General features: G+C 51.0%; 2 protein-coding genes and 1 long non-coding RNA gene across 3 annotated transcripts; 2 read left to right on the forward strand and 1 right to left on the reverse strand.

The window, feature by feature from the left end:
* Window positions 1-47,045: 47,045 nt before the first annotated feature.
* On the reverse strand, window positions 47,046-110,249 carry LOC309621003 (uncharacterized protein; the record flags this gene model as incomplete). Its single annotated transcript, XM_082377863.1, has 6 exons — window positions 47,046-57,016; window positions 57,369-58,038; window positions 59,681-59,906; window positions 61,464-61,551; window positions 63,757-63,975; window positions 109,366-110,249. 2 exons carry the CDS (start codon window positions 110,247-110,249, stop codon window positions 63,816-63,818), a joined length of 1,044 nt encoding a protein of 347 aa, XP_082233989.1. The 3' UTR covers window positions 47,046-57,016; window positions 57,369-58,038; window positions 59,681-59,906; window positions 61,464-61,551; window positions 63,757-63,815.
* Window positions 110,240-111,717, forward strand: POU3F1 (POU class 3 homeobox 1). Its single transcript, XM_082388782.1, has one exon. The coding sequence runs from the start codon at window positions 110,248-110,250 to the stop codon at window positions 111,589-111,591; it is 1,344 nt and encodes a 447-aa protein (XP_082244908.1). The 5' UTR covers window positions 110,240-110,247; the 3' UTR covers window positions 111,592-111,717.
* Window positions 111,718-111,786: 69 nt separating this feature from the next.
* Window positions 111,787-113,141, forward strand: LOC309627587. The gene is made up of 2 exons (XR_014243825.1): window positions 111,787-111,922; window positions 112,472-113,141. It is a non-coding gene; the product is annotated as an uncharacterized lncRNA (long non-coding RNA).
* The last annotated feature ends 8,755 nt before the right edge of the window (window positions 113,142-121,896 follow it).

The raw sequence follows: 121,896 nt of genomic DNA on the forward strand, positions 1-121,896 counted from the left end.
AAGTCAGAAAGAGAAAAACAAATATCGTATATTAACACGTATATGTGGAACCTAGAAAAATGGTACAGATGAACCGGTTTGCAGGGCAGAAATTGAGACACAGATGTAGAGAACAAACGTATGGACACCAAGGGGGGAAAGCGGTGGGGGTTGGGGGTGGTGGTGCGATGAGTAGGGCGATTGGGATTGACATGTATACACTGATGTGTATAAAATTGATGACTAATAAGGACCTGCTGTATAAAAAAATAAATAAAATAAAATTTAAAAATTAAAAAAAAAATGTAACAGGGCAGACAAAGCAGAAGCAGAAAAGGATCCTAAGGAGTGTCTGGAAAGATAGGAGAAGAGCCAGGAGAGTGTTGTTAGGGAGAAACATTTCAAGGAGAAGAGAGCAGTCAATAGTTTCAAAGGCAAGAAGGATCCTGAAGATACAGACTGGAAGGTTTGCCCTTGCAATTTGGGGATCATTAGAAGCCTCCTTAGAGCAGTTTCAGTGGCGGGCTCTGGATGGACACCAGATTGGAGTGGGTTGAGGAGTGAATGAGAGGGAAGTTCATGGAGACAGGGATGGAGTAGAAATTCCTCCAATCAATCTGGCTTTGAATGGAAAGTCAAAGATGTGGTAATAGCCCGGGAGGAGAAAGGGTCAAAGAATGATTTTTCATTGGAGAAGACGGGCCTATACGTAGCCCAAACCTGTAATTATATGTGAGTCTATAACGTGGTTTAAATTCTCTCCCACAGGGCTGCTAATGACCATGCAAATCACTGAAGGCAGTGTGTTCTAGGTACTCAGCAATATCTGTGGTATGAATGAATGATGAAACTGCCCAAGAAAAGAAACCCTTGAGCCAGGTACCAAATTCTTCCCCCAACTTGGGAGAGTAAAAGGAACAGATGACAGTGAGAAAGAAGTAATGAGTGGTGTCATGGATAATATAACCCTAAAAGTCTTGGAGGGGTAGGGAGGTGAAGTCTGCTTTAAGGGCCTTTGAATTTCCCTTCCTGGCTTTGATAAATAGAAGCTGAGCAGAACAATGCAATAATAACTACAAAAAGACACTGGAACTGTTATCCGGATTTTACCGCTAGCTTTATTATCGACTATGTGACCTCTCTTCAGGGCTCAGTTCCCCATCTGTACTTTAGGGACGTTAACCTAGACCATCTCTGAGAACCCACCACCTCTGACACTCTCTCTCAAGCCAATCTGCCTGGATTTAAATTCCAGCTCTGCTATTTTCTACCTGTGTGACCTTGGGTACTTTACTGAACTTTTCTGTGTCTTGTTTCCTCGGGGTTTTTTTTATAAATTTATTTATTTATTTATTATTTGTTTTTGGCTGCATTGGGTCTTCATTGCTGTGCGCGGGCTTTCTCTACTTGCAGCAAGCAGGGGCTACTCTTCATTGCGGTGTGTGAGCTTCTCATTGCAGTGGTTTCTCTTATTGCGGAGCACGGACTCTAGGAGCATGGGCTTCAGTAGTTGTGGCACGAGGGCTCAGTCGTTGTGGCTCGTGGGCTCTAGAGCACAGGCTCAGTAGTTGTGGTGCACAGGCTTAGTTGCTCTGCATCATGTGGGATCTTCCTGGACCAGGGCTCGAATCCACGTCCCCTGCATTGGCAGGCGGATTCTTAATCACTACACCACCAGGGAAGTCCCCTCATTTTTAAAAGAGGATTAATAATTGTCCTGCGTCCTAGGGTTGTTGTGAGGAAGAAATGAAGAAGTCCTTAGGATAGCGCTGGGGACATAGAAAGCACTGTATTGCCTTGGCTAACGTCATCACTATGGTAGCCCCTTGGTTGAGGAGAGACCCCCAAGTGAGTGGGTGAAGCATGCTGGTCTCATCTAGAAGGGCAGGAAAGAGGGGAATCTAGAACAGGCGTAGGCCACCTTTTTCTGTAAAGGGTCAGACAGTAAATAATTTAGGTTTTGTGGGTGATCTGGTCTCTGTCACAACTACTCAACTCTACCATTGCAATGGAAAACAGCCCCAGACAACATGCAAACCAATGACAGTGAATGTTTTCCAATAAAACTTTATTTACAGAAATAGGTAGCGGGCCCCATTTGCAGACCCCTATTCTCAAACAAGGAACCCTGGGAAAAGGGATGGTGAGTTTTCCTCTCTGGTGTGTAGAACTAAGAAATGTCATGCCTCCAGACCCAGACCAGAGGTCTGACCACTCGTGGCTATAAACTCACCAAGAAAGTAAAGCTTCCAACTCATAGAACAAGCAAATAATAAACGAGTTTTGAAAATAATTAAAATTAAAAATTGATTGTCTGGGCCAGAGCAGATTTATGCAAAGGGCCCTGGCTCCATAGGGAGTGAAAGGAGGGTTTCTAAGCTCTGTGTTGAACAAGCTAAGCATTTTTTCAGATTATTCCCAGCATAATATGCCAAAGGGAATAGGCTCCATTTATTATTTCCTTAAAAAAATCAATGGGCTGAAACATTCCCTCTAGACCTATAATATTTATTTCAATGTTCTGTCAATAAATATAACAAGGTTAGCTTTCTATCAGTTTAGTTGGAAGAATCATTTGAGGGAAGTTCTATTTGTTAAGCTCGATTACAGAAAGCAATCAATAGGGGAAAATTCCCTGGTCAGTACAGGGAAGAAATATAGAGCTCAGAGGAGCCATCCCAGGAAGGAGATTGATGCCACTGCCCGATCCTTCCCTCCTTCCCCCAGAAGTAGGAGATGTGGGTGCAACATTGAATTACGGAGTGTCCCCATCTGGTGCTGATAGAGAAATGGAGGCCCGGAGAGAGAAAAGGAATTATTCAGAGTCCTATAGTACCAGAATCCAAACTAAAATCTAGCTATGCTGATTTCAGATTTCTCCCAGGTCCTGAGTTGTTCAGTTGACTCAGGTTTGACAGTGGGATACAGAGACCCATGGAGAAAGAAGGATTTTTTTCCTTCATTTGAACTCAGCTTCATTGAATAGAGCTTTTCAAAAGACAGATGAAGGTAGGGGGGGGTCTCAGAAGGGTATTTAAAGAACAGAATAAAAATATGCCATCTATGAATTGGGGATTCCTAGGGACTTGGAGATTTAGGGGAGATGTCTCACCATTTTACCCTCACCCTCCAACACACACAGATGCACACACACATATGCAACCCTGGCTGAGTTGTCCGGTACGTCCTGTCTCCTAGAACTTGAGTCTCACCTTTTGGCATTGCTGCTGGAATGGGCTGGATGGACTCACTCAACTATACCTAAGTCTTCCATGAAATGAGTCACAGGAGACATGGATTCTGGGGTCAGAAGACTTGATGAGTTCACTCAGCTTCACCATGCTCTTGGCTGAGCAAAGTCATTTCACCTCTCCAGTCTCCTCTTTCCCACGTATAAAATGGGAATAATAATGACACCTTACTCATAAATAAGAATATAAGGAATGCATGCTATTGCAATACAGATAAAAATGATTAGTAGTATTATTGATTGTTAAATTATTATTAATAGCATTTATTGAATGCTTTCTGTATGCCACACATTGAACTGATATACGTTTTATTCACATTTAATTTTCACAACAACACTATAAGGAAGATGACATGAATATCTCCATGTTACAAGTATGGAAAATAAGGCTTGGAGGTTAAATAACTTGCCCAAGGTCACAAAGCTAGGAAATGGTGGGGTGAAGACTTGAACTCAAGTTATCCAACTCCAAAGCCTAACTTATAACTTCTATAATCAGGATACAGTAGATCCTGATCCAGAAGGAGAAAGTTGCCTTCTTTACCCCACCTTCATCCCACAATCACCACCTCATTCAGAAAAGCTGGGTCCTAGGATGCATGTGGGTCTTTGTTTCCCATCCCTAGGTCTTCACGGCCTTGAATATCCAAATAAAGCTTCAGTGAGTCAAGTGCTTAGTGGAGACTGTCCAAAGCCGTGCTCCATCAGTAAGAGGTCTTGGACTTTAGCTAACTAGTCCCTCACTTAGACTAAATTATCCCAAACAGAAAGTAACAACAACTGGCCATCACTGAGGTTGGGTGTTGCTGGGGGAATGTGGGGAGAAAAATTTAACTAATGTGTTTGAACAAATATTTATTGAGTTCCTAACATGTCAGGCATTATTTTAGACACTAGAAATACAAATATATTCAAAAGACTGCTGAACATTATTATTTTGATGTTCCTCAGCATATCTAAAACTGAATTCAATACCTCACCAACCAGTTACCCAGGCCAGAAACCTGGGAATCATCAGACTCTGCTCCACCTCTCACCTGGCCCAGCATACCCTGACTGCCCCTGAGTCCACATACAGTCACATTACTTTGACCACTTGAAGCCCCCCAGCTGACTAATGGCAAGAAATCCAGTCTTTCAAAGAGTTATCTTCCGCGCTACTTCCTTGTATCTCCTCTACCAAGTATTTTCTAGGAACCTTAAGGGCTGCCACCATGTTCCATAAATCAGTCCTGACTCCTGCTTTTTGCAGCGATTATCAGCTACACACCAGAGCCTTGGGACTCAAGAGCTTTGCAGGGGTGCCCTTAAGAGTGGCTCAAACAGAGCTGGAGCCCAGAGTCTTTGCTCTGCTGAAGAGAACAGTCTCTCTCTGTTAGGCTAAACTAGGAAGGTCCCACCACAGTGCTCTTGAGCATCACATTGCTTCAACATCCAATGATAAAGGTCTTTGATTCACATTTACAGCCTTTTCCTCCCAGAAGATAGCTACTAACAAGAAATACAAGCTGGGCATGTCTTAGAGCCGCTGACTGGCCTTAGAGAGAACAATGAGTGCACAGACAAACATGTGTGCATGCACTAAGAGTAAGCGCTGAACAAATTGATTTGAAACCGATCAATGGAACTCTTGTCTTACTGATTCTGTTCCTTAAATATCCATTTACTCCTGTCTCCATCTCTACCACCACCATCATATGAGTCCAGACCACCACCATCTCTTGTCTGGACTATTGGAATTGCCTCCAAACCAGACTACCTTGTCCACTCTTTCCCCTCCAATCTGTTCTCCTCACAGCCACGAGAGTCAATTCTCTAAAATGCAAATCTGATCATGCACTACCTTTGCATAAAATGCTTCAGGAGGTTTCATTGCACTTAGGACAAAATTTAAAATCCTACTGTCTTATTCTGTTCCCCACAAAACACACCCTGAGACATGGACTTGAGTGCAGGAAGTAGTCCCAAGGAGCATAAGAAAAGTAGAGAATGGGGTAAGTTCACAGGAAGTAGAAAAGTTCTAGACTTATTCCGTATTGCCCCCATTATGTAACAGCAACCCTAGCTCCTTTCTTTGTATGCTGGTCAACTAGCATGAGGAATTCAAAATGACTAGCTGGAAGTCTTTGTTTTAGGTTCAGTGGAATCCTTACTCTTTCCCCTTTTGGACTAGGGGACCTCTAGTCGCACAGAGCCTTAAGATTCTAGGACAGGAAGCATAAGTTTCCTCAAGGTGGCCCCTGGAAGGGATGGTGAGAGAGCCCAATCCCACTTTCACCCCTTGGTTCTCAAATCCATATATTCTAGCTATTGCAACACAACATCAATTAATGGCCATTAGTGTAATATACATACTGCATCCTGGAAAAACAGAATCTTAGCCTTGCAGGGTACTATTTTTCAAGCCGCCACTTTGCTCAGTTTTTAAGGGGCTATTACAGTATTCTATCAGCCAGCATCTTCCAGGTGATATGATATACAATAGGACAAATGAATCTCAATGTCAGGTGTCCATTGTCATACCTCCTTTGCTATAAAGTGGGTCCCTTGGTCTGAGATGATGTTATGTGGAATCCCAGGTCAGTAAATCAAGTACTCTGTAAGCCTTTGGACAGTAGTACTGGAATAGGAACTGCAGGCAGGGAAGACAAATCCATATCCAGAGTATTTGTCATTCTCAGTAAGTACAAATTGCTGCCTCTTGCAGGGGAACTTGTCATCAAGTAGCCGGTCATTTGCTACAAGGATCAGTATCATACTGAGTGTTCTGAGGTTGTTGGTTTCTTCTGCTGACAGGTCATACATTTAGCAGCTACATTAGCTAGATCAGCCTTAGTGAGAGGTAGCCCATGTTGTTAGGCCTATGCATAGCCTCCATCCCCACCATCATGCTACTCTTTACATGGGACTTTTGTGCACAGGTGGCATGGCTGAGGACAGAGGCTGGATGTCAGAAACATCCAACATTTAGGGGTTTTTTTTCAAATAGTAAATTACATTTTCTTTCATTTACAGAGCCTTAGGGCCAAAAGGTGGTATTTGGAAAGTAACACACAGGAGAGAAACACCAATGAGAAGCCTGCTATAAGTACACCAGTGTGCTCTAAGTAGAGTGAGCATGGGGTCCTGAGAGTGGCAGTCTAGGGAGAAGCATCTCTCTGCTACCCTCTGGGTTTACACCCATTCACCTGCCTGCCAGAGCAGCTGCCTCAACACCACTGACCACTGACCACTGACCAGAGCCAAGAGCTCATCCTGCAAACAACACTACAAGGAAGTACCATTCCCTTTAGAAGTCTTCTTGTCCCCTATTTGTTTGATGCCTTTTATATACTCTCTGGTGAGTATTCATGTGAGACAAAAAAATCTGAAAACTCTGTGTCCATTCCCGTAGGGCCATCCACACCCCTTATCCCCAGACTTCTTATCTCTGATCATTCAATCTAGCTTCATCTAGGCCCTCAACCAATAAGTCAAGCAATTCACCACTGCCCAATAGAATATGTATACACTCACCTCAGACCTCCATAAAAAGTTGACAACCAAACTGTACTGCTTGAAGCTCTACCTAGTGAGAGACTTTCTCTCAACCCTGTCCTTTAGGGCCACCAACATATTGAGCTGACCCATCTGTGAACCAACCCAGGATTTTTCCTTCTCCATCATCAGCTGGTCATGAGTTCTCTTCACAAGGTGGTAGATCAAAGCCAAGGGGAAGGTGTTGGCTCAAGAAGGACAGATGACATGGGAGGATAATGCACCTGCGAGTGTACTTACTGGTGCCCCCTTGACCTTTTCAAATCGGACTCATACGTACCATTTCCCCTATACAATGGACTGCTGATGAATCTACCCAACCTTGTGACTCAGATCTTATACTATCTAGCTCATGATGGGCAGCTCTGGCCATATAGACCCTAGTGGTCCATGGTCAGGTAGTCGATCTCTGCTAGGGCCCAGTAACATTCCAGGAGTTGGTTTTCAAGCTTCAAGTAGTTTCTGCTACAGAAGACCTGGCCTTGCTCCATAATTCTCCTAATAGCGCTTGCCAGACTCTAACATGAATGCCTCTAACAATATCGTAATTATCATGTCACATGGCCCAAGCAGTGGGGCAGATTACATTGCAGCCCAGACTTGCTGCTGAACCCTCTTTTGATCTAGGACCCATTCAAAACTGGCAACCTCCTAAGCCCCTCCATAAATGGGTTAGAACACTACTTCCAACTGTGGTAGACATTGCCTCAAAACTCCGAAGAGGCCCACCAAGCACTGTACCTCTTTCTCAGCGGAAGGATATTCAAGGAGCAATACCTCTAAAAGCTTTACCAGTGTATCCAGCCCTGAATCTTTGCAGGGCTTATCTCCCCCTCCTGACATGCTTTTCTCCTTTTAGGGCATCCAGAGTACTTGCCACCTCCCATTCATTGGGTTTGATGAAAATGATGCCACCAGTACAGTAGATCAGCATGACGTTTTTGAAATGTCAAGAAAATCGAGGTCCTTTTTGATGATATTGTGACAGAAAGTGAGAAAATTAACATAGCCTTGGAGTAAGACAGTGAATATATTTAGCTGTCCTTCCCATGTGAATACAAACTGCTTCTAATCCTTTTTCCTGATGTGAATTTAAAAGATCAAATGCTGCATATTAAACGCTAAAGGCTATGTTGATCTGTTCTAGTAAAGATACCATTTCCAGCACAGCAGCTACAACTGGGGCTCTCACTGTCACCATCGTGACCAGTCTGGATTTTTCAGGGGCCATACCGATGAATTGAATGAGAATCTGATGGGGAAAATCAACCCTGAATCCTTTATGGCTTTGATGGCAGCACTAATTTCGACAATGCCACCTCAGATTTGGAATTGCTTCAAAGTTAGCATCTCAGCCAAGGAGTTGGAGAGTACTTTTAAAGGCCTCCACTTGGGCTTCTGACCATAATGTTCAGAACTTATACACTTATTTTACACGAATTTTACATTCAGAAACCAGGAAAATGAACAAAGAGTCAGAGGTAAGCTATGCCCTAACTCTAATATGGGGGTCATTGTGGCATTTAGGTTCTCAGGTCAGACCCTAAATCAAATGATCTTCAAAAGAGCTTATGTTCTTCCTTTCTCCCAACATTACTCTGAAAAGTAGCTGTAGGTCTCTTTAGAGGAAGAGTGGGAAAATATTTATTGTATATACTCGAAGCGATATTGCAGGGTCTTTCCTCAATGGCCACTGGTCCCCCTTCAATCAGTGGATTCTGAACAAGAGGCTCAGATCTGAAAAATGGGAAAAGATTCATTATTGTCTACTGCAAAAGCTGTCATAAGTCTTTAAGTCTTTTGTTCACCTGCTCTTGATCTTTTTTTCTTTTTTTTTTTTTGGTTACATAAGTCAAGCAATACCCTTGTTTGCTGCCCATCTATCTAGCCCCTAGGAACATGGTCTATTAGCTATCAGCACAGATCCTTTTGGGTCAAGGCCTCTAGCAACTTTGCTACTTGTGGTAAACAAGTCCACCTTTCCTCTATCAGTTATCTGCTGGCACGTGGCCCCTGCCGTTCCAAAATACTATCATCCCCATTGTCATCAGGGAGCCCAGTTCCATGGCAGTATGTCTTACCATTAACCTTCACCTCCAGAAGATAACCACCCTTGAGATCCTCACTGGTGCTCTATACCCCTGACTAGCTCGTTCCTTCTTACTTTAGTGAAGGGAATATCCTCTGGACCCTTCCAGAGGACATAGTCAGCTGGCCTCATAGTCTTGGGCCACATCTCTAAATCCTCTGACCATTTCCTCAATATGCTTCCAAGGCAATTCCACCATCTCCACCTAGTTTACTGCGGCCACCATTATGTCCAAGCTTCATGGAGATATCCCTGAAGTATGTTAGCACTGGTTCGAAGTGTCCTTGCCAGACGTTAAATCCTAACTCCCAGGAAAGTGTTCTTATATCAGCATTCCCCAGTCTAGACTTATTATTCCCACCCACCGCCACCCCAGCCCAAAGCCTCAGGATTCACCTCTATGTGTATAACCATGGTTCCTACTGGAACATATCCACAGTTCATGCTGCTCTTCAGGTAAATAAGCTATTTCCATCAGGAGCAGGATCTGAATTCCCCTGCTCAAGCTATGCTGAAATCAGACCCCAGTTAGTTTTTCTATTAATATTTCTATGATAACCATGGGAGTCACATGTTAAAGATATGGGAGTCACAAAACAGAATTAAGGGGGTCCCTAATTGCCACTTGGAAGAAAGTCACCAGTGATTGGGAACATCTATTTTGGAAGCAAGAAATCATTTTTACTCTGTTAAAATATTGAGATGCTAAGGGTTTCCTCTCACAGCAGTTGGCCTTACCTTAACTAATATAATGCTCTAGTTACCTCCATGCCTTAGAATCCAGGACAAACTGACCCAAGGTTCCAGAAATAGGAGGAAAATTTTCCCTTAAATCTAAATTCTACCTCATACCTCCTCATTCTTCAGGATTAACCTTCTCCCAGGATGATTGAAATTGGGAATACCAGTCCCTTCCCAGAGAAATCTTAGCCCCCACCCACAAAGATATGATCAGGCCCTAAAGCCCCCAAAAGACCATTAAACAATTATCCAACATTAATATATTTCCCAAAGTTTGAACTTTCAGCCTTCATACCACACCTGGGTCCTCAACAGCCCCGCAGTTTGGGCGAGGCTGTGCTCTGCTCAGTTTCTTTTATTCTCTCACCAACATTTCAAAAACTCTTACCCATGCTCATCTTTTTCCAAAAAAAATAATAATAATGAGATTTTTGAATCAAAGGAAAAGGAAGAGAAGTAAGAAGAGAAAATGAAAAAGGAAGAAAGAGGAGGAGAGATAAGAGGACCGTTTGTAAAAGATGCTACTGTGCTATCTGTATCCTACAAATTATCCACCCTGGAGACTTCAGAAGACATCTTCTGTTTTGTCAGAGTCAAGGCCAAGAAGTAGTAGCCTGTCTGAGAAAGTATTCAGTATCTGGAGTCTCGAAGATTGATTCTGGCCTAGACTCGGCCACCCACTGACCCTTAGTCTTGTCTACTTGCTGGGTCTTGGTTTTTGCACCTGGAGGTTAACTCCTATTTCTCAGGCCACACAAGAATGAGAGCAAACAATAGCCCAAAAGAGTGAGAAATGGATGTGCCATCACTGGCATCAATATCACTGCCACTACTGCTATCACTGCACCACTATCAGCACCATTCAATCATTCATGCACCAAATATCTATTGCATGGTCTGGGATAAAAGAGTAACAAGGAAGTCATAGCCCCTGCTCTCCTAGAGCTTACATTCTAGTGGAAGAAGCAATTTTGCATCACATAATCAAATAAATTAGTGTATAATGATAAACTGACATAAATATTCTGAAGGAAAGCAAACCACTGTATGAGAGCAAATAAAGAATGAGTTGGCTTAACTGCTTCTCTGAGAAATGCAAATCAAAACTACAATGAGGGACTTCCCTGGTGGCGCAGTGGTTAAGAATCCGCCTGCCAATGCAGGGGACACAGGTTCAAGCCCTGGTCCGGAAGATCCCACATGCTGCAGAGCAACTAAGCCCGTGCACCACAACTACTGTGCCTGCGTGCCACAACTACTGAAGCCCGTGCGCCTAGAGCCTGTGCTAGGCAACAAGAGAAGACACCGCAATGAGAAGCCTGCGCACTGCAAGGAAGAGTAGCCCCCACTCACCGCAACTAGAGAAAGCCCACGAGCAGCAAGGAAGACCCAACACAGCCAAAAATAAATTAATTAATTAATTAAAACTACAGTGAAGTACCACAATCATGGGACTTCCCTGGTGGTCCACTGCGTCAGACTCCGTGCTCCCAATGCAGGGAACCCAGGTTCGATCCCTGGTCAGGGAACTAGATCCCACATTCATGCCGCAACTAAGAAGCCTACGTGCCGCAACTAAGACCCAGCACAGCAAAAATAAATAATAATATTTTTTTTTAACTTTTAAAAAATAAAAAGAATGGCTATCATTAAAAAGTCAACAAATAGCAAGTGCTGGAGAGGGTGTGGAGAAAAGGGAACCCTCCTACACTGTCGGTGGGAATGTACAATAAATTGGTGCAGCCACTATGGAGACCAGTATGGCAGTTACTCAGAAAACTAAAAACAGAGCTGCCATATGATCCAGCATTCCCGCTCCTGGGCATATATCTGGATAAAAGTGTAATTCAAAGAGATACATGCACCCCTATGTTCATAGCAGCACTATTTACAATAGCCAAGACATGGAAGCAACCTAAATGTCCATCAACAGATGAATGGATAAAGAAGATGTGGTATACACATGTGGTATATATACATATATACAATGGAATACTACTCAGCCATAAAAAAGAATGAAATAATGCCATTTGCAGCTACATGGATGGATCTAGAGATTACCATGCTAAGCGAAGTAAGGCAGAAAGAGAAAGACAAATACCATATGATATCACTTATAAGTGGAATCTAATATATGACACAAATGAACTTATTTACGAAACAGAAACAGACTCACAGACATAAAAAACAGATTTGTGGTTGCCAGGGGGGAGGTGGGGTTGGAGGAGCATTGGATTGGGAGTTTGGGATTAGCAGATGCAAACTATTATATATAGAATGGATAAACAACAAGGTCCTACCGTATAGCACAGGGAACTGTATTCAGTATCCTGTAATAAACCTTAATGGAAAAGAATATGAAAAATATATATATATGTATAACTGAATCACTTTACTGTATACCAGACACTAACACAACATTGTAAATTAACTATACTTCAATTTAAAAAATGCTTCTCTGAAGACATAACACTTGAACTGACATCTGAAACACGAGCAGGAGTGAACCAGACAAAAAAGAGAGGGTGGAGGAAGAACATTCCAAGCAGATGGTAGAGCAGGTGCCAAGGTTCTGTGATGGGGGGAGAGAGAGATGAAAGTGTTGGTGGAAGTGAAAGGCCAGTGTAGAGGGATCACAGAGGCCAAGGGGGAGGCTGCCATGAAATGAGGTTGGAGAGATAGGCAAGGGCCAGGTCCTGTGGGCCTTAAGACCTCATTCAAGATTTGGGGAAGACTTATTGGAGGCCAGTGAAGGAGGAATTTGGTGTTTGGAAGAGATCACTTTGGCTGCGCTGTAGATAATGGACTGGAAACAACAAGAGGAGAAGCAAAAAGACAAGCGAGGAACGCTTCCCAGTAATCCAGGCACAAGCCGATGGAGGCTTAGACCATGGGTGTAAAATCAACAGGATTTGGGTGATGGGTGGATAATGGGCTGAGAGCAGCTGTTGCTGACATCTTGTGCTCTCAGTGTCTCATGAAATTTGCAAGGTTCTTTTGGTTTTGAACAACAGAATCTCATTTTACATAGGGGTTAGATTTTGAAGTCTGTGCATAAGGTAAGAATTGCGTAGAGTCAAAAGTCCCTTTGAAAAACTCTTAAACCACTCATAAAGTCCAGCATCTATGGGTTTGTTTACAGAACGATGAACAAGAATTTTTAGGCATGCCAAAGTTAGAGAGACATTGAACTAGAATAAAGAAAGCCACAGAAGGAAAGCCCATGTGCAAATGTCTGGGCATTCAAATCACTCTGCCTTTAAGACAACTATTCAAAGACTTAGCAGTGAATGAGGTGATGGGATGGGGGTGGGGGGAGAGGGAGAATATATATATGGAGAGGAGAAAGGGGTAGGAATCTTTAAAATGCTCCCACTTTCCTGAATATTTATTCCATTCAATTTTAACATGAAGCCTTTATAACTCTAACACATTCATTAGAATTCATTAGAATTCGTTTCTTATGTTAGGTGGCCTGTGTTTAGGATCCCCACTCCAACAACTATTCCTCCTTCCCTGACGGTGAGTTCTTTCCAAAGAGCCCTGCCCCCATCCCACTCCAGATCTACCCGGAATAAGGTAGATCTAAGATGAGCTCAGCTAGCTTGGGTCAAGCCAGGACCCTGTATCAGTCAGGCTACAAGGTCATGCTACCGTGATAAACAACCCCTTCATGGTAGTGGCTTCACACAACAAAGACGATTTCTTACTCTTGCACATCATGGGTCAGCTGGGGCTCTGCTCATGGCTCCTCACCCGACTGAATGGAGCGGACACCAATTCCAACATTGCCAGTCACCGAGGCAGAAGGAAAGAACTCTGGAGAGAGCTCCACACAGCAATTAAATGCCCAGACATGGTATGAGTCACTTCCACTCACAACTCATTGGCCAAAATTAATCACCAGGCTGCACCCAACCACAGGAGGGCCAAGAAGTACAATCCTTCCATGTGTTCAGCAGGTGCGTAGCCGAAATATTTGACAAACAACGCTAATGACTTCCACATGCTCTAAATGTACAATGACAAGAAAGAGGAGAGACGAGCCTTAATTATTAAGTCTGTGTTTGGATCCTGGGCCCTGTGCAACCATGTGGATGAATAAAATGTGCCCCACTCATGCCCCAGAGGGCAGAGTCTGTGCCCAGAAACAGACTCCCAGACACATTTGGATCTGTTCTCTTGGAAATTAAAGAGATGTTCCAATAGAGGCAGCTGACAGCCTAAGGTTTGGCTTGACTACCTCTCTACCCCTTCCCCAGGCTCTATGGGGACCAAACACAGCCTGAGGAATACTGAGCTCACTCTGTCACCAAAAATCTCTGATGTCTCCTGGAAGTGCCCTGGCTAGGAGTAGTGAATATACAACTGAATCCCTGCCCTCAAGGAGCTCCCAGCATAATGACTGTTATATGCTGTGGTTGATAGTTTCCAAATATGGTCATTGACTATTCCCTTTTATCCCTAGACACAAATGATGCTCTTCCCATGAACAGGTGGAAACTATTTCCCTTCCCCTTGAATCAGGCCAGCCTGGTGGTGACTTGCTTTGACCAGTAGAATGCAGCAGAAATGAGGTTCTCAGCCTTCTAAGCCCAAGTCTTAAGAGGAATGGTCACTTCCAGGTCTTCCCCCTTGAAGTCCAGCTGCCATATTATAAGGAAGCCAAAGCTAGACTACTAAATGATTAGAGGCCACAAGGAGAGAGGCCCTGGAGGATAAGTGGCATCTTGGACAGCCTGGTCACAGTGGGGCTCTCAGCTGAGTGCAGCCACACAAGTGACCTAAACTTCACCAGATGGAGCTGGACTGCCCAGTCGAGGCCAGTCATGAGGAAAAAAGTCAATTATTATTTGTAGCCACTAAGTCCTGGGTTGGTTTGTTACACAGCAATGGGTAAGTGAAAAACACACAGTATCAGATGTATATGCATGGTCCTAAAGGAACCCAGAGAAAGAGGATCTACGATTACCCTAAGAGGTATTTTAGATTGGGTTCTCTGGGAACAGACTTTGAAATAATGTTGCAAGGGGTTTATGGGGATGGAAGAAGCAGAGGAGTGCTCTGGAGCGATAAACCTATAAATAAGTACAGAAGCTAGCAATTGACCAGCAATGTGGTTGCATCTTTTTACCCCCCTCCTCAGTCAGCATTGGCTGGGGGCTGGCCCCGGCAGGGGGGCATAATCTTAGGCAAGGTGCCTTCTGTAGCTGAGAAGAGTTCCCATGGAAGGAAACAGCTGTAAGCTCTCAGAGCCAGTGTTCTTAGTAGCCGAGGACAGAGGTGCCAGCCCTGAAGAGGGGAGCTGGGAGGCAAACACAGTGTCTTCCAAAGGAGGTGATCCAGTGACACTTGAAGGGGGACAGGAAAGTGCCTGGTGAAGTCAGGAAAAGGAGAGAGTTTCCAGGCAAAGGAAACAGCAAAGCCAAAGGCTCAGAGGTGGTAGCCTTCATGGCAGGTACAAAAAGAAAAATACGTAAAAGAGGAGGTAAGAGATGAAGCAACACTGAGCCCCAACATGCGGACTTCATCCAGAGGCAATGCAGAGCTGCTGAAGAGTTCTAAGCATGGCAGAGACGTGATGAGATATGTTTTAGAAAGATTCCTCTGTTGGCAGCATGGAAGGTGGACCAGCAGAGTAGAGACCAGAGGCAGAGGTACTGCCAGTGATGCAGGATAGAAATGAAGTTTAACACCTGGCACCTGCTAGTGTAGCCTGGCCAAGTCCGGAAGTGCCTTCTTCCCTTAGCAGGCGGGTTCTGTTGGGTTGCCAGAAGGGGAGGGGGAGTAGAACTTGAGGGTAAGGGGCAGGATGTTGCATGATGCTTGGCTTCTTGCGAGGTAGAAGCTTCTGCATCCTCTTCAAGCATGGGGAGCTCTAGCCTCAAGTGGGAAAGAAAGGACACTCGGCTGCTTCAGAGGGCTCGGCGTGACCCGGCATTCGGAGGCATTCAGGTTCATCAGCCCAGATGTCCCTGTCCCAACTGTTAGAGCCCTACTCCTTCCCAATCAAAGCCCTGACCAATCAAGGCATAGCCAACTTGCTATGTTGAGAATTCAATTTTCTCTGGAAATCTGCTACTCTCATAATTAAATCCTGGGCCAAACTTCAGTTTTTTCTGCCCTCCAGCTGCAGAAGAAAGTCTGTTTATCGATGGCAAGCAGGCCCTCTGGCTTTTACACTTCACCTCAAATTGGTGATGAAACACCCTCAGCCTTCATCGTCTTTTTCCAATGCGCTGATAGCCCCCCAGCAACAATTGTCTAATTCCGTAGTCTTTATCATTACGATTCCCTCTGAGCCTCTCCAGTGTCCGTGATACTACTCCTCTACCAGTGTGTTCCCTTCCAACAGTGCCCGTCCCAGTTCACCACTGGGAAAAGTTTGAACAATTGCACTGCTGGAGCGTGTCAGGGGCTATTAGGACTTCTGCCTACCACCAGCGATGGGGTTCTCATTACCAACTGGCCGGTGGGTGATACAACTCCAAACTCCCACTTGAGAGTCTGTTTCCTAGGAACCACTCCTAGCACCAACTGTAGTAGGAGGTCAGGTTCCCTAGAAACAGATCGAAGATGGAGATGTGCATGCGGGGGTTGGCGGGGGGCAGGGGGCTTCTTGGGCAGTAATCTCAGCACCTACATCTACATCTGTGAAAGAGGAAGGGCAGCAGGACTGGGCAGAGGGAGAAGATAAACTCTGATGCATTTGCAACAGAAGCCTCAGTCAAATCCACAGAAATCTCTAGAGCAGGTATAACCCTATAGAGATGTCCCCAAATGAGGCAAAAACCATCATTTGGTTATTGAATTCGAACTGCCTCCAGGGAGGGGCATAACCTTGGGAGAGACCATTCCCTTGGACCAAAGACAATTCCTGGGGAGAGACTCAGCGGAATGCTCTTGGCCACCAACGCTCCCATTGACTGAGAGGGTGAGTACCTCAATCCTAAGGGGGTGGTGCCTGGGGCCATCCCCCAGTTCCCACAACACCCAGAGAGTGATCTTAGGCAACACAAGATGGAGAGTGGTGATCAGTATCAGTTGTTGCTGAGATCAAGGAGGTCCACTGGATTTGACCACAAGGTCACTGGAGACTGGGAAGCAAGATCTTTCAGGAGAGCAAAGAGGGAGGAGCCCATGCAGGAGGCAAAGGGTGAGCGGAAGGTGGGAAGGGGATATAATTGTCTTGACCTCTCCAGACCCCACTAATGCCTGGCTTCCTATGTGGGCCTAATAACTGGGACGAATGATCCTTTAGGAATGTACATCTTTGAGCACGGCCTACATTATCTCCATACAAACATTATACAGACACGTATGCACACTCAGTTACACACTGAGATTTCCAGAGGTGGGGAGTCCAGCCATCAGCTTATGAGCAGATCTCTACACTCATTCGCCGAAAACTGAGCTCTGAATATCAGACTTGCAGAAACAGAACCCACCTCTCCTTGTATACCTGGAAGGTCAAGGTACCCCCACTGGGGTTTCAGCTTTGTCTTTAAGTCTGATCTGAATCCTGGCAGCAACCCAAAGCAAGAAGGGTCCAAGGCATGAACAGCATCATCAACAGCATTTATTGATTACCAACTTTGTTCCAGGTACCTGCTAAGTGCTTTACAAGCATTAGCTCATTTCATCCTCTCCAAACCCTGTGAGGTGGGCATTTCTATTATCCCATTTCACGGATGGAGAATCAGAGGCTCCAAGAAGTTAGACAATTTGCCCATGGTTGCACACCTCGTTGACAGCAGAACTGCGATTGTGATGCCAATAAGGTTGGAAACGCACTGTCCTTGAGACAAGCAGAACGTGGAGAATGGGCAGGCTCATTCACTCATTCAGCAAATATTTAGGAAGAGCCTACTGTGGGCCAAAACTGTTAAAAGCACTTAGGAAACGTCAGGGAGCTATGCCCACAGAGAGCCCTTCCCTCCTGGCCCTCATTTTCTAGCAGGAGAGATAGATGTAGACAATAACTATAGTACAATTACACTTCCTCGTTTGGGTATGTTGAAAGGTGAGGTGCATGCTGCAGTATGGCTCCCAGCTCTCCCACATCTGAACTGAGGCGGTCACTTCCCCAGCTGCCAGGAGTACTGGTAGCCCATGGCAGTCGTCAGCTGAGTCCCTCTCCTCCAGAACGGCCCTTAGAGAAGACAGCTCTGTTCCCCTCAAGGTGACTCCCCACATCCAACATCTGGGCCATAAGTGGTCATAAAGGCCCCTATGCCCTTGCCTCAATGCTGAGCAACTCTGAGTGTCATCCCAGCTCCACATGGGATCAGTTGGGGTCTTTGTGACAATCCAGCTTTTCCCTCTGCCCAGTTCTGCTTCCTTCCTCCCCAGAGGTCTTGATCTGAGAACTCCTCCAAGAAACATCCTGCAAGCAAACTTATATGAGAGTCTGTTTCCTGGTGCACCCAACCTGTGACAGAAAGTCTACATTCTGTGGGGAAAAAAAGGAAAACCAGAGTGGAATAAGGGCCTTTGGCAGGGTAGGGGCTGATGGGGCAGCAGATAGGAGCATTAAATAAAATAGTCAAGGTGATCTCGTGAAGAAGTGATAACTGAGCAAAGACTTGAAGAAGGAAAGGGGGTTATCCAAGCAGAGATGTGGAAGGAAATCATTCTAGGAGGAGAGGGAACAGCAGAGACCCAAAGGCAAGACCACAGCCAGGAGGCCAGTGTGGCTGGAGTGAAGGGAAGGAGGGAAAGTAGGAGAAGACAGGACGGGGTGGGGAAGGGGAGAGGTCACAGGGAGACTTGCAGCCACTGCAAGGTCCTCAACCGTTTCTCTGAAAGGAATAGAGAACTGCATGAAACTTCTGACTGGGAACTTCCTCTGGGGGACTTCCCTGGTGGTCCAGTGGTTAAGACTTCGCCTTCCGATGCAGGGGGTGCGGGTTCGATCCCTGATTGGGGAGCTAAGATCCCACCTGCCTCAAGGCCAAAAGAACCAAAACATAAATAACCAGAAGCACTATTGTAACAAATTCAATAAAGACTTTAAAAACGGTCCACATCAAAAACAATCTTTAAAAAAAAAAAAGGAAAGGAACTTCCTCTGGTTGCTGTGGAAGGGCAGAAGCAAGCCAACCTATTTGGAGGTCTTTGCAGTAAACCAAGTGTTACCGAGTCCAAGCTCGTACTGCTCACCCCATGACAGGCCAATAAATTGAGAGACCAGGAGTTGGGGCAAGAAATAGCAACTTTATTCAGAAAGCCAACAGACCAAGAAGATGGTGGAGTAGCATCCCAAAAAACCATCTTCCCTGAGTTAGAATTCAGGCTTCTTTTCTGCTAGAAGGAAAGGGGGTGTGTCTGGTTGTGGCAACCTTCTAGGCTCAGGAATCCTTTGTTCTTACAGCTGTTCACAGGTGGTCTGGCCACAAAGTTCCTGTAAGCCTCCAACAAGACAAATGTTATTCTCTGTTCTGCAACTTTTTAGCTCTATGTGAATGGAGAAGTATTGTACCTTTAAAGGTCAGAGCCTTGAGAATGGGCTGTCATGTATATTTCAGGCTATAGACAACCTTCTTTTACAAAAGGTGCCGAGCCAGCATGACTAAGCACAGGCAACAGAGCGTAAAGGGTAAAGCTAAAGGAATAGATCCAATATGGAGTCAGGTTTGTTCTTCTCTGTTACACAAGTAGAGGTCTTAGCGGAGGCAGTGAAGGTGGTGAGAAGTGGTAAGATTAGGAATGTATTTCTAAAATCCAGCCAGCTGAATTTGCTGATGGACTGGATGTAGGAAATGAAAGAAAGAGAGGAGTCCAGGATGATGCCAAGGCGTTTGTGATATTGTGATTTATAATAAATCCATAGTTGGTATTTATTATAATAATGGTACCCATTCCTGGCACAGAGTTCCTAAAACCCTTGGCATTTCCTAAGCGCTGAAAGCAATGAAGGTGTCCTTTGTTATGTCAATGAGGTGACTTTTGGAAAACCCTTAGGTAGGATGGAGGCTACCAACCACGTGATTTAAAGGGTTGGAACTTTCAATTCCAGTCCCCCCCCCCACCCTCCCCCTTCACCTACAGGGAGGGGAGAGGGGCTGGAGATTGAGTTCAATCACCAATGGCCAGTGATTTAATCAATCATGCTTATGGAAAACCCGAAAGGATGGGTCCAGAGAGCTTCCCAGTTAGTGAACACTTGGAGGTACTAGGAGAGCGGTGCTCAGAGATAGCATGAAAGCCCTTTCCCCATACCTTGCCCCGTGCATCTCTTCCATCTGGCTGTTCCTGAGTTATATCCCTTCACAGTAAACTGGTAACCTAGTAAGTAAACTGGTAACCTAGTAAGTAAACTGGCTTCCTGAGTTCTGTAAGCCGCCCTAGCAAATTATTCGAACACAAGGAGGAGGTGGTGGGAACTTGTGATTTAGAATTGATGGGTCAGAAGCACAGGTAACCACCTGGACTAGCGATTGGCATCTGAAGTGGAGGTGGTCTTATGGGACTGAGCCCTTAACCTGTGGCTCTGATGCTGTCTCCCAGCAGATAGCGTCAGAAGTGGGTTGAATTGTAGGACACCCAGCTGGTATCAGAGCATTGCTTGGTGGTGCGGGAAAAAAAAAAAAAACCTACACATCATAATTGGTGTCAGAATCAGAGTGTTTCGTCCTGAGCAGTGGAAGGAAGGACTTGTCAAGAGCTGAGGTGGTTAAGACTGCAGTTGAGGCAAGTTTGGGGGAGACCAGGAGTTCCACTTTGGACATGCTGAGTTTGAAATTGACAGAGTAACAACCTTGGGACTGAGTAGCCAGCTGAGCTCCATGACACGGTACAATCCAGTTGGGTATGAGGTGGGGCTCAGGGACACAATGGAAGTGGGTGACACAGGGGGCTCTGTGGCACAAGGGCCTGACTCTAGAATCCTGTCACCTGACATTCCAAGATCCATTCCAAGCTCCTATGACAGCCTGATCTGTGAATGACAGACAGAGAAGTCTCCACGTGACAATAAAGAGTCAAACTGTGTGCCTGTGTGGGACTGAGCTGAGAGTGTATTTGGAGCTAAGAGTGGGGGGGGGGGGGTCAGTGCAAATAGAGTATGTCCTTGTGTATGGAGGTGTTGTTGTGGGTATGCGTGAGTGCTTGTCTGTGCGTGCTTTTGTAAGCGTGTGAATGTGTGTGCATGCGTCTATGAATACTGTATGTATGTGCTCGCTCCTCTGTGTTTGTGTGTGTGTAGGCTTCTTTGATTCTGTGTGTGTGCATGCTCCTGGGAGTGTGTGTATGTGGGTGTCACAGTGCCCCTGGCAGCTGGGCGCACACAGATGCGAGTGAGGAGATGATGCCAGCTCAGGACCTGACACACCCCAGATGCCTATAGTTGCAAAATGCACGGAATAAACAAATAGCTGCCATCAGCCTTCGGAAAGGAGCACTTGGGTCACCTGGAGAGTTGGGGTAGAATTCCCCCTCAGCCCCCCTGAGCCACATGGATCCCCTCCGAACCCTGCACTGACCAGTCCAGGACATGGCGGTCCCCATGGCTTTCCTGGTCCATGCCCTCCTGCTCCCCTGGGCCGCTCTCAGGCTGCGCTGGGGAAACTGCAGACACAGCTCATGGGAGGGAGGCTGGTTAACTCTCCATTTGCCATTAAACATAATCAGGAAGAAATCTATGTGGAGTCCGCTGCTCTGGCTGATAAGTGATTCCCTAGAACAACAGATAAAAGCCTGGCACTAAAGTGCAGCCAGAAATGATGTGTAATTGGGATGAAAGAATCCTTAAATCTGTGTGCGGCTTTTAACTTAGGAGGCTTCAATTACAATTAATAGTTCCCCTGAAGAAAGCAGGAGGGGCGATAGAGGAATTCTAAGGCCTGAGCTCAGAGCCCTGGGCTCTGTTCCCAGCTGTTTAGGGGGTGCTGGGGGTGGGATGTAAGGAGGGAGGAGAAAGCTGGGGGTGGGAGGAGAGGCTTTTCAGCATCTCAGGCCCCCTGCTGGGTTGCAGCCCTTACAAGTTCCAAATGCACCAGTTCCCAAACAAGTTCAGTCGAACTCCTGGACCTTTGCCCAGCCTCATGCCCTCCCTGGAATGTTGCTAATGGCAACAATTATCGTGCCCATTTTGCAGACAGGAAATGAAGGCGATACACCTGCCCTAAGGCTCTGGAGTGCAGCTAATCCATCTGCATCTCCAAAATGAGAAGGGGTCTGAGAGAGCATCCCTCCTTATGGTTCACTGGGGGCACGGACATTCACAGATGGGAAGGCGTTTGGAGGATATCACACACGGCAACAGTGTGGAGTTAGCCTCAGAACCCCCGCCTCCTAACGCCAGTGGCCATTCCTTCCTTTGCACGCCTGGCCAATAAGCCCAGAGCTCTCCGAGGAGAGCACGGTTCTCTGGCACCGGCCACACAGCCCCGTCCTTCTCAGCCTGCTCCCTGGGGTGAGGACTGAGGCCTGGCCATGCCTACCTGAGGAAGGCTGACAGTCCGCCCCCATGCCTGGGTCTGCTTCCTCCGTCTCTGCTTGTCCGGGTCTGGGCTGCCTGCCTTCACCCCAGCACACAGACGTGCCAGCTCTCCCTCTACCGGAGACTTCCTGCTTTCTGCTCCAGCGTCATGCCCGGGGCTCTCCCTCTGGGGTCCTGCCCTAAGGGCAAAACCGCTGGCAGTGGCAGGCTGTGGGCAGGTGGCAGCTAGGTGCAAATCAGAATTGTGAAGCTGGCTGGCTGTCCTCCAGGAATGAGGGTTTGGGCTCTCAGATGACACAAACAGACAGTCAGAGGGAGACTTGTGGGCTGCCTGGCCATTCCTGGTGCTGGCTGAGCAGCTACCCCACAGACTCCTGTGTTGGCGGGAAATCCAAAGCTCCCTCCCAGGAGTTCATGGGTGGCTGGGTGCCCAATCCCACAGTTCATGGCTTTGGAATATATTCTCCAGGCTGGCCCGCATCAGTCCCCCTCCATCTCTCCAGAGGAAGTGCGGCTGCCAGCTCCTGGCCCTTCAAAGCTGGACAAGTTCCACAAATGGCTTTTTTTCTAAGCCTGACAAATTGTGTAAGCGTGTGCATGCACAGGTGTGTATGTGTGTGTGCACAGGCATGGTGCATACATCTGTGTGCATGGGGGAGCTCGTGTACTCCTGTCTCTGCACAAGTGGCACACAGGCACATACTTGTGTGCATATGTATATATTTTGTGTGTGTGTGTGTGTTTTGTGCATGCATCGTTTTAAAAGAACGCAGCAGAATCCACTCGGGGCCCTGTGTAGCTGAGCCTTATTTATAGCTCTCCTCTGTCTGGTTCGTTTCCTCTAACTTCCCTGCAGAATGATATGAATGAAAATGACACTATTGACTATCTCGGTAACCATAAAAGACCTTATAGAAATAAGATTTTTATAGTTTGTGGACTGGGAGAATCAAAAGACTAAGAGTTATGGACTTGGAGGATAGGTGAGAATCAAGCTGAGGCAGTAGGAGAGGTCCCCACAGTGGATCGTCTGTGGGTTTTTTAAAACAAACTCATATAAATAAAGTGATTGTCTTGAAAGAGTTATGAGAGCCCTGAAGCTGGTGGGCAATATCTCTGTGGCCTCTGTAAAGGCGGGAGAGTGGGCATGCCATCTGCCTAGGAGGAAACTGTTGCTTCGTCTGAGTTCCTGGCCCTGGCCTCCCAGGAGAGGCGAAGGAGGCTGCCCCAGGGCCGATGCTACCTTTTCTCTCCTGGAGAGTGACAGTATTTGGCAGCCCTGGGAGAAAAGCCCCGGGGCTGGCCGCCCACTAGCTAGTGTGGGTCTGTAAAACCCTACGGGGATTGAGCCCACAGATTCTGGGTCAGCAGCCCCTCCAAGCTTGGATGGAAACCCCTCCCCAGTGAAGGCTGAGCATCCAAGCCCTGCGCAGAGACTCCCCCAGACCCTTCCTGGGAAGCACATCATCACCACCAATGACAACCCTGCAAAGAGAACCCCTGCATCTCCCAAGCAGGGCCTGAGCTCATCCATTCTAGCAAAATCCAAATCCAGTTCCCCAAATCTTTACCAATGACCACTTTGCATGTGTGGCTTCAGAGACTAACAAGACTCCATCCTGCCCTCAAGGAGCTCCCTATCTGGTTGGGAGTATGGAGAGGGGAAGTGTGGACAGGGTGTGTGTACATGCCTGCGCAGGTACACAGGTATGCAGGTACAGACAGAGAGCCGTGTTGAAACTCGGTGATGAAACTCCTGATTTTATTCATCCCAACAAACTAGGTGTTGGGCCCTGGGCACACAGAGCTAAATCAGACTCAGTCCCAGCCCTCGAGGAGAAGTTCATGCCCAGTGGGGAGAGGGACGCAGACAATCATAGTACAGATGTTAAGGGCTGAATGTGCAAATTGCCCAGGGAGCATGGATTACCTTTGCCTAGGGGACCAGTGAAGGCTTCTCAGAAGCGGGGACATTTCTGCTGAGACTGCAAGGACAGGGAGATGTTCATTAAAGATGAGGAAGAAGGGGCATGCCTGGCAGGGAGGATGAGGATGGGGAATGCAGAGGCCCGGAGGTAAAAAAAAACAAATATGTTTGGAAAACTGCAGGGTATCCAGAAAGATTACCGGCTGGGGGCCTGGAGGTGGGGGGCAGGAGGGAGTCAGAAAGGAATACTGGGTGCAGATCTTGAATATTCACCATGGTTCATTTTCTTCGGGCAATGGGGCAGCCTGCAAGCACTTTAGGAAGGGGAAGTTACAGTCAGATGAAAGTTCATGGTGGACATACAGAGATCAGGGAGGAAGGGTGACCAGCCCAGGGATTCAGGCCGTGGCAGTGACACTGGAGAGGTCATATCGAAGGTAGAAAATCAAGAGAAGGTGGGAAGGGCTCCTCCCCAGCTTTGCATCTGCAGACTATTCCCAATCCAGCTAATGGATTTTCAGACAAAGAGCAGGATGGCACCCTTAGCAGCTGAGCAGTCCGCAGCCCGGCTTCCCTGGCGTTTCTCCTTCACTTTCTCCCCTCGTTCCAGCCTCCCCAGCCCCCGACTTGGTCGAAGCCCTCTGGAGCAACACTAGGTCCACACCCTCTTCCACCATTAAAGGGATGGTTCTGAAAATCAGACAGAAGCCACTCCATCCGGTCGGGCAGCCCATTGGAAATCACTGCCAGGACTGAGAGGCCATCCTGCCCCCTGTGTCCTCTCCCCGGGGACCTGGGGACCTGGGGTGAAGGTCGAGGAGTGCCTGCCGCACTTGTCAATGCCCTGACTCCTTGTCTGCAGGCATCGATTCCTCTCCTTCCTGACCTTTCAGGAGAGATGCCCTGAATTCCATGCCCCATCATTACAGAGCCCAGAGACTCTGGGAGACCAGCCCCCCTGGCTGCAGGCCCTCCGGGAGAACAGCCTGGCCTGACTGCCGCTGTCAGCCGGCCCGAGCGTGTCTGAATCGTGGCGAGTGGAGCGGGGCTGGATTCACACCGACTCAGCCTTGAGGCGAGTTTATGGTTCTTGATTACACCCAGCAGGGAGGCCTTCTTAGTGATGAGAGAGAAAATATTCAACAACCTGTCTTTGCAATGTGCTGATCTCTTGGAGAGAAGGGAGAGCGGGAGGGAGTGGGGGAGGGGTTTGAGAGAAAGAGAGAGTGACTTACAATATGTGAGAGAGGAGAAGGGTTTTTTTTTTTAATCCTGGGCTCCCCAAAACTGCCTCAACATTTCCTCTCTCTCTCTTTTTTTTTTTTTTATGTTTGACTGCGTTGGGTCTTTGTTGCTGCACACAGGCTTTCTCTAGTTGTGGCGAGTGGGGGCCACTCTTTGTTGCGGTTCGTGGGCTTCTCATTGCGGTGGCTTGTCTTGTTGCAGAGCAGGGGCTCTAGGCACACGGTCTCAGTAGTTGTGGCGCACGGACTTCGTTGCTCCGCAGCATGTGGGATCTTCCTGGACCAGGGCTTGAACCCGTGTTCCCTGAAATGGCAGGCGGATTATCAACCACTGTACCACCAGGGAAGTCCCTCATCATTTATTTTTGCCTTAGGGTAAATTTGAAGCCAAATGATCCCATCCCTATGGGCCCCCGCAAGCCCATGGAAAGCTTAGAAGGATGTGGACCTGAGCATCTGCTCAGAGCTGAGGGAGCAGTGCTGAGCGATGCTGCCTCTTCCGAAGCCCCCTTCCCTCCTTCACAGCCCTTCTCACATTCTGCTTTATACTCAAACTGCATCTGCTTGTGCTTGGCACCCAAACACAGTGCCTGCCCCATAGTCGTGGTAATAAATGAACAAACAGGACTTCCCTGGTGGTGCAGTGGTTAAGAATCCGCCTGCCAATGCAGGGGACACGGGTTCAAGCCCTGGTCCAGGAAGATCCCACATGCCGCAGAGCAGCTAAGCCCTTGCGCCACAACTACTGAGCCTGCGCTCTAGAGCCTGCGAGCCACAACTACAGAAGCCCGGACGCCCTAGAGCCGGTGCTCCGCAACAAGAGAGGTCACTGCAATGAGAAACCCCTGCACTGCAAGGAAGAGTAGCCCCCGCTCGCCGCAACTAGAGAAAACCGCGCACAGCAATGAAGACCCAAAGCAGCCAAAAATAAATAAATAAAATAAAATAAATGAACCAACGGAAGATGGGTATGCATCATTCTCGCACCCCATGAGGACACCCCTTGTGCCTCCCACAGCCCCAGTCCAACAACTTGTACAAAGTCAGCACCGATTTTGTATTTTGGATAAATGAGTGAGTGAATAATAGATTCCACACCCTACAGGGCTTCAGCACTCTAGCTAGACTGCCCTTTACTCTGCACGCTATTTCTGAAGCTCATTCTGTTTTTTTAATGGAACATCCCATGCCCCCAAAAAAAACAGGATGCCAGGGAAGAGAGGAGGCTTTCTGGAGACTACTTTTTTAGTTGCTTCTTAAGAATTCATGAGAACTAGCGTTTTAAATTATTGGATCTGAAAGCACCTCCCACTGGATCGATATGGGGGATGGAAGGCAAGCGTCCCTCCGTTTCTGCAAGAACCCAAGCTCTTCCTTCCCAAGCCATCAGGATGGAGTCTGGGGGCTGATCATGTTCCCTTTCCCCTCTCCCTCATGTCCTCTCTCCACCCTCCTCAAGTCCCCAAGGGCTCTCCTATGGCTCATGTAAGACCCCTGCCACTTCCCTTTTTGCTTCAGCCTCCTTACTTGAGGGAGGGATGAGGGATGGAGAGGGGTTACTCAGAAGAAAAAGAAGGCACCCTTGCCTTTTCATACACAGCAGATTCCAACCTCCAGCAAGTGTCCTGGGATACTGAAGAGAAGGGGGAGCCCAGAGCCCAGTGGGGAAGGGGTGGGTGGATGTCAGACCCGCCACCACCAGCAGAAGAGGGGAGGCTCTCACCCAGAACCAGCCCCCCAAGGGAACTTTGCAAGATCTCCCAAACTTGGAAGTTCAGTGTCTGCGGGAGTTAGGCATTGGGCATCTGGTCGACCCTGAGGCAAGCCAGTCACAGGCTGGGCTCTTCAGGCTGCCAGGGGTCCCAGAAGGGCCTCTGCCTGCCCAGCCTTCCTCGTCCAGGGCTGAACCCTGCGGCTGCTGAGAACGCGTGTCAGCCAGTTTCCCTTGCCTCTGGCTCTGTAAAGCATGGTACCCACCGAAAGAGGGGGGGGGGGGGCGGAGCCGCAGGGACGAGGCCCGAGCTCGGAAACTTTACACTGAAAGTTAATCCACTGAAGCATAGCCCAAAATAAGCGCACTGCCTAATGTGCCGGGAACTGCCGGTCGCAAGGCCAGACTGCTAGCGGATGTCTGTGCATCTCCGCCCGGAGCCTGCATTTAGCGCCAGCGAGGGAGTCTGGGCTGGAGCGCTGCTTTCACACCGACTCTGAGCCGTGAGTTTATGGATCTTGATTGCACCCAGCAGGGAATCCTTTTTAGTGATGAGAGAAAAAATATTCAACAACCTGTCTTTGCATTGGGTGTGTTGGACACACTTCCCTGCTTCGGATTCAGACATATGCAAGTTGTGGGAGTGAAACTGCTGTCAGCAGGCCAGAAACACTCCTCTCCTCCCCGAGTCCCTGTGGAAGGGGGTGGGGAGCCCAGAGGGGCCGCGGAAGGCCCCAGCTCTTCGGGGAGAGGAGAGGCAGCCCCTCCCCCCCCACAGCGAGGCCCTCACCCCGGCCCCATCCCCAGCCGCATCCCCTTCCGCCTCCTCCCCGGTCCCCAGGCCGCCCGCCTCCCTCCCCGGCCCGCGGCGAGCGCGCCTGGGCAGTCCTCCGGAGAGCCAGCGCCCGCGTGGGGCCCGCTGACAGCGAGCCCAGTAGAATATTGTATTAGTTGGTTGTGAGCTGTGTTCTCGTCAGGGTATCTGAGTTTCACAGAACAGACGGGGTGAGAGTTTTTGTGCTATATCCAGATTGGCTTAAAATAATGTCGTTTTTGTAGCTTATTAAACCACAGAAACTACACCAAAGTCATCTACGCTGCTGCCAGCAAACTCTCTGAGTTGGGGTTCGGGTAAGAGCTGAGCTCAGCCCGGGGCTCAGGACCCCAGACCCCAGGGCAAGTAGGGGAGGCGGGGGAGGAGAAGGCAGGCAGCCGTCCTCTCCAGATGCCTCCCTGGAGAACCAGGCTGAGGGGTCTGCAGCCACACTGGGTCCCTCCCTGACCCCAGATCCACCTCTGGGATGTCTGGGAGAGCTCAGGGATGGGGCTTATAGGCTTAGGGGCCACTCCAGCCTGAGGCTCTGCCCTGAGGCTGGGAGAAGGTGGGCACGGCCTGCAGCCAGGGGAAGGCTGAGAAATGGCTTGTCCAGATCCTATCTGGGGAGGCTGTGTCTAGGCAGGGGTGATGGGCATCTGAGTTTCGGCTTCTGTCTGGGTTTGCCACCTCCTTCCAGCACTGGGGAATTGGGAAAGGAAGGGGCCTGACAGAGGAAGGGTTCTTCAGCGCCCCATCCTGGCCAGAAAGTCCTCTTCCTTCTTATCTGGCAGACGGTCCTGCTCCCGGTCCCAAAAGAACGGGGGTGTCTCCCACGTGTGGGGAAGGTGGAGACAAGGGGGAAAGGGCGCCTATGAGACCTGAGCAAGAAAAAATGCCCAAACTGCCCCTGTTCTACGTCATCCTGCCTAGATCTGAATAACCGTAACTAGAGCTGCCATGTGGTGACGAATCTCATGTCATCTTCAAAACTAGGCCTATGAGGCCCATGCTGTAATGATCTCTATTTCTCTATTAGTCAGATGAGGAAACTAAGGCTCAGAGACGTGGAGTGATTTGCCCAAGAACCCACAGCTAGAGTGGTGACGTTGGAATCTGAACCCAAAATGACCATCGAATGAGCGTTCTAACCACTGTACCACAGGGCCTCGCTGGGATTTGAGATTTAAGAATGATGTACAGCTCCATTTCTCTTACAGTCCTCTGTGTGAGCTTTTTAGAATTGGAGACACCTAAAGAAAATGAAAAATATTTGAGGGGAAATCAATACTCCTCCCCCATTTCCCAATGTGTCCATTGGCCATGCCTCTGACCTCCTGCCTTCCCAACCTATGGTGTCCATCAGGAGAGAATCCAGGGCCAATCCAAATCTCTCCAGGGCCACGCAATGCCCTGGCCATTTCTCATGGGCATCTTGTCTCAGCCACCAGGGCCGCGGGCTTCCCTGCCCCGCTGAGGGACCCATGGGTATGGCAGAAGCTACTCTCCTCCTGTAATCTGCATCCACCCATGTGCCCAGAAACCGAGGAGCCATCCTCAACAACTCCCTCACACCCCTCCACATCCAGTCCACCACCAAATATTGAGGCTTCTACCTCCTCAATTGCATCCCCTGCCCTCTCCCCATCACCCTACCCCAGCCCAGGCCTTATCACCCTTTCACCTGGACTGTTGCATCACTCAGATCACTGGCCTCCCTGCCTCCAGTCTCTCTAATCCATGCTGGAGCCAGAGTGAGCCTTCTACAGTGACCCCGTCACTCTCCTGCATAAAACCTTCTCGGGGGCTCCCACCACCAATGCTGTAGGAGGGAGGTCTCCCACCTGCCTGGCTTGCAAAGACCCTTCACAAGCCACCCCTGTGTACCCCATACACCAACCACTCAAAGTGAATGGCCCTCCTGAACCCAAACTCTTTTGACACCTCCCTGCTTTGGCTCGGTTAGGCCACCTGCCTGATACTCAAGCTTTGTAGGATCAACTTCATATTCCACCCCCCCAGAAAAAGTCCTGCTGAGAATAAAGAGAATGACACAGAGATAGAGCACCAAAGCAGTGGTCCAGAGCCCCATGCATGAGGCAGTGTCCTGGGCCACACCTGCAGGTCTGACAGGCGGTACCTCTCGGTAGTTAAGATGTGGGCCTGGGCTCAATTCCTGGCTCTAGTATTTGGGGATATCATTAAAATATATACATATATATATATATATATATATATATATATATATATATATATATATCTGTGCCTCAGTTTCCCCATCTGTAAAATGAGGTTATCATAGTACCTAGTATAGTACACGGTTTCAAAGATTTAAATGTTTTATATACATGTATATTATACATATAATATATATATAAATAAAGGGCTTGGAACAGGCTTGGATATAAATAAAGGGCTTGGAACAGGCTTGGCATATAGTGTTATATAAATGTTAGGTGTTATTATTATTATTATCATTATTATCATTGTTATTATTACAACCCTCATTATCTCACATGGCCCATCCAAGCCCCACTTCCTTTGACTTTGACCCCTTCAATCTCTGATGACCCCAACAAATTCTCCCTCCCTCCTCTCCTCTTCCTTTCTCTCTCCCTCCCCCTTCTTCTCCTTCCTCTTCTTCCTCCTCCTCCTCCTTCTCCTCCCCTTCCTTCTTCTTCCTCTTCTTCTTCTTCTCCTTCTCCTTCTCTCTCTTCCTCTTCTTCCCTTTCTCCCATATCCACACACACATATATGCCCGGCTTCATATATTCAGAGGCACGTGGGCACACACAGCCACCTACACACACATACACACATGTGTACAAGTGCCCACATGCTCACACACCAGCCTCCTCATCCTCAGAACCCTTCTTGCGCCCTGAGGTCCTCTGCAGCCGCACTGTCAGAGCCTGGTCTCTGTCTCTCTATGCCTTTGCCACAACCGAATCCAAAGTCAGGAGCTCCCCACTGTATCCCCAGCCAGGACCTGGCCCCCCACACACTCAGTGACTGGAGTGCTGGCGCCTGGTAGAAAGGGGAATAAAGCTGATGCGGTGTAACCAGCAGGCATGTGGGCAAACAGGGATGGTCCCTGAGAGGATGGGAGTTCCTTCCAGAATGATCGCAACTCAGCAATGAGGTCTCCTTTTTCAGCTCCTGCTCCAGCAGATCCCAGCCAGCCCTCCACACCAGCCCCGGGGGCAGGAGTTCCCACCAGAATTAGAAATGTTTGTTTCACAGGTAGTTTGTTGTGGTCTGTTCTGCAAAGTGCCTAGGGCCCTCCAGATCTTCATTCATGAGTGGCAGGCAGGACTTCCCTCATGACCTCACAGAAGCTTCTAGACAGGGCCCTTTCACACCAGGAACCTTTTGTAACACCCAGCTCAGGCTATCACTTTAATGCATCCAAGCCTCTATTTCAGGGGGAAAAGGGGGGATTTGGAGTCGGGCAAAACTGAATGCAAATCTATAACCTCCTTACTGTGTGATTTCCGGGACATCACTTGACCTCTCTGAGCCTGTTTCCTCATGCAGATAAGAATCATTACTTAGGGCTGCTGTGGGGAGTGACCAGGAAAATGAATAAGAATGTGCTAGAGAAATTCTGAAGCATCAGACATTGAAAGGTTAGGGTCACCCTGGGGCCGTGCTGGCCATTCTCCAATTGCTCTCCCCCAGACCCATTTTCTGCCCTGCTCTGTGCCCCAGGGGCCTCACCAATACGAAGGATGTCACCCAGGCTCCCCACCCACTGGCTTCCAGCCCAGCCCAGCAGCACCAGCAGGAGATGGAGGGGAGGGAAAGAGAGAGGTTGGGAAGACATCCCGTTTCTCCCTGGATTCACTGCATCTCAGTACCTGCTATGATAGTCCACGGCCGCAGCTCTGTCAGTGGCCCCTGTCTCTGTCCCTCCTTCTCTTGCCTCTTCAGGCCTAAGAGTAGCCACAGCTTCCTCTCCTCTTTGCTAATGTCCAGATGCTTCACCATCCTTTGCTGCTTCTCTTAAGCCTGCCTCAGGAACTCAAGGAAGGGTTGTGGCAGGAGCAGCGAGTCCCTCTTTGTCCCCACAGCATGCACCCGCCCCAGGACAGAGGGGCCGTGGTAGTCTCCAGCCTGGTTATCTGATTTGGGGGCTGATGGGGTTTCTAGTGGAAAACAATATGGTAATTTCAGAATGTTCCTGATTAGATGAAAATCATATTGTGTCGAAGTTACTTCCTTAATTTATTCAGAAAATAACAAGAGAGAATTCTCTCCTAAGATCCTTAATTAAACCAGAGCTTTCCACCACGCAGGCATAGCAGGCGCTGAGCGCCAGGTGAGGGGGACAAAGGCCGCTCCTGGCCTAATCTTGCAGGGGCTGCCCTTGGGCTGCAGGTCTGGGCAGGTCTCCACCCTGACACGCTGCCGGCTCTGCCTGGAGGGAGTGCTGGCAGCAAGAGGGTACGGGATGAGGCTCCTTCCGCTGCAGGGACCAAGGCAGCGGTCATCGTAGAATCATTCCAGTCCTTTCCGGTCTCTTCCAGCATCATCCTGCGAGTTCCCAGTGACCCAAAGCCACTGAGACTCAGCGAGTAGGGGTGGCAGAGCTGGGCGCCCAGGGCATTTGGAAGACACAGAACAGCAGGGCGAGCATGGAAGACGCTGGGAGGTCCGGTTACGATCTGCACAGGGATCAGCTCGGGAAAGTTGGCATACCCCAAAAGGCTTTACTGAGGATTGTTTGATTTCAGAGGGAGAGGCAGGTATAAGAGAAACAGAAAAGGATGGTGAAGCATCTGGACATTAGTAATAGGTAGAGGAAGCTGTGGCTACTCTTCGGCCTGGCTCTCAGCAGGGCTCCTCGGCCAGGGCCGGGGCTGGGGAGGGCTCCCCCAGGCCAAGGGCAAAGGGGAGGTGCCCAGGAAGGCCTACAGAGCAGGTCAAAACCTGTCCAGGAGCTTCTTTGGCAGTTGGGTTGGGAAAGAGGAGAGATCAGACTCTTAATCCCAAGCCCCCGCTCCCATTCCCACCCCAGGCAGCCTCACAAGGACAAGAGAAAGGGGGGTCATAGGGTCCTGGCGGGCACCACGGGGCAAAAGAATGGAGGCCCAGGGATCCGGCGTCTGAGAAAAGGCTGAAGACCGCCCATGCAAGGTGGGGTCCAGAGGCTGCTGGGAATTTACAAAATTTGCCCGCAAAGCTGACGAAGCTCTTTCAAGGCTGGAGCTGAGGGTGTCAAGACCACAGCAAGGCAGGAGCCCAGGGAGCAGAGATGGGAGAATCCCTGGGCTGGAGCACCCGCCAAGGAACCTCACTACCACCGTCCACGGTCACAGTCTCCCCCAGGGCGCTCTCCAACCCGGAACAGCAGGGTGGGAGCCAAGGCCAGGGAAGGACTCAGGCCCCTTTCTGAGGCCCGTTCCAAGGCTGTACAACCATGTACTGAGAGACCCAAGTCCACCCTTAAGAAAAGAGTGTGGGGACTTCCCTGGTGGCGCAGTGGTTAAGAATCCGCCTGCCAATGCAGGGAACACAAGTTCGAGCCCTGGTCTGGGAAGATCCCACATGCCGCGGAGCAACTAAGCCCACGAGCCACAACTACTGAGCCCGCATGCCACAACTACTGAAACCCGCGCGCCTAGAGCCCGTGCTCCGCAACAAGAGAAGCCACCACAATGAAAAGCCCACGTACCGCAACGAAGAGTAGCCCTTGCTCGCCGCAACTAGAGGAAGCCCACGTGCAGCAACGAAGACCCAACGCAGCCAAAAATAAATAAAATTAATTAATTTTAAAAAAAGATAACATTCTTTAAAAAAAAAAAGAGGGTTATTTTTGTAGAAGTGCCTGGTGATCAGGTCAGAATCTCTTTCTGTTGGTCTGTTTGTCCCTATTACTTTTCTCAGACTCTGACTTTAACTCTTGTCTCTCTCCCACTCTCTCTCTTTCTCTCTCTCTCCCTCTCTCTCTTCCCTTCTCTTCCCCTCGCCCCCTCCCCAGCCCTCCCTCCATCCTTCCCTCCCTCCCTCCACCCACCCCTCTTTCTTTCCTGTGTCCACTTCTGGCCCTGCTTCAGGCCTTCAAGAAGCCAAGAGCCTCACCCAGAACCCAGTGGGGACAACCTCCACCCCACTCCCAGGTTCCACGTGATCCTGCATTCCCCAGAGCCAAAGCCAGAAAGGGAGGGAGTGGGAGATGCAGGAAGAAATCGGAGCGTCTCCACAACACTCCTGACGCTGCCCCAGAATCAGAGGGCACAACCAGGCAACGTCATCCATCCAAAGCCAGGATGCAGGAGGAAACGAGGGGGTGGAAGAGAATGATGCGGAGGAGGAGGGTGACTGTCATGTGGCAGAGAAAATTGTGTGCGAGGGCGCAGAGGGGAGTGAACTGGAGGAGATGGGCCTAGAGACGGTGGGACCCCAGGACAGAGTGGGAGCCAGCCTGAGGGTCTTGCTAAGCCCCAGATGTGCTTTGGAAGCACTGTTATTCTCCTTGCCTCTGGGCCCCAGAGCTCAGGAGAGGGCCAGGCACATGGAAAGCTCAGGGAACAGTTACTGAACTGAATAAATAACTCAGACAACAACCTACACTAAGATGCAGCCATGTCCCTCGAAAGCACGTAGAGGAAAGGGGCTCTGGACTGCTGCTCTGATACACGAGGCCTGGAAAGGCAGCCACCGGGGGGCGCTCTGGAGAGTGGGGTTGTGGCCGTTGGCGCCGGGGCAAATGCTGGGTTTGAGACTTGAGCCCACAGACATGGAGCATGGCCAACAGAGGCCAGTGGCTCACAGGTGGGTCGTTCATTCGTTATGCAAAGGTGTCTCAGGTGGCTGTTTGCGTGACACTCCTGGGTGAGGCCCGCTTGCCTCGCTGCAGGTGTGGGTGTGGGATGTGCACGGAGGCGGTGGACACAGGCTGGGCAGATCGTCAGGGGTGGGGGCGGGATGAGCAGGAGTGAGCCGGAGCGAGCTCGCAGGCCCAGGTGGCAGCCGCTGAGGGACAGGACAGAGGCGGGACGGTGGGGCGGGAGGGTCCAAGGGCAGCGCCCAGCCAGAAGGCTCAGACCCAGTTCCCTCTGCCGCTGTGCTCACTTTCTGCTCTAGTCACTCAGGGGTTGGGAGAAGGGGGCATTTTCCCCCAGAGACCTTGCCCACAGGTTTCCAGGAACCCCACAGCTCCCGGGGGACCACCCCTCCGCCCCCAGCCCCCAGTCAACCAATTGACATTGACAGCCTATCTTACCACGGTGTGCATCTCTGGGCTCCATCTGAAGTTACCAAGAGGTGTTTTAATATGTTTGGCATGGTGAACACTTCCCATGGTCTCTTCCAGGCTCTTCTAGCTTTGGTTTTCAAATCAGCTCCTGCTAGCACACCGCCTGGCACACAGTGGGTGCTCCTGCTGGACCTCTTCCTGGTCCTCACCCCCATCCCAAGCTGGGACGGGTCTCTAAGCTCCCTGGGTCCCTGGAGAGTATCAACTTCCCTTCTTCCTGGACCACTGGTCTAGCTCTCAATGTCAGTCGTGAATGAATGGCTTTCTCCAGCCCCGGCCCTCCCTCCCTGCCCCTCCCCCAAACACCCCAGCCCCCAGGGAGCTGGAGGGGGCTGGAGTCCCCTTAGAGACCTATAGGCTGTTCCCAGAAGAGGTGGCCTGAGCCCTGGCCGAGACCCAGCCAAGCGCGTAGGGACAGCCCTGGCACTGCTGGCTGAAGCTTGTTGTCTAAACTGGCCTGGAGGTGCCTGGGAGCAGCGGGGAGGGTGGCCTGACAGGGCTCAGACAGCCGGCACACCCTGGGTGAGATCATGCGTGCCTCAAGCCTCTGGTATTCTGGCTGATCGCTATCTCCTCCCCCAGCCCTCAGGTAACTCCATGAAGATGCAGGCAGAAGAGGTGCTGGTACCGCAGATCAGGCCCGAGGCAAGACGGGGCTGCTGCGGGCCTGGCCTGTCTGCCTACAGCTCCCCCTCACCCCACCACAAGGACAGACAGACAGGGCTGGCTGCCCCCTGGGAAGGAGGTCTGCTCCCCGCTGGGTGTCCTGCAAAGGACCCTCCCTCCCCTCCTCCCCCAGGAAGCCAGGCCAGGAGAAGAGAGACAGGGGGCGGGTTCCCAGAGGGTTTTCCCCTTGAGAACACCCTTAGTCATCTCCCACCCACCCCCCCTCTGGGGTAATGATTCCAGCCACCATTATCAGTAGGGGAACCATACGATTTATCAGGCAACTTTTTTTTTTTTTTAATTTATTTTTGGCTGCGTTGGGTCTTTGTTGCTGCACATGGGCTTTCTCTAGTTGCGACAAGCGAGGGCTACTCTTCATTGCGGTGCGCAGGTTTGTCACTGCAGCGGCTTCTCTTGTTGCAGAGCACGGGCTCTAGGCGCGCGGGCTTCAATAGTTGTGGCACATGGGCTCAGTAGTTGTGGCTCGCGGGCTCTAGAGCGCAGGCTCAGTAGTTGTGGTGCACGGACTTAGTTGCTCCGCGGCATGTGGGATCTTCCCAGACCAGGGATCGAACCCGCGACCCCTGCATTGGCAGGCGGATTCTTAACCACTGCACCACCAGGGAAGTCCTTATCAGGCAACTTTTGAGAATGAAAAGATGAGAATGATATACCAAGATTGTCCCAGGCAAACCAGATATACGGCTGCCCTAATTGTGTGCCCCAACTGTGTGCACATGAGCATCTTGGTGAGCTCAGAATCCGAGAAAACCTGATTCTTCAGCCAGGGGTTCTCAGGGACCAGGGAAGTATCCAGCCCTGGATTCTTCTTCTTGACAGATTGGTGGCGGGGGTGGGGGGTGGAATTAGGAAGGGGGCACACATGCCGGCAGCTCTCAGGAGACTTGCTTGTATTTCCTGTTCTCTTTACAACCCTCATCCCTGGACTGGTCCCCGAGTCGGGGAAATCCAGGCCCTAAGAGAAGGACAGGCCACACTTTTTGTGGGAACGTGACCTTCGTGGGGGATTGAGACAGCCTCCCCCCTTCCTTCCACCTTCCGACACCCAACACACCCCCCTCCACTTCCTCTCCTTCTGTCTTCCTCCCTCACACACTGCAGCTAAGCCAGGGGTCCTCAAAGTGTGGTCCCCAGACCTGCAGCGTCAGCGTCACCTGGGAACTCATTAGGAAAGCACCTTCTCAGGCCCCACCCCGTATCCACTGACTCAGAAACTCTCAGATCTGAAGCCATTGAGAGCCCCGCTTTACTCCTCAGACTTTAATGGGTGTACAGGTCACCTGGGGATCTTATTAAAATACAGACTAGGGGAGGGGGAATGCAGATTATGATTCAGGGGGTCTGGGAGGGGCCTGATACTCCTCATTTCTTAGAAGCTCCCAGGTAAGGCCGATGGTGCTAGTCGACACTTGGAGTAGCAAGGCTCTGGACACCCTGTTTCTCAACTCTGGCTGCCCTTTGAATCACCCTGGGAGCCTTTAAAAATACCAATATCTGGGCCCTGGCTCCAGAGACTCTGATGTAATTGATCTGAGGTGAAGGCTAAGGCACAGGTAGGTTTTTAAATCTCCCTGGTGATTCTAACACACATGCAAAGTTCTCAGCCGATGGTGGTAAGAAACGCTTGATACATATACACCCCGGGTCCCCACCCCACCCCCTGGCATCCCCCTTCTCTCTTTGGTCCTCCTTATCTCTTTCCACATCTGCTCGTCCCATCTGCAGACATTTGACACACATCAGCACGAGTACGGGACATGAAGAGGTGCAGGGCAGGCAGACACTCAGAATCACACAGAGGCAGGCAGGCAGGCAGGGGGCTGCAGCCGTGAGTGCACACACCCAGAAAAACCAGCCGTGGACGACCCATTAGGCCACGTGCTGCAAACACCCCAGGCGTATAGACAGATGGACACATGAGCAAACCCAGGATCTGTGAGAGCACACACCAGCCACAAAGGAGTCAAAGGCCTCCGGGATCTGAATCCCGTGATGTGACTCTTGGTCCTGACGCCCCAGACGTCGGGCTTGAGTCTGTCCCTGACAATATCAGCAAAGAGGACGGCTGGGCTTCAGCCCCTCCTCTGGCTCAGCACCACTGAGGTGCTCTGGGCGGGATGCAGGACTCCTTGGGAGCCATTCGGACCGGGGGCAGCCAACTCAGCCTCGGGATCTCTGAGGGGCCTCAGGAGCCATGGCGCCCAGACCAGCCGTGAAGGGGCACCGCCCCAGGGGGCTGACCCTTTCCAGGGGGATGTGGGTGTCCTCGAACCCTCAGCCCACCACAGACTGGCTGCACTAGGGCCTCCTTCAGGTTGAAAATCCCGCACCCCACCCCCCATACCCCGCGTGCAGACAGGCCTGATTGATGGCTCAGGGGGGGTTGCGGCTACCGCAGGCCTATTTTATGATGTCATTAGGCAGCTTCGGCAGCAGGGAGGAATCCCTCCTGACATCATAAAGGACTTGATATTTCGCTAATGTTATCTTGGTGGCGTGTCGCCCTGACATTTTCTCTTTGCGGCGCTCCCCCCAGGACCAGGAGCAGTCTAACTACAGCCTGCAAAAAATGCAAAACAGACAAATGCATCCTCAGGGGACAGCGGGAGAAAGCTAACAGACCAGTCCCCGGCTCCCCACCCACGGAGGCGGTGTAGGTGGGAAGCATGATGTGTTTGTCAAAGGGACCCAAGGCTGACCCCCACTGCACTCTCTCCCACCTTGGGCTGCCTCTGGTGCTTAGCTTCTGGAACCAGCTCTGCCAGCCAGAGGCTATGTGACTTGGGCTATGTGACCTGGGCCTCAGTTACCCCATCCATGGCACAGGCGGCTTGGCCCAGACAATTTCAAAGACTGTTGAGGGCCTTGAAGGTGCAGGGGAGGGTGACAATGCCACAGAGGTAAAAAGGAGGGACCCCCTCCTAGGCTCGGAACTGAAACTCTAGACGGCTGGGGGACACTGGGCGGTATGGTTTATGCTCCTCGTGGCCAGAAATGGTTTTGGGGGGCAGACTCCGAATAGGAAAAGGTTTTCCAAGCCTGAAGCCCAGTATCTTCAAAAGACCAAAATCAGTGGCTGGTTGGGAGGCAACACCGAGGTGGTGCTGGTGCAAATTCCTGGCAGGGGGCTGGCAAGAAGAAGCCACCAGAAAGTGACCGTTCTCTCTCCTTCCCAGCCTAGTTTGGCTGGCTCGGGGCTCGGTGAAGGAGAAAGCTGCAACTGCCGCGGGTACCTCCTAGATCCACCTCCAAGAGACTGATTTTAAATCAATCAGAATCCTGTCTCACCCAAGCAGCAATCACTCACCCCACCCAGACCCCAGAACCCCTGGCAGATGGGCCTCCAGCTCACCACCTCCAGAAATGGGGAGCTCACTCCCACCCACCCAGCCCCGGGGGAAGCCTGGCCATCCCAGTGGCTTCCTCCAGGGGTTCCAAACTCCGCCTCCTGGGCGGGGCGGGATAGCGCTGCTCCCTCCAGCCCAGGACAGCCTTGCAAAGATAGGCACAAACTCTTCCCCCAGCCCCGCCCTCCAAGTGTAAAGGGGGAGAAGGCAGGGCGGTGCTCTGTTTTCAGAGGGCGGAATATTTGTCTTCAAAGAGCGTAACTGGCCATTTGAACCTGGGGTCCATGGTTAGAACTATAGAATGAGTTTCCTTTGTAATCCTATGTATCTTATTTTATGCATTTAAAAACACTATTTGAGATGGGTCCATAGGCTTCTTTTAGCCTTGAATGTGGCAGGTTTGGGGAGGTCATTCTGGCCTGGGCATATCTCCCAGCTCTGGAGAACCCCTCCTCCCCACCTTTGAAGGAACTACTTTTTTTTTTTTTTAATTTTTAATTTTTTACACAATTTTAAAGGTTACTTTCCATTTACACTTATTACAAAATATTGGTCATATTCCCACGTTGTACCACACATTCTTGAGCCCATCTTACACCCAATAGCTTCTACCTCCCACTCCCCAGCCCTTATTGCCCATCCCCCACACACACACTGGTAACCACTAATTCACTCTCTATATCTGTGAGTTTGCTTCTTTTTGTTGTATTCACTAGTTGTATTTTTCAGATTCCACATATAAGTGATATCATACAGTATTTGTCTTTCTCTGTCTGACTTATTTCACTTAGCATAATGCCCTCCAAGTCCACGCAGGTTGTTGCAAATGGCAACATTTTGTTCTTTTTTATGGCTGAGTAGTATTCCATTGTATATATGTACCACAGCTTCTTTATCCATTCATCTGTTGATGGACACTTAGGTTGCTTCCATGTCTTGGCTATTGTAAATAATGCTGCTATCAACATTGGGATGCATGTATCTTTTCAAATTAGTGTTTTTGTTTTGGGGGGATATATACCCAGGAGTGAGATTGCTGGGTCTTATGGTGGTTCTATTTTTAGCTTTTTGAGGAACCTCCATACTGTTTTCCACAGTGGCTGCACCAATTTACATTCCCACCATCAGTGTACAAGGTGAAGGAATTACTTTAGAGTAAAGGTGGGTAAGACCAAGACCGACTCCCAAGTGTGACCTTCACCATCCTGTTTCTTCTGTGCCTTGAGGCAATGAGGCCACCCAGCAGATACTGACAGCACTACTGAGGGCTGAGCACTGTTTCAGAGGGACAGGCAAAGATGGCTGGGACCCAATCCAGGCTTCTGGAAGCTCTCATTAGGTAAGGTAGACACACTCCAGCTACATCCTGCAGCCCGCCCTTCCCCAGCACACCAAGGAATTCTTACATGCTTGACTCTGCCCATGCTGCTGTCTTGGCCTGATGCCCGTCCCATGCCCTTCTCATAGCTGACCCCCCCAGAGCCCCGCTGGACTCCCTCCGTTAGTCTGAATGCTCTTTCTCCAGGGGAGAGTCCCAGGTGAGGGTGAGCCTCCAAGAAAGACCACATTGGCCTTGAATTCACTTGCAGCCATGGTGCATGGAGATAAAAGACGGAGAATGCCAGGGAGCAGGCAGCCCTGGCCTCTGGCTGGCGCATGAGGACACACTGCTGACTCACAGGCTGGGTCAGGAATCAGCACACGGGTGCTTCCTCCTGGGCTGGCTGCCCTTAGTAGGAAGCCCAGGGGGCAGGTTTCCTCCTGAGTGTCCCCACTGCCTCACTAATGAAATAATGCTAAAGTCCCCTGTCCAGAGCTACAGGAGCATGGTAACCTTTGATTGCTCAAGTTGGTAGACAGCCACTCCTCTGTTTTGGGACTCTCCAAAATGACAAGCAGTTCATTCGTTCAACAAAAATTTATTGAGCACCATTCCAGGTGGTGGAAACAAAGATAAAAATCCCTGCTCTCAAGGAGCTTACATTCTCTTGGGGAGAGACAAGCAACATAGGAAATAAGTAAAAAGTATGGTATGGTATACTGAAGGGTGATAAGTGCCATAGACAAAAATAAATCAGAAAGAAGGGCAGGGTATTCCTCACAGAGAAGTGGACATTTGGGTAAAGACCTGAAGGGCACAACAGAGGGAGCCATAAGGATATCTAGGGGAAGAGCATTCCAGCAACTGACACAGCACATGCAAAGGTCCTGAGGCAGGACTGTAGCTGACATGTTTGGGGAACAGCCAGGAGAGGAGTGCGGTTAGAAGGAGGTAAGATGGGGGAGAATAGCAGAGACAGTGACAGATGGAGAGGTTGATCCTGTGGGACCTTGAGGCTGCTGTGATGACCTTGGCTTTTACTCCAGGTGAGATGGAAGCCATTGGAGGTTTTGAGCAGACAAGTGATGTGACGTGACTTAATTGTTAATAGGATCACGGTGGCTGCAGTGTAGAGAATAGACCACTGGGGGGTTGGGGGCAGAGGATGGTGCTCAGCCCGCTGCCATTGCAGTGGAGGTGAAGGGAAGTGGTTGGATTCTGGGTGTATTCTGAAGGCGGAATGATACACCAAGCTTTGCCCCTGGTCCTGTGCACCAACCTCTCTCATCCTCACAACTGCCCTATGGAGTAGTTCTTTTATCCCCATTGTACAGATAAGAAAACTGAGGTTCAGAAAGGTCACACAGCCAATGAATGAGAGATTTCAACCCAGGCTTATTCAACCTGAACCCAAGTTCTTCACACCCCACTTCAGTGCCTGCCTGGTCAGGATTCCATCAAGGAGAAACATCTAGCCGGGACCCCAAGAGATGGGATCATAATCAAGACACTTACCAGCTGAGAACTTCATGCTAATTTGGAATTGTCCATAAAATGTCATCTTAACATGCTTTCTCTTTACATTAGAGTTACTGGTGTTAAGCATTTTTATTTTCATTTATAGAGTTTCCAATTTTTAATCAATCATTTTATTGTAAACTCCATCCAAAATCATCAGTGAAGGGAGAAGACCGTAAGAAGAGGGAAGGCATTTGGTAATTACAAGGTATGAGCTGGAACACCTTGTTTCTTACCAGAATCATCCATCACCACTTATGTTCCAAGCACTGCTGTGGCCCAGGGCACCTGAGGCAGACAGGGATGACTCTGACCCAGTCCCTGCGGGACAGAATAGAAGAGACATCTAGAGGCAGCACATGAGAGGAACCGTATCAGGGTGAGGCCGCCTGGGAATGACCCAAGTAACTGAACAGGGAGGGCCAGCCAGGGCAGGCTGGAACCTGAACACAGACAGGAGGAAGAGCAGCCCCAAGCTCAATCCCAGAAAAGGTCCAGCGGTGGCAGAAGGGACCGTCGTCACACAGGTGAGCTGGGACAGAGGTGCTCTGAAGTCCGAGCCAGCAGGTCTTCCAGCAGGTAGTGGGGCCACCCTTTACGAGCACTTTAGGAAGGCTGGGAGGTGACCCTTCCAAATGGAAGGAGAAAAGGCATGGGCTCTCACTCGGAGCTACTGTTGGGGCAATTATTAAAATGCAGTGAGGGTGCAACGACTTTAATCTAAAGAGCCCCAGGAGCGTGTATGGCTCTGGGCCTGAGTCCTCATGGGGGATGGGAATGGGGAGCCCCTCTCTAGAGGCTAAAGTGGGGCTTCTAAGGATCATCTGTCACCTCCAGAGCAGCCCAAGGCCGGGTCTCTTCAAGTGAGTTGCAAAAAGGGAAGGAAAGGGAGAGAGAAAAGGGGAGAAAGGAAGGGGAATGGGAAGGAAGGATAGATAAAGAAAAGGAGATGAGATAAGGAAAAGGAGAAGGGAGAAATAAACAAGTGCCAAAGGGCAGGTGGGTCTTTCTCCAGAAGTACCAAGCCCTGATCTAGTCGGGGTGGCACCCTGGGAAACAGAGAAAATCTTCCCTTCAAACATAGCAAAGGCACACAAATGTCCAGGAGGCTCCAGACACAAGACAAAGACCGAAGTGATGACCTGGAGCTGCTGAAACCACACAGAAGATTCCACCCTGCTCACCCTGATACAGCTGTGCCTGCATCCTCAGGTAAATACCAACACCCTCACAGGTAGATGTGCACACCCAGAAATGCACCAACAATATGGGCACAGCCATAGAGACACTCACGGATACGTGTACGCGGGCAGATTTACAGATGTGTACAACATACAGAGAGGCACAGGGCACCGGGAAGAACACACATGCTGTAACCAGGACACTTGGGTGGACGCCAACAGAAAGGTGCAGACCCACGTCCGCATTTACCGACACAGGTGGCCAGACGTGCACCAATATGGACACACCTGTGATACTGATATTGAAAATTATATACATATGGACATTTACAGATACAGGCAGAAATGTACAGACACACATATTCAAACACCGACAGATGCGTTTGTGCAAGAAGTTCACTTATACGCACGTGCAGGCACACGTCCACTGTTACACACTGACACCCAGACACACGTTGACACATAGATGTGCACACATGTACTTAATTAACTCCTGTACTGATAGGTGATGCATAAACACACACATAAGGACACATGCTCCCAGACGCATCCTCAGACACACGTACGTGCACAAAGGCACACTCAGACACTAGCCAACATGCTCAGGCACTGCCAGCAGCCAGGCCGACACACACACGCACACAGGCACGGCCGGGCTCTCAGCTCGGGGGTGTCCTCAAGTCAGGTCCTCTCCTGCCCCGCTCCTGCCAGCTGCCCAGCTTTGGCTAGCTCCTGGGACTCAGGCTCTCCCACCATCCCTTCGTCTGTCCACTGGCTCCAGCCCAGGCCGCAGGCTCCAGGATGGCAATTGCCCCATTCTCCCAGGTGCCGACTCAACCAAATTTCACACCCCAAAGTGGAGCCAGGCCAGCGGGGCGTGTTACAGCCCGCTAGGGCCATCAGCGTGGGAGTGGCAGGAGGGAGCCAGGATCCTGCAGTGGCAGAGAAAGGAACAGCCCCAGCCATGCAGGTCTGTCTGGCAAGGCTGCCAGTTTCCTCTTCTCCAAGTCATCCACCCTCTGCAGGCCTCAGGCTCCTCACCTCTGAAATGGGACAATAGGCCTGTCCCTCTGACACGTCCATTAAATGGTCACATCAGCTCCCAGATGACCAAGAGATTTTGCCTAACTTTCTTTTGTTTCATCTTTACAACAACCCTAAGACATAGGTGTTCTTTTCCCTGTTTTATACTAGGAAGCTGAGCTCCGAAAGGGTAAGTCATTCAAGGGAGCAGACAGAACTGGAACCCAGGTTCCTGCTCCAAATTCACTTCTTTCATGGTCAGTAAATAGGCAGCACATGAGCTGCCAGCGTCCAATGACTTGCCCACAGCAGACATCACTAATTGATCATAGTCTCCCTCTTGGTGACTCCAGAGGTGGACTCAGAATCCTTCTTAACACACCACTCCAGGCAGTCATTCGTAATTAGTCAGAGATGCTACCCACGATGAAACCTACTGCCATCATCACTATACCTAATTCTTCTAATTCAGAGGGTAGATGTAAGATTAAACGAAATCAAGGGCAGAAAGTACTTTGGAGGAGCACAAGTGACGTGCCTATCAGAGAAATTTTAGTATAGTTTCCAAAGGCTGTTTACATCCAAATTCTTCCAAGTCTCACCACTCTGGGGTGGAGGACTGGAGACAAGATGGTCACTATCATTGCTCCATTTCACAGAGGAAGAGACTGAGGCTTGGGCAAGTGAGTGCAGGGGCACAGAGCTACGAGTCAGAGGTGGGACTGGCATTCAAGCATCTTCTCCTGTTTCAGTTCTCTTTGAACATCCACAGCCCCGGCCAGACGGGCCTTGCCAGAGTGTGAGGGCCTGGGCTGGGAGGGCAGCAGGAGGGCCCAGTCTCCCCCCAGCAGAAAGGAATCGACCCTACAACTAATTGGTTCAGAGTGCTTCTTTTGACCCTAATTAGCTATTTGTCATGTCTCCATTTGCATACCAGAAAAGATGCAAATTTGCATATTTGTAAATGAGGCCGGGCCTGGATGTAGGTCTGGAAGAGCTTGGCAGTTGCTGGCAGGCAGGGAGGCATCTGGCTCTTGCCACCGAAGCATGGGCCGCCGAACAAGGAGATTTGGAAGACAGCTCCTTGGCTCGGGGCTCCAAGGTGCTCTCAAAGGGGGGTCAGACAGGACGGCCCACCTCGCTCCCTCCCCCAGGGCTGAGTGGTGGGCAGGGAGAATGGGTGAGCCTAATGCTGCTATTTTGACTAGATGAAACCAGGAGGGGGGAATATAAAGTAATTTCAGGACGCTCTGTGCTGGGAAGCCTTCTGTTCCCGTCCTTGGATAGAATCTGTAACACTTGCAAAGCGGGGAAAAGAGGGGGAAGTCCCCCTCTACCTCGCTGGAGAGGAAAAGGTTTGGGGGGGGCAGGGCGGGGGAATTGCCCGCTAACACACACACACACACTCTCTCTCTCCCCCAGGCTCTCAGAAGCTCACATACACCCTCACGCACACCTACAATTCACTTACACATACGCACATACACACTCACACACACACAAGCCTCAGCCCCCCAGGAGTACCCTCATCCACAACCCTCCCAGACCCACAGAGATACACACACAACTCTAACTGGAGAGGCACATTCACACATGTAGACATTCCCAGACTTCCCGCCACACACACATTCACGCCCTTACACATACAGACACACACTCAACCACTCGATCATAGATGTAGGCATACAGACTCACTTAAGCTGTGCGTAAATATTTACATACACACACACACACAAGCCATACACGAGCACATCCTTGCTGAGACCAACTTCCCTGGCAAATTCTGGAAATTCTGACCCCTCTGTCAGAGTTTCTGATGCTTCTTTGGGAAGAGACAAAGGAAAGCAGGTAGCCATCCTTCTCAGAAAGGGAGCAGGTGTGTCCCCGGGGAACTGGACCCTAAGTAGGCATCTGTGCCTTCTCTAGGAAAGCAGTGAAGGGCAGATGCCCCACTGCCTTCTGGGCTTTGGTCTGGGGCTTGAAGCAGGGTCTGGGTGTGCCTTGACAAACAGGAGAGCACAGGAGGCAGGGGACCAGCCAGCAAAGACATACTGGTGGGGCCTGGCCCATGCACTGAGCAGAAAAACAATGCCTCAGGACGTCCATGCTCAACTTGGGGGCCAGTGTGGAATGGGGTGACACAGGCTGCTGCCCCTTCAGGTGTGCAGGCACCAAATGCCAATCCCAAAGGGAGCCCCAGACCCAGGAGCTTCCCAGGAGCTGGGGCCCCGGGTGCTGGGCCCTGAAGGCCCAAGGTCAGGGGACCCAGTGCCTCAACCACTGCTCCCATTGCCAGCACCTCCTCCCCAAAGCCTGCACCGCAAAAGGCAAGCTAAAGAGCTCCGTATTTGTAAATTAAATATAGCTGCACTCCAGCTTTCCGAAGAGCTGGGAAGGAGAGAAGGAGAAAGAAAAAGAGAGAGGGGAAGAGAAGAAAAGCTGCCGCCCTCAGGGAAGTCTGGCTGGTACAGATTGCCTGAGTCATGAATATTCATCTGGCGAATGAGGAGAGCGGGAGTTTGCATAACAGCTCCACCCACCCAACTGAAAGAAATGTCACCGCCTTTGCCAATAAAGTGCCAAAGGAAGCCGGTGGAGGCTGCCAGCCAGACGGTGCCAAACTGCTGACTTCCACTCCCAGGCGTGGAGAAAGCACATTGTTTCCGGCCCAAGGAGCCGCCACTTGGGGCTGGGGGGATGGAGCTCGCTGCTGGGAGAGAACCAGGAAGAAAAGTTTCACTTGCCACCCACAGGAAGCCTGGAGGGTAGAGCGCCTGGGCCGCAGCCCTCCCCAGGACCCCTCCGAGGAGAGACTCGAACCCAAATGATCCAGGGCGTCCACTCTGGCCGACCACCCAGGGCCCAGGTCCCAATGGCAGCATCCAGGACTGCTCCCCGCTGAGAGCTCCATGCTTGGGACTCCCTTAAAGAAATCTCAAGAGGGTCCTCACGAAGCCTGGATGGTTACTAGAGACCCGGGAGGCAAGGGGACAAACTAGATGTCGCTTTGGGACTACAAGTCCACAGTAACCTTGGGCCCATTTTGCAGATGGGAACACCCCAATTGCAGGTGACTCTTCCCTCCCCGGGTCACACTCACTTCTAAGGCCCCAAACTATTGTCTCTTATTCCAAGAAGTCTTCTCTGACCTTTTTGCCCAAGACGGAGGCCGTCTCTCCATCCTCGGTACCCCAAGTCCTGAAAGCTTGCCTTGATGCCAGCCCTTTCCTGTCCATGGCTGTTTCCTCCCCAGGGCTGTGAGCGCTGAGGGCAGGGGCGGAGGCCGATCGGTCCGCCTCAGTGTCCCAGCCCAGCACAAGAGTCAGAGAAGGCGCTGGCGCAATTTGTTGAAAGGAGTAATTTTCTGCCAACCGTTCCCATCCCCACGCCTGTACCTGGCCCAGAGTCCTTCCTGCTGCTCTGAATCTTGTTTGTCAAGTCCCTGGGAGGTGACGCATCTGGTCCCGGCAGCTCAGTCTGGGTCCATGGGGATCAGGACAGATGCTGAGCAGATGACCTCCCAACCTCAGGCCCCGCTCCACTCCCCGCAGCATCCCATCCTCGCAGAGGCACCCACTAGGGGTTGTTACAAACCCGCCTGCCTGACCGCCAGTCTGCCGCAGCTGGCTCCCTCCAGCAATTACCAAAATGAATGGAAGAAGCGGAGCTGGAGAGAGGACGTTCTCTTACTACAGAAAAGCCATTAGGGCTGTGGGCGTCTCCAGCTGCTGCTCCTGTTATGTAAAGTTTGGGATGTGTATTTGGGACTTAATGAGGATATTTATGTGTTCGCATCTTACCTTCACAGACTGTTCATTTCAAGGGTCCCAAGTATTCCCGAGCTGAATACGTGGCAATACAAGCCAGGCAACAGGCTCCAAGGGAGCGGTACCCCCTCTCCGAGGGCTCATGGAACCCCAGAAATCAACGATGACACCCACTGGAGCCCGGCTCCCTTCTGCAGCGTCCCTGCTAGGTCCACACTCTGCCTGAGGCCTCTAGAGACTGGAATTCCCTTACTGCCTCTTTCATGGTTAAAACATCTGCAATGGCTGCAAACGTCTTCCTTGAACTGAGCCAAAATCGGCCTCTTTGCAATGTCCTCGCACCGGTCCAAACACTGTCCCAGGGACCACACAGGACAGGTCACTCCCTCTGCCCCAAGGCAGCCGCTAGTCCTGCAGGAGATAGATTGGTGTTAGGTTGAAGATGTTTCTGTGGTTGAATAAACTTGGGAAAACTCTACATCCAAGTTTCTTCGCTGCAGGATCGCTCAGAGCCTTCACTGTGCTCCCATGCACTACGCTGCGGGTGCTGCATTTCATGAACGTATTTGTTCACCGAACTCTTTTCCGTGGAATAAGCTCAAGAAATTAGGGTCCCAGGCACGTTTAGGATACAGTGCTTCTGCAGGTTAACAGCAAAAGTCTATGGCCTGAGTTTCCTCAAGCGTTGCGTTTCTCCTAGAAACGCCTCCCCGCGTCCTTCTCATTTCCTGTAGGCGAGCTCTGCCCATGCGTCTGCACTCCTCCACTGCTCCAGACAAGCTCCGGCCACTGAGGGTCCAGGAGGGCGTTTACCTCCTGTATCCAGGTCCACGTGCTCCCACCGATGCAATCAAAACACCAATGGAGTCAGTGGCAGCTGACTCACACTGAGTGTCTTCCCTAAAAGTCCTCCCAGCAAGCCACAAAAGAACCTCAACCCCCCATTCTGCTCTCGGGCCCCGCAGCTGGGACCCACAGGCAGACCCCCTCTATGCCAGGTGTTCCAGACAATGGGGTCCCTGCTACGCCTTCCCTGGACAGCCAGGTGGTGGGCCGTGGCGGGCTCCCAAATATCTGCGCACCAATCAGCAATCCACACATATAGTCAGGCTTTTTCACAGCATCACGCAAAGCATGAATTTGTTCTAGCATCTACTCACCTCAGCCTCACAGACAGAGCACTCCCACCATCCTGGGCTCCAGACCCGGAAGCATTCCCAGGCTGAGGCCACAGTCCACACCTGTACTGGAGGCCCTGGCTCCCGCAGGCCTCCTCTCTCCAGCACCTTTCATCACCCCCTCCATGCCTTCCTTCTCATCATCCTTCAAGTACGTGTTCAAGCCAGGCATGGAAAATAGGTTCATCCCACCAGCCAAGTCCAGTGGATTATGAGTGTCTCCCTGGCCTGGCTGTTGGGAGAAAGATGCTGAGGCTTCATCTGGGCTCGGCAGACTGATTACTGATGCCTGCCAGTGCTGGGGAGCCGGCAGGGTGGCACACGTGCTGGTTATTGCCGTCCCTGATCAAGGCTCGTTCCCTTTCCTTCAAATCTGCTCTCCCAAGCTATCACCCTCCTTTCTCCCATCCCAAACTCTCCCCCACTCCCGCACATACCATGTACAGCCTCATTTCCCCCATCAAACGGCTCTCTCCAAGGTCACCAACAAACTCCTATCTGTCAAGCCCTGTGCCCTCTCTTTGATGTCAGTGCTTTCGCAGTATTAGATACGGTTGACCTTTCTCTGGAAATTCACCCCTGCCCCCATGGAGTTCCGAGGCACTCTATGCCCCTGGTAGCTCCTCGCCTTCCTGACCACTCATCCTGATTCTTCTCCCATCTCATCAACATGGCCAGGTTCCAGGGCCTGGTTTTCAGCCCTCTCCTGCTGAAGCACACCCACCCCGCTCCGCCCCACCCCGAGATCTCATCCATGGCTGGCTTTGTCCTCGGGGAAGAGACTCCCCACCCCTTGTTTGTGCCTCTATGATCAGTCTCCTAAGAGGCAGCCCTGCTGCCCGCTGGCCACTGCCACAAGCCAGAGCTCTGAAAACCCAGCACCTCCTCCTTCCTCCAGAATCAGCTTCTGCCCCGGGCTTTCCACCCCACCTAACCCTCCCCAAAATTTTGGCTTGTGTCTTTTTTATTTATTTTGGCTGCATTGGGTCTTTGTTGCTGCGCGTGGGCTTTCTCTAGTTGCAGCGAGCGGGAGCTACTCTTTGTTGCGGTGCGAGGGCTTCTCACTGCGGTGGCTTCTCTTGTTGCGGAGCATGGGCTCTAGGCTTGCGGGCTTCAGTAGTTGTGGCACGCGGGCTCAGTAGTTATGACTTGCGGGCTCTAGAGCACAGGCTCAGTAGTTGTGGTGCACGGGCTTAGTTGCTCCACGGCACGTGGGATCTTCCCAGACCAGGGCTCGAACTTGTGTCCCCTGCATTGGCAGGCAGATTCTTAACCACTGCGCCACCAGGGAAGCCCTTGGCTTGTGTCTTGACTTCTTATCCACATCCATGAAATCACCACGTGCTGATTCTTCCTGTTTAATACTTATCTACTTTCCAAAACAAAAATAGCTCGATTATTTGTTCTGATTGAAAAGAATGTTATAGCCTCATTATTTTTTTAAAAAATCAAACCAATACTTTAAAGTATGAAAAAGAAAGTGAAAAATCACTCAAAACCTACCTCCCACATATAACTACCCCTAGCATTTTGGTGAACAGGCTTTCAGACATATCTCTGCATATATACACACAGAGATCTATGTATATAATTTTATAGACGAGGGATTGTATTATACATACTGTTCTCGCTGACACCTGCTTTTCTCTCTCAACAATATGTCATAGACATCTTTCTATGTCGATAAATAGAGATCTGCAAAATTATTTTAATTACTTCATAGTACTCCATTGCATGTATGTATCATACTTTCTTTAGCTGGGTCTCTATTGATGGTTTAGAATGTTGTCAAGATTTTACCCTCATAAACAAAGTTATGTGCGTATCTCTTTGCTCCTTTTTGCAGTTATCTCCTTAGAATAAAATCCTACAAATGAGATTGCTGCAATAAGTGTAGGCTATTTCTAATTGTGCCACTCTGCCCTTTAGGAAGCTTACAACAATGAATCCCAACAACAGTACTCAAGCATCTGTCTGCCCACACCCTTGCCAGCCCTGGGTTTCAATGTTTGGGCAAATCAGAAGGCAAATGACACTCATTTTTATTGGCATTGCTTAGTTTACTAGTTGGAGTAAATAAATATCTTTTTATATTTTCTGGTCATTTGTAATTATTTTCTTTGTGAATTGCCTGTTCCTGTCCTTTGCCCATTTTTCTAATGAGATATTTATCTCTTAGTGAGTTGTAAGAGTTCTTTGTACATTTGAGATCAGATTCAACTTTTGTCTAATATATATGCTTCCCCCCCCCTTTTTCTTTACATTCCTTTTAATGGTCTTTCAGGTATTTGTTTTAAATTTTCATATATCCTAATTTATCAATCTTTTCTGATTTCTGGATATCATATCATGCTTAGAAGGACTTCTCCACCTTAAGATGACCAAAATATTCATTCATATTTATATCTTCATGGTCTTCATAGCTTGTTCTTATTGGAATAGGAAGAAAATCAGCTTTTGTTTCATTGCTGGCCCATTATCCCAACACCATTTATAAAATAGCCCATATTTTCCCAACTCAGTTGAAGTGCCATTTTAGCAGATATAAAATTCCCTTAAATACTTGGATCCATATCTGGATTCTATTGGATGTCTGTTCTGTCCCAGTGATCTGTTTGTTCTTACATAAGAATTTTCATTATTGTCCTTTATAAAATATTTTAATATCTGATATGCTAAATACTCATCATTTTTCTTTTTCAGAATTTTCCTGACTACTCTCATTTTTTATTCTTCCAGATTAGCTTTATAACTATTTTTGTCAAAAAAAAAAAAAGAATCCTGGGGCTTCCCTGGTGGCACAGTGGTTAAGAATCCGCCTGCCAACTCAGGGGACACGGGTTCAAGCCCTGGTCAGGGAAGATCCCACATGCCACGGAGCAACTAAGCCCGTGCGCCACAACTACTGAAGCCCGTGCACCACAACTACTGAAGCCCGCGCGCCTAGAGCCCGTGCCCCGCCACAAGAGGAGCCACCAGAATGAGAAGACCGCGCACCGCAGCGAAGAGTAGCTCCCACTCACCACAACTAGAGAAAGCCCACACGCAGCAATGAAGACCCAACGCAGCCATAAATAAATAAATAAATAAATTTATTTTTTTTTAAATCCTGTTGGGGTCTTGATTGGATTATCTTAAGTTTGTACATTCACTTAAGGAGAATTGGCATCCTTATAGTATTAAATCTTTTTACCCAAGAACTAGGTGTATGTAATATCTATTCAAGCCCCTTTTAGAGCCCTCAGAAGTTTTCTGGTTTTCTTCATGTAAACTCTATGTGTTTCTTCTAAAGTTTATTTCCAGCTATTTTGTGTTATTGTTTTCTTCTCGACACTGTGGATGAGGCCTTTTACTTTACCCTCTAGATGGTCATTTTATAAACAGAAAAGCCATTAGTTTCTGTATATATTGTTTTGTTACAGGTCCTTTTACTAAATTCTTTATTTTTTCTAATTGCTTTCAGGAAATTGTCTTAGATTTTCCAGATAAATAATCATCTTATCTGCAAACTATGACTATTTTCTCACCTCCCTCAATATTTATACTTTCATTTTCTTGTCTAATTACAATGTCTAACACTTTAAGAAAAGTGTTTTTTAAAATATTGATAACAACAGCTATCCTGGTTTAGTTTCTATCTCTAACAAGATTATACCTAGGGTTTCACCAGCCTAGCATCTCTTGTTCCATCCTTTCCAGCTCTGTGACCACTATCCTGGTCTGGCCCATATTAATTTGTCATCTGTGCTATCACAAATGGGAGGAATAAGGGTAGAGGGTTTGAAGTCAGATGACCTGTGTTCAAGTCCTGACTGCCATTTACTAACTATATGACCTATTCATGTTACTCCTCAAGATCTTTGAAATGCATTTTTTTTTACAAAAGAGGGGCTGCTGTTGTAAGGATAAGTGAGATACAGTATGTGCAATACAGTATGTGCAGTATCAGTAAATAATAATATTTTTTCAAGTCTCAGACCCCAAATTCTCCTTCCAATCCAACCTATATCCCAATCTTATGTTGATCTTCCCAAAATACCACTGTGTTTGCATCACTCTACCACTCCCCCTCCACTGCTCACAAATCTTCAATTATTCCCCACTGCCAACAGAATCAAGTCCAAATTCTTAAACTTGCATCTCAGTCCTTCCATTAATCAACCCCAAAATTCCTTCCACCCTTATTTCCTATAGTTCCTACCACCCCTGCCCATCACACATCACTAACCCACTCTTTACTCTAGCTGAAATGTTCTCCTCATTAATGACTGCCTAACACCAAGCAGGTTCTCACTCCCAGCTCAGATCCCTCCATCAGCCTCTGTATCAGCTTTTATTTGCAAGAAATACAAAAATGAAATCCCAACTGGCTTAAAAAGTGGATTTTTTTAGCAACTTAACTGAACAGTCCAGATGCTGCAGCCTTCAGGCATGGTTTGATCAAGGCTGGGATGCCATTTTTCTGTGATTTTCCAGGCTCTTCCCACCTCCATATGTTGACAGGAGTCTCACATCATGTTCCTAGTCTCCAGATGCCTGCTAGGAACTAGGACCACATACTTCCTCGTTTGAATCCAGATAGAGAGAGATTAGGTGTCTTTTCCCAGCCATCTAACAAAAGTTCTGAGCTTCTGTCTGATTGGGCCAACCTAAACCAATCCCTATGACCAGAGGGATGTGTGTATTGATTGGTTTACAACGAACCGATGTGCCAAGGTTGGGGAGGGAGTGGATTATCCTGACTGGCTAAACCAACCAGGACCCATCTCCAGAGCCACACACACTGTTGGAGGTGGATGGGGTGCTGACCATCTTAATTGCACTACAACCCCTTCCATTTCATTTTCCTGGGACTTAGGCTTCCTTTAAGACCCAAGTCAAGCCCCAGAACTCCGATAATGTGCCCCCTCCCTTTTAGCTTCCAGGGCCCTTACTCTGCTCAATACCTGGTAACCACAGTCATATATAATTTATTTATATAGTCATTTGTCCATTTTTCCCAATTAGTAATGACAGAACTCATTAAAGCCTACCAAACACTTGATTCAAGTTAGCTCTTTTGACCTTCACAACAATCCTCTGAGACTCAGAGAGGTTAAGTGACTTGCCCTATGTCACACAGCCAGAGGTGACATTGCCCCAACGGCATCTACAGAAAGTTCTCTCTTGCTCTTGCTCTCATTCTCACTTTCTTGCACATACACACAGCCCACACTCCCTCCTCCACTCCCCAATCCAAATCTGACCTGGAGATGCAGAAACCCCCTGGCACCACCTCCTTCTTCCTAGTCACCTCAATTTCTAGAGCTCTTAGACTTCCTCCAAAAAGTACAGAGAAAGTTTCTTGCCAGACAGCATTTTCTAAGACTTGTGTGATGAGGCCAGGTAAAATTCAAATGACTCTGGGTGACTTAATCTGCTTGGGGCCAGGGTGGTAAATCAGTACAGCCCAGGCTGCCACAGGCACCCCAGAAACCCACAAGCCGAGCTGATGATAGAAGCTGATCTGCAGATCTGCAGGTGAGGGCCCTGGAAGCGTGAGCTGCAGCCCCGGGGAGTTCCCCTCCATTGCACTCAGAATACATTTGGAAGGTCTTACAGCCCACAGCCTCTCCCGGCCTACACATTCCACCAGAAAATACCTTTCCCAAGGATGCGACCCCGATTCCTCCCTTCCCCCACCTCCCATTGTCAGAGCTGGCGCCCAAGTGCATGCTGGACTCTTTGGGGAAGGAGACCAGCATTGGTCAAGCTTTCACTGAAACCGCTGCCTCGGTGCCAGGTCCTTGCACACCCACACACCCATTACCTCATTCCATCTTCACAACAATTTAATGAAGGGGGCATGTCCACCCTCAGTTTACAGGCGACTTAATTGAGGCTCAGAGCAATTAAATAACTTGCTCAGGGTTATTATATAGCTAGCAGGAGGCAGAGCCAAGATCCAAACCTAGATTCATAAGACTCCAAAATCCTCATCCTTTGACTCCATCTCTCTGTGAAGTCCAAGGGGAGTAAGAAGAATGGCAGCTTCCCTCAGAACCACCTTGTCTGAAACATGGAGAAAGCCCTGGCTGAAGGGGAGTTATTATTCTGAGCAAAGGAAACAATAGTCTTTCTCAAACAAGAGAAATGTCAAAGGAGAAGGTAGTCACACTTATGACACCTACTGTGTGCCAAGCATGTGTGCACATGTGGGGACCGTGTGCCAGGGGTTCAACATTCATCATCCTAACCATAACTCTGTAAGCAGTGGTATGCTGGTTATTTACCATCTAGCAATCTGGAAGAATAAAAGAGCCCTGATTTGTAGTATTTGCTAATTTCTGTGGTGTAAATATTCCTGCCATGGTCAACTTCCAGCTCCCAATGGGATGTCACTGAACACAGAATTGGGAAGAAATGTCCTTAATTGGTTCTATAAGCCAGTAGGAACCCACTCCAGCACACCACTGCCTGGAAGAGAGATTTTACAAAACCCACTTAACAGCTGAGGCGATACAAAAAGGCGCTCAGGCTGAAATCCATTTCTTTACAATTTTCTAAAGAAGTCCACATTCTCTGCACAGCTCCATATTCCCTGAACCAGAGGCAATGCAGGGAACCACAGTCACTGATCTCTCATCTCTGAAGGAGGGTAGACTCCTGCGAGGTCTTAAAGGACAGAATAAGACCAGTGGGAGAAAGTTCAGCAGATCGAGGTTCGGCATAAGGAAGAACTTTCTGAATGCCCCTCTAGACTGATAGCTCCAGCAAGTCAGCATCCAGCTGTGCCTGGCACATAGGAAATGCCCAGTAATGAATGACTGAATGAGTGAGCGAATGAATGAAAAAGCCATTCCATGCTTGTTCCATTGATGCCTCAAACTCACCAAATCCAAAACTGAATTCATCACCTTTCTCAAAAGGCTATCCCTCCTCCGGTATTTCCTGTCTCGGTGAATATCACAAAGTTGGAAACCTGTAGTCCCTGACTCTCCCTCTTCCTCACTCCCCGTAACCAGTGAATCAGCAAGTCCTCTCTACTCCACTCCCTAGTTCCTCTGGAACAGACACTGGCCCCATCACACCCACTCTGCTCTCCTGGCTCAGACTGTCACCTGAGCTGAGACAGCAACGTCCTAACTGGTCTTTCTGCACTCATCCCTGGCCTGGACCCACTCCCAGCCCTGGCCAAATCCATCACAGACACAGCTGCCAAAGTGGTCTTTCAAAATTGCCACTGTGAGCATGTCCCTCCCATCCCTTCAATGGCTCCCCATTACCCAGGGGATGGAGTCAAAGCCCCTTGGTTCTCCAAGGTCTGGCCGCATCTCTCTCTCCTGTTTGATCCCTGACCTCTGCCTCCACCTCGTGTTGGCCTTTATTCTCCAACAACACCAAATAGCTTGGTGTCCCCTGCACACCTGCCTCTTGCTTCCATCCATGCCTTTGCTCATGCTATACCCACCTGCCTGGAAGGCCCTCTTTTTCCTCTCCCATCTACCTTCCCTTCACCTTGAAAACTCCTACTCATCCTTTAAGACATAAAGTAACATGGTTTAGTCAACAATTCCTGCGGGTCCTTTTAGCACTAACATTTCATGATTCTAATGCCACGTCTTGATATTCAAGGCCTTCTGGATTCTACTGTCACCCTCTTTCTTTTTTTTTAAAATAAATTTATTTATTATTTATTTATTTATTATTATTTTTGGCTGCGTTGGGTCTTTTTTGCTGCACGTGGGCTTTCTCTAGTTGCGGTGACCGGGGGCTACTCCTCGTTGCGGGGCGCGGGCTTCTCATTGCAGTGGCTTCTCTTGTTGCGGAGCACGGGCTCTAGGCGCGTGGGCTTCAGTAGTTGTGGCTCTCGGGCTCTAGAGTGCAGGCTCAGTAGTTGTGGCGCACGGGCTCAGTTGCTCCGTGGCACGTGGGATCTTCCTGGACCAGGGCTCGAACCCGTGTCCCCTGCATTGGCAGGTGGATTCTTAACCACTGTACCACCAGGGAAGCCCATCACCTTCTTTCTTTTTTTTTTTTTTTTTTAATGAAGTTAGGAAACAGACATTTCTTTCTTTTTATTTATTTATTTATTTATTTATTTTTGCGTGTTGGGTCTTCGTTTCTGTGCGAGGGCTTTCTCTAGTTGCGGCGAGCGGGGGCCACTCTTCATCGCGGTGTGCGGGCCTCTCACTGTCGCGGTCTCTCTTGTGTTGGAGCACAGGCTCCAGACGCGCAGGCTCAGTAGTTGTGGCTCACGGGCCTAGTTGCTCCGTGGCATGTGGGATCTTCCCAGACCAGGGCTCGAACCCGTGTCCCCTGCATTGGCAGGCAGATTCTCAACCACTGCGCCACCAGGGAAGCCCCCTCACCTTCTTTCTTTATGGGACCCTACAAAGGTCCTTAGGGATCCTCTAGTCCAATTCCACCATTTTTTGGACAGAAAATCTAAGGTCCAGAGAGGGGAAGGGCTTTGCCGAAGGTCACATAGCAAGCCAGTGGCAGAGCCAGGACAAGAACTAGGCACCTGCCTCTCAGCCCAGGGCTCTTTCTTTGCAATACACTCTGCACCCTGATCACCCCCACTGCCCTGACTCTAACGTATACATTCTTACCACAATCATCACTACCCACCCTGGACTTACCTCCCCATACCCAAGCCAGACTCAGACCTTTCCTGCCTTTGCTCTTGCAGCAAGGCCATTCCCTCATCTACATTCAACTTCCAGGGACCTCCACCTCCAGGAAGCCCATCCTGGTTATCAAGCCTCACCTACATTCAACTTCCAGGGACCTCCACCTCCAGGAAGCCCATCCTGGTTATCAAGCCAAACCCATCCACACTCCGCACCCTTCCCCCCAAACCACGCATATTTGTCAGAACTCAGCAACTAGGGCTTGGCTCACTCACAGTGGTCAGAGTCTTGTTCTATCTTGCCAGGTAGGATGCCCACTCCTCAGAGCTGGCTGATGTCTCCTCATCTTCTTTCTTCTCCTTCTCCTCCGCCTCCTCCTTTTACATCCCCCCAGCTCGATATACAACTGCTCAGAGTAACAACGAGGAGCAAAAAGACCATGGCATTTGAGGTCAGACAGAGGGAGGTTCAAATCCCAGTCCAGTATATCTCTGACCGGTTCACCTTAATCCCTCTGAGCCTCAACTTTCCTTATCTACAGAATGGATCCTGTCCCCCAAGGTTGCTATGAGGACTGAATGACCTCACCCACATTACAGGCCTAGCACTTAGTAGGCTCTTGATAAATGACAGTTCCCTTCCCCACAGCCTTTCTCAGTGAATCCCCAAGACACTTGGAGAAAAAGGCTCCTCTGGGCTGGGAGGTGGGCAGACTCTCTCTCACTCCCATCCTCAACAGGCTATGAGCAGCCTGTGTGCAGAAACGTGGGGCTTCTCCACCCCCCTTCCCCACCCCCAACAATCTGCTTTAACCTTCCTATCACAAATGCCTTGTTTATTTCAATATCATCCGTTTTACTTTTCCGGTCATGCAAAAAAAAAAAAAAATTACAAAACCAGATTTAAGAGGAAAAGAAGTATTTAATGAGTAAAACTGTCTGCAGCCCTGTTTCTTTCTCAGGAAAAAGTGGCTGTGATTCTGGCACGAGAGAGGGAAGTGCCACAGCTTCACTTCACTGCAGCTGCCAGAAGAAGTGCATTTCAGAGTGGAACAGAACCTCCAAATTCAACTGTACGTCTCCCCGCCAGGCGCTTCCTGTGCCGAATTCAGCTTGGCAGGTGACACCCCAGCTCGAGCAGGGATCCAGCCCTGACATGAGCAACTGCAAGGCTCTCTGTTCCTGCCTGCCTCCAGCATGGGAGAACCAGCCCCGCCAGGCTCTGGCAAACCAATGACCACCGGACTAAGGGCTCCAAGAGCAGAGGGAGACAGCTGGAAAAGCGGTGGAAACACCTGACCAGCAGCCAAGGGGACCAGGACCCCTCCCTGTTCCACGACATTCAGCGACTAGCACTTTCCTCTCCCCAAATAAGAGTGGTTTGGCATAGAGATCAGATCCAGCACTTGCTGCTCAAACAAAAGTTCAAAAAACCTGCAGCTTCTTTTCCACCTTCAAAGGTGTCATTCTGGAGGGCTGCTCTGGAAAGAATCTAAGGGTCAAACTCCAGAAGGGCTCTGCCCCTCTAAGAATGCCCCCCACCCCACCCCACCCCCGCAGGAAAAAATGAAGAAGGGCTGAAAAAGCAGAAAATAACACATGACCTTCAAATATGTACAACAGAGACTGCCTCAGGGCAGAGAGCAGGCTGGACCAGGATGGTGGTCCCCCTCCCTTGACTCAAACCCCACACCTCTATTAATGTAGCCTACGGGCTCATACTGAATTTATTGGCCCTTGAACTCCTATATCCCTTTCTCATGAGCTGCTGTTCCTCTCTATAATGGTTTCCTGTAGTCAAGATGGTCCCAGCATTTATCCCTGTGACATTTCATCATGCTAAGTTCACCTTGTCACTCCAGCCCATTGAGATCTTTCTGGATCCTGATCCTGCTATCTGAGCTTTCCTCTGTCCTTTTTCTCTGTTCTACAATGGTAATTACAGGCCTGCACCCTCTACATCTTCTTCTGGGTCCTTGGCATATATTGGTCAGAACAGGATAGAAGCCAGAGCCCCACAGCAGCCTCTAAAGACCTTCACAGACTGACCTGGTTCCACTTATAAGAACATTCCATGGTTGTCATTCAGCCAGATGGGAGCCCCTTCTGTGCCCTCACGACCATCCATCATGTCCTCAAGAGTCATGAGAGATCCTGTCCAGTGTCTTGCAGGACAGCGTGATATGGCAGAAAGGGTCAGGCAGATCCAGGCTTGAATCACCGCTCCACGGGTCTTGGGCAAGTCACTTAACTTCCTGGAGACTCCGTTTCTCATCTGCAAAATAAAGACTGTCACATCCAGCGCACAAGCTTCTGAAGATCAAGGCCATGTATGCAAAGCATCCAGCACACAGTAGGTGCTCAGTAAATCGATTCCACTCCACCACATGCTAGCCCATTTCCTTTATCTACCAGTCATTAAGCTGTCGAGAATCTGAAAGATGTGCCTGGTCTTGGTGAGCCCATGTTGGCTCCAGGGGTCACTGCCCTCTTTTCTGAGTGTCACAGATCTCAGTACCCGTGCTAGGCCCTCACACTAATTTGAGATCAGCCAAAACCCTGGCTCTTTTTCATGTGAATTTCTGTCAAGGCAGTCTTCCCTTCCTGGATCTGTGTAGTTTTTTAATAAAGTAATAACAGTGATAATAGCAGCCTAATCCTGTCAATTCTGGTATGAAATTAAACGTATCTCTATTTTTGCCTATGAGGAAACTGAGGTTCAGAGAGGTTAAGTAATCTTTCCAAGATCACACAGCAGGAGAGTGTGAAACCTAAGCAGAGCTCTGTGTGACCCTGAACATTAGGCAATGGTTCCTAAGTGTTGGCCTCAAGGGGCGACTGTCTCTGGCCCTGCTGCACTTGTCTTTTGGGACTTGGCCCAAAGCTCACATGGTTGAGCGCCTTTTGGGTCCTGACACTGTTGTCCACAGGGGTGGCTGCTCCTCACCCCCACCTTCCAGCAGCTCTGCTCCCACCACCTTCACATAGAAAGGGACTCGGCTGAGGGGCTGCTCCCTGAAGGCTGTGCCCAGTGGGTTCCTGGCCTTGGCCCCAGAGGCTGATCTCCATATGCGCATCCTAGGCTCCCTGACCCCCGGGCCCTTGACTCAGTTTAAGCACAAAGCCAACCTGGACTTTCTTCCCAGCCTTTCATCAGGGTCCAGCCACCTTCTGTCAAACACTGAAGCCTGTGACCTGACCTCTGCCTCCTGAACCCCCAATGGCCAGGATCCCCACCTGCTCAAGGTCCCTCCCAGAAGCCACATGCCCAGAATATCCAGGTGCTGAGTCCATCCCCACAGCATGAATGTCCTCGAGCACTGACCGCCAGCCTTCACCCGTCTCCTGACTCCTCCCAGCCCAGGGCTCAGACCAGGCTGCAGGTTGAGGGAATTCACTAAGCCTGGGGCCCAGGTCTACCCATGGGGGAATGCGGGAGTGAGTTCAGGAAGCTACCAGGGCTGGGGCTCAAGTCCATGGCCACCCAAGGGACAGCCAGCCCAGGAAAGGATTCCTGAGATTCTGGGGGAAGCCACCCCCAGAAGTCTGCTGAGTCTGCTGTAAACTCTTGACAATGTCCAAGCAGGATGCCCAGGACCTGAAACCTCTATCAGAGAACTGGCCTCGGGCCTCAGAGGACAGAGCTCTGCAGCGAGGCCCCCCTCCTCCCTAACACGGCCATCCCCACGGTCAGAAACACAGCCCCTCAACAATCACACCCCCATAGCACTCGCTTTACAAGCCCATCCACACAAACACTTCCGAAGTCTACCACACCCTCCCTACACAGACAGAAGCCCACCCATTCATTCACTAAATATTGATTACGCACCTGCTACATGCCAGGCCCTCTTCCAGGCACGTGGGATACATCAGTGGCCAAACAGATCAAGGCCCTGCTCCCTGTGAGGGCTTTCATTCTAACAGGGATATCAACAGTGAAAAATCAAATTAGATTAGTAAATCATTCAGTATATTGGAAGGTGATATGGGAAAAAGAAAAATCAGAACAAGATAAGGGGAATTGGAGTACTTGGGAGGGGGCAGGTAGCAATTTTAAGTTGGTGGTCAGGGCCCCATTAAGAAAGTGACGCAAGATGTGGTATACACACACACACACACACACACACACACACACACACACAGGAATATTACTCAGCCATCAAAAAGAATGAAATAATGCCATTTGCAGCAACATGGATGGACCTAGAGATTATCATACTAAGCAAAGTAAGTCAGAAAGAGAAAGACAAATATCATATGATATCACTTATATGTGGAATCTAAAGTACAACACAAATGAACTTATCTCCAAAACAGAAGCAGACTCACAGACACAGAGAACAGACTTGTGGTTGCCAAGGCGGGGGGATGGATTGGGAGATTGGGATTAGGAAATGCAAACTATTATGTATAGAATGGATAAACAAGGTCCTACTGTGTACCACAGGGAACTATATTCAATATCCTGTGATAAACCAGAATGGAAAAGAATTTATATATGCATAACTGAATCGCTTTGCTATACAGCAAAAATTAATACAACATTGTAAATCAACTATACTCCAATAAAAAAAGTTTTTAAAAGTGACACTTACATTTTCAATAGCCACATATGCTTGGCCAGCAGCTCCTGTGTTGGAAAGCCCAATCCTAGACATTTTTCCATTACTTCCCACAGTCAGTGAGATACTCCCTGTCACAAATACCTGAAAACCTACTTAAGCTACCACATACCATGGACCTGGGTCATTTGACAGGAAGGTTGATGAATGCCTCCAGGTTAGTGAAAATGATTAGGGGACCCCACTGCCTCTTCCAGCTAATATGTTTTTTCCCTCTTCCTCCAACTCTTTTGCAAACCAACTGTCTTTACTTGGTCTTCTCCACCTCCCTTCCTGATACCCTGAAATCTGTTTTTCATTCTCAGAACTCCATCAAAACTGCTCCTGGAAAGATAAGCAACTTTCTCTTTCTTAAAAAGGAACTTCTCCTTTCTCCTTGCTTTCCATCCTTCATCTGCACCTTGGTGATGTCAACTCCTACTGGTCCACAGGTGATACTTTACAATTAACAGCATTTTCAGGGAAAAAAAAAAAAAATGACATTTATGGGAACTCTTGAAAGAGATGATAAAGTTATTCATTCATTCATTCATTCAATAAATATTTATTGAACACACAAGCTACCATGTGCCAGAGATGGTTCTAATAGTGGGGATGTAGACATGAACAAAACAGCTAGAATTCCTGCCTTCATGGCGTTTACATTCTGGCAGGGGAGAGAGAAACCAGCAACTAAGTAAATATAGTGTGTTCAATAGTGATGGATGCTAGGAGAATTTTAAAGCAGAGAAGGAGTAAAAAGAGGGAGGGTGCAGTTTTAAGCCAGGATGGCCTCATGTCCTCACCCTCACTCATTCTTCCATTAAACAAAACACACCCACAGATCTTTTCCCACACAAACTGTCACTCACACACACACACACACCCAAGCCCAGTTTATTCAAACCTCAGAGTAACATACCCTTGTGGTCACCCGGAAAGATGAAAGTCAGAATTGGCAGGACCCTCGGTGGCCAGAGGGAACTGAAGCCCAGAGAGAGGCACCAGCTTGCCTGAGGCCAGCGGCGTCCATAAAGGCACCTACGCTTGGGAACACCCACACATAAGCACACAGACTTGCACACACATATTCACACAAAAACACAAACCTCTTTACCCTCTTCCAGGCAACCGGGTGGGGTGAGGCTTGGAGAGCTTCTGGAAATTTCGGTGTTGCTTGTCCACTTCACCCTCCCCCACCCACCCCACCCGTCCCAGCTGCTCCAGCCATCACAGCATCTTCCTCCTGCCCTGACCTGTGGCCGTGAGCTCCCTGGACGGCACGTGTGTGCACACAGACGCGTCATATGTGAATGTGTACACACGTGATTTGCAATGAGGGAGGACACGTTTGTGTGCAAGTATTCACGCATGGGGAGTCTGCAGTGTGTGTGTGTGTGCACGCTCCCAGGAAGACAGAGAAATTTATCATCTAAATCTTGCTTCTCCGGGGAATGAAAGCAAAACAAAGTTCAGGTTTAAATCACACGACCACGGGCAGGAGGGGTTGCCTTGCCTTACGTGATTATCTGCCGTGTGCAGCGGGACGGGCTGGCAGGCAGGAGGCAGCCAGCAACCCGTCAGCAGGGAGTCATTTGTGGTTTCCAGGCCCCTGGGACCCACGGTGGCTGCTCCAGGAGGGCGGGAGACCTGGAGAGCAGCAGCGACAAGCACATGCCGTCCCAGGTGCTGGGGGATGGGGGAGGAAGGGGCCCAGCATCCGGCTCGGGCTTCCTGGCGCTAAAGAAAAGCAGAGGGAGAGGAGGCAGGAGACTGCAGGCCAGAGAGAAGCCCAGCCACTTGGCCTGGAGGGCGAAAGGAGGTCCAGGCAAGAGGTGGCTCCAGTGCAGACCCGCCCTGCCAACCTCTTCCCCGGCCAGGAAAACATCCTCCGGGCTCCAGGATGTCTGAGGCTTCGGCAGCCTGCGTTTGCCTGATTCTTTCTCCCTGCGACCTTCGACTCTTTCCCGCTGCTCCATCTCTATCCCTTTCTCTTTGTTTCTGTGTTTGTTCTTTGTCTCTCCCCATCTCTCTGTCTCTGGGATTTTTTTTTTTATCTCTTTGTGTCTTGACTGTCTGGCCTTCTCCGTCCATCTGTCTGTCTTGTACTCTTCAAGTCCCTCTATCAGCCCTAACCTCAAGGCTTCCCTCTGCTGACCTCTGTCTCCTGTGACCTTGCTGGTAACACATCACACACCTCCCAGGGCACGTTATTCCATTTGAGCCTCTTGTCATTCGGGAGGGTGGGGCAGTCTGGGAGAGTCAGGATTAAAAATCCCATTTTACAGATGAGGAAACTGAGCCCCCAGAAGGTAAAAGCCTTGCCCAAGGCCACGCCGCTGGCATGGAATTTAAAATCCAGGTGTGTTTCCATTGAGTGACTAGCCCCCCCTAACTCCACATCACCTGGAAGCATAAGCGGCTCCCCGCCGGCCCCCAAATCCTAAAGTGAAGAATATTAAGGACCCAGTGCCACACAACAGCTCATCCCCAGCCCAAGCACAAAAACTGTCTTCGATTCACTAAACGTCCTAGAAAGCATAAGGGCTGAGATGGGCGCCTTGGGGACTGGCACCCTAAGGATGCCCCATCCCAGCCCCGCTCTCCCCCCACGTCTGAAGTGTCTGCACATCCCATATTCCCCAGGCCCACCTGGGATGAATGGGCTTCCTGCTTCTTGAGTAGGTGCCTCTTGGTGTCTCAGTCTTCCCATCTGTACAATGGGGACGATGGGTCTCCCTTGCACTGCTGAGCTAGACCCCTGCTCCAACCAACACAGCAGCTCCTCTCCCTCTTCCAGGACCCCGATCCCTAAAAGACCTCTAACTTCAGCCATCACGAGCCCTCAGACACCTCTGGAGGATCGCTGTGTTTCCACCAGCCCAAACTGGCTTTGACCGCATGGGCATCTGGGCAGCAACCACGAAGCCACGGGCCCAGACACGGAGCCCCATCTGCAGCAGCAAAGTCCCACAGCCTCCCAAGCCCCCACCCGCGAGGCGTCAGCGCCAACGACCCGCCAGGGCCGGCCCATTTTCCTTTCTTTTCATTGCCGGCTACGCGTGTAGTTATAGAACCAGGTCTCCACAGAGTAATTTACTGGCAGAATCTCTCCCAGAATCCAGCTTGAAACCAAGCTGTAAAAACAGCTTCGAGTGTAAATAATTCATGCAGACAATATGACTTTTTTATGTAAATTCGGTGCATTAACCCTCTATTATAATGATGGACGACAGATAGGGGCGACGTTGCCTTGGTAAGAGCTAATGGATGGCCGCCATAAATTCACTGCACATTTTATTGTGTTGCTGGAAATTGTGCCTTCAGGCAATGCTGTTTACTTTTATGTAAAACTCTAGGTTCCCTAAATATTACAAATATTTTACATCCAGCTCCTCAGCATTTGGGCTCTGCCCACAAATCAAGCTTTCTCCATGTGAGTTGTAATTAAAGGTTTGTTGTTTTTTTTTTTCCTGGGACAATTATCTCCAACTATAAAGAGAAATATTTTTCCCCTTTAGATGTTCCGTCATTGACTTATTAACAAATCCTTTGAAGAAGGAGGTTGTAAGCGACTCACTGTGGTACTTGGCACGAGTGGGTCGCAGGAGAAGGGGTGCAGTGGGTCCAAGAGCTTGGTGGCTGGCTTTTATGTCTGGCCGCCACTACAGTTTATTTACACATGTGATATTCTGGGCCTTCCTCCCCGCTCTTCTATAATTCATGACCACTTTAGCAGGGTAATTCCTCCAGCCACCTTTGCAAGAGATTGGCCCCTCGCAAGCCCCCTGCCCACACTCCTCTGGGGATGGGGATGGCAGGGCCTTATGCCCGAGAGGGTCAGAAGCAGCATCTTGCAGCTGGCTGCCCACACACAAGCCAATTCATCCCTTCCCTGGCCCCCATCCGCTCACATGGCCCAGAGAGCCTTGGATGGAAACTCGGGGTTTCTTGCATTGATTCTCGTTCAGTCCGAAGTGTTGGAAAGGCCCTTCTGGCTCAGTCCCAGCCCAGGCAGGGGTCACGAGGATGCCATTGACTCTTGCGTGAGGTCTGGGAAGAGGAAGGCTGAGAACCTCAGAAGCTTCTTAATGAAGGGAGGCAACAGCTGGAGCAGCAACCCTCTTTAAAAATAATCCTCACACTTGTTTATTATTGTCATTAATATTAATAGCCACTCTGTTAATATTCATCTAACTGCATTAATGTCATCCAGGAGCACCTGGGATCTCCAAGCACTCCTAATGGCATGTGGATTCTGCCTGCAGCGCCCTCACCTCTCTGCCTGTCCCTCCCCAAGGGCACAACACCCATCCTACACAGGTTCCAAACCGCCCTCCTCTCTGATTGGCACCTGCCTTGGGAAACCCAGAGCCACACGGGATTTGGAATCATTTCTAAGTCCCAGGGGTTTTGCTGGGAGGATGGGACCACAGGCCAGGGACCCTGAACATTTCCTGCCTCTCCCAGGGGCACAGGAAGGTTCTGACAAAGGTGGCTTAAGAAAGAAAGATAGTTCATTTCCCCCCAAGGGCTCCATTTCCTGCAGAATCGAAAAAAAGACACGGTTAAAAACAAAGCTGAGTTGTTATAAAGCAGAAACTAACACACCATTGTAAAGCAATTATACTCCAATAAAGATGTTAAAAAAATAAAAAATAAAAATAAATAGTGTTAAAAAAAAACAAAAAGAAAACAAAGCTGAGATATCATTTTTCACCGATTAGATTGGAAAAGATAATTATAATAATAATGGCAACAGCAGCGACCAGCTTGCTTCCTGTACACAACCACTACGCTTAACCCTTGGTGCCTGCTCACGCTGAATCTTCTACCAACTCTTCACGACAACCCCGCCACTACCCTTTATGAGACGGTAAATGCGTAACACCTTCGTGGAAAGCAATTTACAATATGTGACGAAATGCAAACTCTGCTTACCCTTTGACCCAGCAATCCCATTTTTAGGAATTTTCCATATGTTAATCATCGAAAATACTGCTCCTTTTAAGTGAAATCCTCTTGCTGTTCCCCTCCACACCCACCCATCCTTCCCCCTTCCATCCCCCGACCCTAACTCTTGCCCACTCATCTTTCAACCTGAATGTCACCTCCTCAGAGAAGCCCTCCCTGACTCCCAAGTCTAAGTTACCTTCTCTTGTCTCTCTCTGCACTTTTCCTTCACACTATGTATACTTTTCCTTTGTACTGCATATCATGTGCTAATTGGATAGTTATTTCTGTAAGTTCTTAAGACATAAGCTCATCGCAAAAAAATTACCGCCTTCCCTGCTGGCAGGGGCTGGGTGTCCTCTCTCCTCACTACATCATAAACTTTGCAAAAACAAGGACCAACCATGTAGTTTTATTCCCCATTTCTATCCCCAGCCCAGTACTGGCCCGTTATGTAGAATACCCTTGATAAACATCTGTGGCATGAATGAATGAATGAATGAATGCACAAAGATATATGCACATAGATTTTCATTGCAGGGATGTTTATAAGAGCAAAACAATTGGAAACACACCTATCGCCATCAGCCGGGGACTGGGTAAGTGAGGTATATTCATACATATAATACAGGCATTAAAACTTTTAGGTGGATCTATATGTATTGATATGAAGGATGTCCATGACATATTGCTGAGTGGGGGGAAAAAAAAACAGGTGACAGAACAGCATGTGTCGTCTGATCTCACTCAGGGTAGAATTGCATACGTGGAATCTATTTGTGTATATTTATGCACGGAGAGAAGTCTGGAAGGACGTTCACCAAAATGTTATGTGGTTATCTCTGGATAGTGAAATCTGAGGTGATTTTTACATTTTTCTTTGAACTTTTCCATATTGTCTGAATTTTTTGCAATGAGCATATGTATCCTTTTTTACAAAATGATAAAGCTGCTTTCAAAAGAAAAAAAAAAAGTATAGGTACATTAAGAAAGAATGGTGGGGGTGCCTTATGAAGGGCTCAACCCCAGGCCAGGCAAACCCAGCAGAAGAGGGGACGGGGTGGTATGGGGCTGTCTCCCCTCTGGCGTGGTCTGGGCACCCTCCGAGGCTACGAGGGAGGGGCATTTAGAGCCAGAGCCCCTGCACCCCATCTTTTTCGGGGCACATCCTGCCTGTCCAGAGTGGAGTTTCTAAATAGGGATTTCCGCATTTGATTCTTCTGACATGCTTTACCGCCTCAGAGCTGTTTTGCAAAATTCATAGCGGTTTTCGCAGGCTCCAAGCTTCCTGGGACCAATTCCATTTTGAACAATAGCGGAGTGTCTGCTTGCTTGCGGGTGGGGTCGGCCCACCCCAGAGCAGCCTCCCAGCCCCTGTGAGCTGGGACTGTGGGGCTGAGTGTCAAGGCCACGGCATGAAAATACATGAGCTCGGCTTGTCCTTATCCTCACCCTCCTCCAGTCCAGTCGAGCAGGGGAAGGAGGAAGGCAGGAGGCCCTCTCCCGAGGCGACTCTCCCCCCAGGAGGTGAGGGAAACAAAGCCCTTCCCTACATCCCTCCCTGTCTACCTGCATCACCTCCTTCGGGCCTCCTTACCCAAGAACCACCTAAAACCCTGAGAAGCTAATTGACTTGGCCAAGCCAAGGTCACAGGGCTGGATAGTGGCAGGGCACGGGGTAGGGACCAGGACTCCTGCTGCTTGCCCTGTGCCTGCCTTCATTTAAAAAGGCTTGGGGCTTCCCTGGTGGTGCAGTGGTTAAGAATCCGCCTGCCAGTGCAGGGGTCCCGGGTTCGAGCCCTGGCCTGGGAAGGTCCCACATGCTGCGGAGCAACTAAGCCCATGAGCCACAACTACTGAGCCCACGAGCCACAACTACTGAGCCCATGTGCCACAACTACTGAAGCCCACGTGCCTAGAGCCCGTGCTTTGCAACAAGAGAAGCCTCCGCAGTGAGAAGCCCGCGCATCGCAACAAAGAGTAGCCCCCGCTCACCTCGACTAGAGAAAGCCTGCGCACAGCAACAAAGACCCAATGCAGCCAAAATAAATAAATAAATTTATTTAAAAAAAAAAAAAAAAGGCTTGGTAGGGACTTCCCTGGCGGTCCAGTGGTTAGGACTCCGCACTTTCACTGCCGTGGCCCCGGGTTCAATCCTACCTTTGGTCAGGGAACTAAGATCTGGAAAGCCGAGTGGTGCAGCCAGAAAAAAAAAGGCTTGGTGCCCCATTCCCTAAAACAAATCCGAGAGGTCTAGCAGCATGGTCATTATCCCAAGCTAAGCCACAAAAGACCCCTTCGCTGGCCTCTGCGTCCTTAGCTCTGCCTTCCCTCAGTCGCGATCCAACACCCGGTACCCAGAGCAATATTTATAACATTTACAAAACTCACCCTGTATTCCTCTGTTAAAAGCCTTCTATGGCTTCACATTGCCCCAGGGAGGGGGGGGTGGGGGGATGCAGCGGGGGATGGCGGAATCTATGCTCCTTAGCCTGATATTCAAGGTCTTTTATGATACGGCCTCTATCCCACTGCAACCACACTCGTCTCCAGTCTTCACTGAATTTACAATCCTCCCAGTCCTCTGTGCTGTCACATGTCCCTGCACTGTCTGTGCAGCTCCCACCCCTCTCACATGGCTAATGTCCACTCCTGCTTTAGGACCCAGCTCAGGGCTCACCTTATTTGGGAAGTCTTCCCAAATTCTCCCTACAGACAATTTATTCAACAAATCTTCATTGAGCACCTATTATGTGCTGGTCCCCCCCACCCCACCCCCATCATGGCATCGACCACACAATAGCATCTGTTTCTAGAAGTTCCTTGAGGGCAGGAACTTATTACCAGGGCCCAGCTTTAATCTACCTCACAACTGTATGGCAATGGCCCAGATCATCAGCCCCATCTGATCTATACATCAGAAAACCAAGGATCCCTGGGCAGGCTTTAGACACGGGCAAGAAGAGGAAAGAAAAGGTTTCCAAAAACACAAAGCTGACCTGGCAACCCCACCCCACCCCCCGCTGTCACTGCCTCCCTCCCACTGTCTTCCCCAAACATTCCACCTACTTACCCACCTACAGGCCCCTGCAGGGTCAGGCCTCTAGCTCGCTCTCTCCTGCATTCTCCCACCTCCCTAAGCCTTTTATGATTCTTCCCAGACTCCACTTTCTCTCTTGCTGCTGGGCTTTTGCACTTGATTTTTACCTCTGCCTACCACAGCCTTCTGTCTTATCGAACCAATTTCTGCCTGGTATCGATTTTGACTCAGCAACACCCTCTGGCCCCCTCCTCTCCCCTTCCTCCCCATTGCCTCGCTCAGGTTCACTGTCTCCAGGTTACCCCTCACCTCCAGTCCCCACCCCCCTGCAGAAACTAGAGTGATGTTTCTACTCTGATCCCGACTCTCCTTCTTAAGGGCCTTCACTGGCTCCCCGGTGCACTGGGTGATCTCCTCCAGCTACACCCCCTCAATTCCTACAACTCGCTCCCCATCTCCAGCCACCCCGAATGAGCCAGACAACTCCATGCCTGCACTCCCTCAGCCTGGCTTGCTCTTCTCGGCTTCTTCATCTGACTCACTCCTACTCATCCTCCAAGACCCTGCTCAACAATCGCCTCCTCCAAGAAGCCTTCCCTGACCCCATCCCACTCCATCTCCTGCTCAGGGCTAAATGACTTTCGTCCCAGCACCCTGTGCCATCACCCTCATGGCCTCAGAGTCACTGCCTATGTATGGGTTCGTCTCCCCACTCCACCATGAGCTCCTTGATGGCAAGGCATCCAGCGCCCAGTGAATATTTATTATTGTCATTATGAGCAGGGTTGGATCATCAGTCCCGGTTTACAGATGAGGAAACTGAGGCACAGAGAGGGGGAGCGACTCTCCCAAGGTCGCAGAGCTAGCAAGTGGTGCAGCCAGGGCTTGAACCCAGATGTCACTGTTCCCAGTGGGCTATTCTTTCCACTGCATCACAACTTCATTTCAGAACCACTCTAGCAAGCATCACACACACACACACACACACACACACACACACACACACTTTAACATGTATAGGAATGCACTTGGGTATACCCAAACACATACAGAGACACACACAACCCTACTAACACACAGATGCACAGACACAAATAGCAGACCCCATAGGCGTGCCTGATACACATGAACATTCATACATGAGCACCCACTGATATACACATATGAACATGAACATATTTGTGCACATATGTACACGCATGCGTAACCCACACGGATACACGCAGACACATACTAACATGTACCCAGGCGCACATACATAAGTGCATAGAGACATGCACAGACACAAGTCACAAATACACAGACCCGCAGACATGCACCTGGGCACACAAAAATGTACACACACACATTCAGAGATGTGCACATATAAAACCACACTCGTATGCACTCACGCCCAGACAAACATGCAGGCACACATAGACACGGGGATGCCCTCATATACCACTCATGTGCCCATACACAAGGACACATGCATACTCACAGATCCTCACAAGCAGCAGCCCACGCACGGGCCAGCATCCACGGAAACACACACATGCAGACACACTTAGTGAACGGGCAGGTCAAACGGAGCTGTCTGCTAGGGGCGGGGGCCTGTCTGAGGTACCTAGGGGCGCTCACATTTTTGCAGCTCAGGAAGGCAGCTGACATACCAGCCCGGCTGTGATGATATTTTGCATAAATGCTAATGTATTAATTACCATGTACAGTACACAGAGCTGCCATTTAAAAGAAAAAGTTAAGACTTTTTAATTCAGAAGCCCCACGTGGGGTGGGGGTAGGAGGCCTGCCCTGCGCAGCGGGTGGAAGCAGGCAGGGCAGCTGTGCCGCGCCCACTGTCCCCGCACGTGGGTCCCGGCCTGTGGGCCTCCAGCCCAGGCTGCCCGGGGTCAGCCAGCCAGTCCTCTGCCTCAGGGGTCCTGGGGCTCCCTGGGGACCATGGCACATCTGGAGCCGTGGTCTGGAAGAGGGGTAAGGAGAGTATGGAAGGCAAGTAACCCCTGAGCGACAGAGGGGAGGTCTTCTTGGGGGGATGGGGGGGCGGTGCTGGGGCAGGATTCGGAGCCGAGATGGACAGCCAGCAGGATTCTTTGCTCCATGCTATCCATTCTCTGCACTGGAACCTGAGTAACCTTTTAAACCAGTGCATCAGATTATGTCATGCCCCGGCTTTAATCTTTTCAAAGGCTTCCCATCGCTCTTGGAGGAAAGTTCACACTCCTTAAAAGAGCCTGTAAAGCCGGACATGAGCTGGCTTCTCTCTTACCTCCCGATGCCTCTGTTAGTCACGTAGCCAGCTCTCCCTCAGCCTCTCCAGGCTAGCTGTTCCTCATCAGCCAGGCCTCCGCTCCCCCTGCACCTCTTAGGGGCCTCTCCCTTGACTGCCCCTGACCACCCCATCTAAAAGGGCCCCTCTCCCCTATCCCCTCTTTGTAGCACATCTCATTATTGCAACCCTCTTTGCTGATTTTTTTTGACTCAATACTATTCGCCTCCCCCACTGTAAAGCAAGCTTTGGAAAGCCAGGACTTTGCAGACCTAGTTTCATCACAATTATCTCCCCCACCTTGGACAGGGTCTGGCACTTAGTAGATGCTCAGCTAAAAGTCTGTTAAATGAGAGCATGAGCTGGGATGAACAAGAGATGTCCTTTGTGGCCAGCTCCATTCCAGGTGCTAAACTCAGGCAGCAGTGCCCTCGCCACCTGCCTGGCAGGACAGCCCTGGCTCCTCTACCTCCCCCGGGGGGCTCATGGTCCAGAGCAGGACACCGAAGCCCAGGGCAGAAGGCATGTCCAGCATCACACGGCATCTTAGAGACAAGTATCCAGGCCTCCTGAGTTCTCCAGCCATCAGGCAGGAGAAGCCTCAAAGGACGCTATTTATAAATTTATTTATTTATTTATCTATTTATGGCTGTGTTGGGTCTTCGTTTCTGTGCAAGGGCTTTCTCTAGTCGTGGCGAGCGGGGGCCACTCTTCATCGCGGTGCACGGGCCTCTCACTATCGCGGCCTCTCTTGTTGCAGAGCACAGGCTCAGTAGTTGTGGCTCAGGGGCCTAGCCGCTCCGCGGCATGTGGGATTCTCCCAGACCAGGGCACGAACCCGTGTCCCCTGCATTGGCAGGCGGATTCCCAACCGCTGCGCCACCAGGGAAGCCCCGAAAGGATGTTATTTAAACAGCAGCAAGGAATAGCAACTCAGCCCTTTACCTTTGCCCCTCACTTTCACATCCATTGTCTTACACGGGCCCTGCAAGGGAGGCATCATTTCCCCAATTTCAGAAGAAATTAAGGTTCCGAGACGTAAGTGACGCACCCAAGTTCTCTCAGGTTGTCAGAGAAGGAGTCAGGATTTAAATCCATGTTTGCTGCCAAATCCAGGGCTTCCTCAGCTGGACCATGAACCTTCTCTCCCCTCCGAGCCCTCAGGGATGCCCCTGGCAGCTGGAGCACAGCAGTGATAGGCCCCATCCTCCCAGGAGTCAGGAGAGCCAAAGAGGTCCTGCCAGGCAGGTGAAGAGGGAACCTGGCACCCAGCTGGCTCACTCCCCAAACACAGGGTGGAGTCCTCAATCCACCCTCACCCTCACTCTCACTCCCACCCAGCTGCCAGCTCCCACCATTCAAGATGCTACATCTCTCCCAAACCCACCCTCTTCTCCCCAGGCCCACTGCCCTGCCCTAATCCAGGCTGCATCACCATCATCTCTCACGTATACTCTTGTGACAGCCTCCAACCTGGATGCTCAGATCTGCCCTCCACCCAGCAGCCAAAGTGATCTTCTCTAAGTTCGAATCCTTTCTCCCTTCCCAATGACCTCCCCACTCCCTACCCCAACTCCCCCCGCACTGCCCTCATAGTGTTTGTAAGGGTGCATCATTGTTAAGAACCCGCACTACCTAAGTTCAAATCCTGACTCTGCCACTTACTAGCTGTGTGGCCTTGGGCAAGTCACCTAACCTCTCTGTGCTTCAATCACCTAATCTGTAAAGTGGGAATAATAATAGTATCCCCCTCCTAGGGTCAATGTAAGGAGGAAATGAGTTAAAATATGCAAAGCACTGAAAGCAGTGCCTGGAATCTGAAAAACACTAGGTAAGAGTGTGCTGTTCTTTACAACTTTTGGCCTGTGATTATTTGATTTGTGTCTTTTTCTTTCATGAAATTATAAATTCCGTGAAGGGGCGGCGGGGTGGGGTGGTGGTGCTGGACTGGGATGGCCGCTCGGATGCTTCTTTGCCCACAGCTTGCGCCCCTCTCTGCCTGCGGCCTTTGTTCCCCTTTCCCCTGTTCTGGCTGGGTGTTGGCCCGAGACAGAGGAGGAGGGCATGCCCTCGGCAGGAAATGCTGTCAGCCTCAGCGTTCCGGGCCTGATGAAAATGACAGGCGGCAGCCAGAGAGGACTGCTCCCCGCGGAGGGCCGGGTGGGGACTGTACCCTCCAGAGTCCCAAGTTCCCCAGGAGCTCCCACAGGGCCAAAGCTCTTTTTGTCCACAAGGTCAGAAGCAGCTCGCCAGCTGTGGGGGAGGAGTTCCGCTGCCCCGCTGCAGCCAGCGGCCCAGATGTGCGTGTTTGCACAGCCGAGTCCAGGCTCTGAGGGAGCCTTGTTGAGCATCATGAAAGGGGGCTTGTGAGGAGGCAGACGGCCTCCGCGCCCCGGCCTGCCCGCCTCCAGGACGGCAACCAGGAATGTGGCCCGCAGGAAGCCCTTCCTACCAAGCCTGCCAAGTGCCCTGCTCCCGCCCGAGGAGTCAGGCCGCCGGCACGAGCAGGTTCAACCTGCCAACTGCAGACTGGATGCCTGGGTTCTGAACCTTCCTCAGTTTCCTCTTCTGTAAGATGGGGAGAGGCCCCGACCTCTCCCTCCAGTGAGGAGTATGGGAAGCTCACAGCCTTACGGGCAGAAGAGCAGAAAGACCAGAAAGAATGTTCACCTCCATGAACCTCAGTTTTTCCAGCTGTAAATGGGGATGATATCTACTGCCTCCTGGGGTTGTCCTAGGGATGAAATGCCACAATGGGAAGGAAGGACCAAGCATGTGCTGACACATAGTAGGTGCTCAATAACTCTGAGCTCTCTTTCTCCTTCTCTGTTCACCAGGCTCCAAAACGGGGACGCTGAGGCTGCCTGCACTGCGGGTGGGGGTCTCCTCCTCGCCCTGCCCCAGAAGAAAACCTGCTGCCAGGGGCCCTCACAGCAGGCATGGTGCCACGCCGCTGGGTGGTCTGTGTGCCGGGCACACGACCCCATTTCCAGGTAGACGAGGCTCTGCCCCCTGCCCAGTCCCTGGGCGGAGCTGGGCTCCCACCCCAGCTGATAGCTGTGCACAGTGGGTCTTCGATGTCCAGGTACAGCCCATCCTTGGGCCTCGTCCAGCCCTGGGCAGGGTAGAGCTGGGCTCAGCTGCTTTGCCAGGTAGAGCTGTCCTGAGCATAGTTGGCCGCTGGGGCATGCTAGTCTCTGGACACAGCTGGTCCCTGGAAGCAGTCTCTGGGCACAGTCAGGCTCCCTGCAGCCAGTGTCTGGCATAATCAGCCCCTGGGCAGGGTAGCCCCCGGGTCCACTCAGCCCTCAGGCAGCCAGAGTAGGCAGAGTCAGTCCCTGGGCACAGATGAGCCCCGGACACAGGGGGTCCTCAAAGGGTCTCTGAGAATAGTCGTTCCCAGGCTCAGTCAGGCTTCAGGCACCGTGGATCCCTGGGCATGGCCTTTCCATGGGCACGACCGGTCCCTGGACAGAGCTGGTTCCTGGGCATGGTCGGCCAGCTGTGGCACTGTCTGTCCCTAGGCACAGTCAGCAGCCGGCCGGCGTTGCAGTCGGTCCCCTGGGTACAGTCAGTCTTAGGACAAAGCAGACCCCTGACACAGTCCATTGAGACCCGAATCCTTGATTAACATGCATAAGCCCCTCACCCCCTTCTTCTGTGGCCCCAGTCCCTCCGCAGAGGACCTGGAGAACTGGGACCCACAGAGGGAACTGGAAGTACCCTCTGGGGTCCCCAGAGCCCCGGCACGGCCTGCTTCTCGGCAGGGTCGGAGAACAGTGCAGAGAGAGCTAGGCCTGGAGAACAAGGGAACTAGTTCTCTGGAGCAGAGTTTGCCTTCAGTGCACATGGTAGAAAGGGCCTGGCCTGGAGGGAGGAGCCCCTCCTCGTTACTCTGCTTCCTCACCACGTACAGAATGGATCACAGGTCTGCGGAAGGAGCACACTGGCCTGCTACCGCGTCTCCGCATGACAGTGGGTAAGTGAGTGTGCCAAGTTTCTTCTAGTTCTAAGAATATAAATTCCCAGCCAGGTGGCAGTCCTGTAATCTAACCAACATACTCATAGCCTTAGGCGTGGCTCTAACAGGGAACGGGGAGGTGGCCAGTCTTGGGGGACCCTCAGCTCCCGGACAGGCTGATGCTGGATTTCCGACGCTTCCTGGGTCTGATCAGTCCCGCAGGTCCATCACCACCCGGTGCAGCTGGGAACAGAGCAGCAAGCCCAGGGTAGGGGTCCAGCCTGCACGGAGGCCCTGTTCTCCAGGCCTGAGGGGGTGCTCATCCCCTTCAGCCTGCATTATTCTCTGAAGGGGGCATGGCTTCTGCAGGATGATAATGCAGTGTGGCATCCCATTAGCCAGCACCTGCCCTCCCTGCCCACCTTCCTCCCACAGCCCCCACGCACATCAATGTTTAACTGAATTGCCAATGTCGTAGTGCCAGTCACATCTGTTTCCGGGTCTGGGGATGAAGTGAGCAAGGCCCGCCAGTCTCCCATGACAGGGGGCACCACCCACACAGGAGCCTTGCCACCCCAGACAAGCCCTGCTGCCCAGGCACGGCTCTAGATCGGCACATTCGGATCCCCCAGGTTTGCACATTTAAAAAGAAATTGAAGGAGAAGTCTACTTGTAGGACAGAAAAGGGCGGGAGGAGAGCATGTGGTGAGGGGATTCCACAGGGACAGAGTGGGAAGGGAACTTGGGGAGGGGCGCTCTGGCAGCGCTGACCAAGGCAGGGCTTGCCAGCTGACGTCTTCCAGCTGTAGGCCCCCTAGGCTCCAAGGGCAGCCCCTGCAAGGTTAATAATTTACTTACGCTCTCTTTCCCACTGGTGTCCCAACCAAAGCCATCCAACCAGGGGGTCCAAGAGAAGAGCGTCCACAGGGGGTCCGAACTCTAAGGCTGAAAGGGAAGTCAGCCTAAAGAGACAGACTTAAACTAGGTCAATCCAGTTCAGGCTGGTCCCAACTGGCTGCAACTCGATCTAACTGATTCAAGCTGGCTCGAATCAAACCAGACTTGTTGGGGCCAGCTCAGAATGTGCGGAGCTGGCCAAGACTGGATGAAGCTGAATCAAACTTGTTGTGACCTGCTCAACCCACTGGAGCCATTGGAAGGCCAACAATTCAACACCTGTCCTTCGTGTTGGCCTTTGCTGGGTATATCTTTATTTATGCCTTCCTCTTAAAACTTTCTGGATCCTTTTGTTTTCAGTATGTATTTTATAAACAATTTTTTAGTCCACATCACGTCACATTCGAAGGATACGTAACATCTACGTCATCCCTGCTGCTAAGGTGATTACATGGGTAAGTGCGAGAGCTGTCAACTACCTGGGTTCAGGTCCCCACACCTAGCTGGGAGATCTTGAGTAAGTTACCTAACCTTGCTTACTCGTATCTGTAAAAAAAATCATCTCATTATAGGACTTGCCTCACAGAGGATAGTTTTGAAAATTGAGACTATGTATATATATTAGCACTAGGCCTGGCACATAATAACCACTTAATACATTTTATTCCTATACTATTATTATTCCTTGGCTCTCACTTCATATAACACAGCCTCAGATGACCAGGACTCAGACTCCTGCACTACCTCTTCCTCAGTGTGTGAACCTGAATAATTCACATAACTTCTTTTATGCCTCAATTTTCCCAGCTGAAAATGAGGGTATTAATGCCTGCCCCAAGGGTTGTTTTGAGGATTAAATAAAATGAACCACATAAAGACTTAGCACCATTCCCTGAGACATGGTAAACAGCATTCCATACATGTTAGCTATGATTATATTAATGACTAACACTTAAATAATGTTAACTCTGTGCTAAATGTTTTATGTATATGAACTCAATTAATCTCATGACAACCCTGAGAGGTAGGTGCTATTATTATCCCCATTTTCAGGAGAAGAAACTGAGGCTCAGAACATATTACAGTGCCTGGTGATTCTGAAATATTTTAGGGAGGAAAGGAAATTGTACATTTGTCAATGTGGAGGGCAGTGAGCAGAGGACAAGTCTTAGGAGGCAGGCAGTGATTAAAAAGAGGTTGGGCTTTGAAGTCAAGCAAACCTGGACTCAAGTCCCCAGCTCAAACACTCTGTAGGCCTCAGTTTCCTCATCTGTCAAATGGGAATAACAATCCTTATCTCATGGAATTGTGAGGATTAAATGAGATATCAATTATAGCTTGGACATAGTAGGTGCTTGAAAAATGTAAGCTTCCTCTCTTTTCTTCCTCCCAAGGACATTAGGCATTCAAAGTGGTGTGCATCTACTATTCACAATAGCCAAGACAGGGAAACAACCTAAATGTCCATTAACAGAGGAATGGATAAAGAAGATGTGGTACACTACTGGGCATATACCCAGAGAAAACCATAATTCAAAAAGACACATGCACCCCAATGTTCATTGCAGCACTATTTACAATAGCCAGGTCATGGAAGCAACCTAAATGCCCATCGACAGACGAATGGATAAAGAAGATGTGGCACATATATACAATGGAATATTACTCAGCCATAAAAAGGAACGAAATTGAGTCATTTGTTGAGACGTGGATGGATCTAGAGACTGTCATACAGAGTGAAGTAAGTCAGAAAGAGAAAAACAAATATCGTATATTAACGTATGTATGTGGAGCCTAGAAAAATGGTACAGATGAACCGGTTTGCAGGGCAGAAGCTGAGACACAAATGTAGAGAACAAACGTATGGACACCAAGGGGGGAAACCGCGGTGGGGTGGGGATGGTGGTGTGCTGAATTGGGCGATTGGGATTGACATGTATACACTGATGTGTATAAAATTGATGACTGACTAAAAAAAAAAAAGAAAAAAAAGAAAAATAAAAAAAAAAGAAGATGTGGTACACATATACAATGGAATACTACTCAGCCACAAAAAAAAAAACTAAATAATGCCATTTGCAACAACATGGATGCAACTAGAGATTATCATACTAAGTGAAGTAAGTCAGAAAGAGAAAGACAAATACCATATGATATCACTTATATGTGGAATCTGAAATACGACACAAATGAACTTATCTACAAAACAGAAACAGACTCACTGACATAGAGAACAGACCTGTGGTGGCCAAGGGGGCGAGGGGAGGGATGGACTGGGAGTTTGCAGTTAGCAGATGCAAACTACTACATATAGAATGGATAAACAACAAGGTCCAACTGTACAGCACAGAGAAACATATTCAGTATCCTGGGATAAGCCGTAATGGAAAAGGATATAAAAAAGAATGTATATATGCGTATAACTGAGTCACTTTGCTGTACAGCAGAAATTAACATAACATTGTAAATCAACTATACTTCAATAAAAAATTAAAACACAAAGTGGTGTGCATCTGCACAGCGACATTTGTCTGGGGTGATCTTTGGAGGACATCTGCCTACGTGTACTGTCCATCTCTAATGTGGCATCTGTGCAGAGGCCACACTCCCTCCCCTGCACACTGAACACCTGCCAGCAGAGTGACATGGCTCTTCACTCTCCCATCTCCTTGCCCAGGTTTCTGCTGGAATCAAGCAGAGTTGTACTGGAGGAACCACCCAGACAGATGTGACAAGCTGCACCTCAGACCAAACATATCTGTTGAGTGAGTAGCAGTGAGGAAGGGGAGGGATGCCTGGGGTGTGAGCATCCTTGGAGGGATGCTACCATATGGTTGGTCCAGGACGTCTGGCCCTGAACCCAGGAGGGCATACTTGATCCTGCATCTACGAAATCCTCCCCCTGTGACCACCTTGGGCTGAGCCCCTTCCTGGATGATCCTCCTCTCTGCTCCCCACCTGGACGGATGGGGCAACAATATCTCCTGATCCTGCTGACGAGGATGACGACAGTAATGATGATGATGATGATGATGATGATGATGATGACATCTGGCATCCATTTATAATACAATGTGCCAGGCTTTATAAGATATATTATTACATCCTCAAATTCTGAGAGACTGGGACTTCTATCTCTATTTGACTAAAATCCATAGAGGATAAGTAACCAACCAAGGAGACACAGCTGGTCAGCAAGGGAGCTAGAGATTTGAGTCCAAATTGCGTCATTCCAAAGAGGATATTTTCTGCCTCCATCTTGATGGACTCAGAAGTTCCTTTTCTTACTCCCTTTCTTTTGCAAAGGTTAATGCCCTCTGTGTGGTAGACTGGGCCCTGGGTGAGATATAAAGAATAAAACATGCTCAGTAACCTTAAGGAGCTCAAAGTTAATAAAAAAAAGAATCACTGCAAGGTCTGATTGAGGAGGGATAGGCTTCACATGAGGTATTATTCACTACATCGGTAATGGAATGGGCTTGGAGCCCAATGTGAGTATGCAGCACGATGGGCCTGTTAGTGGGGTTTGCTAGGCTGTGCTACAGTAACAGCAACCACTACAGCAGAAATGTCAGTGACTTAACACATGCAAGTTTATTTCTGCTCATGCAAAGTCCACTGTGGGCCCAGCATCTCTTCATGTCCGCTCCCTCTCCAGTGGTGACTCAAGGATCCAGGCTTCCTGTGTCCAATACCATCTGGAACACATGGCTTCCAAGTCACCATGGCCAGGAAAAAGAAATGTCACTCACTGGCTCTTAAATGTTTCATTCCAGAGTGTCACATATAACTTCAACTCACAGACCACTGACCAGATTGGTCACGTGGCCCTGCACGGACACAAGGAAGTTGGGAAATAGGGGGAGCACATGAATTCAGTAAGAAGTAAATGTATCTGCCATAGAATGAAGTTATTCATCCAGCTGGGCTGTATCATTAAAGGTCTAATATCCAACCTGAAGAAGCTGATGGTTCTATTCAGCAATACCACTCTCGAACTGTAACTAGAGTGTCATTCTCCAGTTTAAGGCGTTGTATTTTCAGAGCCTCCCAGACACATGGGATTCCCAATAAGAGAAGAGACCAAGTTGAAAAGGGGATTTGAAGTCTACTCTGTGCGTAAGAGTTGAAAAGATGTTTGGCCTGGAAGAGGTTAGGCCTCTGATCTCTAATTTCAGATTCCTTAAGGACTGTCATGGGACAAAAAGCATGAAACTACTCTGTGGAGCTCCTTGATGCAAAGCCCAGACCCATGGCAGTTACATAGACAATTCCAAGGGGGACAGTCAGAGCGGAGCACTTTTGAAAAGACTGCCACAGGAGACAGTGAATTCCCTGTTGCAGAAATATGCAAGCAGAGTCCAGAAAGCCGTTTGGTTTGGATGCTGTGGAAGAATTCAGGTACTTGAAGGAGTTGAAATAAACATATGATAGGAGTCCTTACAGATAGAGTTCAGACAGCAGAGGTAGAGAACACAGCTCATTCAGACTCTGAGCTTGGTGTCATGAGGCATCAGGAAGGACGCCAGCCCTTAGAGCCCCTATTAGTCAGGTTAGGCTAGGCTTCGCCACAGTAACAGCAACAACAACAAAAAGCAAAAGTTTCATGGTTGAACAAATACAGGTTTATTTCTCTGGGGCAGGATGGACTGTCCAGACCTATCCTCCCTGGGCTCCTTCTCCCCACTGCTTCTCTGGTAAGAAGCTCTGCCTTCTGGGTGCCTCCCACTCTCAGGGACACTTATGAAGGACACCCAACGCGAAAACAAATAAAAGGAAATCACCGCATCAGAGCTATAAGTAATAATCAATAATTCAAAGCCTTGATAAAGTCTTGCTGGAGAGCGCTTCAGAGAGAAGGCACGGGCTGAGTTTCATGGTTAATTCAATGTCAATTAGCTGATTGCTAACTTCCCTCCAGCGAAATCGCATGCAGTGCAGGGGAGAGAAATCAAACGTGCTCTCGCTTTAACAAGTCTGGTGTTTCAATCATTCATCTCTGGCCGCAGGCTCAGAATCAGTGCCAACAGACATTCCTTCACAGCTTTATCAACTATTTCTGCATGTCACTGTTTTCTCAGCTGCCCTTAATTGTCCGAGGACTATCTCTGAGAACCATGGCTACTTGAAATCCAAAGTCACAAGAGCAGCTTTCTGCTTCCTGGAAGGTATAGGACCCACAGCTCCTGAAACTCAGTTTCCCCCAATGATCTCTTCCTCCAAGGGATACTGTGATCAGTCAATGTGACAAAACGTGTAAAGTGAACGGCAGAGAGATTGGTATATAGTAGATGCTCAATTTGGGTAGTTTCTTCTGCCCTTGCAAATCCTTAGATGGCTACTTTGCTTGCCTTCAAGCCCCTGTAGAGGCCACGCCTCCTTCAGCACCATGGCCAGAGTCTCTGCCCAGAGGCTGAAGATGGGAGAAGAGGACTGGGAAGAGGAGATGCTGCTGGGCTCAGAGTTGGGGGTTAAGTGTGGAAATCAGTGTGAAGGGATCCTGAGGACCAATGAAGCCCACTGCTGCTTCCCTTTGCATAGGAGGAAACAGGCCAGAGAGGGCAAAGGACTTCACCAGAATCACAAAGATGCTGGGTCTCCAAGCTCACCATCTCCGTATCTCATGCTGTCCCACAGGAGGAGAGGTCGGGATTCTGGGTCCCCTTCTCCTTCCTGGGAACCCCTAGGGTGTTCAAGACACAAGAGGAGAGTTACTGGTGTACAGGGAGACCTCAGGAAGAGGCTGCCTGGAGGAATAGATGGCTGCAGGAGACCTGGGCTCTCCCTGGGGGTTCAGCCCTAGTCCAGAGTTCCTGGAAAGTGTCCTTTGCTATCTCTCCTCCCCACAGTTCTGAGCTGGGGCTTGACTCAATCATTCGCATGCCCAGCGCAGTGCACAGCACTAGGAGGGTGGGGAGAGGCTCCCTACACACATCCAGCACCTTCTCTTGGCAGGCAGACATATATATCTCTCACAAGTGTGTAGCGTGATGTGATGGCTAATTTTCTGTGTCAACTTGACTGGGCTAAGGGGTGCCCAGATAGCTGGAAAAACATTATTTCTAGGTATGTCTCCGAGGGCGTTTCCAGAAGAGATTAGCATCTGAATCAGTAGACAAAGTAAAGAGGATCACCCTCACCAATGTGGGTAGGCAACTCCCAATCCTGAACAGAACAGAAAGGCAGAGGAAGGGTGAATTCTTTCCCCGCTTAAGCTGAGACATCCGTCTTCTCTTGCCCTCAGACATCAGCGCTTCTGCTTCCCAGGCCTTCAGACTTGGCCTGGGACTTACACCAATGGCTCCCCCGGTCCTCAGGCCTCCAGGTTTGAACTAGAACTACACCACTGGCTTTCCTGGGCCTCCAGCTTGCAGATGGCAGATGGTGGAACTTCTCAACCTCCATAGTCATGTGGGCCAATCTCTCATGATAAATCTCTTTCTCTCTCTCTCTCTCTCTCTCTCTCTGTATATACAGATATAGATATAGATATAGACATAGACATAGATATAGATATATCTGTATCTATCCTATTGTCCTGTTTTTCTGGAGAACCCTGACCAATAAACACACCCATACCTTGCGGGCTGTGCCCAGGTATGCAATGACTACAGATATTTTGTCTTATGCAAGACTGAGGATGTTCCTTCCATGACCCGCTGGTCCCCTCCCCTTCCCCTGGGAGTTGAGGAAGGCAATTCTCTCCAGTCTCCTCTATCACAGGCCACTCTTGAGCTGAAGACTGACGCTGGGCCCAGCAGGCTGACTTGTGAGCCCTCCTCATTAGAGATCTGTACGGCGTTTGTTTTTAAAAGAAGAGTGACGAACTACAATTTCTGGTCTCTGTTAGGCAGTGTAGCTTGACAGTGAAAACCTACAATCATAGACACGTGGGTTTGAATCCCAGCTCCACCACGTCCTAGCCATGAGACACTGAAAAAGCTATTTAACCTCTCAGAGCCCCAGTTTCTTCATTTATAAAATGAGCATAATGATAGTACCACACTTATAAATAGTTGAGGGGATTAAATGAGACAACTCATGCAAGTGCTTCACACGGTGCCCAGTACAGAATAAGTGTTTCATAAATAGCAATGATCTTCCTTTAGTCAAAGTTTCTTTTGGAAAAATTCTAAGCCTCAAGGGCATCCCAGAAGTCTGTCCACAGCAGAATTAGTATGAAAGTACTCAAGGGTATCCTGGGCCCCTCAGACCTCCCACCCCAGACAGTGTTGAGGCTCAGTCTGAGGCCCTGTTCAGGGGTTAGTATTGGACCATCTGGGCCTGGGCTGGGGCTCCCTGTGAGGTCAGAGTTCAGAGTCAGTCTGAGCCTAATCAAAGCTCTCCTGCCGACTCATAACATGGCCTTGTGTGAAAGTCCCTTCTCTATGAGCCTCAGTTTCCTCGCCTATAAAACGGAACAGATATCACGGCCAGCATGCCTCTTGGAGGTGTTGGAAGGGCACCATCAAATCGTGCGTGTGAAGGCTGGTGTAAACCTCAGAGACCAGCATCGTTCTCCGGTGTGACTTGCATTGCTCTGGACTCAGGCCTACTGGGTGAGAGGGTTCTCTCCTTGTGTCCATACGCCCATGGTGGAGGCCACGCCCCAGGATGGGAGCAGCAAGGCAGGGGATGGGATGCAGAGGAGGAGGACATCCAGGCCCTGCTGCTCTGCCCAGGAGCTGGGAACAGAAGGCATGGGATTCACCACACACATATTCGCTGACTCTGCTGTGCTGTGCCGGCTTCGGGCATTCACTGCCCAGTTGATTCGAGGAGACGCAGCTGAGCCACATTTGGGTTCAGCTGACCCGCCCAGGCAAGCAGGCTGAGCCCTTTCCCAGTCCCTCGCTTACACACTCTGCACCTCGCTTGGTTTCTCTTTGTCTGTCTGTCTGTCCTTGAGGGCCTGCTCCTCGGCCTCTTTTTCTCCTTGGGCTGTTCCTCCTCCATCTGATCCCCTGCCTCAGATTCATTCGCTGCCCTTCTTAGCCCTGCTCTGCGCCCCGGGAGGCTGGCCCCTGGTTGGGTTCAGCCGGCGGGAGGGAGGCACGGGGAGAGATTGCCAGGAGGGAGGGGCGGGCGGTCAGGGATTCCCTCCCCACTGCCCCTCTCCTGGACGGCGTCTTTCGGGCTGTGTTTCTCCGTGCCTACAGCGAGCACCAGGCGTCCGGTCGTCCACGGCACCAGCCCTTGCTGCCCTACAGCATCACCACCTCCTCCCCTTGCCTCGTCAGCCCTAGAGGAGGTAAGGGCTTCAGACTACCGCCAGCCTCTAGGGCCTCAGCATCTCCTGTCGCTTCCTAAACCCCAGCCATGCCTTGCAAGCAGCCGGTCCATTGCCGTCTCTGTGTGTGTAAAGCATTCGAGGTGAATTCTGGGTCCTGCCAGGACCCTAACCAAACACTCCTCAACCCACCCAAACAAAGACGACGCTCTCTGGCATCCTTGATACCTCTCACCTTCTCTCTCCTACAAGTTCTCCTGAACACAGCGGGGCAAACACTGAGATTGCCTCTGTCGCTTTCCTTAGTGGAGACCACCCCAGGGTGCTGGGGGTGGGGGAGGGGTACCTGCTGTTACACACACACACACACACACACACACACACACACACACAACACCAACAGCCTCTCTCATCTTCCTCACAGGTCGGGGAGAACTCGGGACAGGTTGGAACTCAGCATCAGAAGAGCCGGGTTATAGCACCCTTTTGCCACAAACAAGCTAAAGAATTTGATAACCTCTATTTCCTCCCATATAACATAAAGAAACTCACACTTCTTCCCAAGCTGTTAGAGGATCTGGTGGGTTGAGGGATGCGGATGTGGTCTGTAAACTGTAACCATGACATAGGGGTGAGAAATTATTACTGAGTTCCCACAGGAGCCTCCAGGGCTCCTGCCCCCTCCAAACTGCAAGGCACGTTGGGCAAAGGATGGCAGGCCTACAGGACAGCCAACATCTGGTGCCCAGGGCTGCTCCCTGCCCCACGGACAAGGAGGAGCCACTTCTTTCCCAAGGACATCAATATCCCAAGTGATACTGACATTGAGGTTGGAGCAGGAACTGGGCTGAAAATGGGAATGAGGCAGTGATTGAAATTCGGGCTGGGGTGAGATTTAGGATGGGGGCTCAGGCTGGGGTTGGTGGTAAAGTTGGGGTTGAGGTCTGGTATTGAGGCTGAGGTCAGGTTGGATCTGTGTTTGAGTTGGGGCTGAGATTGAAGCTGATTTCAAGATGGATGTAGGGCTGAGGTTAAGCCTACATCATGCGGTCGAGGCTACGATGGGCTGGAGTTGAGGCTGAGGTTAGAGCTGCAGAGGGGGTTGAGGTTGGGGTTGAGGTTGGCGCTGGAGATGGGTTAGAGGTTGAGGCCGGGGCTGGACTCTGAGTTGGGTCTGGGACTGAAGGCGGAAGTCGGGTGGAAGCTGAGTCTGCCCTGAGTTGGGGTTTGGGTGTGAGGTTCTGGAATCCTCCCTGCCCGTGCAGACCCCACTGGGCTTTGGGAATCTAACTGACCTGCCCAGTGGAGGTGTTGACATAGCGACATCTCCTCCTTTGCCTCCCTGGGGTGACTACTTGATCCGTTCATTTATTATTTCATTCATCCATTCAGTAACAAATGTGTTGCTCACCTATTATATGCCGAACACTGCACCCGATGCTGGGAATGCACTGCAAGCCAAGCAGATGTGGCCGCCTCCATCGAGCTTATGTTTCAAAAGGGAGGAAACACAATAACCCAGCAGTCACAGAACTGAAAGCCTAATTACAGGAGCGCAAAGGGCTGTGAATGAAAGGCCCACGGAGCCATGGGACAGCACAGCAGATGAAGGGTCATGGAAGGCCACTGGATGTGATGAAAGCTCCCAAAGTGGTTCAAAGTTCATATGGGGGAAACAGATAACAGAGGGATTGACTCCAGCTAGAAACCAAGGAATGCTTCCTAGAAGTGGTGGCACTGTGCTAAGTTCTCCGTAGTCTCCTCCACCCATGAAGCTGGGAGGCAGTGGGTGCAATGGATTTGGAGTCAGATAAATCTGACCGGGCCCTAACCAGACGATCAAGGTACAAACCAGCTGAGCTGTGTACCTTGCGCAAGTAACTTACCCTCTCTGAGCCTCCGTCCCACTCTTTAAGATGGAGATAGTAATTCCTACTTTGTGGGGCTTATGTGAGGATTCAAGATGAGGCGTGTAAAGATCCTGGCATACGGGAAGTGCTCAATTCATGTTAGCGCCTTTCCCTTTTCCAAGGCAAGGGGAAGCGCAGGAGCTTGCCGCAAGTAGCGGACACCCCGCAGGCGACCACTTGGGGTCCAGATCTTCAGGCTCAAGCTGTCACCCCTGCAGGCCCAGGCATGATTTTTCCCTGGACTTCACACTCCCCAGAATGGAGGCATGATTTACACAGCCATCGGGACAGCTCCAAATTGGACTAAAACCTAATGACTGGAAACGAGACGAGTAATGAAATTCTCCGCAGAAAATTTACAGGGGAGATTTATTAGGTGGGTTTTATTTACGATGCTGAGCACTTAGGGCTATGGGGTGGGGTGTGGCATTAGACAAATAAATTCAGTCCACACACTCCCAACCCAGATATCACCTGCCCTGGCACTACCTCCACTCAGTCATCCTAGACTCTCGATAGGTAGGAGACCCCTGCAGCATCTCCTGTGCCCACTGAACTCACAACCCCACCCCCTGCCAGGCTTTGCCTTCTTTGCCACCTCATTCCTGTATTGCCAGCCTCTCCAGACCCTGCATTTCTCACTATCTTTGGGAAGACAGCTGTATCGCCCTTGGGCAGGCTTTGCCTGGAGGCTGGACCTCAGGAACACAGAGGGCAGTGGCTGGAAAGCAGGAGCGCCAGGAATGGCCAGTCCAGTGGTTAGTATCTAATGAACCTGACCTTGGAATAAGTGTTCCCTGAGGCAGAAAAGGCAGCAGAAACCCGAAGAGAAGGATGGTGCCATTCCAGAACAGCAGTGCCCTTAAGGCAGGACCTTCTTGTGGTCAGAACAAGGGAGCTGCTGGTAGGAGCCTGGAAGGGAAATCCAGGCAATTCTGTGCTGCACCAGGGTCTACAAGAAGCCAAGGACCTAGACAAGGGCTGCAAGACTGTTTTTAGCTACAGAAAGTGGAGCCCTCTCCTGCTCCCTCCCCGCATAGCTGCCCCTCTCCCAGGACATAGGGATCGGCTACTGGCCCTCATTGCCCTCTGCATGCCTCCTCCCCCATCACTCTCATTTGCCCCTTCTTTCTTCCACCTACTTCTTTTGACTCCAATAACTCTTTGACCTATTTTTTCCTTCAGTCACCTCATTCCAAGCACACTGACTTCTTTGTTGTTGCTCAAACATTGCCCAACAAGTTCCTGCCTCAGGACCTTTGCACTGCCTGAAATGCTCTTCCCCCAGTGAACAGCATGGCTTGCTCCCTCACTTCCTTAAATGTCACCTTCTCAGAAAAGTCAGACAGGTTCCTGACCCCTCAAAATGTCAACCTCCCCCTGGACTCTTCCTATCCCCCTTCTCTGCTTTATTTTTTCTCCTTAGCATGCATCACTAAATACTTTATATTTTATTTCCTTATCTTGTTTATTGTATGTCTCCCCCACTAGAACATAAGCTCCAAGAGAACAAAGGTTTGGTTTGGTTTTGTTTTTCTGTTTTGCTCGCCACTGTAATCCACAACTCCGTGCACAGGGTCTGGCAGATGAAAGGCACTAGAACAAACTTTGCTGGCTGATTGAGCCCGGTCTCAAATAACCACACTGCCCCTTAGGGAGCAGCATACAGAGCAGTATGTACCATGTGCCAGGCACTGTGCCAAAGGCTCCCGTGATCACCTCCGTGAGGGGCTCATTCAGCAAATGACCTCAGTACTTGCTTCTGTGCCAGGTACTGGGGCACCAGCTGAATCAGACCCAGGCTCTGCATTCCAGTAGCTCCCAGTCTGGGGGGCAGGAAAGACCCAGACTCGGGAAGACCAGTTTTGTGTGTTCAATGCACAGTCCCTGGGAGACGGATGAAAAGGAAGTCAGCCAGGGAAGCCTGGAGTGCCAGGGCGGCCAGAAAGACTCCAGCAGGGGGCACCCCACAAGCGGCCCTCACAGCCACGCAGAGGTAACATAGGAACCAGCAGCACAGACCACGGGGCCAGGTGTGGGTCCCAGCTTTGTCATGTACCAGCTGTGTGACCTCAGATGTTCCTCAGCCTCTCTGTGCCTCAGTTATTTACCTCACCCGTAAAATGGAAATAACATAGTGCCTACTCTCAATTTAAACAGCACCGTCAGGGCTTCCCTGGTGGCGCAATGGTTAAGAATCTGCCTGCCAATGCAAGGGACATGGGTTCGAGCCCTGGTCTGGGAAGATTCCACATGCCGCGGAGCAACTAAGCCTGTGCGCCACAACTACTGAGCCTGCGCTCTAGAGCTCATGAGCCACAACTACTGAGCCCGTGCGCCACATCTACTGCAGCCCGCACACCTGGAGCCCATGCTCCGCAACAAGAGAAGCCATCACAGTGAGAAGCCCTCGCTCCACAACGAAGAGTAGCCCCCACTCGCCGCAACTAGAGAAAGCCTGCACGTAGCAACGAAGACCCAACGCAGCCAAAAATAAATAAACAAATTTATTTATTTAAAAAAAGTAAATAGGGCTTCCCTGGTGGCACAGTGATTAAGAATCTGCCTGCCAATGCAGGGGACACAGGTTCGAGCCCTGGCCCAAGAAGATCCCACATGCCGCGGAGCAACTAAGCCCATGCGCCACAACTACTGAGCCTGCGCTCTGGAGCCCGCAGGCCACAGCTACTGGGCCCGCATGCCACAACTACTGAAGCCCGCGCGCCTAGAGCCCACGCTCCACAACAAGAGAAGCCACAATGAGAAGCCCGCGCACAAAAAATAGCAACAAAGAGTAGCCCCTGCTCACCGCCAACTAGAGAAAACCCGCGCACAGCAACGAAGACCCAACAAAGCCAAAAATAAAAAAATAAATAAATTTAAAAATAAATTTTAAAAAATAAATAAAATGAAATAAAAAGCACCATCAAAATTTATATTTACAGAATATAAATACAGAATACCCACCCTCCCTACTCAGCCATAAAAAATGAATGAAATTTTGCCATTTTCAGCAACATGGATGGACTTGGAGGGTATTATGCTGAGTGAAATAAGTCAGACAGAGAAAGACAAATACTGTATGATATCACTTATATGTGGAATCTAAAAAATACAACAAACTAGTGAATATGACAGAAAAGAAGCAGACTCGCAGATATAGAGAACAAACTAGTGGTTACCAGTGGGGAGAGGGAAGGGGGACAGGGCAATATAGGGGTAGGGGATTAAGAGGTACAAACTATTATGTATAAAATAAGCTACAAGGATATATTGTACAACACAGGGAATATAGCCAATATTTTATAATAACTATAAATGGAGCATAACTTTTAAAAATTGTGAATCATTATATTGTACACCTACAACATATAATATTATACATCAACTATACTTCAATAAATTAAAAAAAGAAAAAAATATATAGTGCCTACTCACTGGATAGCTGTGAAGATGAAATGAATTGAATTTGCAAAGCTCTTCACACAGACGGAGAACATAATTAATAAGCACACAGTAAATGTTAGCCATTATTATTACTGCTTTTATTTATTGTTATTGAAAATTAACAGGCAAAGGGGAAGAGAAAAGAATTCCAAGGAGCAGGCTGGGCAGTGGTTAAAGGCAGAAGTACAGGCATGTTCAAGGTTAGAGCAGAGCCTTCCATACCCACCTCAGAGCTGTGCTTAGTAAATGTCTGACAACTGGCTCTGGGGGTGGGGAACCCTGATTTGCAGCATTTGCCGATTTCTGTGGGGTAAATACTCCCACCTCATTTCAAACTACCTATGTGACGTCACTGAATGAGAAGTTGAAAGAGAAGCACAGTTGGCACCTGCAGGCCCATATCCATGATCTCCAGCCTGCAGGTTGGCTCAGAGGATATGGCTTCTACCCACCCCGATCCTTGACAGGGCTGGCTCTGTCTGTCCCCTGTCCTTGGCCCTCAAGTTGGGCTCTAGAAGGGAAAAGGTTAGGCATGGGGTGGGGGGCAGGGAGAGACCTGCTAGGACGTGGCCTGAGGTCCATGTGTGGCCAGACCTCAGAGATCCTTGTCCCTGGGAATCTTGGGAGCCAATGTCTCACACACACCCACACATACACACACACACACACACACACACACACACACACACACACGCACACGTTTAGACACCACTGAATTCTCAGTCCTGAGCCCTGGGGCCACTTGGGTATGGGTACCTCTGCCTCTAGGGAGGCCAAGGTGATTTGAGCCCTTGGTATCCTAGGTGAAATGAGGGACGGGGCCCTTCCCAGAGGCACATGTTCCAACCTCCCACATGAATTCCCTTCAGAGGCCCTGGTCCCCTCCTGTGGGTTCAGATGGGGGAAGTTCTAGAAACCAACTTCAGAGACTTGGGGCTGAGCCAGCCCCCGCAGATCGGCTCTACTGCTGGGGAGGGGCCCTCAAAGCTCCAGGGTTTGCCACCTTGCTCCCTCCCTCCCCCCCCGCCCTCCCCAGCAGGTTATCAGCATGAAAACAGGAAGGCTGGCAGTGCTATTAATAATACATGAAGCTGCTCTGCCCTGATCAGGCAGGCAGAAGCACAGAGGCAGCTCCAGCCCCAGGGAGGGAGAAAGCCAGGCTGCTGGGGGCCTACCTGGCTGAGTGGCGGGCAGGAGTGGAGGGGGGCCCTCTCTTCCTTCTCGCATTTGCTTTGTGCATGGCCAACACTCAAGGCCAGGTGCTGGTGCTCCCTCTATTTTGCTGAATGTCATTTCCCTCCTTAGCTGCTGCCTGGGTCTGGCAGAAGCAGCAACCGACACAGAAAATCTTCTAGCCTGGGATGCAGGAGACCTGGCCATAGAGGGCCAAGGAACAACCCAATTTTTGGTGATCAAACAGATGTGGGTCTGAATCCCAGCCCAGGCCCACCTACTGTGTGACTTCAGACAAATCACTTTACCTCTCTGAACCTCTGATTCTTCATCTGCAAAATCAGAGACTACAAAGGAAAGAGAGGGAATAACAAAAGAATAGATGTGAAACCCCTGGCATACAGCAGTTGTTCAATAAATGGTAGTTGGGTACTATCATTTCTATGAGTCTGAACTTGGGCAAGCTTCTTCCTTCCCTGGGCCTCAGTCTTGCCATCTATAAAATAAGGGTGTTGAACCAGGTGATCCTGAAGAGGCTTCCAAGTGCCAGTGGGATATCCATGACTACAGGGTGAGAAATCCCAGACTAGAGATGGGCTCTCAGAAGTCCCCAAGACACCCTACCCCACTGGGAGTCCCCTCCCTGGAAACGCTGTCCTGCCCCCAGAATGCACATGCACTAAGATGCAGGGTGCCTGTGTGGTTTGGTCCTCTCTGCCTCAGGTCCCCTAGTTTTGATGTAGGGACATAATCCCATGTTGGCTCCCTGAGGAAGGGGTCGGCAGAGCGCAGGTCCAGGAGGAGAGAGGAAAGAGCAAGAGTGTCCCAGGGAGGGAGAAGGAGCCTTGACTCTGGGTCATCAACGGAGAATCACGACAGGCCCAGAGCCCAGGGGCTCTCCAATCCTTTCTACCTCACTTATGCATTCATTCATTCATTCATTCATTCCACAAGTACTTATGGAGCCCCCTCGAGATTTTGGTAGCAGCCCTCTGTCTGGTTCCCCTTCTGCCTCCTGTTTCTCCCTCTGAGGTTCCTTTACCAGCTCCTTTTCCCCAACCAGCCCCCTAAATGAAGGGTCCCCAGTTCTGTTCTTGGTACTTTCCCCCTCTCATGCCACACACTCCCCTGGGCCTTCTCCCATTCCCACAGATTTATCTGTCTCTATCCCAATAACCCCAAACCTCCTTTCCTGGAGTGAATTGCCCTTGAGCTCCAGAGCCATGGATCCAACTGCCCCCAGGGCATCTCCATGTTGAAGCCTCACAGGCACCTCAAACTCAACCAGGCCCAAGAGTCCAACTCACCACCTGCCCAGGCCCTCCCTCATCTGGTCCCTCTGACTGTTCCACTTCCACCTCCTCTGAGCCCTACAGTTTCCAGGGTTCTTCTCTCTCCCTTCTGCTGTCTTCTCAAACGTAAGTTCTATGAGGCTGTGTTAGGCAGAGAGTGTCTCTGCCCGAGCCCTGGGAAGACCACACTCCTACTACCCTATAGTTACCCTGTTCCCCTCCACCTCCATCTGAGGGCCTTCCTTGGACTGGGGAGTCTGGGTGCACGGGGGAAGGAAGGACCAACTGGCAGCTGAGTGCCTGTGCATGGAAGTCTCCAGAACTCAGCAAATGAGAGATGCCAGAAAAACAAAGTCTGCTGCCTGTGTTTCCCTTGTGATGGGACCAAAAGGAAGGAAAGAGGCTGCAGACAGTACCTGCAGTGGGCAGAGCATGGGCCTCAGCCCTGAGCTATTCCCTGCTCTGTCCCTGCCTAGCTGTGTGGCCTTGAGCACAATTTTATCTTTCTGGATCTCAATTTTGTCAATTGTAAATTTCAATCACTCGACCAATATTCATCGACCATCTAGTCTATTCCAGGCCCAGTTCTAAGCGCAGGAATGTTTTGGTAAGTAAGACAGACCAAGTCTGTCAGACCAAGTCAGACCAAGCTTTACGAAGCTTACATTCAAATTGGAGAAACAAACAATCAAAATGTAAACAATCAAATAGGTACTATAACGCTGCACAAGGATAAATGCTCTGTCCAAGACATTAGGGAAGAAGTGGGAGGCAGCTGTTTTAGCCAGGGTAGACAGAAAAGGCCACTCTGGGAGGAGAAGTTTGAGAAGAAATCTAAATCAAACGAGGGAGTGAGCATGTGACGAGGTGGGGAAATCACTCCTAGCAAAGGGAACAGCAAGTGCAAAGGTCCTGAGGTAGGAATGAGCTTAACAAGTTTAAGGAATTACAGGGTGGCTGGTATGGCCAGTGCGGCTGGAACAAGGGAACAAGGGAGAGGATGGTAGGAGGGAAGATCTGCAAGAAAGCAAGAGGGTAGGTCATGCAAGGCCTTGAAAGCCATCATAAGGCTTTCAGCCTGTGTGAGATGGGAGCATTTAAAGGGTTGTGAGCAGAGGAGGGACACGATCCAATGAAGATTTTAAAAGATCCCTCTGGCTGCTGTGGAAGAATGGACTGTGCAGCAGCATTGTCCAATGGAAATATGGTGGAAGGCTCATATAAAATTTTAACGTTTCTAATGGCCACATAAAAAGTAAAGAAACAGGTGAAATTAATTTTAATAACACTTTTATTTCATCCAATATATTATCAATATGACATCTGTGTTGAAAATTTATTAGAGATGTTTTACATTCTCTTTTTCACACCAAGTCTTCAAAATGCAGTGTGTATTTTATACTTGCAGCTCACCTCAATTCGGAGGAGTCGCATTTAAAGCGCCCACTAGCTGCGTGTGGTTACGGTACTGGGCAGCCCCGCTGTAGCAGGGCAGGAGTGAAAACAGCAAGACCAGGTAAGAGGCATTGCCAGGTGCCGAACAGCAGGACCGAGAGTTGGGTGGGGATGAGGAAGAGGAAGAAAACAAGGATGTGGGGGAGGAGGGGAGCTGAGCCCAGGTGGTGCCCAATGGTTGGAGTTAGCGTCATAGATTCCCTGGAAATGCTCTGAGACCATGAGATCTGCATAAAGGAGGTTTACGGGAGAAGACTCTTAGGACAACAGCAAGAGAAGGAAGCGGCACCGGGCAAAGGGAGAAACTGATGTGCAATGCAGTCACAGCCAGTCTCACACGGAGCTCGGGAGCTGGAACTGCCCTTCCAAGTGTCCCAAGTTGCAGCAAGGGGACCTGGCCTTTGCCCACCCCCACCAACTGATCAGCCATCAGAGGCAGGCTGCCCCCAGGGAGGGGGCTAACTTTGGGCAAGGTGCCCCCCTTCCACCAAAGGCAGTTCCCGGAAGTGGATTCATCTGGAAGCCATCAACAGCCCACACTCCTACACTACAGCCAGGCAGCCAGGGGACAGGAGAAAGGGGACCAAGAGGGAGGCCTGGGGCTTCCCTGGTGGCGCAGTGGTTGAGAATCTGCCTGCCAATGCAGGGGACACGGGTTCGAGCCCTGGTCTGGGAAGATCCCACATGCCGCGGAGCAACTGGGCCCGTGAGCCACAACTACTGAGCCTGCGCGTCTGGAGCCTGTGCTCCGCAACAAGAGAGGCCGCGATAGTGAGAGGCCCGCGCACCGCGATGAAGAGTGGCCCCCACTTGCCGCAACTGGAGAAAGCCCTCGCACAGAAATGAAGACCCAACACAGCCAAAAATAATAAATAAATTAATTAATTAAAAAAAAAAAAAAAAAAAAGAGGGAGGCCTCCTGGGACCACTTCTTCCTCCCGGGAAGAGGACCAATAATGCACGGTAGCAGGAGGGTCCAGCACAGGCCAGCCGCGCCCATCGAGAGCCTCTGAGCAGAGCTGGGGAAGCCTCAGTCACTGGAGGGACTCAGGCCCAACTGGGGGCTCTGTCTCCAAGCCCCTCGCTCTGTGGGACCCATCTCACAGCCAGTCCTCAGGTTCCGGTTCCAGCTTTGCGGCTCCCCCTCCCCCAGCTGCTCCCCACAACGGGGCACATCCCTGCCCCCATCCTTCGGAGGACTCCAAGCCCATCTCAGCCAGGCTATTGTGAGGCTTGAATGAGCTTAAGCAAGTGGAAAAGTTTTGTTCATTGTGGGGTGCTAGCCACATAGGAGGGGGTTGTTATTAAGCTCCACACTTCCTGCCTCTGGAAGAGCTAATCCCCCTGGGCCCACCGCTTTCTCCTCTTGCCCTGGACTCCCTCCCCCCACCCTCTTCTTCAGGGCCTCTGAATCTTTCTTCTCTCACCCGATTCTGTCTTTCTGAGTCTCAGTCTCTCTCTCTCCCTCTCTCTCTCTCTCTGAAGCCCCATCTCTATAACCCTCTGCCTCTCCGTGTCTTTGTCTTGATTGGGGTCTTTGTCTATGGCCCCTCCTCCTGCAGTTTCACCTCCTACCAGGGCAGCTCAGAGCTGCCCCACAGGTCTGGCCTGGGTAGGGAGGAGGGCAGGATGGGAGGGCAGGGAGAGTGGCCTGAACTCTCAGGACCCAAAGCAGCAGCTCAGTTCGCTGCTCGCCCACCCACTCCTCTGAGCCCCTCACGAGGCTCCTCCACTTGCCAGCATGGCAGCCACCCCCTGACCCAGTTCCCGCCTCGGGTCCCAGCCTGCTTGTTTATTACAGCAGCGTGGAGAGGCTCCGTAGCCACACAACTTTACCGCTCCAAAAGCTTGGGGCTGGCAAGGGGCCATCAGCCCCTGCAGCAGCACGGGCACGCTGCCAGGCGGTGAGTCCCTTCCCCTGCAGCAGCCTGGCATCCTCCAGGCTGGGTCACAGTGAGGGTCACAGGCCCAGCCCAGCAGGGGTGGGAGCAGCATGCAAGATTCCCCAGACCCTGGTCCCCCAGGGTGTCCAAGCCAGGCAGCTGCTGACAACCCCACAGCCAAGACAGAGCCCTTCCTCTTGTCTCTGTAGGGGGATTGGGGCCCCGAGTTCTCAAGGAACTTCTCTAAGAACCAGGTAGGGCGAGGAAATACATAAACAGAAGGGTCACAAAAGTATAAACACTGACCAGCTCTCCAACATACGCACTCAGTAAGCATAATTGAACTAGTGGCTATGTTAGGCATTCAGTCAGTGGATGGATGGATGGATGGATGGATGGATGGATGGATGGATGGATGGATAGATAAAGTGGGTGGCTGAATGGATGGGTGATGGATGGATGGATAGGTGGATGGATGGATAGGTGGGTGGATGGATAGATGGATGGGTGGATGGGAAAACAGACAGAGTCATGATTTCCAGGTTAGCACAGCCCATCAGAACAAGATCTTCCTTTTCCTTTGTCCCATCCAGAAAACCTTCTTTACCAGGTTTCTTTATTCACCAAAGACTGAAGCACCAGACTCCTCCCTTGGCCTCTGAATTTTAAGCAACTTCTCTATTTCCTCTTCTCTGTACCTTTTCCTGCAGGAGAGGCCGAGGAGCCCAGGTCACAGGCACAGGTGGGTGGTCAGGAACTGAGAAACCCATGCTGGCTGAGGCCTGTGTGCTCACCATCTTAAGGAAAGGACAGAGGGAGCCAGGGCAGGCCAGGTGAGTACCGCCCTCCATCAGAGTTAGTTAAGCACAGGGGGTGTTTCAAGACAGTGCCATCAGAAAACAAGTATGGAAGGGGAAAATCTACAGCTTTCATTTGGGGAAAAAACAATCAACTGAAACACCTGCCCTGACAGTGAGATTAATTTTGCTTTTCCAAAAGTGTGTTGTGAGCTACCATACTTCCAGGAGAGGCTTCCCAAAGGAAGAGCCCTGGGGAAAACTAAGTATGGGAAACGCTATATGTTAACTGTATCTTATGATCATTCACAACACATATTAGCATAGTAAAAGTTTGTAGTAAAGAAAAAAAAAGAGAAAGACAAATACCATATGATATCACTTAGATTTGGAATCTAAAACATGGCACAAATGAACCTATCTACGAAACAGAGACAAACTCACAGACATAGAGAACGCATTTGTGGTTACCAAGGGGGCGGGGGGGTGGAGGAGAGATGAACTGGGAGTTTGGGATTAGTAGATGCAAACTATTACATATAGAATGGATAAACAACAAGGTCCTACTGTATAGCACAGGGAACTATATTCAGTATTCTGGGAAACCATAATGGAAAAGAATAGAAAAAAGAATGTATATATGTGTATAACTGAGTCACTTTGCTGACACCAGAAATTAACACAACATTGTAAATCAAATACATTTCGATAAATAAATAAAGATATATCTTTAGGGAAAAAAAAGAAAACAAGTATGGAACTTTCCTTTCTCCCTGCCAAGAGCCTCGGCTCCGAGCCGCACCTTGGCTCCCTGAGCAGAGCCCAGAAGACAGGGCTTAGCTATGCAGGGAGCTGCTGGGAGGCCAGGAGCTAAGGGGTGGAGGGGATACAGAGAAGATGTGACTGGGAGCCCCGGGGAGAGAAAGTTCTGAGGCAGGCCTGGTTGAATGGGATTAACGTGGGCACCCCACCCTCTACTGGGTGGCTTCCAGGAGGCTCAGGGCCTGATCCTGGGCAGGGCCCAGGCAGGACATGTAAGACTCCAGAGCCGTGACTTTCTCAGGACCACCCTGCCTCACCCATTGTGGGGATCCTGCCCTTTCTGAGTGGCAGACACTCGTGACTGTGGTGGCCGGGAGATGGGAAGAGGCTGAAGGAATAAGAGGAAGCCCAACTGTCTCCCCAGGATTCCTTGTGTTGTTGTAAAAATTAAATGAAATAATATATTAAAGTACTTAGAAATATAGTAGGCGCTCAATAAGTGTTAGCCATCAGCACTTAGGATAGTGCCTTGCACAAAGTGGGCACTAAATAGTTGTTGAATTAATGTACGAATGAATGAATGAATCCTGCCCCCACTTAGCTCCTCTACCTCAAACACCAGAAGATACAAGTTAATTCTGTCTCCGTAGCTACTGAGGAAGATGTACACATTAAGCCCATTCTAACCCGAGGGCCTTTGCACTTGCCATTCCCCCTGCCAGGAGTGATTTCCCTCATATCCTCACATGAGGGTTCCCTCCCTCACTTGATTCATCTCTGCCACTGAAAATGAGAAAGGGCCCTGACCACTGCCTGCTAATAGAGCTCCCAAAGTTGTCTCTCCTTTCCCAGTCAAGGACCGTCACCAACTACGTACAGACACACACACACACAAATCCAGGCAATTCTAACTAGACAACTTCAGTGTCCCCACCCTACCCAGGGTTAGGACTAGAGTAGACAGGGGCTCTGGCCTGGCAGGTGGCCCCTCCCATATACTGATGGCCATTAGTGCCCATGCATGACAATGGCTCACCCAACCCACAGAGGAGGTCATGCTCTGTCCCCAACAACCCCCCTCCCAACCAACCTTGGCAAGAACCACGGTACCATGCAAACAGTAGTCTACTGGACCGTGATTTAAGATCCTAGCTCTATCACTTAAGGAAAAAAAAAATTTTTTTATTGAGCACTTACTGTGTGCCAGCCACTGTGCTACCCTCCCTACACACTTGAGCTCATCTAACCCTCACAACAATTAAGCAAGGTAGGTGTGATCCTTATTTTATACCTGGCTGAAGCAGAATAAACTGGCTAAGTGCTCAGGCTGTAGAATGAAACAGAGCTGGGTTCAAATCTGAGCTCCTCCACTCACAGTGTGACCTTGGGCAAGTCACTGCAGCTCTCTGAGTCTCTGCTTCCTCCTCTGTAATGAGGAGCTAAGACAGCCACTGCCTTTGATCCTGCTGACAATCAAAGGAGATAATGGATAAAAGTGCCTGCAGCCTTCAATCAAGGTCGGGGCCCTGCCCTTCCTGCCTTATCTCACCGGCTTCCCTGCCAAGGTTTGCAGGCTGGGACTGGTCTTCCCCATGGTGCCAGGCACAGGGCTGGGCACAGCTGGCACACACAGACTATTCCTACTAATTAGCAGATTCTCCCAAGGCCTTGATTGCAGAGAGCACTCCCTGTCCCAGAGCATCCAAGCAGGGGATCCCCGCCCTGGGCAGCACCAGGGGGAACACCTCTGGAGGGAGGGCCCTTCCTGCCTCCGAGCTTCCTCCTTGTTTTAGAAGCCCTCACCAGGCTAGACCGGGTGTCCTAATCTGAACCCCAGATCCTGTCCTTGGGCTCCTAGGGTCTGAGTTCCTACCTAGAAAGGCTGACTGGCACCCTGGCTTGTCTAGGACCATGGCCACCTGGAGACCCACGAGTCACTCACCCCAGTGCCTGGCGCTCTGACCCTGCCCCAGCCCCTCAGCTGGACCCTGCCTTATGCGGACAAACAGCCTCCACTCACACCAGCTGCCCAAATCACCCATTCCAGAATCCCAAGCTCCAGTCTGCCCACTCAACCCCCCAGCTGCCATCCACCTCTCCACAGCTGTCACTTTCACCCCATCCAGCAGCCCCCCACGCATACACACTCAGAGCCTGCAGCCGGTCCACACTAACCATGCCCTCTGCAGGGCCCTGAAGCCTGGCAGAAAAATCACCGAGGCACTTTGACATTAATCAAAAACATTCATAAATAAATATGTGTAAATCATATGCAAACCAAGGTAGGAATTTACATCTTTCACTGCTGAGTCAGCATCTCCAGGCACCAGGGATGCTGCCTGCAGCTCAGGAGGTTTGGGACAAGAGCCCTCCCCTCTAGGGGTCCACTGAATGATCCTAGATGTCTCATCTGAGATTCTCGAACTTTCAAGACGGAAGCATCAACCCCTGTTTATTGATTGCCTAGTACATGCCAGGCATTATGCATACTACAGGCATTCAATGAGATAACATGCAAAGTGCTTAGAATGGTACCTGGCACCTACCTAGCAAGCACCCAACATACGTGGGCTATTATCATTAATACCGCTCAGTTTCTTCATTTGTAAAATGAGAATAAGAGTTGCACCTAATTCATAGTGTTTTGGTGAGGATGCAATGTGGAAACCCAGGTAGAAGCACTTAGCACAACTCCTGCACATAGTAAGCACTCAATAAATCTTAGCAATTTTATTAAATAGTGTGTGCCCATGCAAACAAGTTCTGGAAAGATATAGCCAATAGGAGTAGTTAAGAGAGGGGAGGAAGAGAGATGAACAGAGGACTTCCACTTTCTGTTTTCAGATATTTCTGAGGCAAAGAATTTGACCAATGAGCTTGTATGGCTTTCATCAGCAGCAAGAACAAGAAAGCTATTTCTGTTTGGTGGAATAAAAGCCACCAAGGCAGAGACCATGTCCTGGGAGCATCCACTTCTCAGCTACATCCTCACCGTCTGCACCCCTCCCTACTCAGCCTCTGTCCCCAGATGCTCTCCTCTGAACCTGGCCAGGGAGAGCAGTTTGCTCTGGGCATGGTGTTTATACTAACAACACCTTATGTGACTTTTCCTCTCTGGCAGGACCAGTAAGCCCAGGAACTCTGAAACTTCTCCAACAAGCTAGGCCAGGTCTCCATTCTCCCACCTGCCCTCAGGGATTGGGCCTGGACCCAGGTAAAGGTCTTCTTTCTTAGATGTGGTCCCATCCCCGGAGCCCACAGAGAGGCCATTAGGTCTGGATTCATTACTGCTCCCCGAGCGTCACTTCTCTTCCCTGCTCCTGTCAGGAGCATATGTACCAAATCTTTGGATCCTATATGTCTTCATCCTGGTCGCAGATAGAGAATGAAATGAGATGGAAATGAGATGACAGAGGTACAACCATGTGATCATCCAACAGGCCTTTCTTACTGGTACCACCATAGACCAGGAATTGGGCTGGGTGCTGGGGAGACAAAGATGAACCAGAGCCAGCTACCCCCAGGAGCTCACAGTCCCATGGGAGAGACAGATCTACAAAAGGCAATGACAGTGGAGGCCCACAAATGCTAACACGGAGGTGGTCTTCACAATACATTGTGGAAGCAGGGCAGAGGTCGTGGCTTAGTCTAGAGAAGGAGTGAAAAAAATTTCCAGAGCGGGTGACCCTTGAACTAGGACTTGAAGGATGTGATGGGAGGACTGGGCGGGGCGGGGGGGGGGGGTGGGCGCGGTTGCGGGGGAGAAAGACATTCCAAGGAGAGGGAGCTGAGTGCACAAAGGTAGGGAATCATTAGGTCCCGGTGTGTTTGTGGGAAAGAAGCTCCGTGCTGCTGGTTCAGAGCAGAGGCAGGGGCAGGACCAGAGGGGGCTTTGGGCCTGATAACACATACAATTGGAAGCAAGGGAAGGCTTCTCAGGAGGCGAGTGACATGTCCGAGTTGTGTCTTGGGGGAGCACTCTGATTTGATTCAACAAAGGGACTGGAGGAGGGAAGAACAGTCCTAGACCAGTCTTAGATTTTATAACCTATCCACTCCCTTATTCTTTTAACTTCGCTTTCCTGGAGTCCCTGGGGTGTAGGCTTTGGCTGTCCCTTGAGGTGTCCACAGCAAGCAGGCCAATGCGCCTACAGAAGGAGGTAAACTGAGGCACTCTACAGAAGAGCCCTTCCCTGGTAGAAATGAGAGCAGGGACATGAGTCTGGCATATACTCTGCTCTCAGCCGCAAACCAAAGTTGAGACTCGAGGGTGATTTTATCTGCCATGACAAGTCCACCCCCAGGCTCAGACAGGTATTGTTCTGGGCTCAGCAGACATCCCCAAGTCAGACAGATGTCCAGAGTTCAAACAGACATTGCCCCCAGGCCAGGAAGATGTTGCACCAGGCCCAGACAGATGCCATACCAGGTTCAGACACATGTCCTGGGCCCAGACAAAAGCTGTCCTGGAGCCAGATAATGTTCTGGGCTCAGCCAGGTGTCCCAGCCTCAAACAGATGTTGTCTCTAGCCCAGACAGATGCTACCCTAAGCTCAGACAGATGTCTGACACCAGAGATATATAAAGACGCTAAGAGGTCCCTGGGAAAATATAATTCCTAAATCCTCCTTTGCCACTTCCGCCCTCCACCTGCTACTCTCAAGAAAGCCGAGGAAGGCCAGCATTGAGCCCAGCCAACTCTCTCCAGACCCTCCCAACTTGTAACAGCCAAAGAGCTATATCATTCTGTCTTTCCCTCGACTCCAGGCTAGCCTACTGCACGGAGGGGAGGGGGAGGCACATACAGTTGGGGGATGAATGAAGCACATGAACAGAAGTACAGGGCATCTGCGCCATCTGTGGCGTGGTAGATAGTGGTGCCCAGGCTACCCAAGCTGACTCTGTATGGAGAAAGGGGACTGGGGGGGTCAGAGCTGATGTAAAGACCAGGCCCACTTAGTCTTACCTCAAACCCCACACTCTGGAACTGGAGGGGAGAAGTCCTGTGACCTCATCCACATACTCACGTACCTTGACCAATATACCCTAGGAACGTCATTACTGGGTCATTTGAAAATAATTATTGCTCCAAGGTAGGCTGCACTAAACTAGGGAGAAAGACAGGGATTAGGAGGCTGGCCTGGTGTGGACATTAAGTGGGAGTGAGTCCCATTCATCAGCTTGGTCCTGGCTGGAAGAATGACCTTCTTTCCCCAAGAGCCGCCATAGGGGCGTCATGGACCAGGAAGGAAAAAGAGCTTTCCCATCACCGCCACACAGCTCCCATCAGGAACTAGAGTTGTGTGTACTGCAGCTTTGCAGAAGTTGGGGTTCAGAACCCTGGGTTTTCCCGGTCCATGGGTGGAGGAGGCACAGCCACTAGACCTGGGGTGGCAGAGTGAGAGGCGTTCCGGTGAGAGCCTGGCCTCCCCATCTCCCCATCTGCCATAAGGGGCCTCATGCTAGTCTCTTCCAGAGGGGAGTTCCAAGAGACAGCAGCTCATGAATATGTAAATAATCCATGAGCCATGCCCCCTCCCACAGGTGAAGTTGGGACCTCCCTCCAGCTCTACCTACTCCCCCTCAAGAGCTTCCTGGAGGCTGAGGAAGGTGAGGTGTGGTCTTTAAAACCACTCTTAACCAAAAAAAAAAAAAAAAAAAACCACTCTTAAAGGGAAGCACTGTCTGATACGATTACAAACACTAATGCACATATATTAATACAAACCAAGCACAAGCACCCAAACACAAGTGCTGAAATACTTATGGTCATCTGTAAAATACAAACAGGAATTCAGGCAAGCAGGCTAACCTACAGTCACCCACCGATACAAGCACACCAAGCCCCCAACACACTATTGTAAACACTGACGCACACAAACACAAGGGAACTCCCCTCCTTCCCTTCCCCCCTACCCGAGCTGTCCACTCCCCACCCCTCGGTCGGTTGGTCGGGCCAGAGTCAACACCAGGCCCAGGAAGGCACCTCCCTTGCCTAACAATGGTGACAAGCACTTAAATCATCACTCGCTGCTCCCACCCCACCCTGTGGTGTTGAATTTTGCAGCCATCCAGATAAAAGTGTGTTTAAAAAAAAAAAAAGAGAGAGCGAGAAACTCAAACCCAGCCCCAGCCTTTCAGAGTGATTAATCCCCGCTAATGATTTACCGATTTGCAGAGAGCTTGTTCTGCATAACCGGATTGTGGGCATTAGCACCAGCTCAGAGGCTGCCATTCTGCTAAAAATGAAAGTAAATTTCAAGAGCAATTGACCACCCCTAATCTGAATATTCTACTGATGCACTGGGAGGATCCCCACACCACACGTAGACCTAGGGGGCCGAGGCAGGCGCAAAAATACAAGGAAAGGTTCATCCCTAAGAGATATTCCACCTTTCATCCTTCCTTCCCTTCCCCAAGACTGAGAGATCGGGAACCTTAAATTAAATGAAACTGCTTCCTTCTCCTCTGCCAAAGGCAGCCATGCCTCTCCTACCTCTCTGCTCTTCTATGCCAGGCTCTTTTGAGCACTGGAAGGACAAAAGAGGTAGGACACCTAGAATGGCTGAGTTTAGAGGGAGAGAGATGGGGGATTGCGAGCTGAGAATAGTGATCACGTCCCTTGTGGGAGAGCTCTCTGGATGGTGGTGAGCGCTATGAATCTGTCTAGCTGGCACCAACCTGCACAGAGGGAGTAGATGCGCCTACCCAGGCTGGACTCTGCAGCAGCCAGGACCCTGACAGACTCTTCCAGTCAAAAACACGTTCCAGCCCAGAACAAGCAGGTTATGGGCGTGGTCACTCCTGACACCGCTCAGCAAGAACTGGTTGGGGGAACAGGTAGGTTCTGTTCCTGCTCACACAGCCTCTTACTCACCCCTAGCAGCCAGGGAGGAAAACCAAGCCAGGCTTCCCCTTCCCGAGTTTCCATCGGGGCAGTGATCTCATCCCGCCTTCACAAGAACCCAGCAGAGACCATCCTGCCCAGCTTACAGATGAAGACACTGAGGTTCACAGAGATCGGGAGGCTGAGACTGGTCCAGTGTCATCCAGCAGGCCTGAGTCTGAGTCAAGATGGAACCCAGGACCCTTGACACTCTGAAAACACAGGATCTGGGGCATAAGAAGACTGGCAGAAGGGAAAGGAAGTGGGCTGAGTGCTGCCCGCATCCCGCCCCCCTTCCAGCCCAGCCTGCCTCAGACAAAGACTTCAAGCCCACGCACACAGGAGGGCACCCTAGGACACGAGCTCCTCTAGCAGCCCTCCCCACGGGCCCGATCTCTCCTCTCTTTAGCTCCGCTCAGCACTCCTGACTTGTGAGGAATCCAGGTGGAGTGTCTTGGAGCCGGTCTTCCCGCAACACTGAAAAAGTCTTGGGTCTGTGGCTGCATCTCCTCTCAGTGCTGCCCTGGACTCCGAGGACCCACTGCCCCACAGACAAGACACAGCAGCAGGGGCCCAGAGTCTGAAGCGGGAAAACAGCCAGAACCAGCTGCCTCCTCTTCCTCCCTAGTCTCGTCCAGTGCGCCGCTGTGTAGGCTCGCCTGTCTGGGATGTGCGTCTGGAATATTACAGTGCACGTGTGGCGGCAGTGCAGCTGATGGCGAGTGTGGTCAGACTCTAGAGGCTGAGTCTGAACTTCTCAGGCGGGCGTGTGAATGTAGATGGCGGGGGTTTGTGTCTGTGACTTGAGACTTTGCACAGAGAATGTGGGGCTTGTGTAGCTGCAGTTCAGCCCCACAGAGCCTCCCCCTGCAGCCCCTCCAGCTCAGAGATCCCCCACAGCGAGGGCCCCATCTGCCAGAGGCTCGGTGACCTGTGTCAAATGAGCAGGCGCTCGGTCACACTCCAGAGCCTGGAGGAGGTCTCGCCACTCTGGGAAAGCCCGAGCAGCTCCTGGCCTGGGGGCAGGCTGGGCAGGGGCCCCTGCTGGGGAGGGAGGCCGGGGAGCCTCTGAGACTGGCGGCGACCTGGCTGGGAGCTGCCCTCCGCAGACAAGGAGAGTGGAAAAAAAAAAATATGGAAAGAAAGGGCTTTCCTGCTTCCTTCGAATGAGTGGGGCCACTGACTCGCATGGACGAAACTCAGGGCTGAGTACAGCCCCTTCCTCTGCTTTCTGATCCGCTGTGCAGAGGGGTTAGTTCCTACAGGATGTAGGTGTCTGTGTGATGCGTGGGGTGGGCCTCTTTGTATCTGTGCGCTGGGTGGGAGAGTGTGTGCTCATGTTTGTGAACACACGAGGGTGTGCCCATCTGTGTGAATTGGCGTGCCAGCTGAGAGCCTCCATGCTTGTCACCCGAAGGGCCTGCAGGTCCCCTCTATGTCTATGTTGCTGAAGGATGCCTACCTGAGCCGACTTCAGCCTCTGCATGGGTTCTGCGAATGTTCCTGTTGAGACACATGCCTGTATTTATCATTGTGTGTTGATTTGTGTGACTTTGAATATCCAACCTAATGATGGGAGTCCATGTGTTCCTATTATGAATCTGAATGTTTGTCTCCAGGCTAAATTTCATGTGTGTATCTGCGTGTTATGCATTCGTGTGTGTGTGTGTGAATGCACATCTGTTCATATGCCTAAACCATCCTGTGTCTGCATTGGTCAGCTGGCTGTCTGACTTCCGTGTTCTGGGTTTTCTCTGTGGTCTATGAGGGTAGGGCTCCTGGAGAGAGGAGATGCTCTGTAACAGGTGTCTCTGCCAATGGCCATGTCATAGCCCCCAGTGTCCCACCCAGAATCTCTAGGGGCAAGAGCAAAGGGGATGTCGAGACTTCCTAGGGAAAACTTAACTCTCAAATATAAGAAAACTGTGACTCAAGACCAAACCCATATCATTATAGAGGATCTAAAACTTCCAAAGCAGAGAAAGGAATGTTATCCTTTCCTAGTTCACACTGTTGTTCACCCTAGAGCAGCATCTCATATTAAGAGGGGGCATCTAAATTACATGCTTTGTTTCATCCTTGCAGCTTCAGAGCAAACCTGAGAAGCAGGCATTACTGTCCTCATTTTAAGATAAAGAAACTGAGGCTCCAACAGGCAAAGCAAAGAGCAGGGGTGCTGAAGGGGGGTAATGGGATTGGGACTGAGATTTGCTAGCTGACAAGCTGGCAACCTAGGAGCCTGGTTTTGCTGCAGCCACCCCCTCAATTCAGCACAGACCTGGGGAACTCAGCTTCAAGAGTGCCAGCTGACCAGAGAGCTCTCTCTGTGAGCTCTCTCTGCTGTGACGGCCAAAGCCGCTGCCTCCACACCCTTCCCATCCCACAGCCACAGGGAGGATGATGGGGAGTGGGACCTCCACGCATTCTTTGCCCTCAGACAAGCCTCAGTTCCTTCAGCGGTGCAATGGGAGAACAATCCCAGCGCTCACTCTCGGGGCTGAGAGCGGCAGGTAACGTGATGAATGAAAAGCATTTGGTAAAGCACCCATTGCTCATGATGACCGTTCCAAACAACACCTGTCCACTGTCCAGACATTTCCCTTCCTCTGACAGAAACTGAGACAGGTTCATAGACTCACAGACCATCAGAGCTGGAAGGGAGTTTACCAGAGAGGTCACCTGGCCCAAACCTCCAGAACCCCACTCTACAGATGAGCAAGCTGAGATTTAGTTAGAGAGGGGAAGTAACCTGTTCATTCACTGGGCACTAACAATAGAAACAACGAGAGTGAAAGTCCTTTCTGAGCCCTTTTCACTCACGTTGTCTTGTACCACCCTCTGACTTACCTTAGTGAGACAGGTGTGCTGCTTATGGTACTGTTATTCCCAATTTACAGGTAGAAGAACCAAGCCCTAGAAGACTGGGCCAGAGTTATTCTTGCCCAGGAAGATAGCGGCAGGTCCAGGTTGGAAGCCCAAGCTTCAACGTCACGCAGGTCTGGTTAGGCCTGGCGTGAGAGGGGACTTCACTACAGGATTCCCAGCCTTGGTCCTACCTCCTGAGCCTGGGAGAGAGGCCAGGAAGGCGAGTAGACCAGGAAGTCCTGGGCTGCCTCAAGGTGACCACTTCCTGGGCCAGAGCCAGGAAAGCCCAGCATCCCTAGTTAGGTTCAGACACAGGGCTCCATCACAGCTCTTGCAGTGGGAGTGGTACCTAAGGACTCTGCTCAGGACAGTGGCCAGTGGCCACCTCATCCCTTGGGGGCTAGCCAGAGGCTGGTCCTAGGGCGTTTAGGGTCTGGATGAGCACAGTCTGTGCCCAAGGATGACCCTTGTCACTGTCGACTCTGCCCCCGTCACCCCCACTGCGGCTGCCCCCTGAGCCCCCCAGCACCCTTCTTCACACACTGAGGCTTTATTCCACAGTCCTGACTTGCCAGTAGGGCCCTAGCTGGGCTCCCAGCTCGGTCCTCCAATCTGGGACCCCCGGGGCCCTGGAATCTATGAATCCATTGGAGGCAAGATCAGGGATAGAAAAGAGGTGAACTGGCAGCTGGAAGACTCCCGGAGAGCCAAGCCTCAGCGTGGGGAAGACGTGGAGGCTACAGCTCATTCCACTCCTCCTCCAGCCAACGTGGCACAGAAGAGCTGATGCTGGGGTCCAAGTCCACTCAGGATCCTTCAGGGAGTCCTCAAAGACCTGGGGGATGAGTAGGTAAGCCAACCGCATGCCGCACCTTTCCAACAAGACCTCTTCAGTCCCAGTTCCCTTTTCAGCAGCCCCAGGCAAGTGGGTTAAACTCCAGCCCAGAGCTCCCTGCAAGGCTGGACAGCTCCCAGCCTGCACGCCAGATTTCTGAGGCACCAGCGCCCTTCCCCATGTCCACGCCACTCCCCACCTAGAGCAAGTTTCCCCGGGGCGTGACCCCGCCATAACCCAGGCCAATGAGCCGGGCAGGCAGGAAGGAGAAGGAGCGAGGCGGCGGCGTGGGTCAGATACCCGTGGGCCCAGTGTGTCCACCATGCCTGTCGGCGGTGCTTTCCCGGAGCCACGGTCTCCACCTCGAGATCCTCTCACTCAGGAACCTCGGAATCGGCCTGGTTACAGGAGCTCCCGTCTCCCCACAGCATCGCTGCCGCCGGCCGTTCCGGCCCCGAGCCACCCGCGAGGTACTCACCTGGGCCGCGGCGCCCGGGAAAAGGAGAGCCCGTGAGAGGCGTGAAGTCGGGGCCGGTCCGACTCTGCCCGCGCCCGACGCTCTCTCAGGGCGGCGGAGGTCGACGGAGTTGCGCTGGGTGGTCTAGAGGGTGAAGAGGGAATACGAGACGGGCCGGGGAGGAGCGCAGAGGAGAGCTCCGTGCCCTCTGGAAGTCGCGGGAGGCGAGGCGGGCGAGGTGAGCAGCCGCGCCGCAACCGAGCCGGGGACCCGCGCCGCCTGCCGCTCGCAGCCGCCGAGACCCGCGGGAATCCCGGCCCGCCGGCAGCGGCACGGCGGAAGGAGGAGCGCGGGGCTGAGCTGCTTCTCGGAACCCGAGCGCCTCCCGGAGCCCGCCATCCCCGCCACCGCCTCTGGCCACCCGGGCGGGTGACCGGCGGGAATTCTGCTCGCTTGGAGCGTGGGACCCGCCGGGCTCGGAGTCTCCAGCGCCGGGGGAAAGTGGGGCCCACGCAGCCAGGACGAGAGGGGGTGCGGTCCCAGTGCCACCCCCGCGCCACTCCCCACGTGGCGGCCGCGCCCCCGGGGCGTGAGCGTATACGCGGAAGGTAGGGGGGCTGTGAATGAAGCCCCAGCGGCCAATCAGCATGGTCGGCGCGCGGGACCCCAGGAGTGAGGCCCAATGGCGAGCTGTGGGCGGCCGGGCCGGGCGGCAGGCGGGCAGGGGGGGCGGGGGCCGGGGCCGGGGGGCGGGAGGCGGCTCCACTGGCAGCCAATGGGTGGCGGGTGGGGTGGGGCTCCGGAGCGCTGAGCTGGTCGGGCTTTAAGCCGGCGGAGCGCGGCGGCGGGGCCCGCAGACGGAGCGGAGCGGCGGCGGCGGCGCGGCGCGGGGCGCGGGGCGGCATGGCCACCACCGCGCAGTACTTGCCGCGGGGCCCCGGCGGCGGAGCCGGGGGCACGGGACCGCTTATGCATCCGGATGCCGCGGCGGCAGCGGCAGCGGCGGCGGCAGCCGAGCGGCTTCACGCGGGGGCCGCGTACCGCGAAGTGCAGAAGCTGATGCACCACGAGTGGCTGGGCGCGGGCGCGGGCCACCCCGTGGGCCTAGCGCACCCGCAGTGGCTACCCACGGGAGGAGGCGGCGGCGGCGACTGGGCCGGCGGCCCGCACCTGGAACACGGCAAGGCGGGCGGCGGCAGCGCCGGCCGAGCCGACGACGGTGGCGGCGGCGGCGGTTTCCACGCGCGCCTGGTGCACCAGGGGGCGGCCCACGCGGGCGCGGCATGGGCGCAGGGCGGCACGGCACACCACTTGGGCCCGGCCATGTCGCCGTCGCCCGCGGCCGGCGGGGGCCACCAGCCCCAACCGCTCGGGCTGTACGCGCAGGCGGCCTACCCGGGGGGCGGCGGCAGCGGCCTGGCCGGAATGCTGGCGGCGGGCGGCGGCGGCGCGGGGCCGGGCCTGCACCACGCGCTGCACGAGGACGGCCACGAGGCTCAGCTGGAGCCGTCGCCTCCGCCGCACCTGGGCGCCCACGGACACGCACACGGACATGCACACGCCGGCGGCCTGCATGCGGCAGCGGCGCACCTGCACCCGGGCGCGGGCGGCGGTGGCTCGTCGGTGGGCGAGCACTCGGACGAGGACGCGCCCAGCTCGGACGACCTGGAGCAGTTTGCCAAGCAGTTCAAGCAGCGGCGCATCAAGCTGGGCTTCACGCAGGCCGACGTGGGGCTGGCGCTGGGCACGCTGTACGGTAACGTGTTCTCGCAGACCACCATCTGCCGCTTCGAGGCCCTGCAGCTGAGCTTCAAAAACATGTGCAAGCTCAAGCCGCTGCTCAACAAGTGGCTGGAGGAGACCGACTCGTCCAGCGGCAGCCCCACCAACCTGGACAAGATCGCGGCGCAGGGCCGCAAGCGCAAGAAGCGCACGTCCATCGAGGTGGGGGTCAAAGGCGCGCTCGAGAGCCACTTTCTCAAGTGCCCCAAGCCCTCGGCGCACGAGATCACAGGCTTGGCCGACAGCCTGCAGCTGGAGAAGGAGGTGGTGCGCGTCTGGTTCTGCAACCGGCGGCAGAAGGAGAAGCGCATGACCCCGGCGGCCGGCGCCGGCCACCCGCCCATGGACGACGTGTACGCACCCGGCGAGCTGGGGCCGGGCGGGGGCGGTGCGTCGCCGCCCTCGGCGCCCCCGCCGGCCGCGCTGCACCACCACCACCACACACTGCCCGGCTCCGTGCAGTGACCCCGCGGGCCGGGCCCCCCGCCGGTGCGCGGCGAGGCGCCGCGCGGCCTGAACTCTTTTTGTTCGGTTGCTTTGGATTTTACAAAAAGCCCAGAAACTTTCGAATAAAACCAAACACCCGGACGACCCTCTTCTGCGAGCGGCGAAGACGGCCGATAGGCTGCGTCGCCCGAGCCCCGAGAGAGAGGAGCGAAGATCCGGAACGCGCCAACTCACCCCGGGCATCCTGCCCGCCGCCTGCTCCCTGCCCCCAACCCCTCGACGACCCCCGCCCCTGCCCCCCCGGGCTGTTCGGGGCCGGATCCCGGCAGCGGCCTCCCCACAGCGACAGGTAACGCGGTACGGGGTTAGGGATTACCCGGGAGAGAGGACGGAGAGAGGAGAGTTCCCCATCCCTCTCCCCGGCGCGGATTCCCGAGCCTGAGGGTCGAGGGTGGGGGACTGTCACTTTATTCGCTCCACGCCTCTTCTCTCCCATAAGGATGCGCCCCATCCCCCTTACCGTTCCTCCGGGCTTGGTTTTTTACAGTTTTTATTTATTCACGGAGCCTCTCGGCTCCTGGGGTCCTTCTAACTCCGCCCGCGCCCTTAATTTAAATCGCTGTATACTGTATTTATCGGGGCCCCGGAGGGGAGGCCGCGAGAGCCGCGTCTGTGTATAAAAGCAGGAAATAGCCAAAGCTTTAATCTAGCCTAATTTATTTTTTCCCCTTACCTTCCCCTACCCTAACCCAAAAAAGCGAAATAAAACAAAAAACAAACAAAAAAGAAAAACTAACAACAAAAAAAATTCGAGTGTTCATTTTTCGTTTCGTTTTATCCGAGCTCCGGCTCGGTTCCCGGCCACGCTGGAGGGGTCTGCGCTCCCACGCACACGCAGATGGGAAGGGGCTTCTGCCCCGCTGTAGACCGACCACCGCACAGCAGGGCCCCCACTCCCCGCGGGGCCCTGACCTCCCGGCCACAATCAAACGAAACTTGGAAAAGTTGGAGATATTTTTTAACCAGCTGTAGAAATAAGCCGTTCCCTGAGAACCTTCTGCCTGAGTCCCTGCAGCTTCCGTCCGCTCCCTTTCAGCCCCCTGGGATGCGGGATGCTGGAGGAGGCCTGCAGAGAAATTCCCCAAATTTGGGGTGAGGTGGGAACCATGTAAATATGTGAGATATGTACACACTGGCGGGGAGAAAGAAACATTTTGTGCTTGGTTTTTATTTTTGGTTTTCCGGGTTGCCCTCCCTCCCCATCCTAAAGGATTTTGTACACCCACTAATCCGAAAAAGATATTTTAATATGATTTCCAGATTTCTGATCCATCTCTATTTATTTTCTGGATGTGTTTGGAGCTTCCCCCTTCTCCATTTCTTGTTCTGTTTGTTACCGTTTGAATTTAAATTTTGTTATTTTATTTTTATTATTTTTTGGAACAATGTTTTGGTGCATTCTCTTTGTATCTTTATTGCAAAAAAATAATAATAATGTAGACTGGGAAGTTCCCTTTATATTTATGTTATAGTAAATATTTTATTACTCACATAAACATGTACCCCAGGGCTGTGTCCTGTCCTCTTTACTACTAGGGCTGGGTTGGTTTGTGGGTGATGGGATGGGATACCCCGGCTCACCTCCCCCAAAGTTCTGGCCTCACTATCTTGGAGGAAGGTGACCACACAGACCTTCTTCCAGGCCAGTATCCGTGCTGCTTGTTACTTGGGCAACGGTTGGGCCCCTGCCTCAGATGAGTGAGGTTAGGGAAGATGAAGCTACCTCATGTCCACCACCCCCCATAAACAGACTATCCTGGGACCAGACCAGGGCCTAAGACACTGCAGACACCACACTGAATTTGGATCGGCCATTCCTCAGGCACAACTCAACTGCTCTTCTGGGCCAAGGAAGAAGCCTGCCTCTCTCGACCTGGACCACCAGCCAGGCATCTTTGTATTCCCCACCCCTGACTCTGCACTCCCCGGGTGGGATCCAGGCCAACTTCATCATTCTGGGTCTTGGGGCAGTTGGAAGCCGAGTCAGGCCCCACCAGCCCACCGCAGCTGGCTTTCCACCTGCAGACAAACGGTACCCAAACCTGCCTGGATCCACTGGGAGTTCTAACAGCTTAGACAGGGGTCCTGGGGGAGTTGAGTGGCCTGGGGAGGGACCCCCGCCAGTTTGCGTGGGCAAAGCTGGTCCTACTTCTATGCAAACAAATGACCTGCCCCAACTTCTCTTGGGGAGGAATGGGGGCAAGAAGAGCTGTGCCACCAGAAAGCCCTGGCATCGCCTCTCCAGGGATGGGTCCCCAAGGGAACCCCCGCTCCCCAGGGAGTGATGCTTCTGCCTATAGGCGGACTACCGGGCTGTGCACTCATGACCTGGGGAGGGAAGCAGACATTCTCAGACATCCTCCTGTCAAGCCTTAAACACAGCCTGCCCCCCTCCCCAGAGTCAGGATGGTGGAGGCAGCTCCGGGTTTCAGGGCCAAAGCTGCAGACTATCTGTGTCCCAGTCAAGCTCTTTCTCCTTTAGAATAACTCCTCTTAAAAATACTAATCAAACGGCTCTTCCTGTTTCCTCCGTAGATGCAGTTCTTTTCCCTTCTCAGGAGAAACCACATGAGGTTTCTGTCACTCTTCGTGGAGACAAAGCTTGAAGGCACAAGCTGGGGAGAAAGTTGTGTCCCTAGTGAGGGTATGTGTGTGGCCCCCTCCCACCAGGGAAGTTGTCCAAGCCCAGGCCTGTGAGAGGCCTTGGCTCCAGCCGACAACATCTTGGACGCCCAGAGAGGTGCTCCCAGACCCCCAAGCTGGCTGTCTCAGGCGGGCTGGGGCCTCAGGATGACTTGTTCGATGCTGAGGGTTCCGGGTGACACCCTGGGCTCTGCCCCTCAATCTCAGGAGAGAGTTGTCTCTGCAGAGGCCACCATGGTTTTCAAAGGCTCAGCCTCTCGCTGCTCCTTTTTTTTTTTTTTTTTTTTTTTTTTTCTCCCTCCTTAAGTCCAGCTTAGTAAGTGATTAGCCCTGCAGTTGGCACCTGTGTCCCAGCCACTCCATTCCCCAAACCGGCAGGCCAGGGAGCCTCCCCAGGCTTCTTACAAAGGAGGCTGGAAACTTTACCTGCCAGTTGAGGGACACCGCTACCGCTACCGGGAGCCGCTGGTCACCCCACCTAGGCCTCTCGTTTCCTGCTCCACTAACTGCGGAACTTCGAAGTAGTCCCACACTTCCCCACACTCCCTCCTTGTTTCGTCCTTCCTGGATTTGTCCCAGCCTCAGGGCCCTGAAATGGAAGCGAATGTAGCTCGGAGCTCCCTGCCGCCTGAGCCGCAGCAGGATTGGAGGTTGGAAAGGGCGGCCAGGAAGACGGGGGGCCCTTCCCTGGCCTCTGCCTGCAGCTGACACCCATTGATGGATTGATTTCCTAATTGTCTGCTTAATCCCGTCCAAGAGGGTGGATTTATTATTTAAGCAAGTCAACTCAAAAACAGCAAAACAATGTGGCCCCCAAGATCGAGCAGCAGCTGAGGAGTAGAACAAAAAGATGAAAAAAAAGTGGGAAAGGGGACGGAAGAAAATCTTCCACTTGGCGAGTATTTTGCTTAATGAGACACCGGCCTGGGACAGCTACCCGGTAACCCAACCCTTGGTCACAGAAGGCCCCAGGGGGCTCCTTCCCCTAGTCGCCAGCCTGGGATGATGGTAGGAACCACAACACATCTTACTGTATAAGAAAGAAACCATAGGAAATACGGAGAAATATCTTTCCCTGGAGTCTTACTCCCTGGATAGAATAGAGTTTAGGAATGGCAGTCGGCTGCCATTGACCGCTTGACCGTGGGTTTTTCCATCCCATGTGTATGTGGATCTACCTGCTCACTCCTGAGAGCTTGAAACTTCCTTTCGTTCAAGAGAGCCAGCTGTCCCTAGCATTGACCTCCCACGAAGCCCAAGCTTTCCCTAACAGATTTGGGATTTTCTCATCCCATCTCCCTCCCCTTCTCATTGGAACAAAATTATTTTCTAAGATCATGCAACCACAGATTCTGGTAGCTAGAGAGAGCGTCCCTCTCCCCATGTGAGCCTCTCTGTGTTGGTGTACAAACGTGTGCATGTGCCACTGTGCCCGCAAATCCATAGGTGCTCCCAGACATAGGAGGGGGGAAAGAAAGTCCATGCCACATTGCCGATGCTTTGAGCTGGGACAACATTTGCAGGGTTGGGGGTGGCTAAAATGGGAAGAAGGAAGGTGGCCACTGTGGTCGCCTGTGATCATCAAGGCACACCTGGATGGTGCCCAGCCCTGAACTTCAAGGACGCCTGTATTCCCCACCACGATGTGCCCCAGGAAGTTGCACTGGCATCAATGCGTGCCCCAGGAAGTTGCACTGGCATCAATGTTGCATAGCTTAGGACCTGTGCAATCATCCCTTGACACCAAGACTCAACTGGGTGTCCACAGGACTAGCTGACCCCCGTCACAACTGCCCACTTAGGGCTCTTTAGAATTGAGCCTCCTCTGGAGAGGCTCTGGGCCGACATCGGGGAAGGTCAAGCCCCTAGTGACACACCCAGGCCCAGGCTTTCCCCAGCAGGGCTGGAGCTCCAGAAGAGAGACCCACCTGAGCAGGGGGAGGAGTGAGAGGAGGCTGGTTACTTGGTCTGGCGGCTGCCCCCAAGCTTAGGAAGGGGGATTCACCCGGGGCCTCTGGCTTAGTGACCGAAGCCAGAGGAGCCATCAATCCTGTCCCTGCTCCGCATATGGGAAAGCCTTGGAGTTAGTGTTTGGCCCTCCATTCTGGGCTCCCCTTGCCGCTTGGGAGGCCTCCATGTGGGAGGACTGCCCTCTATTGGTCCCTGAGCTGGGACACGGCAGCAGTCACCAGGGCCACCTCACAGCTGAGCATACCCCAAAATCAGCATCAAGCTGGCTACTCTACAGAGGGTGCCGGGTAGAGCAGAGGCAACTTTCGCCTCCAATGGAAGCAGTCCTGTTTCACACACACAGGCTTGCCCGTGACCCTTCCTTCCCCATCTACTACCCCGCCTGTTTCCACAGCCATTCTCGGAAATTCTCCATCACAGCTACCTCCTCTGTCTCTGCCCCACTCACACCTATCGCTGCCACTCCTCCTCTCAACCAGCTAAAACCCTGATGCACACTCTGCCAGCTTGCTCGCTCACACGTGCTGACACTCTCGGGCACACCCGTGCCACCGTCTGGCCAGCTTCGCGGCCTTTGACACCGAGCTCTCCAGAGTCTCTGGGTACCTGCACCCGTGCTATTTGATTTGCCACACGCAGCATCCTTTCCATCCCTTGGCGGGGGTCCCCTCCTCTCAGGATTTTCAAGCACTCACCCCACAAACCACTTTCCAAACACATCCCTGCCCAGCATTGTTCCCAGCTCCTCCCAGATCTCGCCTGCTCCCTTCAGATAATTAAAGTTAGGCTGTGTGTTTGTATGTATGTGTGATCTTATTTTTTAAACACACACCCCCACACATACATATGCGTGTATATATACAAACACACACAGCAATTAGAACTATCCATTCCTGCCATCGTCCCTCCTGTGCTAAAAACATGTCCCCACATCGCCACACCATGAACCCAGCATCATGTAGTCACGGGCTCCTGAACTCTCTCTCTCTCTCTCTCTCTCTCTCTCTCACACACACACACACACACACACACACACACACACACTGACACTTTCACACACCCACCCCCAGCTCCCTCCCTGGTGTTTCTCAGGGGGCATGACCTCCCACCCACCTCCAGGGCATCTGAATGGGCTCCCCTCAGAAGAGCCAAGTACCAGGAGGGCTCTGCCTCAACGGCCCCCCACGCACACACCCCCAGTGGACATGTCTCTGGCTGAGCCTGACCAGGGTGGGTCTGGGTATTATTAGGCTGCAGAGACAGCACGGAGGCATATGGTCTCGTACACAAGAAATAATGTTCATGTTAAATCAGACCTCATGCATAATGCATGGTGCCTGATCTCACATTATTTTGGGTGTTCGTCAAAATCAGTGTTCTTTCTTGTGAGGGCTCCTGAAAGGAAGGGGAAAGGGCGTTCGCTAATTGCACCCGCAGCCTGGACCAGGGAGCCGAACGTGCCCTGGGAGCCTCCCTCTGGCCCCACGAGTGGGTCTCATCCCTCTGTCCCCTCTGTCTTTCCACATAGAAGGAGGGGCTGACTCGCGTTTGGAGCAGGCGTGAGGCCCCGTGTTATTTTTATTTCTTTTCTCTCGGCTCTCTTGTCCCCGGAGGGTTCTGGGGAATAGCAGTGGCTTGTCGTCCGCACACCCGATTCATTTGCCGTTTTATGAACTCCCCTTTGATTCATTGCCTCCCTAAGTCAATGATTCACTCCTGATGGCTTTTCAGAAATCCTTCTTCAAAGGCTCCAGATTATTCAGCTCTTAGCAGGAGCAGACTGTGACCCTGCACTGCTACTGCCCTCCCTGCTTACGGTTGGAAATTGTCACCATCCTTGCCTTTCCCCAGGGCTGGCCAGCCTGGAGAGGAGGAAGTGCTCCCTCCATGCAGAAGCTGCTAGAGTTGACCTCAGCAGCTCATGGACAGACCTGGCCCTCTGGCAAAGCCCCTTCCTGCCACTGTGGGTTACCTGCCTTTTCCCATTGTCATCAAAATCCCTGGGGATGCTCTCCATGTCTCAGGAGAGGCAGAGAGCAGAATAGTGAAGCACAGGGGCTGTGGGACCAGAAAGATCTGGGTACAAGTCCTGGCTCCACCTCTGATCAACTGTGTGACTTTAGGCCAGCTCCTTACCCTTTCTGTGCCTCAGTTTTCTGATACGGTGACAATGGCAGTCCCTACATCATAGAGCTATTTTGAGGATTAAGGGACATGAGGTACACAGAGTGCTCAGCATAAGTAGGTGATGGATGAATGAAAGCTGTTTTACTGTGGGGCCTGGGTAGGGCATTGTACAAAAGCAAGTGAACAGGGAAGAAAACCAAAATGTAATGAACTTTTACACGGATCCCACTCCGCCCAAGGCACTCTGACATAATACTTATCCGTGCACTGACTTTGTACTTTATTTTCTTTATCTCACATTAACTATTCCTATTTTGCAGATGAGGAAACTGTTGCCCAGAGGGTTTGAGTGACCTATCCAAGGCAGCAAGACTAGTTAATTATAAAGCCTGGAATAAAACCCATTTTATCTGACACACAGGTCCATGTTATTTTTATACTCCCTGCTGGGGTGAACAGTAGTGTCCAGTGCTTGGGGCATGTGCCCAAAGCAGAGGGGGTTCTAGAACTCAGGACTGGGCCAGGGAGAGAAGTAGGGACCAAGGGTATTAGAGCTAATTAGATCTGCCCCCTTCTCCACCACCATGCAATCAGGTAAATCCCATGAGGCTCAGGGAAGTTGCATGAATCACCAAGAAGTTCAGGAAGCCTTCCTAATGGGTCGATTCGGAGCACTGTGCACTGAGAAGCTACATATAGTGGCTAAGAATGCGGGCCCTGGCATCTGCCCAGGCTTCCATCCTGGCCTCACCACCTCCTACCCATGGGACCTTGGGCAAGCTACTTATGCTCTCCATACCTCAGTTTCCTCATCTGTCAAAAGAAGACGATGACAGTACCTGCCTGGTAGGATTGCTGTGAGGATTAGATGAGAGATGATATACATAAACACTTAGAAGAGAGCCTGGCATAGTGTTAAGTGTGCATTAAATATTAGCTATAAAATCAACTTTATATGTACAATATATATTATTGTATAATTGCTGGGGCTGAAGCAGTGCAGAAAAATAATGCCTAGTGCTTTTTCTACCCACAGAATTATTTTTTGTCATTCTCAAAACCATTCTGGGAAGAAAAGTTCAAGCTCTCCATTCCCAGTCCACAGATGAGGAAACGGAGGCCCAAGGATTTTGAGAGACTTGCCCAAAATGACCCAGAAAATTAGTGGCAGGTGCAATCTCCTAGCCTGTTCCCCATCTGACTCTTTGTGGCAACCCCATGCCCTCAGTAATGTGCTCTGAGCCTCTTCTAAGTACTAAGGCCCTGTGCTGGGTTCTGGGGAGATAGCACCCAGAGGGTCAGGGAAGGCCCCATAGACAGTGGTACCATTAATGCGACAGTGGTACGCATTCATGAAGAATGCGTGAGGGGTTGCCTCTGGGCCTCCTAGCTCAGGGCCTGATCCCAAGGAGATAAAACCACTCAGCCCCAATGCCCTCAGACCCCACTAGTTCCCCCTTCCTGAGCCTTCATGCCTCTTCCTGCCCTGCTCAGGACCCTTCCACACACCCCCTTTGATCCCAACACAGAAGATTCAACTCAGGGTCAAGGCCCCTAGACCCCACGAAGCCACCCACCATGACACTAATCTAACTATAGATTCCTTCAAGTCCCAACTCCTGCTTCTCCTGCAACCCTGCCCAGAGGTTGACCACCAAACCATGCCACAGGGCATCCCAGCCTAAAAGGCAGGGGCCAGGTACCTGGCTCCAGGCCTCACTCTACTGTTTATCTTTAGTATGACCCAAGTTGGGTCATTTGTCATCTCTGGACCTCAATATATGAAATGGGCATTCCCTCGTTTACCTACATCCATCCTACGTCCATCCATTCGTCCATTCACCAACCACCCACGAACCCATGCAACCATCCATTCATCCGTCTACCCACCCATCCTCTCATCCATTCATCCATGTACGTACCTCTTCAACCACCCACCCATCCATTTACCCAACCACTCACAATCCACCCACTCATCCAATCATACAATTTAACAGGTCCTATGTTGAGAAGCAGGAATAGACCAGTCCCCCTGTCCTTAAAACGCTCCTGGGTTAGTCTCTTCCCTTTCCTACCTCTCAGTCATATAGAGTAGGCATGTGAGAGCCCAAAGGAGATCACTGTTTGGGAGGAAACAATGAAATCTACTGTTACATCTATGAATCTTGTGTGTCAGAGCACTGGGAACCTCCATGCCCCACTCATTTCTTCAGGGCCCTACAGAAGATGTAGTCAGTATAGCCTCTGCATGGCCCAAGGACTCCCCTTAGCTCTAAATTCTCATTCCAGGGATGCCAGGTATTAACCTAAACTAGAGAAATTTCAAAGCAAGTGAGGGAGAGAGAGGAGCTTGTGGATATAACTTCTGCCAAGGCTGAAGATCACCACTGGAGCTCAGTTTTTCTACCAGAAATGGCAGCAGTATCTCAGCACCAGAGAGATATGGGGAAATGTTCTGGACCCAGGCCTGTCCCCACCTAGCTGTGTGACCTTGAGTAAGTCCCTGCTATTCTCTGGACCTCAATTTCCTCACCAGTGCAGTATGGGGGGTGGTCTATGGGTCCTCCCAGCTCTGAGGTGGTCCCTCTCCATCCTCACTTCCCTTCCAGCCTGGGTGGGCCTGCCACTCTGACAATGGGGCCTCTCTGACCAGCCCACACATGAGGAGGAGTACAAGATGACGTGGCTGGTGTCCACAGCCCTGAGTCCTCTGGCTATTCAACCCCGCCCTCTCCTGACACAAACAACCCTCAGTCACCTCCCCCTCCCACCCCCCAGAATCTGGGCATAGCTGGGGCTTGCTGTGCCCTGGTCACCCCATGAATCACCCCTCTATGGTCCCCCGGGGGAGTGGTCCAGGGAGCATCCTACGCCCCATGCGGGGTGAGGGCCAGAATTGCAGCCCTCAAGCAGGCAGTGTCCACAGGAACAATGGAGGCCTGTGGCTGGCAGCCGGAATGCAGCCATTGTCCTGCCCTGGCCCCCAACCCCAAGGCCTCAGGTCCCCAGGCCAGGCAGGCTGGCGTGGGTCGGTGCATCAGGCACTCGTGTGCTGCTTCCCCTCTTTGGGCAGGCGAGCGGGTGGGCCGCCGGGCCAGAGCCCACCTCCACACCCCAGCTCACAAAGGATCCCATGCACAGGGTGAGGAGAAGCGAGGCAGGACCCAAGGAAGCCAGGCCGTCCTCGGACCCACCCATTCCCAGGGTACTTGGAGCAGACTCAGAGAAGGGGCCTCACAGCTCCAAGACCCAAGCTATACATCACAGTGGGGAGGGGGACCACATTAGAATAATGCAGGATTAGAGTGGGGTTGCTATAGCGACATATTAGGGCAATACATCTAGGGAGCCCGGCCCCTTGGTGATGTATGACTCTGCTCAGCTGAGGGGAGCGGGGGGGGGGACATTCCCACCCCTCCGAGGGGAGAGCAGACACCAAACATGCTCTTCACTGGGGGAGAACATCTGCCTTGGACTCCAAAAATAGGCTTCTCAGAATCCTGTCAAGACTGAGAGAGATGC

Source organism: Balaenoptera borealis, assembly GCF_965194805.1.
Source record: "Balaenoptera borealis genome assembly, chromosome: 1".
NCBI lineage: Eukaryota > Metazoa > Chordata > Mammalia > Artiodactyla > Balaenopteridae > Balaenoptera > Balaenoptera borealis.

Excerpts from the sequence above, each read along its gene's own strand:
- POU3F1 (XM_082388782.1), top strand. The coding sequence starts at position 110,248 with ATGGCCACCACCGCGCAGTACTTGCCGCGGGGCCCCGGCGGCGGAGCC.